This window comes from Ochotona curzoniae, unplaced genomic scaffold (assembly GCF_017591425.1).
Source record: "Ochotona curzoniae isolate NIBS_2020 unplaced genomic scaffold, NIBS_Ocur_1.0 scaffold_4701, whole genome shotgun sequence".
Lineage (NCBI taxonomy): Eukaryota > Metazoa > Chordata > Mammalia > Lagomorpha > Ochotonidae > Ochotona > Ochotona curzoniae.
The window spans coordinates 47,235,082-47,379,260 of NW_024467122.1; the positions used below are offsets into that span (position 1 = coordinate 47,235,082).

The 144,179-nt window shown below is 43.8% G+C and overlaps 2 protein-coding genes across 5 annotated transcripts; one reads left to right on the forward strand and one right to left on the reverse strand.

Moving 5' to 3' along the window:
* The first annotated feature begins 3,331 nt into the window (after positions 1–3,331).
* FAM98B (family with sequence similarity 98 member B) lies at positions 3,332–41,214 on the forward strand. The gene is made up of 8 exons (XM_040968505.1): positions 3,332–3,413; positions 22,346–22,491; positions 24,366–24,500; positions 29,501–29,679; positions 31,568–31,648; positions 32,516–32,632; positions 36,797–36,964; positions 38,930–41,214. The coding sequence occupies exons 1-8, from the start codon at positions 3,343–3,345 to the stop codon at positions 39,335–39,337; spliced, it is 1,305 nt and encodes a 434-aa protein (XP_040824439.1). The 5' UTR covers positions 3,332–3,342; the 3' UTR covers positions 39,338–41,214.
* A 2,400-nt stretch (positions 41,215–43,614) lies between these two features.
* Positions 43,615–120,610, reverse strand: RASGRP1 (RAS guanyl releasing protein 1). 4 transcript variants are annotated; one of them, XM_040968501.1, is made up of 17 exons: positions 120,443–120,601; positions 116,135–116,319; positions 76,573–76,678; positions 71,488–71,550; positions 70,551–70,682; positions 67,415–67,568; positions 64,202–64,375; positions 63,135–63,251; positions 60,639–60,914; positions 59,336–59,416; positions 58,097–58,201; positions 57,254–57,363; positions 56,421–56,565; positions 55,716–55,752; positions 54,236–54,388; positions 52,691–53,076; positions 43,615–45,948 (listed from the first exon to the last, which is right to left on the reverse strand). In XM_040968501.1, exons 1-17 carry the CDS (start codon positions 120,475–120,477, stop codon positions 45,814–45,816), a joined length of 2,394 nt encoding a protein of 797 aa, XP_040824435.1. In that variant the 5' UTR covers positions 120,478–120,601; the 3' UTR covers positions 43,615–45,813. The 4 variants fall into 4 exon arrangements, with proteins under 4 accessions (XP_040824435.1, XP_040824436.1, XP_040824437.1 ...); XM_040968502.1 differs by lacking the exon at positions 58,097–58,201 and having other exon boundaries at positions 120,443–120,604; XM_040968503.1 differs by lacking the exons at positions 52,691–53,076; positions 58,097–58,201 and having other exon boundaries at positions 120,443–120,609.
* Positions 120,611–144,179: the final 23,569 nt, after the last annotated feature.

The following is a 144,179-nucleotide window of genomic DNA, read 5'->3' on the forward strand; positions in this document are numbered from 1 at the left end:
GAACTATTTCTTTTCTCAAAAAATAATTTCAGAAGGTACTGTTAGCAGGACAACATTTAAATAAGTACATGATGGCATTTGTTTTGTTCATGAATTCCCAGGTAATCTGTTGCAATGGCTCCATTGGCTAATCCTACTCTCCTTCAAGCACCAAAACCAGCACCCAAAAGATACATCTGGGTCTTCCATGCAGGTGGCACAGGCCCAAACACTTGAGTAATCTGCTGCTTTTCCCAGGCAATTCCCAGGCAATTCCCTGGATCAGTGGTGGAGTGTCCAGCCCATGAACCAGTGCCTCTGTGGGATCCAGATCGCAGGTGATGGTTAACCCGTGGTGCTGAGACACCAGCGTGGCTGAGTAGATTATAAAAGCAAGGTCTGCCGAGAACTAAGAGGGCATCGCCCCCCCCACCTTTGGATCTACTACATGGATGAAAGAAGCCCAAATTCTTCCTCATAGAATCCAAGGTCATTGGAACAACAGCCAGGAACCCAGAGCGGTCCTCGGAATCAGAACAGTAAACTTCCTTCGGGACTAGGGAGAGGAGCTTTCTCTGGTCCTTACTTAGTTCCAACTTTGGGTCTCCACCCTCTCTGCAATGACCATCAGGGTCGCTCCAGAGCCCCCCTCCAAACACACACAAACATTAGAATAGATAGGCAGAGAACAACAAGGAAAGCTTGGTCAGCATGGACTCACACATACCTTACTAGATAGGACACAGAGCAAGTACTCCTCACCAAAGTATTGAAGATTTCTCTGCACACCCCTCCTATAACTGTTATGCACCTCAATTGTTGAAATGTCAATGGAGTAGTCACAGGATGTGGTTAGGAACTTGTATTATTTTTAACATATTGTTTACTCAATACTATGTCAATTAATACCATAACATTGTATATTGTTGCTGATGTTATGTTGGAGCTTTTGATTGATCGGCATTTTACTCTGTTGGCTCTACCTTCAGACCAGAGAAGGTCTCCCCAAGAAGCCGTTGAACTTATCTGGACAATAAGATGCTGGACTCTATGCTGGGTATATGCTTACAATGAAGGAATCTCAACTGAACTTGAACTGTGGTTACGCAACAAGGTGGAGGAATCCACCATGGGGAGAGGGTTATGGGAGGGGTGGGGGGAATCCCAGTACCTATAAAACTGTGTCACATAATATAATGTTATTAATAATAATAATAAAAAAAAGCCAGGTCTGAGCAGGTGAGTCATAGGTAGGCAACTGGGCCAAGACAACCCAATGAATGCTGCTGAATCTCAGACTGGTGAAAAACCACGAGCCCAGATCGTAAAGTGAGGAGAGGACAATATTAAAGGTGTTGTGAAAACTCTTACAATCAAAATGTAGCTTAGTGGGACATTGAAATTTAGAAACCATAGAAATTGAATGTGGTAGGCAGGTAATTCCACCTGTATTAACTGGATCTGGACTGGTTGGTTATCCTAATTGTGGGGCTGTAAGTCTTGGTTTATTACCATAAATTAGAGATTTTGCTACTTTCTCAACAGTGACAGAATCAGTTCTTTAAGACTCAATCCCCAGTTCGTCTCCAGAAGCTTTCTGTATTTTAAAATCTCTAAGATGTCACTATACCTGCTTTGAATAGACATTGTGTCTCTAGTTTTACTTACAGATTGCTTCCCAACACTTCTCTTTATTCCTTTTTGCACTATTGGGCTTCATTTTATTTTCCTCTGGTAGCATTCTCTTTTCACCTGCAGGCATTTTTTTTTTTAGATATTTCTTTTGATGTGGATCTGCTGGAAACAATTTATATCTATCTTTATTTAACTGAAGACGTCTTTGTTTCGATGTTAGTTCTTAGGGATACTGCCACCATGTACAAAATTCTGAAGTTGCTCTTATTTAAATATATGATAGATCTCATTCCATTGTTTCCTCGTTTCTGTTTTTATGATTTTTTTTTTCCACCAACTGCTTTTCTAATTGCCACTTTATTGTTTGTTTTCAGTTTGTCCTACTGCAGTTTTCTTAGGTTGTGATTCGCTTTGAGTCGATCCTGCCTGGCGCTAGCGGTGGTCTTGAGTCAATGCTTGTTTTGTCGACAGCTTCTTGGCTCGGATCTCTTCGCTGCCGTCCTGTATCCTCAGTGGTCTCTGTGCTGGAGTACAATGACTCCATTCACTGTCTTACACTTTTCCGTCTCTCCCAGATATCTGTCATGCTGTGAAAAAGTCCTTTCATTTTTTTCTTTGCTATGCTCTGCTTTATTGTTTGTTTATTTTTCAGGAAACACGGCAGCGGAATTCCCTGGAGAACAGGATTTGCTTTTCACAGCCGTTTTACCAGGGTCACATAAAGTACGTTTTTGTGCTTCTGTGGTGCAGGCAGTGTTACCTCTTGGTTGGGGGTGAGTTCAGATGAATGAAACAGCAAGTGACTTAGGACATTGTGCAATCACATACTTCCGGGGAAGCAGTTTGCTCCTGACGGTGGTTAGGGAGGTGAGGGCACTACCAGCTTTGGGACTCGGGCAGGGGTTGTTGTGTATTCTGCCATGCAGGGGACAATGTATACTCACAGTTCTGTTGGGGTAATGTGCAGGTGATGTGCGTTAATCATAATCTGACTGCAAACGCTGAATCATTCTCGTAAATGAACCCTAAAAATGTCTTGCATTGTTTATATGGAGCATTTCCCACAGAAGGAATAGTGCTTTGTATTTGATTAGAACGTTATGTGGCATTAAGTCAGAGTTTTGGAAAGTCATATGAACTACTTAGCTCTGCTCATGGTTCTTGCGTTGCTCCTGCAATGCCTGTTTTTGTTACTACAACACCTAGTCTGAGTCTGCATTTGAAAAGATTCTACATAGAGCTGCAAGCATCTGATAATTCAGTGGTCTGATACTTTTCATGAAAAAATTGTTTTGTTACATTCCCTTCATTTCCATAAAGCAAGAGAATTACTCTATATAATGATATTTTAAAAAAAAAACATGAGCAAATGCACGATAGTGCTACTTTTATCTTAAGATAATTATAACTGAATGTCAGGATTCTTTGTTATGAAAGAGGTCTGACATCTGATAGGTTGAGATCCACGGGTTTGCTAACGCTGATTTCAACGCACAGATAGGAATTCAGCGCGCACACACGCAACCCTTTTAGTATTATTATTCAGTGTTTTTATTTAAGACAGGAATCACTCTCACGTGAAGCGGGTTTAAGTGCTATCTGGAGTCGATTGCTCCTGCCTGGAACTTGTGCTCTGCTGCCTTCAAGACTCGGGCCGGAACCTTGGCGCGGCGATGTTGGTTTCCGGCGGACGCTTTAGAGCGCTGAGCATCTTTGGGCCCCAGGACCATGCGAGGGCCCGAGCCGGGTCCCGAGCCCACGATGGAGGGAGACGTGCTGGATACGCTCGAGGCGCTGGGGTGAGTGTCCGGGGACCGTCTCCCCGCGCGGGGCGGCTCGGCCTGTTCCTCCGGGGCCTCCGGCCGGCCTCTCCCTGCCGCGCTCCCGCCGGCGCCGACGGAGTTAAGCCGAGGCGGGAGAGAGCCTTTGCGGGTGGAGCGCGGCCCCTGCTCGCAGCCTGCCGGCCTCGGAGCTGCTGGCCGGGTGGACGCCGAGCGGCCCGCACAGGGGCCGGCCTGTGCCTTCCTGGGGCTCGGGGCGGAGAGGGGGCATCTGACCAGGTCGTCGGGGGGACTCGGTGGGAACTGGGGGGCGACGGGGTGTGCGTCAACACCCAGACCTGGGGACCCCCTCAGCCTCCTCATAGCCCTGGAACTCATTTCAGGGTCTCTTGGCGCTACCAAGTTACTTGTCTCAACTTCCGTCTTGTTCCAAGTCCGCTTTTAGAAAACAGGTGCCTTGCTTGTTACTGATGTGTTTCCAGAAACACCTGAGAACCGGATTTTGTTACAGCTGTGACAATTTGGTGATTATGGCAATCAGGGGATGTTATACCAGAAGTACTGAGTGCTGGCCTACCGTACAGTTAGCGGTTTACAAATGTTGGTTGCTGTTACGATTGTTACTAGGTGTTTGTTAAATACATCCCTTTCCTCCACCCCCCTCAACAGCCCTGATGAGACAAGTTATTGGGAATTGTGAATTTATCCCTTAATTAGTAGGGTTGATCCGGTGGCATAGCAAGCTGAGCTTCCTCCTATAGCACTAGCATCCCATATGGGCGCTGGTTCTAGTCCCAGCTGCTCCATTTCCGATCCAGCTCCCTGACTGTGGCCTGGGAAAGCAGCAGAGGATGGCCCAAAGCCTTGGAACCGTGTACCCATGTGGGAGACCCAGAAGAGGCTCCTGGCTTCAGATCTGCAGCTGTTGCAGTCATTTGGGGAGTGAACCAGCAGATGGACGATGTCTCTCAGTCTCTTTATTTCTATAACTCTGCCTCTCCAATGGAAGTAATCCTTCATAAAAAGTTGTAATTACAGTGAAGAATGACTAATCCCCAATATGAACTAGTTAAGTTTATTCAAGAGTTATTGCTTTGTTGCAGAAAGAAACCGGATGGGGGAAACTGAAGGTTTTAATTGCAGCCATGCCTGTATCTGGCTGTATCATTTGGGTCAGATTAGTAAATTTCTTTTTAAGCCAAGAAAGAGGCTTAAGAGCTTAAGTGGTTGGGGATGAAATTTGTACTGAAGTCATAGTGCTGTCACTTCATTATTTTCTGAAAGACACCACTGAATCAGAATAATAGAAACTTTCAAGCATTGCTCTAAATACTAAATGAATTATAGGTATATATGCTAGGGATTGTGGCTTCCCTGCTATGTCAGGTAGGTGTCGCTGTCCCACAGCGATGGACTTGGTGCATGGAGCCAATAATAACACGCATGGATTCTGACTGATGGTCAAAAGCTGAAGTTTATTAGTGACATCAGACTTTATACACTGAGTTGTATGGGGTAAGGAAGGAAGTATTGAGTTTATCAACAAGACCCATCAGCTGTTTCCATACTTTTTTTTTTAAGACTTATTTTTATTGGAAAGGCGGATTTACAGAGAGGAGAGACAGAGGGGAAGATCTTCTCTCCCGATGATTCACTCCCCAGGCGGCCGCAACGGCTGGAGCTGAGCCAATCTGAAGCCAGGAGCCTGTTCCGGGTCTCCCACGTGGGTGCAGGGCCCCAAAACTTTGGGCTATCCTCAACTGCTTTCCCAGGCCACAGGCAGGGAGCTGGATGGGAAGTGGGGCTGCCGGGATGAGAACCAGTGCCCATATGGGATCCCAGGTGTGCAAGGCGAGGACCTTAACCACTGTGCCATCTGCGCTGGGCCCAGTTTTCATACTCTTGATTGGAACTCCTTTTGCTTTGTATGTTCCACCAAGTGTTCTCATTCACATGCTGTCCACTCACCCGTTCTTATACAAATGATCTCCCATCAGGTATACAAAAGGTAGCCGTTTGGTTGTTCTCATGCAAATATTATCCAGTGAACTGTAATCCTGTGCTCGCTGACCTTCTGGGGTCACAGTGTCCTACAGGTAGGTATCCTAACATGAGATTTCAATTCTTCACCTGCAAAATGGGAATTTTAAATTCTCATGGAGAGGGGGAGGGGCAGCCTGCTGGCTTCCCTTGCACACCCGTGATCCAAATGGGCTCCAGTTTGCATCCTGCCTGCACCACTTTCCATCCAGCTCCCTGCTTGTGGCCTGGGGAGGAAGTGGAGGATGGCCCAAGTGCCTGGGACTTTGCACCCATGTGGGAGACCAGGAAGAGGTTCCTGGCTTTGGATTAGCTCGGCTTTGGCCACTGAAGCCATCTGGGGAGTAAACCAGCAGATGGAAGCTCTTTCTTTCCTTCTCTTTGTAAATCTGCCTTTCCAATAAGAATAATAAATATATATAAAAAAAACCAGTAAAAATATCATTTGGGTCTGGCGGTGTGGCTCAACAAGCTAATCATCTCTGTGATGCCAGCATCCCATATTGGTGCTGATTCATGTCCCTGCTGCTCCACTTCTGATCCAGCTCTCTGCTTAAGCTCTGAAAAAACAGCAGAGGCTGGCCTAAGTCATTGTGCCCATGCACCTGCTTGGGAGACCCATAAGAGTCTCCTGGCTCCCGATTTCGGACCAGCTCAGCTCTAGTTGTTGAGGCCATCTGGGGAGTGGACCAGCAGATGGAAGACCTTTTCTCTCTATCTCTCCTCTTTGAAAATCTGCCTTTCCACAATAAACCTTTAAAAAAATTACCATTCATAAATGAAGCCAGAAAATTCAGAGAAAAACAAATGGTTTTCAAGCATATGCATAGGTGAATAGCCTGACTTATAACAAGTGAGCTGGGGCCTGTGGCCCACAGCGCCTCACCGGCTTCTGAGTTACTGCTGATTGCCTGTGAAAGCAGCTCAAGATGGTATTAGTTCTTGGCCTCTGCCTGCCATGGGGGAGACCCAGAAGAAGCCTTTCACTTCCCATCAGCCCAGCTCTGACTGTTGTGGCATTTGGGTGGGTGAACCAGCAAATGGAAGATCTCTGTCTCTCTGTCTAACTCTGCCTTTCAAAAACAAACTTGAAACCCATCATACTGAGCTACCAGGTTTCAAAATTCGAGGTTTTCTAACTTTGATAAGTTACGCAGAGGGGTTGTTCTGCGTAACTTGATGTTGTTATAACCTAGAGGAGAAAGATTGAGTAGTAGCATTCAGCGGAGTTGTTTCTGTTTACGTCTCACTCAGGAATCCCACTTCTAGGCACCTGTGACAGAATCACACCGACAACGTTGCCAAGCAGTACTAGCAAAGGAAACAACCCAGTTATTCTTCCTTAGAGACTAATTTAAAAAGATATAATTAATCCAGATAGCTGAGTATTACTGCCAATAAAATAATTTTAATAGTATCTCCAAACACATATCTAGGATATATAAATAAATGTGAACATGTGTGTGTTTAACTTTTTAAGGAGCTTATTCAAACAGACTTTCAGAGTCACAGTAAGCACATGATTGACTGTAACAGACTTCTCATCAGTTGTCATGTTAGTGTGTTTCAGTGCAGAACAGATTCTGTGTAGTTCTTAGATACAGTTTAAGAATAATGGTCTGTCTTTCCTCCCCCTTTTCCCCTTTTGTTTTTTCTTTTTCTTTAATTTTTGTGGTAACATTTAAATTTCTGTTGCAGTCAAAGGTTTAGTGGTCCATTAAATAAAGAGTTGAACCAGTAAAAAGGAACAATGCCCTATATTCAGCTGGCATATAGGCAAGGACGAAACAATAATCAAGAGAAATGTGAACATTTTAATCATATGTAATTTTAAAATAACATCATTAAAAACTATAGCAGAATATAATTCCTTTTTTGTTAGCTTTATTTATTTGAAAAGCAGGGTTACAGAGATGGGGGAGGTGGGATAAAGAGATCTTCTACCTGCTGGTTCACTGCCCAAATTGCCAGGAGCCAAGAACTTGACCCAGGACTTCATGTGGATACAGGGGCCCAAGTATTTGGGATTTCTTCTGCTAACTTCCCAGGTACATTTGCATGGAGCCAGATCAGAAGTGGAGCCAATGGGATTTGAATAGTTGCCTATATAGGATGTAAGTGGTGGCTTAACCCATTACACCACAATGCCACCCTCCAGTATATCATTCTTGAACATTGGTTTGACAAAAATATGAAAGTGACAGAATGGTTGCAGCAGTATTGTTAATTCACAGGAATTTCTTTTTATGTTACCTTCCACAAATGAGGGAGAACACGTGGTATTTCTCTGTCCAGGTTATTTCACTTAGCGTGGCATGTTTTAGTTGCATCCATTTTGATGCAAATGGTAGAATTTCATTCTTTTTAAATAGCTAAATAATACTCCATTGTGTGTGTATACATACCATGATTTCTTTACCCACACATCTGATGATGGATACCTTACTTGAGTATATTTTTTGGCTGTTGTGAACCATGTTGCTAATAACATGGTGGTACAGGTAACTATTTCATTCAACATGTTCTGATCTTTTGAAAACATTTCCAGAAATGGGGTAGGTAGATCATAGGGTAAATCTATTTCTAGTTCTTTTTTTTAAAGATTTACTTATTTTTATTGCAAAGTCAGATATACAGAGAGGAGAGACAGAGGAAGATCTTCTGTCCAATGATTCACTCCCCAAGTGACTGCAATGGCTGGTGCTGCGCCAATCACAGCCGGGAGCCAGGAACTTCCTCCAGGTCTCCCGTGTGGGTGCAGGTCCCAAGGCTTTGAGCTGTCCTCAACTGCTTTCCCAGGCCACACGCAGGGAGCTGGATGGGAAGTGGAGCTGCCGAGATTAGAACAGGCGCCCATATGGGATCCCGGTGTGTTCAAGATGAGGACTTCAGCTGTTAGGCCACTGTGCCAGGCCCTATTTCTGGTTTTAAGAAGAATTATTTTTAAAAGATTTATTTATTTATTTATTTTGCAAAGGCAGATTTACAGAGAGAAAGCAAGACAGAAAGATTTTGCATCTACTGGTTAATTCCACAAGTAGCTGCAGCGGCCAGAGCTGAGCTGATCTAAGGCCAGGAGCTTATTCTGGGTCTCCCATGCAGGTGCAGGGTCCCAAGGCTTTGGCCCATCCTCAATTGCTTTTCACAGGCCAATAATAGGGAGCTGTATGGAAATGGAGCAGCCAGGACACGAACTGGCACCCATTTGGGATCCTGGGCGTGCATAGCCAGGATTTAGTTGCTGAGCCATCATGCCAGGCCCTTCAAAGAAATTTTTAGGACTAGCTTTGTGGCAGAGTGGGTAAAGTTGCTGCCTTGATACCAGCATCCCATATGGGGGCTGATTCTAGTCTTGGCTGCTCCACTTGCAGTACAGCTCTCTGTTAGGGGCCTGGGAAAAGCAATGAAAGACAAGCAAAGTGCTTGCACCTATACCACCATATGGGAGACTGGGTAAAACTTCTGGCTCAGTGCTGGCCACTGGGGCCACTTAGGGGAGTGAATCAGCAGAGGGAAGATATCTGTTTCTCCTATCGTTTTCACTCTGATTTTGAAATTAATAAATCAAAAAAAAAACCAACCAAACAAAACATACTGTTTGCCACCGTAGTTGCACTAATTTATATTTCCACAACAGTGAGTAAGAGTTCCTCTTTTCCCATATCCTCACCAGCTTTCGTAACTATAAGGAAAGGTATTATGCATCCTTACTAGAATATATTTTCCAAAATTATATTTTAGACTTCTGATTAGGATATAATGTCTATATTTTTGTGGGATCCAGTCATTATTTTACCACATTTAGCAACATAAACCACTTTCATGTGTGGTTGTGAGTTGCTCTCCTTCAGTCTTTTTAAAAAAAAAGATTTATTTAAATGGCACAAGACAGAGAAAAGAGTAAAAGAGAGGGGAAAGGGAGAAGAAAAGAGATTGAGAAAGACTGAGATTGTAGCCTTTTATATGTGGGCCACTCACCAAATGACCACAACAGCTAGTGCTGGGTTAGCCTGAAGCCAGGAGCCAGAACTCCTTCTGGGTCTCCCATCTGGAGGCAGGGCCCACGTACTTGCGCCATCATCCCCTGAGTGCTTATTAGCAGGAAGTGGGATCTGAAGTGGAGTAGTGGGAATTCAAACCAGTTCCTCCAGTTTGGGATGCAGGTATTGCACAAGGTGGCTTACTCTGCTTTGCTGTGAAGTTCACACCTTCCTGACTTCCTTCAGTGTATGTTACTGGGAACCGTGTCACTCGCTGTGCCGTGGAACACTACAAGGTGATGTTTCTGTTTGCTGTTGTTACCTCATTGTCGTCGCCCTACTCCTTCTTCTGATAGTCACTCTTAGTACAAATCAACTATTGTGTTGTTTAACTTCCACAAATAGAAGAGAACATGTGATGTTTGTCCTTCTGCAAATGACTTTTACCTTGATATGCCTAGGTCCACCCATTTTTTTAGATAGCAGAATTTCTTATTATATGCTTGAATAGTATTCCATTGTATATAAATACCACCTTTAAACAATTTTTTGATAATCTAGTTGGTTAGATTTGGGCACAGAGGGTCAAGGGCTACAGAAGAGTGGGTAAGACCATTGTTTCCACATTCTCTTTTTTTCTGTATCTGGCGTAAGAGGAGAATAAAGGGAGAAGCCCCACCCAGCCTCCCACCAATCCCAAGTCCTGACGTGGGGCATGTTCCGAAGGTCCTGTTCAAGTGGTTTTGAGAGTTCAACAGTTCTGAATTGCTGCCAGTCTTGCCATTCCAAACACAATAAAATCTCTCCAGAATCTACTGACTGACACAGTGCACCTCAGAGTCTCAATTTGCCCAGATTTTCACTGCCAACACGTGGCTGGGGTAGATACTCAATTTGCTCTGTCCTCTGTCTTCTGTTGTGGTACCAGGTATCCTCTACAGGCTCCAGTGGATCACCAGACCCTCCACGTGCAACTGGGTACACTGTCCACTGCTCTGTCTGAGCCTCTGAGAAGGCTCAGCTTTGACACCTAGCCGTCTATGATCAGACCATGGCACCTGCACTTCTCTTCATGGTTGGGGTTCTGAGTCCGGCAGCTCAATTGGGGAGATCCCCAAAGAAACTGGCTGAGGTGATCCCAGATGATCCCAGACCAGATTCTTGTGCCAGTACAGGGCCCAGCACAGTCCGTCACCCCAATCAGCATATGTACATGCTGGCAGTTGCAATTGCTGGGTCAGTTCTGTTTCCAGCCCTGTCTTCTACACAAACCAGTGGATATTGAAATTCGCCTGATCCTTCCCACCACTCGCTCAACCCTCACGCAAACCAGTGGGAACTGCAGCCTAGTCGGAGTGACTCAAATTAACCCCCACCATGCCTGCCCCCTGCTCTGGTTTCTGTGCTTGCCAGTATGTACATCAGACTTGTCCAGTTTGTCCCATTCATCTCTCATACATGTCAATGGGCATTGAAGCCTAGTTCAACCCAACGAGGCCCACTATCCAGCCCACAGACATACTGGTGGGTGCTGTTCGTCCAGTCAGGTCTGCCCCGGTCCTGGTTTTCATGCTCTCCAGTTAAAGCAGTAACCCAAGAGGGAGGCACCTACTATTTCCCTGCTGGACCCACTCCCTCTCCAGGATCATGCACTCTCTGGGTGGTTCTGTAGTTTAACTTGACAGAAGAATTAGCCCCCAATGCCAGCATCTGCCAGCTGATGCTGGGGCAAAGCCACACCAAACCTCACCCATTCTGATTTATGCATGCACCAGTAGGAATAGCCAGCTCAGCCTGGCTCTTCCCTGATCTGGCTCACATGAGGCCCGCAGTTGTAGCCCTTCCTAGTGTGGTCTGTTCCCATCCCAATTCATGCTCTCCAGTGGGAGTGGCAGTCCAGCTTGGGAGCCCTCCACATTCCCCCTACCCGCTTTGCCCCCTTCCTCCCCCTTTCTCACGTGTACTGTTTGGGTGCTGCGGCCCAGTCTGTCCTGGCTCACCTCGCCTCGGTATTTGCCAGTGGGTGCTGTGGCCTGGCCTGGCCCAGTCCATCCCTAATTCCAGCTCAGGCTGGAGGGGGTTTCAGCTTATCCCAGCCCAGCGGGCACCCAATTCCAGCTGTAATGTGTACTGGTATTTGTTGCAACCGAACCTGGCCCAAACCACACTGTTCTGGTGCTCAGATTTGCCAGCGGGTGATATGAACTGGTTCAGCCTGGTCTGCCTCCGACCTGTGCCAAGTGTATGACAGTGGGTAACTTTCCCTGGTCTGGTCTGGACTGCTCCCTATCATGGCTTTTGTGCTCACCTGCAGGGACTGTGTCCCGACAGAGGAGTTGCCCAGGCTCCTGCATCAGAACCTCTCCCAATGTCAGATCTTGGGCACATAAGTGGGTCCATGGGCCAGCCTTACTTAATCCACCTGCTATTCTGGCAGGAATAGTGGCCTTTCTTGACTGGCCTTCAACCCATTCTGGTTCTTACTGTTGGATGTTTCAGCTCAGCCAAGGTTGGTTCTCACCCAGACACAGCTCACACATAGCTCAGCAGGGGCAGACACCTAATCTGGTCCATTCTACATCTACCCTAGTCCTCCGGAGCACCAGATGTTGCTGGAGTCTGGCCCGGCTTGGTGCTCCCAGCCCTAGTCCACACTTATGCCGAGGGACACTGCAGCCATATCCAGACCAGAATGCAGCTCCCACACCGGCCCCCACAGTAGGAACCCCAGGTCGGCCAGGGTGTCCCCTTGACTCCCCAAACAGACATGTTCCCAACTATAGATCACGTACGTGCCAGTGGTTGCTCTGACCTAGCCTGGCATAGCCCCTCACCTGTCTTGGCCTTTGGCTTTAGATGCTATAGCTTGGCCTGACCCGGACTGCCCCTGTCCTTATTCTTGCTGGCGGGTGCTGGAACCTGACCCGGCTCAGTCTCTTCCCATTCCTGGCTCATGCAGAGCAGTAAGTATAACAGCCTAGCTTGACATGACCTGTGCTCCATCCTGATTTCTGTTCTTGCTGGTGAGTTAAAGTGTACTCAGCCCTGCCTGGTCTGCCCCCTTCCTACACATTAGGCAGCCTTTGGAGCTACTTACCCAGCTTGTCCAACCCCCAGGCCTGGACCATGTGTTCATCAGTGAGAGTTATGACCCTCTAGGGGAGTTCCCCAAGTTCCCCCACTTGACCCACTCCCAGGCCCAGTTCTCATACATGCCGGTCCGTGTTAGGCCAGTGCCTGGTGTAGTCTGCCCTTCCATTTTGACCTAGTATGACTGTTGCAGCCCAGTCACTCCATGCCCTGTTTTAGGATGCACATGTGGGTGCTGCAGCATGGACCTGCCCGGACTGTTAGTTCCTTTACCCGTGAGTGATGGCAGGTTCCATGATCACCTAACCCAGCTCATCACCACTCCAACCCTTGAGCTAACCAGTGGGACTAGTATTTCCACAGGATTGGGTTCACACATCCCCCACAGAATCAATCCCCGGAAATGGTTCTCTCGTGTGCTGGTTAGTGTCATGGCTCTGCCTAATGTGATTTGTACACTGATCCAACATTCTGTCAGGTACTAGGATCCAACCCTGCTAGACAGGCCCCCAGCCATAGCTTACATGTACACTCGCTTGTGGTGGTCAGCCGTGTTTCATGCTAACCCAATCCAGGATTCCCATGTATCCCAGGCTCTTGTATCAGTCTGACCCATACATATTTTCCAGGTTCTCCCCTCCAAACCAGCAGGTCCCGGTACCCTCTCTTGCCTTCAAAGAAGAGTGACCCTTCATTGGGAGTCCCTCTGGATTGATTTTTCACCAACATGCTTACTGAACTCATCCATGGATGTACCTAGGCAACAATTCCTCAACCCCAAGACCCAGGGCTTACCCCTGGGCGGCCAGCAGGCTGACCCTGGCATCTATTGACAAACTGGCTGCCCAGGACTCTCTCACCGCGTGGCAGCAGTGGCTGTGGCCAGGTCCCCAAGCATTGAGTCCCACATGGCTTGGGTGCTGGAAGTTCTCAGCATCCAGGCTGCTAGGTCAAACTCCCTTAAGTCCCTCCCACTGCATGGATAGAGGCCTAGCCCCATTTTTGTTCCCAGATGATCCCCTCCCAGTGTACTCACCAGGAAGGGAGAACCCTCTTGGGCCCATGCAAGCCCAGGACTAGCTCACTGTGTGGCAGCAGTAGCTATGGCCAGGACCCTAAGCATTGATTTCGACCTGGCTTGGGTACTCCTAGCAACGGCTAGGCTGATGGAAGTTCTCTACCAATGCCTACTTTTGTTTATCCATCCACACACTGAGGAGTGTTTAACATGATGATTTATTTTAGCTGTTGTAAATAGTGCTCCAGAAAAGATGGTGGAACAGATATCTTTCATATTTAGTTTTCATTTCCTTTGGATACATACCTAGAAGTGGGAAGGCTGGTCATATGGTATATCTAATTTTCTATTTTATTTATTTATTTTAAAGATTTATTTTTATTGCAAAGTCAGATATATATAGAGAGCAGGACAGACAGAGGAAGATCTTCTGTCCAATGATTCACTCCCCAAATGACCACAACAACTAGAGCTGTGCTGATTCGGAGCCAGGGACTCTTCCAGGTCTCCCACACAGGTGCAGGGTCTCAGGCTTTCTGTTATCCTCAAATGTTTTCCCAGGCCACAAGCAGTGAGCTGGGTGGGAAGTGGGGCTGTCAGGATTAGAACTGGTGCCCATAAGGGATCCTGGCGCATTCAAGGTGAAGACCCCAACCGTTAAGCCACCACGCCAGTCCCTAATTTTAGATTTTAGAGGAATGTCTATATTGTTGGTCACTGGGACTGCTTTAATTTGCATTGCCATCAGCATTGTATCTTTATACAAATGGGCAAGGGAGATATTCCCTTTGTTGCTGGCTAGTTGATAATAGTCATTCTAAGTGGAGTGAGATGATACCTCATTGTATGGTATCTCATTGTATTTGCTGTCCTGTGTGGAGCTGATAATAACACACATGGAATACTGTGATGGTCAGACATGGACTACTGTGATGGTCAGCATTAGACTTTTTTTTTTAAGATTTATTTATTTATTGGAAAGTCAGATACACAGAGAGGAGGAGGGACAGAAGAAGATCTTCCTTCCAAAGATTCACTCCCCAAGTGATTGCAACGGCCGATGCTATGCCGATCCGAGGCCAGGGTCCAGTAACTTCTTCCGGGAATCCCACACGGGTACAGGGTCCCAAAGTTTTGGGCCGTCCTGGACTGCTTTCCGGGGCCTCAAGCAGGGAGCTGGATGGGAAGTGGAGCTGCTGGGATTAGAACCAGCACCCATATGGGATCCTGGTGCATTCAAGACGAGGACTTTAGCAACTAGGCCACTGTGCAGGCCCAACATCAGACTTTTAAAAGGGGTTGTCAGGCATCAGGAGGGTTGAGGCGGGGGCGGGGGGCGTTGAGGCATTTACATTTCAACTGCCAGAGACAGTCCCCTAATACACAATTTGCTGTCTAGCAGGTTCCTTCCCTCAGTCTGTTAACCTGTGTCTATGCATTCCTATATTAACCGCTCCTGGGGCCGCTCTGGCTCCACACTGGCAGAGATTCACGATATCTTTCCACATCATTGTATGTGCATTTTTCTGATAGCTGGTGATATTGGACTTTTTTAATGTATTTGCTGGCCATTTATATTTCTACTTTTGTGAAATGTCTATTCATAACCTTTTTTCAATAATTGGATTTTTGTCGTTTGTATTCCTTATATATTCTAGATATTCATCTTTTATCACATTAATAGTTTGCAGATATTTGTTCCCATGTATCAATTGTCCCTTTGCTCTGTTTGTTTCCTTTATTGTGCAAAAGCTGCTTAATTTGATTAAATTCCACTTGTCTAGTTTTACTTTTGATGCTTACGCTTTTGGGGTCTTATCCAAAACAATAATCGCTTGGACCAATTATTTGAAGTGTGCCTACTATATTTTCTTCTAGTAGTCTCATACTTTCAGGTCTTGCTCTGGATCTGTAGTCTATTTTAAGAGGGTTTTTGTACAGTGTAAGAGGCGGGAGAGCCACATTTTCTGTACATATTCCGTTTCCCCCGCTGTGCTAATTGAATCATCTATCCTTTCTCTAGTGTTTTTGGTGCCTTTGTTGTGATTTAGATAATTTAGATTCATTTCTTGGGTCTCTGTTCCATTGGTCAGTGTGTCATTTTTTTTTCTTTCTTATTATGTAGTGTTTTGGTTAATGTAGCTCTGTAGTATGCCTTGAAGTCAGGTACTCGGCCCCCGGCTTTGTTCTTTACGATCAAGCGTGGTTATTCAGGGACGTTTCTGTTTTTATGTTTAGGATTGTGGTTTCCAGATCTGTGAAGAATGTCATTGCTGTTTTGATGAGGACTGTGTAAATGCTTTGGGTTTTTTGGGGGCATTTTAGTAATATTAACTCTTGGGGCCAGCATTATTGTGCCTGTACTTGGGATGCCCTCATCCCATATTGGAGTGTCTGGTTTGAGTCCTGTTTTGCTCTTTTGATCCTGCTAACATATATGCTTAAGAGACGGGAGATATTAATTTTTTGAAGCCATGAGGTGGCAAATATTTTTAGTTTTTTTTTTCCTGCCTTCACTTTATTTTATTAGTGTTTTGTAATTTTCATTGTAGAGGTTTTTCATGTCATTGGTTAAATCTATTCAAAAGTATTTTACTTTGTATAGTTATTATGCATGGAATTGCTCTTATACTTTATTCCTCAGTGAGTTTGTTACTGGTATATAAAAACAACTTTTTTTTTGCATTTTGTTTTTGTATCATGCTACTTAACTGAATTTATCATTTTTAATAGTCCCTTGGTGGAGTCTTACAGTTTAATATGACACCTAGAAACAGCAATAGTGTTTCTTTTTTCTTTCCTATTTTTTATCTTTTGTTTCTCTTGCTCAGCTACTCTAGGTAAGACTTGTAGTACCACACTGAATAGAAGCAGTGAGAATGGACATCCTTGTCTGGTTCAATTGTTTGTCTTCAATTTTCTGCAATTCAGTGTGATGTTGGTTGTGGCTTACCATATGCAGGCATTGTTAGTTTTTTCTCTCCGTATATAATTTGTATCAGATATGTATCATGAGTTAGTGTTGAACTTCATCAAATGGCTTTTCTGTGTTAAGCTGATCATGTGCATTTTATGATTTTCATTATTATTTGATATGGTATATTATGTATGTGTTGAGCCATCCTTGGCATAAATCTCAGGGTGAATGATCTTTTTGATGTGTTTTTTAAATTGGATTTAATTTGTTATTGTTTCATTGAATTCTTACATATATGTTAACTGTACATAGAATTTTGTGTGTGTGTATATATATATTTTTTATTATGTGGTCTTGTCTGGTTTTAGAATTAAGATGATGCTGCCTCATTGAATGAATTTGAAAGAGTTCACTCCCTTTGAAGTTTTTGAATAATCTTAAGAAGAACTGGTATTAGTTCTTCCTTAACAGTTTGGTAGAATTCAGCTCATCTTGTTCTAGAATTTGCTTTATTAGGAAACTACATCTGATTCAGTCTTCAATTTTGGACTGGTTAGATTTTGTCTTCAGTCATTTTAGCAAATTACATGTAACCAGAATGTTTATTTTTCTTATAGATATTTCAATTTGATGTTCATGGTATATCCTAATGGTCCTATATTTCTGTGGTATCAGTTGCATTATCTCATTTCATCTCCTTTTGTGCTGCTTTTTTTATCTGCTAGCTGTGTTTATTTTATCTCAAAAGATTTTTGTTGTAGTTTCTTCACTGAATCTGTTCTTTCAGAAGCAGATTGTTCGGTCTGCATGTATTTTGATAATTTCTGGAGTTTCTTTTGTTGTTGATTTAGCTTTATTCATTGTGGTCAGATAAGATAACATGATTTTCTTGGTCATTGTTCTGTGACCTAATGTATAGTCTATAATAGAAAAATGTTGCATTAATTAGTGAAAAAAGTGTGTATTCTTTAGTTGTTTTGTGGAATGTTCTGAAACCATTGAAGAGATCCATTCAGTCTGTGATGTAGCTTAAGTCTCACTTCTTTTTTGGCTGTTTGGTCTGTTAGTTGATGAAAGTGGGATGTTGAAGTCCCTTACAATAGTTGTTTCAGAGCTCATCTCTCTTGTCAGATCTCTTGTAAAATCTTGTTAGATCTGTAGTATTAGGTATGTGAAATTAGTTGCGTATAGTTGTTATTGAATTGATTTTTTTTAAAGATTTATTTATTTTTATTGGAAAGGCAGATATACAGAGAGAAGGAGAGACAGAGAGGAAGATCTTCCATGTGATGGTTTACTCCCCAAGCGGCTGCCATGGCCAGAGCTGAGCAAATCCAAAGCTAGGAGCCAGGAGCCAGGAACCAGGAGCCAGGAGCTCTTCTGGGTCTCCTGTGCGGGTGCAGGGTCTCAAGGCTTTGGACCATCCTTGACTGCTTTCCCAGGCCGCAAGCAGGGAGCTGGATGGGAAACAGGGGCTGCTGGGATTAGAACCAGTGCCTATATGGGATCCCGGAGCGTTCAAGGCAAGGACTTTAACCACTACACTGTCACACCAGGCTCACATTGATTTCTTAATTATCTGATTACTTTATATGTCTCTTATTCAGTTTTTCTATTAAAGTGTTCTGTCTGATATAGCTACTCAATCATCTTTTAATCTGTTTTCTATCCATTTACTGTTTAGTCTATCTTTTCCTTTCTTATTTGAAAGGCAAAGTCAAAGCAAAAGAGATGTTCTGTCCACTGGTTCATTCCAAATGGCCACAACAGCCCAGGGATGGGCCAGGCGGAAACCAGGAGCCAAGAACTTCACCCAGGTCTTTGATGTGGATGTAAGGGACTTGAGTATGTGGGTCATGTTTTGTTGTTTCCAAGGTCTTACAATCTGGCAGGGGGCCACATGGTAAGTGGAACACTGGAACTGGACTGGGCACCCAAAGGGATGCTGCCTTCTTGAATGGTGACCTCACATACTATACCACAACACTACCATCATGTGTTTTTCTTTTTTCCTCGTGAAGTTGGATCTGACTTACCTATTCAGCCAGTCTGTATCTTTTAATGGGAAATAGCCCATTACATTCAAGACTATTATTGATAAGTAGTTATCTTAGTCCTGTGATTTTAAAATTATTTCTTCTGTTAATTTTGAATATTATGTGTTCCTTTGTGTGTATGTATGTGTGAATTTTAACTTTGATATAGTACATGGTTTTTTATCCTTATTTCTCTATGTAGGGTTCCCTTAAATATCTTTGTAAGGCAAGTGTGCTGATTCATTCCGTCAATTTTTGCTTGTTTTGGAAAGTTGTTATGCTTTGTGTATGAAGGAGAGCTTTGTTGGGTATAATATTCTCCTTTAGAATATGGATATAACCTTGCATTTCCCTCTGGTCTATAAGGTTCCTGGTGAGAAATTAGCCAGTCATCTAAGTGTTACTTGATGCTTTTCTCATGCAGAATTTAGAAATTTCTGCTATACTTTCTGAGACATTAACTGTAAAATGCTTCAGTGTGGTCATATTTATTCAGAGTCCTATGGACCTCTTGGACTTGGATGGTCAGATATTTCTGAATACTGGGGAAATATTCAGGCATTCCTTCCTTGATTAGGTTTGCTGTTGCTTTTACTGTCTTTATTCCTTTGTTCCTCTACAATTTCCACAATTCAGATATTTATACATTTCCTAGTATTCATTCTGGAGTCTGTTTCTTCTGATTGGATATTCTTTCTTTTGCTTGATCTATCCTGTTGAGGCTTTCAGGACTGTTTTTTATTTGACTTACGGAGCTAAGATTGCTTCTTGGTTCTTTTTCCAAGATCATCATCTTTTTGCCAGTTTTCTCATTCTTAAGCTTTAATTTCCTAATTTCATTTAATTATTTATATTCCGAGTGTGTTTACAGTCATTGTTCTGAGGTTTTATCAGACACTGGATCAAACTTCTTTTCTTTGGAGTATGATACTAAAACATGTTTGTGTTTCCTTGGGCCAGGTCATATTGTCTTTTCATATTTCTTGTGCCTCCATGTTGATTTGCATATTAACAGGTTAGGATTTTTTCTGAAGATGCATCTTTAGATGTCAGTTATGTCAGTTTGATAGACTAGTTTGGCTTCAGTGCCAGTTGGACACTTAATTGTAGTCTCTAGTTTTCTTCCGCTACAAGCAAAGACAGCAGTAGAACAGGTGTGGAGTAATTCTTTGCATCCCAGCAGAGGTTGGTGGGCCAGTGACTGGGGTTGGATGATGCTTGGCTTGTGTTTGGGATGGTGTCCAAATTGAGTCTGGACGTTTCGAGCTACAGTCTGTACAGTACCAGGTGACTTGTGTCTCCTGCGGCGAACTCCTGTGCTCTGAGGGTTGTGGGGGGATGGTAGTGAGCTCGTTTTTTGAAGCAAGCCACTGTTTATTTACGGTGTAGCTTGCACTGCTGGGCTGCAAACCTCTGCAGATTCCTCCTGTAGCCAAGATTGCCAGTATGTGGTGTCTGTGGTGATGGCGTCTGCTGGAAATCTAGTTGAGCTTTTCCTGGACTGAGGATTCCACCTAATTGGCTCAGGTTGCAGTTACCTGGGCTGCCACTTTAGATCTGTGTTCTGTGAGCTTCCTGTCACCATTCCTGAATTCCAGAGTTCTCCCTAAGGCACTCACTCCAACATGTGGTTATTTGCTTGCTGTTTTGTTTCTTCTCTATGGAAGAAGAGACCAATGTAAGGCATTTGGAGAATGATCTGTACTGTGTTCTAAATATAAAGGCACAGTCATGGCTCCATATGTATTCAGTGAGTTTATCCTTAAATACTTGCACTATTACCAGCAGTCAAGTTATTTTGTTACTTAACATGAAATTGTTCTGATATCTGAAGTAAAAGAATTGAAAACATTATTTCCAAATCAGTTGTTTCACAAAAATGCAGCCAAATGTGCAACATACTGCAATGAACACATCTCATGTAAAACTTTGTTTTACATTGGCTCTAATAGGACTCAATGCTTGGGGTGTACGTGCCAGGAGATGACACAAAATACAAGTTAGGAACATTATGGTTAGCCCAGGGCTGCTAGTTGTGTGGTTAACCTGGAAACCAAGGAGACTGAATGACATTCTTTATAGCCTGTGAATTAGAGCGTTAGAGCCACACTGAACTAAGAATTACAAATTATGCAAATTTTGCCAGCACAATTGTCAACAATTTCCAGATAACCAAAAATGAATTCATAGTAATATTTGCAGTAAAAACCTGTCTCCTGCTTTACAGTGTGGCTGAATAGTAATGCTTCTGGAAATGAACATCTTACCCGTTGGGAATGATGAAATAGAAAATTTCTCAAAAATGAAACCACTAAAAACATTTGAATTTGACTCACAAGGTTTGATCATATTTGAAGTTTTTGAACCATGGTAAATTCGGTAGCATGACAACTCATTGGCTACTATTCAAAAAATAAAGACTTTGTTAGGGAAAAAAAAACCCAAATTGTTCCTTTACTCAAAAAAATTAAGCTGTTTTTAGTGATTTTACTATTAATAATGCTGAATTTTCTGTTTTGAAACTATGTAACTTATATTTTGTATATAATACAATTATGCAAATATAATAAGGAGTGAAAATGCCTTTTAAGAGAAAATTGTAAGGAAAAGAAGTAAAACAAAACAAGCACTCTAATTCTGAATGTTAATTGGAAATAGCAATATGAATTCCAAATAAGAAGACATTAAAAGAGTGATAATATTTAGTTCCAGATTATATATTACGAATGCCATTTAAAAGAATCAGGACTTGGAAAAATCCTTGATTATAGGTCTGGGGCAGGAATATTTTTTCATAGAAAGAAAGGAATATTTTCCAAGAATATTGGGAGTCAAGTCAGTGTTCACTGAGCAACATGACTGGGCTGCTACTAACTGGAGATAGCATATCAGAAGAATAGTAACTCTGGATTAAAACACATTATTTTAAAAAATATATATATATTTTTATTGGAAAAGCAGATTTACAGAGAAGGAGAAATAGAAAGATCTTCCCTCCTCTGGTTACCTCCTCAAGTGGCTGCAGTTGCCAGAGCTGAGCTGATCCGAAGCCACGGAGCCAGGAGCTTCTTCTGGGTCTCTCATCCAGGTGCAGGGTCCCAAGGCTTTGGGCCGTCCTGGACTGCTTTCCCAGGCTACAATCAGGAAGCTGGATGGGAAGTGGAGTAGCTGGGACACAAACCGGCACCCACATGGGATGCCAGTGCATTCAAGGCAATGACTTCAGCCCACTGAGCCATCGTGCCAGGCCTAAAACATTATGTTAAAAATCCATGAGTATATAATGTATTTAAAAAGCTGAAATGCAGAACGTAGTAATGAAATAGAAACTTGATATTTGGCTCAATTAAGCCAATATATGAAGTTTTGAAAATTTAAGGTGCTAGTCAGAGACAGTTTGCAGAAATATTTGAAAGTGAAATTATTAAAGGAATTATTTAGGATAAAATTATCTTTTTTTTTTTTTTTGCTGCTATGCTTTTTCTCCTGTATTTTCTTACACTTACAAGTAATATGAGGGTAGTAAATTTTCTTTCATGTTTGACTTCATGTCACTTATGGTATTATCTTAAGATTGGTAGTTTTATTATAAAATGCAAAGATGTGGAAAATAAGGTAAATGTTAATTAGATGGAAAAGGAATCCACTAGAAGTTTCTGTAAAAGGCCAGCTGGTTCATACTGTAGGTTCTGATGGCCACCTCACCCTTCTTATGGCACCTTTGTCATACTGTGACTATAGTGTGGAAGCAGCCCTAGACAATCTTACGAATACTAAGTTTATTGGCTGTTATTTATAAAAACAGCAAGCCTTGATGCAGAGTGTTGAAAGGGATTCTTGATTTTTAACTTTTATGTCGTCTTTTATAGGTACAAGGGACCACTGTTAGAAGAGCAGATCCTTACCAAGGCAGCAGAAAGTGGACTGTCTTCGCCTGAATTTACAGAGCTGTGTGTTTGGCTAGGTTCTCAAATAAAGTCCTTATGCAACTTGGAAGAAAGTATCACTTCAGCTGGTATTGCCCTTATTTTTTTACTTATTTTTCATAAAATGATAATTAGTAGTTTTTCAGTGTGCACTTTTTACAAAGAAAACTCGCTAATATTGAGAACTTCAGAATGGGATTTGATTAAATTTTGTATGAATTCACACTTAATTCTTAAAATTGCTGTAAACTGTAAGTAATTACTATTTATCTGCTGTTTTAACCGTAGTATTGGAAAAAAACAGGGTTGAACGTAGTTGCATTTATTTATTTATTTTTTTTGAAATAGTTCCTTAGGCTCAGGGATTTCCCCTTTACCTTTCCCAACCTCCTCCTGCCACTGTTTCTCCCCTATAACAATAATATAGTTCTTCAACAGTCACAAGTCCATCATTCTTCTACTTGTTTCTTGATATTGTAGGCATAAACAGGGCTAGAAAGTGCAGCATTCCATTGTCAAGATATTTTTAAAAGATTTGTTTATTTGACAGCTGAGTGACAGAGAAGAAATTTTCCATCTTTTGCTTTACTCCCCAAATGTATGCAATAGCCACCGCTGGGCAAGGCTGAAGCCAGGAGCCAGAAATTACATCTCTGTCTGCATGTGGTTAGCAATAACCCAAGTGTGTAGGCCAGAATCTGTTGCTTCCTATACACATTAACAGGAAGTTGTATTGGAAGTAGAGGGGGGATTCAATCCTAGGCATTGAGTAGTGCCAAGCAGTGACTTAACTCGTTCCTGCCCCTGAGTTTGGTTATTTAAAAGTTAACCTTTGGGACCCAGTCTGATAACCTAGTGGTTAAATCCTTGCCTTGCATCCATTGGGATCCCATATGGGTGCTGTTTTATGTCCCGGCTGCACCACTTCCCTTTTAGCTCCCTGCTTGTGGCCTGGGAAAGCAGTCAAGAATTGCACCCGTGTGAGCGACCTGGAAGAGACTCCTGGCTCCTGGTTTCTGATCCATTCAGCTCTGGTCGTTGCAGCCATTTGGAGAGTGAACCAGCAGGTTGAAGAGCTTTCTGTCTCCCCTTCCTTCTATAGATCTGCCTTTCCAATAAAAATAAACCAATTTTTTAAAAAAAGAAAAAGTTAAAGTTTTGACTGCTTATTTTGAATTAATTTTTTAAAATATGTCTAATTGTTAATTTAAACTTTATTTATAAGTCTATGATCAAGGGCATGGATTTAGAGATAACTATGTGTAAAAAAAATCTATACTGGCATGTAAAGCTTGTTCAGTTCAACATCATTTTAGTGCCAAGTCCTTGAGTTTTTGGTACACAGTATGAGTATTGCTATATGGCAGCAAAAGGAAAAACTGTCACTGCTTTTAGGTTTTTAATTTTTTTTTTTTGCCAAATCTAATAATTCACTTGAAGCACAATGAAATAATCTGAGTTTAAAACATTATACACATTTCTACATAATTATTTTATGAAATGAAGAAAAGGAGTATAGCTCAATTGGATAATTTTACTTATTATCTGAATACTATCTGAATATTATCTGAATAGGATGGAAATGAATCAGTTACTGTAAAGCCAAATAATAATTGTAGCCACAATAATGCTTTTAATAGTTAGTTGCTAATGTGAAATTTTCTGACATCTGACTTTATGTAAAGTCCACTGGATAAACCTTGTCAGGTCTTTAAATATGAAAAAATCTTACAATTTAATGTTTAGATACTTCCTAAAGGGATGTTTATTTTCTTAAGAATAATTTTTCTATATAGAAATTATTTCATTTACTTTGAATTTTGGGATCATATATCTAAGGACTAAATGTGAAAGTGAAAGTTTTAAATTGGCTGTAAATTTTAAATCAACTAGTAGTAAAGTTGTTACTATCGGGTTATATGTGTTTTGCTCAGTAAATGTATTCTGGTTTGTTTTTTTAAAGGAAGAGATGATCTGGAAAGCTTCCAGCTTGAGATAAGTGGTTTTTTAAAAGAAATGGCCTGTCCATATTCTGTACTTGTATCAGGAGAAATTAAAGACCGTTTAAAAAGCAAGGATGACTGTTTGAAACTTCTGTGTAAGTTACCTTTCCTCAGATATTTAAATGCATGCATTTGATCTGGTTTTTGCTACTTCAAGTTAGGATTTATGCAGTTTCATTAGTGAAGCATTTGATGTATTATATGACAAAAATATTTTAATAGTTGAGCTACAAATTTGAAGTTCATATATATGTACATACATTCTTTGAGTGTACTCTCTAATATGTGTAATTTGCTTGGCTAACTAACAGGGGATACCTATGACTTACATTGTGCTTTGGTTTTTCTTAACCTGACTCATTTCTTAACATAACTTGATGGATATAGTTGGTGATCTTCGAAGTCCTTTCCAGTTTTAAGATTCTGAAATTGCCTTGCAAAAGATTACTAGATCTTGTTTTCATTGTTAGGCATTGAATTTTAAGTGTGTTTAAAATATTTATTACTTACACTTGTACTAAAAGCAGCTCTAGGAAGTAGTAGTTTATTAGTTAAAAAGAAGCAAGATATAATTTGTGCCTTTAATGCTCTCTGATATGGCCTGTTTTTATCAACGGAGGGTATGGAGTGTAGATTTCATCTGGTCAGAGTATTAGCATAAATAATAAATCTGTTTGTGTTGGATCTTTTCAAAATGTTTTTATAGTATTAAGGTTCTACAAGCAATACTTGAAATAATTTTTTAGAATCTTTTTTTTCCTGTGTGTTCAGTTAAGATCTATGTGATGCATTCCTCTTAGGCTCCAGTATAAGTTTTTTTTTTTTTTACTAGAGGGGAGATTGTGTGTCTGTGTTTGCTAATACTAGACTGTTGGCATTTGAATTACCTAGTAGCTGTTGAGTGGGAATAACAGTAGTGTACCCCTTTCCAAGGTTTTGTGCTATTTCTGTTTTTCTTCCATTTGATGAGCCTCTGTTACTGATGGGAGGTCTCAGGAACATTTAATGAGTCACAACGAAAGCACAGAAACACTGGCCTAGAGTAGCTTACATTCTCTTTTTTTTTTTAAAGATTTATTTTTATTATTTTTTAATTGGAAAGGCGGATATACAGAGAGGAGAGACAGAGAGGAAGATCTTCCGTCCGATGATTCACTCCCCAAGTGAGCGCAACGGGCCGATACTATGCCAATCCGAAGCCAGGAGCCTCTTCCGGGTCTCCCACGCGGGTGCAGGGTCCCAAAGCCTTGGGCTGTCCTTGACTGCTTTCCCAGGCCACAGGCAGGGAGCCGGAAGGGAAGCGGGGCTGCCGGGATTAGAACCGGCGCCCATATGGGATCCCAGGCGTGCAAGGCGAGGACCTTTAACCACTTGCGCCACCGCGCCGGGCCCAGCTTACATTCTCTTAATGTCAGTGAGACTACTTATGTGATTGATAATGTTTTCCTTTTTGTTTTAGCTGCTAGGAAGCTAAATGATACAGGTTTTTGGTACAAATAAAAATATAAGAGAAGTGGTAGTTCTTTCTGATTAATGATGCTTAGGGTGGTGAGGAGGAATTAGCTTTATGGTTACATCAATTCAGTAATGAAGAATGAAAAAGTTCTAGAGGTGGATGGGTAGCGGTGGTTGCATAACATTGCAAACTTTTTTTATTTTTAATTAAAAATTTTTTTTTTAATTAAAAAATTTTTAATTTAATTTTTGGAGGTGGACAAGGAGAAGCCATTGCCAGCCTCCCAACTGCACCAGTACCCAGGGATGGGAAACAACCACCAGATATCAACCCAGGGTCCCAACGTGACACACATGCCAAGTATTCTGCCCAGGTGGTTTGATAGTTCTGAAATATGTTGATCTCGCTGATCCAAGGATGAGGGAACCCTTTCAGCATCCATTGGCTGACATAATCAACCTCAGTCTTCATTCGCTGAGATATTTGCTGTCATCATTTGGCTGGGGTAGTTGACCAATTTGTTCTGCCCTCCTTCCTCTGGCATAGTACAGATGTCTTTTGTAGGCTTCAGTGGGCTGCCGAACACTGGATGCATACCTGGGCCAGCTGTCCACTATTCCATCTTTTCCCCACTGAGGAGGATCAGTTCTCGCAGGTGGGCCCAAGGACCCAGGCCAGGCGACCCAGGCCCCACTGGACCTTCAGCCCCCAAGACTCATGGACCTGGCACCCACCGTGACCAGACTGGCCTGGCTCATTTGACCTTGGCATCCACCAGTGGGTGTTGCAGCCTAGTTTAATCCAGCCTGCTTCCCTTTCCAGCTCATGCTAGTGAGTGATGCAACCTAGCCTGGTCCAGCTAGTGCTCAGTCCCAGCCCTAATGTGGACTGGCTGGAGTTGCGGTTTGATTAGCCCCGCACTCTATCCTGCTTCTCAGATCTGCCAGTGAATGTTATGAACTGGCCCGTCCTGGTTCAGCTCCAGACCTGAATCACATGTATGGTGGTGGGTTCAGTAACCTGGCATGGTCTGGGCTGCTCCTTTCCTTGGTTTTTGCACTCATCTGCAGGGACTGCATTCTGACAAAAGTTCCCCAAGCTCCTCTGTCCAGTCTTCTTCCAGTGGCAGATCTCATGCCTACTGGTGAGTCTTTGGCCCAGGTTAATTTAGTCTACCTCTTGTCCTGGCTGGTACGTTATTGCTTAGCCGACCCACACGCATTTGGGTTGTTACTGTTGGGTGCTACAACCTAGACACACCAGACACAGCTCTCACATGGGTCAGCAGGAGCCGAGACCTACCCTAGCCTGTTCTGCACCCATCCTGGCTCTCATGAGTATTAATGGGTGCTGGAATCTGGCCCAGTCTGGCATTTCCTAGACCCAGTCCACACCCATTTGCAGATGTTCTTAATGTGAGAGAATTGTACACTTAAAAATGGTTACAGTGATAAATTTATGGGTAAAGGTTACCTACTCACTGTATAAGTCTTAGAAAGTTAGTTGAAATTGCAAATAATAAAATCATTAATAACCTAATTCTCCAGAGAAGATGATACATAAATATTTGGGGTATGTTCCCCCTCCCTCCCCCACGCACTGTGTTTTCTCATTTGCTTGCTCTCTTAAGACTGGAATCCTCTTATAGATATTACCTGTTCTCTTTCTCTTTAATGTGGTGTTCTCTTATTTTCCCTAGCGTGATTGTTTTTCGAAGAAAAAAATTAGGTTAAATGTATTATAACCTGCATATTGGTATAACATTTTCTTTAGTAAATTTGAAATTTAGAGGCAACTGGACTTTTTTCTATTTTAAAATAATTTAATTTTGATTACTTTTGCTTTAAAACCTATCAACATTTTAAACATCTGGTCTAGATATTGTTCGATTTTGTGTCAGAAAAGTTGTACAAGGTCAGCGTCTTAGGAGCATATCCTCCTTTGTGTTAGTTTAAATATTTGAATCATACTTAATTGTTTTAATCCTTTTTAATCATTTAATAAAGCAGCTTAGAAATGTTTGCAACAAGTGTAAAATAATAACCAAATTCTTTACTATGTGAAGAGCTTTTACAAGTCAAGGAGAATAAGGTGAAAATTTCTTGGAAAAATGTATTTCATACTTAGGACACGAACATGAATTCTGCAGGAATAATTTGTTCACAAATTGCTTGCAGCATGAGAAGATGAACAGTATCACCCAGTATTAAAATAGCAGAATACCATTTTTCATTTGAAGTCAAATGGCTCAGAATCTGGGAATGGGATCCTGATACCTACTTTTTTTTTTGATAGCTACATTTTTAACAGTTTGTCAGTTCTCATCAATTAAAGTTGAACCTGCAGTATTAAATTGAGGCTTTCTATGTGTGTGTTTGCATAACTTTAAACATGCTAAAAACAAAAGTCCTAATAGTTAATTAGATACATAGAAAAGAAAACCCTACAGTTTACTTACTGTAGTGAAAAGTTTATTTAAAACTATAATCACTAAAGGCTTTTGAGCAATTTTTTTTTAATTATGGATTTTTTAAAGTTTAATTTTAATTTTATTTGAAAGGCCTAGTTACAGAGAGATAGGTCTTTTATTTGCTGGTTCATTCCCAAGATGGCTGCCAGGACACAAAGGCTAGGAGTGCCAGTAGGATCACTACATGGTGCAGAGGCCCAAGAACTTGTGCCATCTTCTGCTGCTCTCCCAGGTGTTTTAGCAGGGAGCTGGATGGGAAGTGGGGTAGCCGTGACTTGAACTGATGATCTTATGGGATGCTCTTGTTGTGGGTAGTGGCTTAACCCACTCACTAAACCACAACACTAGTCCTGAATAATTTATAAGTATGGTTATTGAAAAGATTGAATGACTTGGTGGAAGTCCTGGGACTTGTAAACAACCTGGGATATTTGGTTTAAATTGTACTGTTTTTGTACAGACTAGATAGAGCTATTATCTCCTTATCTCCTGCCCTCCCAGATAGTTAGGTAGATGAGAGGAGATATTTTGTGTGAGTCTTACACATTCTAAAATTTCTGATTTGCATGTAATGATATATGATATATTGGACTGAGGATAACTACTATTTATTTGGCTTTATGTTCCGTTGCCACCAAGGTACCTGATTCAGAACAGGCCCTGGGTAAATATGTATGTGTACTTATTGAAATAGCAATGCAGATAATTTATGGTAATTAAAATAGAACTAAAACCAGCACGTATGAAATAAAAGTCATTCTTCTTTTGCCTGATAAGATTCAGTGAGTTTTGTTTTAACCAGTGTTCAGTTTGTATCTGTTTATCTATATCCTAATAAATTTTAGACTAAGCCTGTTTTAGTAAAGTAGATGAGAATGAAGTTGTGGTATTGCAATTCTGGATCCTTGACTGCCTAACCCCGGTAGCTAACTCTTCCAAAGTTGAAATCAGCCAACCATTTAGATTACTATATGACTGCATTCCACAGAGTAGCTGTTTCATATTGTGTTAGCTCTGTCTTCCTCTCATTTTATTTATTTTTTACAGTGTCCTATTCTGTAACCAAGGGTATTGCTCTTTGTAAGTTGATAGTGTTCTTGAATAGCTTACTTTAATAGAGTATCTTAAAGTCATGTGTGTGTATTAACAGTTTTTATCTTTTATTGTAGTATTTTTAAGTACGGAACTTCAAGCTTTACAGATATTGCAGAACAAGAAACATAAAAAAACTCAATTAGATGAAAATAGTGAAATCTGTCAGGAAGTTCAAGCTGTGTGTGATGCCCTTGGTGTACCCAAGTCAGCCACTTCTGACATTCCACTTATGCTGAAGCAAGTGGAATCAAAGGTACTGTATGTTTCTTTTTTATTTTCCCCCAAATTATATTAACCACTAACATGTAAATTCTGTATAAGTATTAATAGTAAAAATGTTCCCTTTACATATAAGGGCTATATTCCATTTCTAAAAAGAAAATATGTCTGTATACACTGTATTTCAATTTAGACTTAGCGTACATGTGAACCGTTATCTCTGTAGCTGATATCAGGAATGATATCAGCGTGACTGCAATTAAACTTTGGCAGAGTTTTCCATGGTAAAGATCACTTTGCAAATTTAAGCATTGCTTTCCTAACCAGAGTTGTAATGCAGTGCAATGAAAGTATTATCCTACAGAGTCAAGCAAGCAAAATTTATTTATTATGTAGTTTTTCAAACATGTGTTTGAGAAAAGAGAGAGAGAGAGTGAGCGAGCGCTGCTGTGCAGTGGGTTACTTTTGGAGCCAGGAACTTATTCCAGGTTTCCCATATAGATGGTGAGAACCCAGGTCCCTGAGCCGTCACTGGTGCCTCCCAGTGTCTGTGTTGGCAGGAAGCTAGAGCCTGGAGCCAGGTAATGGACTGATACACTAAGTATTTAATAACTAGCATGTTTCTGAGTGCTTGGAAACCTGAACTTTGAACCTAGGCAGGCACCTTCCAGAGCCTGTTTTTATTCAATCTACAGGAAATAATTCTGAATTTTAAAAAATCTATAATCTTGAAATCCTTGAAATGGAGCTGAGTGGAATTACATGTACAGCACTGCAGGTGTGCTTTCAAAATCCCTCTTGAGGGAGGCATTGCAGTGAACATTTTAGTAATTTTAGTAATACATGGGGGGAGATTTACAGTAGCTGGGAAATCTGCAGAAATGACATGTTTTATGGAAATAAATAATTCCACAAAATATGTAGATATTTTATGAGTAATTCTATCACTGTAGAGGCACAATTGCTGTGAAGCCAACCAGGTATAAGCTTTCGGGCTCCTCTTGTGTACAGGCTAATTTTAAAGACTAGCTTTCTTGAGATATGATTTGTATGCCGTAAAATCGACCTGTTTTAAAGGTGTAATTCAGTGCGTTTAGTCTGTTTACAGAGTTGTACAGTCACCACAGAAAACCAATTTTAGAACATTTCTGACTCTCTGAAAATAAGCCTTCCGCCCATTTACAGTCATTCCTGCTCATTGCCTCAGCTTTGCTGACTTCGAATTGTTCTTAAAGGGTACTCCCAGTGCTAAATACAACGCGTGCTCCTCACAATCTGAATTGCTCTCGATTTTTCCTCTGGTTACCTTAAAGCCATTTCATCAAACATTCTGAAATGTTTTGTTTAGCTAAAGAATGCTTTTTAATTAGGGGAGTACCTCAGTCAGTTTCTTCAGGATATATTACTCTTTTTGAATGGACCCCTGGTATTGCTAAATGGAAAATACATATTATTTTATTTACCAAATATAATTTACAAAAATGTAATAAAAATGTGTCATAGTGATTATAATTTTTTTGAACAGTGATAACTAGAATAATTACAGTTGCGATGTACACATATATACTTGGGAAAAATCAATGTTTTGTCAGAAGTTTTAAGTATCTCATTTGAAGAATCTACAAGAAGAAAAAACTGCCAAATTTTTTTCGACAGAATCTGATAATAGAATCTTTTAATATGTACTTCTTTGTGTATATGCACTGTTTTTATTCCTCAAAAAGACGTTCTACAGCTTGAAATTAGTAAAAGTAGTACTTCTTTACAGAAGATATTATATACCATGGTGATATTCTTGCTATGTGAAAATATATTTTAAAAATTTCGCTTTAACATTTTACTTACTTTTTTGGGTTCAGAACAACACAAGAATAATGTGATTGTTTTAAGTATGTACATTTTTACAATCTTTTGTATTTTAGGTAAAGGATATTCTTTCAAAAGTCCAGAAAAACCATGTGGGTAAACCACTGCTGAAAACTGATTTAAATCCAGAACAAATGGTAAATCCTTTTTCTTAGTAGTTCATGTTATTAGTGATTATGACTTAGATAAGCAAATAGATGTGCAGATTTTACATACATATATCACTCTGGAGAGTTAAACTGGATTGGTATTTTGTAATACTACATTTTAGCCTTTTGTCAGTGAATTGTTTATTAATTTAAAAAATCTAGGTAAGAATATTTATAGCAACCGTATGTTACTACAGTTGTGATTTGAAAAGGATAGTCTCTCAATGCCAATAAGACGAGAAATTACTGATATGTTCCTTCTTATTGGTCCATTCTAGTTAATAAGTAAATTTTTTTTAAAGATTTGTTTATTTATTGGAAAGTCAGATATACAGAGAGGAGGAGAGACAGAGAGGAAGATCTTCCGTCCAATAATCCACTCCCCAAGTGAGCACAATGGCTGATGCTATGCTGATCCAAAGCCAGGATCCAGGAACCTCTTCCAGAAATCCCACGCGGGTGCAGGGTCCCAAGGCTTTGGGCCATCCTCGACTGCTTTCCCAGGCCACAAGCAGGGACCTGGATGGGAAGTGGAGCTGCAGGGATTAGAACCGGCACCCATATGGGATCCAGGGGCGTTCAATGCGAGGAATTTAGCCGCTAGGCCATGCTGCTGGGCCCAGTAAATGTTTTACTTAAATGAACGTATTTGAAAAGTAAACTCTACCAGCAATGGAGTTTATGTGTCAGATATTTTCTGCATATTCCTCATGTTCTGTTAATACTCAGTTGTTTAAATAATTATCATGTTTCATGGGATGAGAAAATGATCAAATTTATTACTGTTTTCAAATTTATTTTCTGTGTGCAAGGACAAAAGTTAAAGTTTTGGAATTTTGTTCCCAAATTCTCTAGGAACAATTGGAAAAAATCAATGATGCCCTTTCCTGTGAATATGAATGCCGCCGGAGGATGTTAATGAAACGATTAGATGTGACAGTGCAGTCTTTCGGGTGGTCCGATAGAGCAAAGGTAAGACTGTCTCTCCATTTGTGTCCTGTAGGTGGTAGCCTCTTACAGCGCTTCTGTAACCATGCCATGTTTGTGAGCCACATAAGACCATCTACGGTTATTACATAATAGTTCCAGTCATGTATAACTCCTTATTTGCAAATAATTTCTTCCCAGTTTTTCACATTAAAAGAAAAAAACAAAAACCAAAACCTCATCGACATGAGATATTCAGAGAAATTTTATGAGGTAGTCAGAAAGGTAGAGTAAGCAGCCAGTCAACAAAGCAGGGTGAAGGGATGGGACCAGGTAATACTTGACTGTTTTCTGAAAGTCACAGCCTGGTCTTTCATTGTGTGTTTGCTTGTACCACAAGCATATTTACAACAAAGTGTTCATAGAATTATCTGATCCTTACATTCTGAAAATGCTTATTCTGCTGTCACACAGGATTCATAGTTTAGATAACTGTAAAATCCTAGATAAATGTTTTTCTCTAAAAATGCTGAAAGGTGTTGCTGTCATTTTTTTCAGCTGCGTAGTTTTGCTCTTAAAAAACAACAAAACTGATGCCAATCTCTTTTGCTTGAATGGCCTTTGGTTTTTCTCTGGAAAATGTTGGTGTCTATTCTTGGAGTTTTGGGCTTCTCAGTCTGTGCTGGTCTGTCTCTTTTCATTATGCCAATCACTAGACGGGCTTTCTTCAGTTTGCCTTTACAAAGTTCCTATTTGTCAGATATTGGGCATGCTGGGTACATCTGCTTGAGTAGCTTTAAAAAAAAACTTCCTATGAATTCTGTGTGATTCTTAAGTGCTTTGTTGTTTTGGTGGGGGATAAAGGTGGAAATTAAATGATCCTTTTATTTTATTTTTATTCAAAAATCTGTCTAGTGATTTTTGATTCATCTCTCTTGAATTCTCTCTTGGTGTGTTTTCTATTGCATGGTGGTCCTCAGTTGTTAATCCTTAAGAGAAGTGCAAACTGAATTACAGTTATTGATAGGCAAAACATCAGTCTTTGAAGCTGGCAGTTAAGCAGTTCTTAATGCTACCATGTAGAAATCTTTACTCTGTAGCTGTTCATTTTTCATAAAGAGAAACTTGTCCTATTTATTGCTTTTTCATTTGACTGGGAGAGGAATACCAGTATGGATCCAGTTTGAGAAATGGACTCTTTTACAAATAGGCCTTGTGTTAACCCTGATTTTCAATTTTGAATGTCATTGTCTGAGATCCAGATTACCTTTCCTGCATCTCTCTTTCACTCTTTGTTGTACGATCTGTGTATCTTTTTACAATCTTGTATTTTCACTGACTCATGCATATGTGACTCTTCCTTCATGTGTATTATGTAGAGTCTGGCAGACATATACAGAAAAATGAAGAGTGGTTGAGTAGGACTGCTGGTGCAAGTGTTTCTTCAGAGAAACACTTTAACATAGTAATAAAATAGTTATGAAGCAGATTTTGAAGACAGTGAGTTTTCAAAGAAAATAGAATAACCTTGTGCTTATTGAGCGTTAATGTGCTTGGTTGTGAATAAGCATCTGACTAGTTGTGGAAGGTTTCTGTGTCTGTATTTCCTAATTGGCTTTTCCAGTGGTGAAACCCTGATTCTGTTCTCCATGTGTACAAGGAAATATTCTAGGGTTGTGCCTGTCCATGTCATTGGAGTAACTGTTGGTATACTGGAACTCCAGTCTCCTCTAGGAGCTATGGAGTATAAACAAGATGACATAGTGGCCTACCTCAAAAATGGAATAGTTGTCAGATATCTGGGAGGCACCATATTGACTGACATTCAGAAATTTAAGATGTGTGTTGAGTCTGCATCTTAACTTGGTAGCATTCTTATGATACAAAGGAATTTGGGATTATAGGACTCATTGTGAGAGGAAAAATTTTCTGCTGTACTAACAATGATGTTTTCAATGTTGACTTTATGATTTTAGAGTAATCCAGAGCAAATGATTTTGACATACTGTACTTGGGTGTTCTGAGTCATGAACTCATGAAAATATTGATCTGATAATAGACTTGAATAGGGATGTTAAGAAAAACATGTATTCAGGAAATACTTTGGTATTTTGTGTAGATTGCTTTATCCTCAAGCTATTTGGAACTCGGTTGTGGCATTTTTGGGGGGTGGGTGGGTAGCACATCCTGTTTTCTTGTTAAAGTTGGTGCATCTTTATCATTTTCCCTTAATTTTTTCATAGAAAAATGTCATACTGCTGAATGCTGATCATCAAATATTGTCCTACAATACTTTAAATCTTAAATATTTTATCACATGAAAATGTACTATTGCTGGATGTTGCAATTTGCTCTAGTTTTTTTTTTTTGGTTTAACTCTTCGATATATTCCTGAAAGTAAAATTTCTGGATTAAAGATCATGTGTGATCTAAGGTTTTTCTCAGAGTTACAGATTCCAGAGTTGTCTCCCAAAGTGATTATACCCATTTATTAGTAAGATTACACTAGTTTTAATGTCTCTATTTAATTTAACCTTTAATTTTAATTTCTCTAATATTTAATTTCTCTAATATAATTTTAAGGTTGATTTTTTTTTTCCACTAAATATATTTTGACCATTACCTTATAAATGTAAATATGCCTTCTAAAAGTGTTCATGTTTCTTGATCATCCCTCTGTTCTCTGGAATTCTATAAAATATTGTGTTTCCATGGATTTACCTGTTCAGGATGTTTCCTGTGGATGAAATCCTATACTGTCTGCCTTTTTGTGTCTGGCTTTTTTCAGTTAGCCTGCTTTCAAAGTGTCTCAAACTAATTCTTGTAATAAAAAATTAAATTATTATTTTGAGTTTGCTTTTTGTGACTGAATTGTATTTTATCATTCAGTGATGATGTAATTTACTTAACCTTTATACATTTTTCTCTATTAGTACCAAAAATGCTTATATGTAATATTTGTAAGTACCTTTTTTTAAAAAAAAGATTTATTTATTTTTATTGGAAAGGCGGAGAGACAGAGAGGAAGATCTTCCATCCCATGGTTTACTCTCCAAGTGGCTGCAATGGCTGGAGCTGAGCCAGTCCAAAGCCAGGAGCCAAGAGCTCTTCCGGGTCCCCCCCGTGGGCGCAGGGTTCTAATGCTAGTGATCCCACTCCCATCCAGCTCCCTGCTTGCAGCTTGGGAAAGCAGACGAGGACAGCTTAAAACCTTGGGACCCTGCATCCACGTGGGAGACTTTTTAACCTTTTATTCAAGTTTTCCTTCAGGTTTTAGTATATGTGCTGCTAAAATGAGCACCAGTTTTTCCTCTTGTTTTTACACAGTGTGTTGATGTTTTATTTTTAAAAGTCCTCCATATGTTTTCGGTTAAAACAACTTTTAGGTGTTTTGAATTTTTTAAGATAATTGACTTTTTTTAAAATAAAGATTTATTTTTTATTGGAAAGTCAGATATACAGAGAGAAGGAGAGATAGTGAGGAAGATCTTCCGTCTGATGATTCACTCCCCAAGTGGCCACAGTGGCCAGAGCTGAGCTGATTGAAGCCAGGAGCTCGGGACTTCTGGGTCTTCCACACAGGTGCAGGGTTCCAAGGTTTTGGGCTACTAGACATGTTTCCCGGGCTACTAGACATGTTTCCCAGCCCACAAGCGGGGAGCTGGGTGGGAAGCGGGGCTGCCAGGATGGCAACTATTGCCTTTGTGCGATTCTGGTGACACATGCAAGGCGAGGACTTTAACCACTAGGCTACCGCACCAGGCCCCGTTAAAAATAAGAATCTGTTTGTTTATTTGAAAGAGAGACATAGAGAGGTCTTCCATCTGCTGGTTTACCCTCTATGTGGCTGCAGTGCCCAGAGCTGTGCAGGTCCAAAGCCAGGACTTCAAGTCTCCCACAAGAATGCAGGGGTCCAAAGACTTAGTCTGTCTTCCACCGCTTTCCCAAGATGCATTATGAAGAAGTGGAGCTGTTCTGGCACTGCAGGTGGCAGCTTTTCCTTGTGTGCCAATAAGCCTGGCCCCAGTTAGGTTCTTTTTTTTTTTTTACCATGTCAGTTTATTTTTTTTTCATTTTACATTTAAATTACCAAATTATTTAGATGTTTTTGCTACTTTCCATTTCCTTGCTAAAATTTTTTTTTCCTTTCTGAAGAGTGAGTGATATGCCCTTTTGTTAAAAGCTTCATCATTCTTTTTTTTCATTTAGGTAAAAACAGATGACATAGCAAGAATTTACCAGCCCAAGCGTTACGCTCTGTCACCCAAGACGACAGTGACTTTGGCGCACCTCCTTGCTGCGCGTGAAGACCTGTCTAAGATCATTAGGACAAGCAGTGGCACCAGCCGTGAGAAGACCGCGTGTGCCATTAATAAGGTTGGTTTTTCTCTCAGCATGCTGGAGAATAAATTTGTTTTCAATTCACAATTTTTAAGTTTTATTTCACGATGAATTTATAAAAAAGAATGGCAGGGAGTCTTCAGTTCTCAGGCTTAGTTATGTTTTGTGTAAGTTCTCTTGAGTTTCTGTATGCATTAATTAAAGTCTTCACTGAGTCGGAGGATCTAAGAATTGCCTTTATCAATAGCTGTAGCAAGAAGAGTTTACCTGCTTTCTAATTTCTTTGGTCAGTGATAGTGTAACGGAATCATTCCAGGTATTGACAGCCTCTTTTTATTACCTTTAGCATACTCAGAGTACCTGCTGGGGAGCCATACTAACCTGGCTTTGTCATTTGCTTAGAGGAATTGCCTTGGAAAGGCTATTGGACACTTTTAAGCTCCTGCTTACTGTTTCGGAGTATTGACCCATTTCTCTGATAGTGGTATTAAGCTATAAAGGCTCAAGGAGTCTGAGTTTTTACAACAGCAATAGCAAATGTAAACTGGTTTAGAATACTGTTGAAGGCCCGGCACGGTGGCGCAAGTGGTTAAGGTCCTCACCTTGCACGCCCCGGGCGCCGGTTCTAATCCCAGCAGCCCCGCTTCCCATCCAGCTCCCTGCTTGTGGCCTGGGAAAGCAGTGGAGGACGGCCCAAGGCTTTGGGACCCTGCACCCGCGTGGGAGACCCGTTCGGACGGACGGAAGATCTTCCTCTCTGTCTCCTCTCTGTATATCTGCCTTTCCAATAAAAATAAAATAAATCTTTAAAAAAAAATCACATGGAAAAAAAAATTTCCATATTAAAAAAAAAAGAATACTGTTGAAGGCTGGACTAGCATTTCTCTTTATTTAGGTAGAACATGCTATCCCAGCTGTATTATAAGAGAGCAAATTATAGAAGTAAGGGTTTAGGTTTTTTTTTTTATTTGTTTTTTTAAGATTTTTGTTGCAGAGTTTGGGTGCGGAGTCCCAAGGTTTTGGGCCATCCTCAACTGCTTTCCCAGGACACAAGCAGGGACCTGGATGGCAGGTGGAGTTGCAGGGATTAGAACTGGCACCCATATGGGCTCCTGCCATGTTCAAGGAGAGAACCTTAACCGTTATGTTATCATGCTGGGGCCTGAGTCTAAATTTTTAAAAGAATAGTTTGGACCCAGCACGGTAACCTAGTGGATAAAGTCCTTGCCTTGCACGTGCTAGGATCCCATATGGGCGCTTGTTCTAATCCCAGCAGCTCCGCTTCCCATCCAGCTCCCTGCTTGTGGCCTGGGAAGGCAGTTGAGGATGGCCCAGAGCAGTGGGACCCTGCATTTACTTTGGAGACCTGGGGGAGCTCCTGGTGTCAGATTGGCCAGCTCTTTTGGGGAATGAATCAACGGACGATCTTACTCTCTATATATCTTTCAAAAAAAAGGAAAAAAAGGAATAGTTTGTTGAAAATTGTTCTTTGTAGTAATATCTAGGATTAGTTACTACATTCAACCCTGACCTTATTACATCTGTGTTGCATGTACTTCCAATTGTTGAAATAAAATTCTTAGAAATAAAATTTTTATTGGATAATCTGTAATCAAATCAGTGGCAATGGAAAATAATGATTACATGAATGGGGATGAAGTTAATTAACAGAGTATGTAGTTTATATTGAAAATGTTGCTTTAAAATTATTTTAGTGTTATGGGTACATTTGTTATAGAATTTGCTAAAGAAATTTAAGTGAGAGAAAAGTAACTAACCCTTAAGCTTTGACGATAACTCCTAAATTAAAAAAAAAATGCCACAATCTGAGGCATTTGTCATACATAATTTATTTTTCCAGTATTGTATTGTCATATCTGAGAACATGTCCTGGAATATTTGCATTTTATTCCTTTATTGGAAACAATATCACTTGAAAGCTTTATGTAACTTTTAGGTTTTAAAATATTAGAATCTGAAAGAAAATATTCCTTCTTACAGGTGCTGATGGGAAGGGTACCTGACAGAGGAGGACGGCCGAATGAAATTGAACCACCACCACCTGAAATGCCTCCTTGGCAAAAGAGACAAGACGGCGGGGGGAGGGGTGGTTGGGGTGGTGGTGGAGGTGGTGGGAGAGGAGGTGGTGGGGGTGGAAGAGGTAGCTGGGGAGGTGGAGGAGGCGGGGGAGGTGGAGGAGGCGGGGGAGGTTGGGGAGGGGGTAGAGGCGGGGGTGGAGGGTGGGGGGGAGGAGGGGGTGGGGGGGGAGGTGGGAGAGGAGGCTTCCAAGGCAGGGGAGATTATGGAGGAAGAGGGGGCTATGGTGGAAGAGGGGGCTATGGTGGAAGGGGTTATGGAGATCCATATGGAGGAGGAGGAGGGGGAGGTGGAGGATACAGAAGATACTAAATTCAGAAATCAGATAGCAGGGCCCAGTTTTTTTATTAGGCATAGCATTCTAAACAACTTGAATATCTGCTAAGTGAACATCCTTTTAGACTCCGTAAGATTATCATTCTTGAATTTGGTTGATATGTAAAAACATTGTTTTATACTACACGTTCATCTAAGTGGTCATTTTTTCCATATCCTATGTACCCTTGAGCATGTTGTGTCTTTTTTTAAAAAAAAAGAAAAAATTTTTTAATTGTAAAAAATGGAAAGTATTTTATTGTCATGATTGAACTTAGACTGTTACCTGCATTTTGTTCAGGTTTGACACATGAAAGACTCCATCTGTAATGAAAAGGAATATAGATTCTTGCCTCATCTGTATTCCTGTGGATGTGTTTTATGACCACCAATTCTATTTTACAACATAGGGACCGAGACTGATAATTGTGTTTGATAAGTGGTAGTTGTGATTTGTGTTTTCTTTGATGGGATGAGATGATTCTTGTCAGCTTTGCGTTCCATTAACTGAAGCCCAAGTCTGCCTTTCCTCCTCTGTTCTTCTAATTTATTTGTTTGATAGGCAGAGAGAGATCGATGAAGCTCTCATTTGCTGGTTCACTTTCAAATGCTTGCACAAGCCAGGAGTTGGGAATAAGGCCATTGTTTCCCTCTTGGTGTGACAGGGATCTAATTTTTTGGAGCCACTGCTCCTCCCAGCAGGAGATTAGAGTCAGGGGCCAGGCTTGTGTCAGGCTGAGGTACTCTGAAGTACAGTATGCAGACATCCTAACCACAAGTCTAAAGACTTGCAGACCCCCATCAACCCCTGAAAATATGCATATCTGATTTTTCAGTCAGATTTGGAACCTTGGTAAGTTTGTTTAAGTGCGTGGCTCATTCTTGCATGCGTAGTACCTGGTTCAAGTCCTGGTTGTGCTTTTAGTACAGGTTCCTGCTAATGTACATCCTAGAAGACAGCAGGCACTTGTTTCCTGCCACCCACCCACATTGGAAACTCAGTGTTTTGTCTATTCCAGCACAAGCTGCTGCAGGTATTTGGAGATGAACCAGCAGGCGGGAGGTCAGTTGCTCAGTTGATTGGTCTCTCTCACTCTGGTCTCTTTCTGCCTCTCAAGTAAAAGTGAAAAATTTAAAGGACAAGAACATTTACCAGTTCTATATGATGGTATGAAAAATATTCCTATAAGTTGGCCTCTTCATTTGTGCCTTTGCACATGTGAATATTACAGGGCCCACTAAGCTGCATGACATGGGATTTAAGCAGTAGTTTCCTGGTGCGGCAGGCTAGGGAAAGGCTGCTGTGACTCACAGCTAGATTTGGAGGATGAGGATTCCTGGTCTGGTGGTTGGAGCAAAGGCTTAGATTTGTGAAATGACACAAGAGCCCCCTGGCCTGGATTGCTCAATCTACCTGAGCTAACTTTCAAGGATTGTCCTTCAGTTGACAAACAAGGTTCTTGCCCCTTTCTGTTTCCTAAAGTACACATTCAACTTATTGAAGATGGAGGAGGACATGTTGTGAGTGGTGTAAGAGGTGAGCCAAGTGCTGTATTTTCTCTAAGTCTAGAGAGAGAAAATGGTTTCTCAGTCCCACTATAAAATTTCTCATTTTGTGCTGCTGGGAAGCACCTGTGTATAATAACTTTCTGTGATTTAAACAACTTAGCAGATAAAAAGGCTGAATTGTAACAAGGGGACAAGCTGTGGCAGGGTTTGTTTTTTAGCAAATTTTGATGAAATTGAAAATAATGTTAAAACTTTAAAGGTAAATATGTGTGCTGCTGTAATCTTAAACATGTATTTTTCAAGCTAACTGTTTGAAGGAATGTGTTTAGAATAGAAAAACATAAAATTATTTGGCTGTTTGTAAACAGGTTTATTTGTGTTTATTTAATGGTAATTTCGTACGTGATAGTTAAAGCAAAAGACTTTGTCAGTAGCAATGAACTCTGAAGAAAAAATTTTGAAGAATTATATGCCTAAGACTACTTCAGTAAAATATTTTGAAAGAGTTAAGTAAGAAAAATGTTTATCTAAAATGTTGACATTTCTGCCTCATTTCCTATTGGGGGAAATAGTTGCTGATAAAGTGAGAAATTACACTTACTTTCAACCTTTCTACCATCACAAATTTATAGTAAATATGGCAGAAACAGTATATTTTGGCAATCTTTTATAAGATTTCTTTGTGCTTCCAGAAATGCTGTTTGGATTATCCACTTTGATCACTGTAAGTCTTATGTAAGTTTAGTTCCTTGCTCCTGAGCTAGAACCACTCCTCATTTGAATGAAAAGCTAAATAATTGAGATGCTAATATTATTCTTTGCTCTATGGTGGGATTTTCCTCATCATCTTTGATAGTAAACATTTCTTTGGTCTAACAGTTTGCTTAGCAGCATCTGCAATGCTTTAAAGTGATTTGGTGCCTTAATGTGAAAGTGCTTTATAAATCAAATGTACCACGAGTGTGTAATAGAAAGAATGGCATTTAGAATTTCCAAAAAAATTTTTTTTTTTTATTGGAAAAGTGGATATACAGAGAGGAGGAGAGACAGAGAGGAAGATCTTCCATTCGATGATCCACTCCCCAAGTGACCACAACGGCTGGTGCTGCGCCGATCTGAAGCCAGGAACCAGGAACCTCTTCCAGAAATCCCACACAGGTGCAGGGTCCCAAAGCTTTGGGCCGTCCTCGACTGCTTTCCCAGGCCACAGGCAGGGAGCTGGATGGGAAGCGGGGCTGCCAGGATTAGAACTGGTGCCCGTATGGGATTCTGGTGCGTTCAGGGTGAGGACTTTAGCCGCTAGGCCACACTGCTGGGCCCAGAATTTCCAAAAATCTAATACTTTTTCTAATACCTCCATTTAACTCTTTTTGTTTGGTTCTCAATTTCATCTTTTTTCTTACTTCATTTTGTTCCCCTTTTTCCTTCTCCCTTTGTGCAGTCCCTGGCACCCATTAGCATGTACAGTCATCATCTTAATGACAGGCTGGATTATTAGTTGTTCAGCACCATTTGAAGAATATGCATAGGACTTCAAAAAGTTCATGGGTAAAACTGGAATTAAAAGTGGAATTAAAATGTAAGTTTATATTGAGGCAAAAATTGAAAATCAGGAATTGAACGAGTCAAAGTTCATGAGGAGAAAAACCCTGATATATATGGATTTTAATTTTTCAACAAACTAAACTTATTCATTCCACTTCCCATAAACTTTTTGAAGTGTCCTCTCTGCTGTATCTGATCACTGTATTGTAATTCATCAACTGTTACTAAAGGGAAAATAGGTGTCTTCCTTGCGTTATTTCCTTCCTTATTTCCTTGTGTTCTACAAGTGAAGGAAACTTTGCTTCATTAAAATAGAAAAATAACATTTTAATCCAAAAACATGTTATTACATGTATTTATGATTAAAGACAACAACTTAAAAAGGATATGTTGCCAAAATAACATTTTGAGCAATAACACTGTCTAGTAAGGAGCACGGGGTAGAGATACTTTGGGATGGAGAACTGGCATGAAGATGAGGCAGTTTATTCTTTAGGGTCAGTTAGATTGTCATTTTGACTTCCGCTCTTGTATGAAGTACTATGAATTGCCAAGATTTTAGACTTCTGTCAGAGTGTCCAAGGGTACAGTCCAAGGCGGAATCTGATAGAAAAACACCTCTCTCCTCCTTTATTTGCCTGTTGTAAACAATTTTGGATGAGAGTAAAGGGGGAATTGTAGCTGTGTCTAAATATTATTCTAAATCATCACAGCCAAAACTGAATTGCTTTGATTGGGTCAGTACACTAGACCGAATACATCTTCTGCCAGTTTTATCACAGCTTCCAGGTGTCGGTTATTTACTTGCTAATTTGGTCAGATGGAACTGAAATTAAAGATGAAAGCCACAGATTAATGAGACTCAGATTTGTTTCACGTATTTATGGACTTTGACATTTTTGGAGATCACTCTAAGTATTATAAGATGGGAAAAGGTTGATATTTCAGTACTGTTAACTTCCTGTTGTAAGAAGGTATATATAACTAAAACTGAATAGTCGCTCTGCTCCTCCTCCCAGGAAAACTGGTTCATAACATGGGAATTGTCTCAGTTGTGGCTTATATTACAAATTTAGGCGAAGTGTCCATATATTCATTAATTAGGAAACACACAAGGCTGTAGGCATCCTAATGTCTTTTTATCATATAAATATTACACAAAGAAAACTTAGTACACTAAGTATATATAAAAAAAAACCCTTTACAATCTGTACACTTTTCCTTGCAGTTTGTTTACAGCATACATCTTTTGACAGAAATTCACAAATAAGTAAAAAGGCAAGTGCATTAACAAAATGACAGGTAACATCACTATTAATAAAATTGTTCCTTGTTTTTGGCAGACAAATATTTGCCCAACATTTTAAATCGGTACATTACACAAATTTACATCCTTGGCTTCATAAACAAAAACTTGTTTCACATTAGTTCTTAGGCTCCACTAATCCATCTAGCTCCACATGAATAATCCTGACTTATCCACTATAATTCTTTGGCTCTTGATGAACTAGGAAATCTGTGCTTAAGCGCCTTCATTTTACCCATTTTAGTGATGAGATTTGAAATATTGAGACCCTTTAGCCAGACTAATTACACTGATGGGATTTTTGAAATCCTATAGATTAGTTATATAAAATAGGATCCTTATTTTGGATCAAGGGTAAAAATGAACAATTTTACATTCCATGATATATTTAAAAATAACTGAACTATACCCTCTTTGGTCTGAATCAGAGGAAAAGAGTAACAGTGAAGAAAGTAGAGTACTAAATTATAATCTGTCATGAATTCATGTTCCATATGAAGCAAGCAACAAAGTGCTAGAGTAAGTTTATATATAAAATAGTCGACCTGGATTTTGAGATTTTTAAGTTTGAATTTAGAAAAGGATACATTTGTGTGTAAAGTGCTTCTTTAAAACATAATGAAACACTGTAAACTAGTTCTATATCACTAAAACTCAGTGCAAAGAGGTAAACCAGTGAAAACTGGGCTTTATCGGAGAAGTTCCTAAGTGATCTGATTCCTCTGGACAGGCAACACAGCCAAATTTTGCCTTCTCATCAGACTTAAGCTGTTGGTTTTAGACTTGAATGTTTTAACTAAGGTCATAATCTTGGCAATTGGTCAGGTTGTGTATGAGCTGGAACTCAGTACAGCACCAGAGTTCCCAAGCGAGGAAGCTAAGTCCTAGGAAACAAAATGGTCAGATACTTTTTTTTTTTTCAAACTAAAACAAGTTTTTGAGTAGCTGACCAGGCAACCATATGAGCCCATTTATCATTAGCTTTCATAACAGAAAAATAGGACTGTTACTTACAATTCTGTTCAGGATGCAGTTTATAACTTCTCTGTTTTACAAGAAACTGAACTTTGTGAATTTGTGTAAATGATTAAAGTTGTTTGATTCACTTGCACATTTTCTGTAGAAACAAAATTCCAAGCTACATGCATGCTTGTTATTGTATGTACACACTATATACATATATACATGCTGTCAGCTCTTACGTAAGCCACTAATTCAGTTAGCATACTTCTAAACAGTAGACAGATAAGCACAAATTGAGTTCAAAAAGAGTACTTCAGTTTACTTCAAAAAGAAAGATGGAAAATGAAGAATTAAACCGTTCTTTAGTCTGCCTCCTTAAAGTGGCATAAATGCCTAATTCTATCTACTGTAGAATGAAGACAGATTTGCAGTATATTGATTTTAGCTAACTAGCCAGTAGTATATGAGATGATGTTAGCTATGTTTTCAGTTACTTAATTAGATTACTATTTTACCGTAACTTAGACCACAACTATGAATTGACCTGAAGTTGGATAATGGCATGTTGTTTAATATACCCCGAGAAAGTTTTGGCTACGTTTCTAGAAACGCTCAGTAGCTATCGCGTTTATGAGTGTAGTGAGGAAGGAGGTAAAAGAGGCGAATTGTAATTCATCAGATGTGAGGTAGTGAAGTAGGAACCAGTTCAAAGAGTGCTGGGACTTAGAGGACATAAATCTTTCAGAATATGGATTTTTGTTTTTTCATTTTAAGCAAGCTCTGATGGGAAAGCGTAAATCCCTCAGCTTACGGAAAACATGTGGAGGAAGTGAATTCCTTTTCCAGAGGTTTTAGTTCTGAGAAAGAATCTCACGTGAGACAGTAACCTCTCCGGTAACTAGTCATGTTTTACCACACTTCTGGAGTTAGTTCCACATAAGGTTCGTAGCATGAATGGCTAAAAATGTCTTCAGTTGTCCTCTAAGTCACCTATACATTAAGAATTTTGGCAGGGGCTGCATGGAGTAACTGGCTTTTCCTTTTTACAGTATGCCCTAAAAGACAGTGTAAAGTGTCCCAGTTCTTTCAGTCTAAGAAATGAGATCTGTGCTATAGTCATTTACAGGGTTGTGTTGCTTTCGTCTCTGGGCTAAGAACAATCGCTCTGTTCCATTTGAGTGAAAACATGATTGCTTTTTTCAAGCTGAAGGGATTCTATTTTCTTCTGTGCGTATTTCAGTTGGATCTTTAGGGCATCATTATCTGCTTTCAGAGTATTGATTTCCTAAAGGAAAAGGAGAATGAGGTATGTTAATAAAGCAGCAGTGAATAGCAAAATCAGTCACGCTGGGAATATCACACTTGATTGGCACCTTCTATTCGCTAGGGCCAAGAATCAAAAACTATTTTCAAGACAGTTATTTTGCCCTAAATAGTAAACAAGTTAAATACCAAATGGAGAGCATATACAGACAGCAGTTCGTCTTTCTTGTAGCAAATGCAAGTGGCTCGCAGGCAGTCAGTCATTGCTGGGCATTGTTAGGTTAGCAGAAAATCTTTGGATGTAACATAGCAGGAGGCCTTCTTGGGAACTTTGTGACAGATTATATGATTTATTACATCTTAAGAGTTTTTCTCGCCCTAAGTCACTGAAACGTGCTTGCAGTTTTACCCAGCTGCCTAAACCGGGCTTTGGTGATATCATTTGTAGAGATCACCAAAGTACAGATATATAATTTGATTTCTAGTCCGTTTAAACCATGGAGATAACCCTGAAATAATGTGTAGGGAATGTCTGAGTATTTTTTAATACAGTTGGTTGTTTCTCAACCTGAACTATCTGGGTAGCTGTATATTAGCTACTGTGTAATGTCAGTTACTCACTTTGTGTGGCTGTTGAGTTAGATGATAATGGACTGTAACCTTCACAGGTATCCTGAATTGGATGCGATATCTCAATTTTGTAGAAGCAAAAAATGTTGCCACATAGTATCAGACTAGAATTTGAACCCAGATATGTCCAACCCCAAGAGCCTTTATATGCTTTTTCTTTATCTCATGTGATTCAGAGGTCCACATACATTTAATGTGATAAATGAATACTTTATTACATATTCTAAATTCTGTTGAATCAGACAAGCATATGAATTTTACTGGGAAAGTGGGACATGTTATTGTGCTTTTAAAACATACACAGTGAATTCGGGGTCTTAAGGTCCATTGGACACGATAAAAGTAAAAAGGCACTGGGAAGATGGTAGGATTTACTGGGTAGCAGTTAGGCTGGATCTGACTCATCTGAAAATTTTCTACTACCCTCTTTGTGGCCAATTAGATTGTCCCTTTTCAGAGATAATTAAATATCAAGATTGGATGCAAACTTTATCATGATATCTCAGCCCTGTATTTTACAGGCAACTGAAAAGGTCTTAGAATTTATAACTGGCTTAAGAAATGTCTGAGACCAGAAAACAAATCTAAGTACAAGGTATTTCCGATTGTACTGAATTATATGTCATGATTACTTTCAGTGTTGTTAAGAGCTGGATTTAGCAGTTTCTACTAAACGGTTGTGTATAATCCATGTTTTACCACCTAATTAGCTTGATTATTTGAAACAGGTCTTAAGAAATACTTTGTATTTTTTTTATCCAGAAAACCTATTTCATATATTCCTTCTAATGTTCCCTGCTCTGGGCACCTAATCAAGGCTTTTACTTTCATCGTCTAACTTTTTTCCAGTTTTTCTCTATTCATGGAGTCTGACAGAGAACATACAATGAGGGCAATCCAGGGAATCCCGAGGTTTTTGTGGGCCATAAAACATAGAATTTTAACCAGGCTGATGCTGGTTTATGTTTGGACTGTTACACTTCTAAAAACACCACAGACCGTGATGTTTTGGAAAAAAAGCAGATGGCATCTAACCCCCTTAGGAAAAGAGCAGTAATTGAAACAAATGTGTTTTTGTTTGTGTCTAAAATAACTTGCTACCAGTAATTGCAAAGAAATTGTTGTTCTGTGGCAAGAGATCTAAGGTGGCCTGCCTTGTAGGCTGTGTATTTTACTTTAAACAGCAAAGAAATGGATTAATAACTGTCCTTACAGAATTGGATATTTAGACCATTATCAGTTGTTCCTGGATGAAAGAATTTCTTCTGCTCCTGTCTCCTACTTTGCTTTCTTCTTTACATCTTGTTTTCTCAAACCCTGCCACCATATTACTCAACTCCTTTTTTTTTTCTTGGAAAACTTTCTTTCCAAATGCCTCCATGTAATACCTAATCATTACGGTATGGCACACCTATCAAGAAGTCACTTCCTAGTGCCATAATTGTTTTATAAATTGGACTGCTTTTGTGCATTTGGTTACTGTTGTTGGCTGAGCTGCTCTTAGAACTTCCAGAAAAAGGGCACTTCAGAAAGTTCACAGGAAAATGGAATTTGAGATTTATTTTGGTGTAGAACAGTTTGAAATCTATGCATGTGAAGAATCTTCAAAATGTACATGGAAATCATGCATTACAGAAAACTATATATGGATGTCTGATTTTTTTTGTACCCAAGTTAATCTGTTAGTACCATTATTTTACAGCATTGTTGCAAATACCCTGTATATGCCTGGGAGCGGGATACATTGCCTTAAGTTTTAGGTAATAGATCTATTGTTTATATTAAGGGGGAGGTATTTCCAGAGGTGAGCTGTAAGAAATTCACTGTCTTTTTAAAATGCTTTAGATTACCATATATTCTGCATTCTTAACAAAATATCTAGTATTGAGCATGTGTATACTTTAAACTGACTTTTCATTGTTTTTATGTTTGGATCCTACCAGCACTTCCAGTTCTTTATGCAGTATTTATTATGAAATAGTTGGCTGCAGTGTGCTGTAGAATGCTAGACCTTATTAGCTCTAGTTGTATTTCACTACTTTCTATCCATGCTTCTTTTATTCCTCCTCCCTCAACCATTCCAGTGTGTAGTAATCAGTATTCTAAATTCACAGACTTTTTTAAAATGAAAGAAAATACGTGATACTTGTATTTCTATGTCTGGCAACAAATGAATTTCATTGTTTTTATGGCTGAATAATATTCCCTTGCATGTGTTGACCACATCCTGTTTATCCATTCATCCACAGATGGACCTAGGTTGATTGCCCTTCCTGGCTATTGTGAGTTGTGCTGCAGTGAACATGGGTAGTGCAATTATTTCCTTTATTTTCAACTTTCATTTCCATAACATACGTATCCAAAGGTGGGATAGCTGGGGCCTATAAGAAAGCCATTTTTCGGTTCTTGAAGCCCCTTCATGCTGTATTTATTTATATTCCTGTTAACCGTGTATAATGGTTCCTTGTGTTCATATCCTCATATGCATTTATTTATTTTAGATAATAGCCTTTCTAGCTGTTATCTAGAGGGGGATGATTCTTCATTGTAGTCCTGACTTGCATTTCATGTTTGCTGCCTTTATTTTTCATGAACTGTCTGTTCATATCCCCCACCCATGTCTTCATAGGATGATTTAGTTGAGATCTTTCAGTTCCTTACATAGTCTGGATATTCTTTTCATATGAATAGTTTGCAAATGTTTTCTCCAATTCAGTCAGTTGTCTATTTCCTTTTCATGAAGAAGCTTCTTAATTTGATTTTGTACTATTTCTCTTGTTTTACTTTGAGGTCTAAGCTTTTGAGGTGTTATCTAAAGGTCACTGCCTATATCAGAGGTGTAAAGCCTTTATGCTGCCAAGGTCCATTTGGATATTATCATTTGCAAGCCATATAAAAATAAAAAGGTCTTAAATGTGGAGTAGACTAGTGCCAGGTTAGGGCCTGGTCCTCCAGCATGGGTTATGGGCATCCTGAGCAGTATTTTAACTGTTGAACCACAATACCTGCTGTTGTCCTTTATTCTTTTGATATGTGTATTTATTTATATACATTGTGCCATCCTTAGGATTAATCTGTTAATCATAAGGATCTTTTGAAATATTACTGGATTCAGCTTACTAGTATTTTGTTGAGAAATTTTGCATGTATGTTGATTAAGGAGGGATATTGGTCTTAAGTTTCTTATTGTGTGTTTGGGTGATTTAGAATCAAGTTAATGCTGGCTTCAAACAGTATGTTTAAAGGGTTCCTTCCCTCTCAATTGTGAAATATTTTGAGGATTATTCATATTAGCTTTTCCTTGAAAGTTTGGCGGAATTCAGCATCAGGGCCTGCTAGTCCTGGGCTTTTTTGTTGTGAAACTCTTGATTACAAGTTTAATCTCATGTTTTTTTATGTCTTGGTCAGATTCTGCTATCTGTATCCAAAAGTATTTCCATTTCTTCTAGATTTTCTAATTTGTTGGCATATAGTTGTTAAATGTTAATGGTTCCTCTTCATCCCTTTTTATTTTTGTGGTATTGGTTGTAACACCCTGTTCATTTCTGATTTCGAATGTTCTTCCTCTCTTTCTTGGTTTGTCTAATTTAAGTGTAGTAATTTATCGTTTTAAATGATGCTTTATTTCAGTGATCTTTATTATTTTGGTGTCATTGAATATCTGCTTTGAAGCTTATTATTTCCTGCTACTAATGTCAAATTTGCTTGCTTCCTGCTTTTCTGGGTCACTGAGGTACGCCATTAAGTTATCTGATTATTTGATGTAGTTACTATTAACTTCCCTCTTAGTGCTGCTTTTCTTAAATCTTTTAAGTTTTAAATACTGCTTGTTTTAATTGGTTTCCAGAAATGTTTGGGCTAATCTTAATTTCTTTAGGTACCCATTATTCATTTGGAAACATTTAGTTTCCACACTCATAAAATTCTTTAAGTTTCTTCTGTTGTTGGCTTGTAGTTTATTCATTGAGATCAGAAAAGATGTGCTCCCATTTTTGTTGTGTATGGAGATTGATTTTGCTGCCTAATGTATGGTCTGTCCTAAAGAATACTCCACTTTTGTTGAAAAAAATATATTACAGCTGTTGGATAAAATGTCCTGTAAATTTGGCACATCCCTTTAGCCTACAGAGTAATTCTGATCTTTTTTCTTTTTTGGTCTAGGTAAGCTGTTGACACAAGTAGGTATTGAAGTCTGCCACTTCTACTGTATTAGAGCTTATCTCCTGTTAGAGTTCATCTGTGTATACACAGATGAACTCACATACACATATGTGTATATATACATATATAAACACATATGAACTCTAAGTTAGATTTTAGGCATTAAGTGCTTGTAAGTTTACGCTTTTCATAGATTCTTAAAGGCGTGAGGTAATGATCCATTTATCTTTTTTGCAGTTTTTGGCTTAGAGCAGACCGAGACTTTAAGTATAGTTAATTCTGCCCCCACTCTGGTTTCTATATACATAGACCAGCTTGTCCCATCATTTTTTTTCAAATCATTCGGTGTGTATTTTTAATTGGGAAATTTATTCCATCTTATTTTAGTCCTGTCATTTAAAAAAATGTTAAATTATGAAAATACTCAATGTATAAGACCCACTAGAACATCAGATACTCAAACACTCAAATTTTATTTTCCTTTCAAGAATATTCTGGCTGTAATATTTTTGCTGGGAAATACGCTGCTCAACTAGTGGTGTAACTTAGAACTTTTCTGTCACGTTTTTTTGTCACTTCGTTTGGGTATTTTCTGGCCATGTCTTTGAATCCTGTGGACTATGACTATACTGGGTTAGTCAAATTTTTCTGAAGATTAGAGACATTTTCTACTCCTTTCTTTGTCCTTCTAATTCCTACCATTCAAATATTTGTTAGTACAACTGTGTCCCAAATGTCTCAGAGGCCATCCTCATTCCTTTTTGAAAGGTGAGGGGGAGTCTGAAAGATTTCAAAAGACTTCTCTTCAGGCTTACTCTTTATCCTGATTTAGCTAGTTGTTGTTAAAGCTCTCTCAATTATATTTTTGACTTACTGAGTTCTTCACTTCCAAGATTTATTTATTTTCATAATCTCTGCCTGCTGAGTTTCTCATTATGAGTTGTTTTCTGAATTTCATTAGGCTTTCTGTACTCTATTGTGTTTCTTTGGGTGTTCTGACATCCATTCTCTTACCTTACAGAATTTTTTGTCAATATCCTTTATTTTGGAATCTTTCATATTTCCTTTATCACTGCATTGGTATTTACAATCAGTTTTATTTAATGTTTTTTTGTAGTGAAAAGTTTTTTCCTGAAGATGTGTATCTGTGTGTGTTGGTTTGGCAGGCTATTCAGGCTCTAGTTCCAGTTGAATGCCAAAGTATCCTAACGTGTTCTACAGTAACAGCAGTCCAGTGTAGAGTACTCCTCTCAGTCCCAGCAAGGGATTCCATGGGATGCTGCTCTGGGGCAGAAATCCTAAGCTCCCTTTCTCATCCTGTCCTGCTGTCTCCGGCAGGCTGAGGGGTGGGGTGGTGAAACAGTCCTGTGTGTTTGGCTAAGTGGAATTCAAAGGTTCGTAGTGCAGGTAAAACCTTTGAAAGGGACTCTGTCTCTCCAGGCTTAGTATTTGTTTCAAATCAAAGAAAGGTTTGTAACCTGGGCTTACTTGGAGCTCAGCTTCGAGTGCAGTGGTTAACTTTTTATTTCATGCTTTAGTGCATCTTTACTGCTTAGACTAAATCTAGGCCCTGTGGCCTCTCAACTGGCTTCCTTAACTCTTGTGAAGGTGACTTGGTGTAAGAGTAGCTGTACAAACTGGTAGGAAAAACACCCTACAACCTGTAGAAACTGGTTACTCTCGTTAACCTATTATGAATAGGGCTCTGGGCACCGGTGCCAACACTGAAATGATGCTTACATGATGATAGGGAACCCTGTATATCCTGTACTACCTGTGTAATGGAGACTATGGCCTTCAGTGGTTTCTCTGGAGGGTGGGTGGACTCTGGCTTTTTCACATTCCTTCACTGCTCCTCCCAGGATTTGTTTATCCTAACAATCTGATTTGCATTCAGACTCTTCAGTTCACATGTTCTTCCTTGTTTAATCCCACATCTCCAAATTTAAGGGAAAAAATGAAAAGGAAGATACCTGTTCCAGCTCTTGGTAGGTTGGAAGTCTTAGGCGACGTAGCTCCTCCTTTGATTTTATGATAGATTCTTTATTCTCCCACTTGACAAACGCCCGCTTTCTGACCAGTACTGGGCTAGGGCATGGAGATGTGGGACTGGGAAGCACATACAGAGTATCTGGGGCTGTTTTCCTTGGAGAAGAAAGCACAAAGGGACCAGAAGGACCCTCACTGCCAATCCACGGTAGCGATTCGGTCTGCGTGGCCTTGTGGGCAACAGTCCTTTTCAGTCGCACAGAAATCTTCTGTGAAGATACTCCCATCAGCATGATGGTGCGATCCTTGCTCTCCTCACTGTGCTCTAAAACCTCCCCATTCGGAAATGTAAAGGATCCTTCCTCAGGTGCTGTGGGAAGATACACGACATTTTAGAATTGTGACTCAGAAAAGCAGAGACTTAAAATGAGATTCCCTTGTTGCAGGAGTTGCGTAAGTCCAAAGGGGACCTGTTTGCAGGCACCCAATTTAGAATACACAGAAGCTGGGATTCAGGGACTCACGGGCAAAGCCATGGATACTGTGCACAGACTGCCTCCCTCTTAAATGAAGGGCATCTTTTCCTATGTGCACAAAGGTTGCTTAGCGGGAGAATTTCTGCTTCTGCAGGTCAGTGGAGTCCCTGTGTCAATACTGTAAAGTTTTACAAGACAGCAGGATTCTTAGAAATGTCCTACAAATACTTTGTGACTGCTAAACTTTAAGAGTTTTCAATTTGAAACATGCAATAAGTTTAACCTTAATCTCTCTGAACTTAAGTCTGAAAGGGAAGGTTTAACTTTGTATTTCTCAAAATACCAATGAGAAAAAGACAAATGTGTCACACTTGTTTCTTCCTTGAAGCCCAGGACCTAACTTGGTAATTTCTTGGAAAAGTAGATTATGAGAAAGAGGGAAAAGTTAGGTTTTAAGGTAAACTGCAGATTATGTAAGTTTACATTTTTGCAAAATTGTATATTGGGATGAAAAAAATAATTTGGGAAATGAAATTGTTATGAAACAATTTTTTCCCATTAAAATTTTATAGTTAACGTACTGAATAGTGAAAATAGCCTCTTAAAAATGCTCTAATTAGTAATAGATACTTGCAGTTCACATGCTTGAAATGCTTTTAAGGATCCAAGTTTCTCTTGAGGACATAGTTGAATTTATACTAATGAAGGTCAAAATTATAACTAATTATTAAAGTATTGGAATATTTAGATAATCACTATGAAATTATTTCTGGGAAAATGTTGTGATGATTTGATCAACCCTAGCCCATAAATTATGAATATCATTACATCTGTTAATTATGTTTATTTTGTCTTTTGTCTAGGAATCTGACTTTTATTGTAGAGATATTAAGGGCAGCCCCCCCTTTTTGGGAAAATCATGAAGAAAGCAAGTAAGAAAATAGCCAAAGAGCAATCCCTTAAAATTGTAGATGAGTTCCAGGAGATCACAGTATTATAACAAGTCATGAGGTAAATGTTTATCTTCTTGCTCTCCCTTCAGTGCCTACTTACCATGGAGAAGGTCTTTGGTCCCCAGTGGACATAGGTTGGACATTGATCCCACAGAGATGCTGTTCTCTGTGGAAGCTGCTAGATTCTTAGCTCGCTTCTTGCACTCAAACACAACTAGGTCTTTGCATTGTTTGTGGCAGTTCATCCCACAGTCTGCAGACAAGACACTTTGGTTAGGAAGTCTTTCTCCATTGAGTGCTCTGGTTGGGTATGTCTAAACTGTGGAGCTAGAACCCCTGACGCACCTAGCATTCTGACTTGGTAAACACTGCATCTCAGTCTTGCCAGGGAATCTGAAAAGCAGTGCCCTGATCATTCTGCTTACTCTCAGCTCCTCTGGATGCTCGAAGCTATTAGGTCTTATTCTCTGCAGTGGTTTCTCCTGCAGTTATTTTCTTAGATAACTGTGCTGATAAAAGTGATAGCTGACAATAGCTTTTCTCGTGGAGTTGTGATTATCAAGAATCCGATTTTATTAGAAAGTTAAATATACAGAGAGGAAAATCTTCTGTCCACTGATTCACTCCCCAAGCAGCTGCAACAGCTGGAGCTGTGCCAATCCTGAAGCCAGAAGCGCGGAGCCTCTTCCAGATCTCCCATACAGATGCATGGTCCTAAGGCTTTGGGCCATCTTTGGCTGTTTTCCGAGGCCACAACCAGGGAACTGGATGGGAAGAAGGGCTGCCGGGATTATAACCGCTGCCCATATGGGATCCCAGCGTGTGCAAGGTGAGGGTTTTAGCCACTGAGCTGGGTCCAAGAGTGAGGTCTCTTATCAGCTACCCCTTTTCCCATAGCAACCAAGATAGAGGGTCATATGGCAAGAATAGGGACCCTTTTCTCTGGCAAAAGCCATTTGGATATGTGTAACATATGTGGGTCATATAAAGTTAACAACTTGAAAAATTAGCCTGTGGGCTGGCATTGTGATGTTAAGCTGCTGCTTGCAGTGCTGGCATCCCATATGGATGCTAATTCAAGACCTAGCTATCATCTGTTAATGCACCTGGGAAAGCAGAAGAAGATGGCTCAGTTCCTTGGGATCCTGCATTCATTTGGGAGACATGGGTGAAGCTCTTGGCTTCTGGCTTTGGTCTGTCTAAGTGCTGGCTGTTGTGTACACTTGGGGATGATCAGTGGATGGAAGAGCTCTCTCAAATAACATTTGATAAATCCTGTGCTTAAATGTCTATTTGAGTCCTGCCTGTGGTTGCCTTGGCAGGGCCAGACCCGATGATTTTGCTAAACTCTAGGCTGGATGTTTCCCAGCCATGAAAAACTGAACTGGCTGTCTAGGTGTTGCTGCGCAATTCATGAAGTGCTAAGTCTCTTGGATACTGTAGGGAAGCCAATAAGGAATGTAAGGATAAGGCTTAGGATACTGCTGACAAGTTGTAAGTTGAATAGACAACTATGTGTAAAAAAAAAACTTTTTATAGAATAAGCCCTAACATCAGGGGGAAAAAAAAATCAATCTTACCTTTACAGCGATATCCTTGTTTGATCACTCCCCAGAGCTGTGGGATAAACAGAATGTATCACTCTTGCAGCCTCACACTAGATGGAGGACTGAGTTAACATTGTTTTCCTTCACTCTATTCTCACTCAAGTGGGAAAGACATCTACCTTCTCTCTCAGATCTTGTCCCTCCTGAACTTGAACTGAAAACAAATTTTGTGCTCATCAGTCATTTGTTCTCAAGAAGCTCACTGCAATGGATTTACTCCCCAGACTTCTCCAGGTTTGGAGCAGATATATCACAGGACACATTGGCTCTGTACTGAGAAACAAGTGTGTATGGTCTTGGTCAGAAAAGAAAACCCAGGTTTACGAGAAAGATATGGATCAAAGATGGAAAAAGCGGTGAACTCAGACGACATTGTAAAAGGTAGTTTCTTTTGTAGGGAAGAGGCAAGGTTCTCATTCTTTTCTGATATTTGAAACAGTGTGTAATTGTAATTCTTTGAAAGTAGATTACCCAATTCAGTATTTCTGTGCCATTTACCGTAAGCTACATACACCAGGGAGGAAGAGATGAGACTGGATAAGTGCCAGTGATAACCACACACATGACCATATGCAAGTATCTAGGTGTTTGGGCTTGTTAGACCTATGCCTGTCTTATGCATTTAAACTGCTTTGCATCCCTCCCCAAGTTCAACCATGAAGCACTCTAAGAACTTACAAATCCAGCACAGTTGTCACAGAAGGTGGGCTTCAGGTAGGTGGTCTCTTGGAAGTTGTGAGGAAAGCCCAGGCCTAGCTTGGAGTAGATTGAACTGGCCCTCATGAAGTAGGCTGTGATCTCGTCCCTGCTGATGAGGCCTTCCCTGCCAGCAAGCGACAGCAAGGCAATGAGTAAGGGACATGGGTTGCTAAGGTGGCTTCTATCCCTTAAAAACAAAATTTCTAACCTTAAATAGTTATACTGTGTGTTTAACCTTATAATTATTTCCAGATATACTCCTTGTATCAAGGGTCTAAAGTAGCATGTAATTAATAGGTAAGGCAGCATTACTTGTTTCCACAGAGTTAGATTTTTCTAGCTAATTTAGCCATTTTCTTTAAGACTTGAAATGTTATAAAAATTATTTATAGGAACAAAATACCTTTTGGTATGGTGTCTGACTTTAGACAGTATATATCCTGAACTCACTAACCGTATTTGACTTCCTAAGGAGAATTAAGATAGAACTTTGAGAAAAATTAACTATCAATGATTTTTCATAATTCGTAAGGACAAAGCCAAAAAGGAAGATTTTACCTTTTTTTCATAATTGATGATTCATTCCTAGACTGGAACATATTCTGAACCTTCAGTTCTGAGGTGTTTAGAAAAGCATGCCTATTTCATGGCTTATTTGTGGTCCAAAGTAAAGAGAAGCCTTCATTTGATTGTTCTTTCAGGGACAACTTTAACCACAGCAGCTGCACACTGAAACCTACAATTCTAGCGGCACACCTGGAAGCATGTTGTCCGCAGTGCATCATCACCGTGCCATCCACACAAAACCTCACCTGTCTTTGTCCATCACACAGAAGGAAAATGGAAAGCTGGCAGCAATTTTTTCAAACTCTTCTTGAGAAATGTATCCATCCTGGTCATGATCATAGTTCTTGAAGACAGACTGTGAAAAAAGTTTCTTTTGATTACTAGCTAGAAACCAATCCTTTCTCCCAGTAACCAAATGGTTAATGATCTGAGTGGAGGGATAAAAGCCTATCAATAGCTGAACAAGAGGAACAAGGAAACTTGCTCCTTTGGCTGAGGCAAACCAGGCTCCTGGATGGTGCCAGCATCTGAAGGATGGCCTTGTACTTTGTCATTAGCATGTTCCTTGCACCTTCACCTTGGCTGCGGTGTCCTGGAAATTCATTGCACAGTGGGTTGTTCTTCAGTTGCTCCTTCTCTGAGCAGTGCATTCTCTCCCTGTTCTCATTGTTCTGCTCTGTTTTTTCTTACATGGGAATGGCCCTTGAGGTTTAAATGCAGAACTATGAAAATCTGCACTCCCTTCTTTTGCATTTAGCATAGAGAACTTAACCAAGCACAGCCAAATATGCAAGTTTTGAATTGGGCTGCTTATCCTTATTTGGACTATGCCCAATACCCCTCTGTCCATAAGCCAACCAATAACCTTTAAACTTTCAGTCATTTGCTAAATCTTTCAGGAGAAATATACTTGATCCCACGTTAGGCCAAAGTGTGGGAAAAACATAACTTCTTAAGTTTTCCTTCTACAAAATGAGGAGTGGTTCCTGTGATTACAGAAGAACAGGTGTAAGTTTTTCACCTTTTGTTTCCACTCTGTTCCTTCTCAGTTTTCTATCTTATAGCTGATAAAAGTCAGCTGTACTTACATCCACCATCCTCTGGACGTGTTTGCTGATGGTCTTTGGGTCGGGTTTTGGAGACACTCCAGAGGCCCAGTCCACTACTACTGGAGGCTTTGAAGGAGTCAGTGGCTAAAATGAAACATTCAGAAAAGCTTCATTATTACAATGCAATATTATAAATATCACTTCTTCCTTTTACTACCTGACAGTTTCATGGACAATCCTTCACTGTCGGCAGTGGCAAGGAACAGAAGTCTACATGTAACTCATCTATAATCATCATGTTGACTGACACAAGTATTTTGCTTTACAGTTCCCAATATGAACTGCACATCATCTCCCACTTCCCATAATTAAGCATCCTCAAAGTGCCCAAGTTTCAGCTCCCTCTCTATTAACCCCTTTGTTAGAGCTTTCAACAAAGAATAATATGCGTCATTTAAATGTCTGTGTTCTCTAGACACTTTTAGTGGAGATGTAGATGAGGAAACAATTAGATAAAAAGCCAGCAGACATACAAGAGAAACAATCTGAAGTCTGGATAAGCTGAGATTGAATCTAGTCTTAAATATTTCAAACTTAGCACAAAAGTCTTTTCCATACCTCTAACACTCTGAAAATATAATCTATTAGATGTTTTCAGTGAATATGTTTATAATTGGAAGCTAGACCTTGATGTGTCTGTATACATGCAATGAAATTTAGCCACCTGAACAGAGCTGGGTTTCTCATGTGTAGATGACTTCCCCGGGTATCACTTGTTTTCTGTAGGGAAGTCTCCCAGGGAGTCTGCAATGATTTCACTTGTCTGTAGGACAGGGGTGGCCAGATAACTATGAATATCAGGACTCTGATATTTGAGGGCTTCCCAACTAGAAGGTTCAATGACCCAGTATATTGCTTTCTGACCACACCACTACAGGATAATGGGGCTTTCCTAACAAGCTGTCAACATCTGGATATAGAGCATATTGCTGTCATCAGTGAAGTGAACCCTAGAAATATGTGGGATGCTCTTAGGCTGGTGGTGTCACTCCTGAATACTGTCTCCTGTTTTTAATCTGTGAACAACTGTTGATTTCACTAATCTGACCACTGCTGTGGGTTGGAGTTAGTTGCCTTTCAGTAAACTAGCCATTGGTTCCACTCAATCACAGGCAGAAATGATTTCTCATACTTATGTTGGGAAGCTTTATCGGTTCTTAGCACAAGGTTGGACACTGTTCGTCTTAAGATCAACTTTTAGTCCATTGAAAAACTTACTGGGGCTCTGTGGTTCCTTGGTTCCCGTGCATAAGAAAGTTCATAGATTTCATCTTCGGTGTAGTAAAGATCCAAGGATAACTGCAGATCAAAAGACAACAAGTATTTTTTTTGCTAGGATACAATGCATCTTTCCCAGGGCTGACGTTTGCTTTGTTTTTCCTCTCCAGTAGATTAAGGCTCTTAACTATAGGACAAGCATTGATTTTTTTTTCCTAAAATGTTTTTAAATTTTGGAACAGTTCCAAGATGCCCTGCTTTTAACTATGGCTTACTGCCCAGGGCACAAGCCTTATCGGTCCAGTTGACCCACGCTTTACTTCTCTCCCTGAGTAGACACTGTGACAGAACGGGTTGCATGGCCTAATACTATAAAAGTTTGAATCCAACAGAATGCATTTTAAAGCAGGTATTATTAATTGCTAATAGGAGTCCATAAGTTCCATACATCTTAGAGTCTAACATTTTAGAGGACATATCCCAGAAATATTGTTAACCTTAAGTCTCTGGCCAGGATTTAGGTGCTGTAGAACTTGATGAGGTTGCGTGCATGTTTTTTTAATGCAGTTTACTCACCACAGGATTTGCGATTTAAAAAGTCAAGGTGCAAGCCAGCCTTGTTTTATATATATACACATACACACACACGTTACATATACATATATAAATGCTATGCCTGAGGTGATCTGTCTGTCACCTGGCTAATAAGCAGAAAGAGCTAAAATCAGAAACCAGGATTGGATTTCAGCAAGATGTGAAATTAGGCTTCAAGAGGTTCTGATCATTATTCTATTTGAAAACTAATTTTACAACAAGAAATTAAAGTCACCTTAAGAGTAGGCCCTATGGATTTACAGAGGACTGCACCACAGATAAGTATTTACCCTTAGCTGAGTCTCTGGGAGAAGGGATCAAAGCCAGTGATGGCCAACCCAATAATAATTCTGTTGTGTTACTCACTGCTTTGCCCTTTCCTCTTGAAATGACAGCACATTGTCTCCATCTGTATTCTAGCTTGTATTCTAATTGCTATCAGCCCCTTCCAGGGAACTTAGGACAGCTTCTGCAGGAATAGGAAAATATTCAGAAAAATCTGCAGGGCACAGTACTTAAAGAGCAAAACCCCTGGAGACTCACCACAGGGCTGTGCTACCTAAGCATGTTCAATCCTCTGGCAACCTCTGCCCCTGTGCCTAATTTTACTTCTTAACAGTTTTTGAAAATTAACCAGACTAATATGGTAAGGTATATAGAGTGGCACCTGACAAAGTTCTTGGTAATTATTCTCCAGTGTGAACCTTACCGTTAGCAGGTGTACTAAGTCCTTGTTGGCATCCAAAGGTGGTGCTACCTCTTGAAGCTGGACCAGTTCATTGATGTGATTGTAAAGGGCCAGCAGCTTGTGCACATTGACCTTTCCATCCTCCAGGTAGTCGGGCATAGCTTCATACAGGGAAATAAGGTCCTTGAGGTGCACCCCTAGGATGGGGATCTTGAAGTGGGTGCACTCGCCATAGGCTCGCCGGTAGTTATCATAATTTCTGCAGGAGGACAGCAGTTCAGTCATCTCACCCAGAACCTACAAAGAACAACACACCAATCAGAGTCTGCACGAGCTGTATTGTCTGTAATGACCAGCCTTGATTACTGTCATCCCTAATTCGTTAGGCAACGGGCTATTCATCAAAAAGGCTAAGGCTAAATTTTTATTAACAGAAGACATACTTTATTTGATTGTAATATATAAATTTTTAATGGGGTTCTAGCATTTTTAGGCTAAAAGTTAGTTTTTAAAAACAATGCAAGTACCTAATAGAAAAGTTACAAGCATGGGGTGAACTTTGTAGCACTGAAGGTTAAGCCACCACTTTGGATGCCTGCATGCCATGTCAGAACGCTCTGTTTCCAATCCAGCTTCCTGCTGATGTTCTTAGGAAAGTAGTGGAAGGTAGCCCAAGTACTTGGGTTCCCTGCCACCCACATGAGAATTCCAAATGGAGTTCTAGGCTCCTGGCTTTGGTCCAGCTGTGGCTGCTGTGGGCATTTGGAAAGTGACCCAACAGACGATCTCTACTTCTCTTTTGTACCATTTTTCAGATAATGAATAATTAAATCATCTTTAAGAGTAAATGTGTTGCTCTACTAAGCCATGCAGTTACCATACCTAATGTCTTCGGAAGGCCTCCAGAGGCATTGTGCTTGAAATGTGAAGGCAGAAGTGCTGACTGTTGCTGGCATAGGGGAAAGCATGTGTTACATAGGTGTGGGTCTTTAGGAGTCTGACATGTTCTTTATGAAGTACCCTTGGGGGTTTATCTCAGGATTCTGAAAACAGGCCTATGTGTTGGAAGCAGGTGACATCCTATTCACAGACTACTGAAACCCTGAACCAAAGACAATGAATAGACCAATTCCAAGCAAAGAGAGATGAGGTAGAGGTCCTATACCAGAAAGTTTATCATAGCTCATGTGCTGCCTCAGCCCCGGAAGTAGAGACTGCTGCTTGCAGCCAGGAAGAGAACAGCTGGATCTGGTGTTGCTTTCAAACATTTCTGGTCCATGTGAGGATGCAGCTCACAGAGCCCCATCCCCCTAGCCTTTTCAGAAGCCAAAGAGGTGATATGAAAGACTATTACCAATCATGTTAATGTAGGAAATAACCATTTTAGGCCTTGGGCCTGCAATTCGTTCCATATATAAAATTTGAAGAGCTTGAGGCTTTGAAGTCAGATCCCCTGAATCCCTCAGGAGAGCCTCCTACATGCCTCCAGCAACCCAGTGCAGGTAAGTGTGAAGTATGGAACATGCTCACACACAGTGACCAGCACAAACATAACAGGGCTGGTTGTATTCCCTTGAGATGGTAAATTCAGCTAACTGGGAGGCCCTGGCTTCATTAATGGAATTACTAGTTTATGACACATGGCCCCGGGGGGGTCAGGTAGGGCAGACAGGAAGTATTGCTGCAGGGAAGCCCAGCGAGGAGGAACAAATTCTGTCTTTTGAAATATATGACAAGAAGGCATATTAATCTATTACTGTCTCTTCAGTCAGGCTTAAGGCTGAAGTTCTGTTTTGATTCCAATATTTGCAGATGGGCACCTCCTCTAAAAGGGGGCTAACCACCTGGTAAAAATGGATAGGGGCAACGAGGCTCAGGTATCTCCCCAAAGGAGAAAGATGATTCTATTCCAGCTTGGGAAGACAGATTTGAGTATAGTAAGGTCCTCAAAGACAGTTTATACCCTGAGTATGCTGCAGTCCTAAGTCATAAAAAGTATAGGTAAATTCTGTAAAATTGAATGTAGGAAAATGCATAGGGCACTTAAGGAAACTATTCCTCCATAAAACATTTGCTACAAAATGATTTCTGAAAAACTATTATCTAGAAAAATTCCACTAACCAAAATGCTACTCTTCAAGCATTGTGCATAAGGTTGTAAATAACTCACGGTATGCTGAACGTACCACCTGACCTGCTATTTGCAACATGGACCCTGAAACACTGTTCTTTCTGGGAAAAGGTTTTGGAGCAAAAAGCTAGAGCACAAATATCAATATTAAAGATAATGTATTACAGTTTCATGGGAAAGAGGCACATGTTAATAGGCTCAACAGGAACAAGTGTAGTCTCACTGATCCTCCACCCTGGGGGTTCCTTTGGGGTTTGCTTGCTTGGCCTTTGCCTGGTTCACAAAGGACAGTATGATTTGGAAATGCTTTCTCAGTTGCCCCCAAGAACAGAATGCTGGCACCTGGCCTGGGAATGCTCAGAGGGGCCCCAGAAGACAGCACTGACCTTGTTGATTTCATGTGGGACATGTGAACTGGTCTCCTTCAGCCTGGAGATTGAGCTGTGGCACAGCCCACCTATCACAGCCATCAATGTATTGAAGTTCTGCAGCTGGTGGAGCTTCTGTGACACAGAACAGATGAAAGTCACCATACATGTTAGTTACAAGGGGGAGCCTAGAGATTTTGCGGCAAGTCTTCTTACACCAAAGACTAGTGAGCAGGTGCTATGATTTTCTGTCCACTGCCCTCTTTCTGCTCGGTTCCAACCAATGGGTCCGCAGTCTGGTCAGTGGATCTCCATTTACATCAATTATTTGTAAGAATCACACATGTTTTGGGAACACAAATACTTCTGGACCCAAACTCCCAGAGTCAAATTCCATGGACCTGGGATTGGGCTTAGAGCTAAATTCATTTGCTTCTAGCAGTCTTAGTTAAGATCAGACCAGATGCTCCACATAGCAGAGTTAGAAAACACTAGTCTATACCATCATTAAGAGAAGAATATATCATTAAGGATAAGTTCTCATTTCTTTAAAATTGCTAGGCTTGTTTTTGAGGGTGAGGAATTTATTTAATTCTCTAGTGCAATGCCAGTACCCAAATAGGACAGTGATTGGGTTAAAGAATTTCTAGGTAATTTCAAATCTGGGCATTAATATCTGTTCTCTCTCTTACCAAATGTTTACTCTCTGACCCTGAAGCATGAAGTCCAGCATGAGTCTCTAGTTCTAGAGATAATCCTACTAGGCCTGCACTGGAGCAACCCAGAACTGTTTTTTCTTATGTCCTGTGGGCCAGATTTTGGAAAATTATGTCAGCATCTTTAACAAATGTTAAAACGTCCAAGCTGACCTTAAAAAAGTGTCCTGACCCCTAAGACAGTCCATGTTGTGTTTGAATGAAAGAACAGAGAAGTCACCACATCTAGATTCAGAAATGGATCAAACACCACCTATTTTAAGAGGGAAGAACAGTTCTAAAAGATGGACTGGTTGGACTGGAGGTGGGAGGTGGGGAGAGGTTATTTATCTCATAGGCCAGGCTAAATATCTTAAAGTAGACACTCACCTGAGCCACTTGAATGAACTTGATGAAGACTTCAGCTCGGAGCTGCGGGGTGGGGCGGCTGAGAACCATCAGCTGTACCCACTGGGAGATGCCGTTGCACAAGGCAATAGACCGCTCCATGGTGGGGTTCTCCTTCACACAGCTATTTACAAGGTAATTTTGGTAGTCGGAGAACTAGAGGGGAAAGAAAGAACCATCAGGACTAGGCTGTGGGATACCACGAGAAACAAGGGCAAGTCAGCTACAATTAAATGATGGCTACAAACTGCCATGGGATGCAGGGCTCCTTGCCTGTACTGTACCACTTGGCCAACAGGAATGCTGGACAACAGACTACATCAAGTCATTAGACTTAAGTGGATGTGTGTTAACCCTATTTAATCCAAACACTGCCTCTCCACAGATCTTAATATTGTTCCTTCTAAATTCAAAAGGATGAAGTCAAAGAAAAAAAGGACAGTATTGGTTCCAGTTCTGCTGCTAAATATAGGGGGAAAAACAGTAATTCCTCTCACGAAACTAATTTCTTTCCTATGTTACAGTAAAAATTTGATGAGACAATCTGCCTTATTTAAAATGAGATTTTTATAAAGATGAAAGATTTGTAGAAACACATCAGAGTGCCGGCAAATGCAAGGTGGTACTAATGGTATTATTAGTGGCTCATGCGGAAACAAATCTGTGTAGATTCCCTTCATCTAAACAATTTGATGGAGGGCAAGCGAGTGAGTAGAGGAAGTGGTCTAGTTGGTCATTATAGTTCCGCCAACTTGACAATGGCATCGGCTGTGGTTTGACAGCCTATGTGTAATTGGATCTAGCCTACCTGGTGACAGTAGTTAGAGTGCCCCTGTCACAAAGTTCCCTCTCTGCACAAAGAGTAGAACCAGGGCCCAGCGCAATGGTTCAGTGGCTAAATCTTCACCAGGCAAGTGCTGGGATCCCATATGGACACCAGTTCATGCCCTGGCTGATCCATTTCCAATCTAGTTACCTGCTTATGGCCAGGGAGAGCAGTGGAGGATGGCCCAAAATCCTACACCCTTATGGGGGACCTGGAAGAAGCTCCTGGCTTTGGATCAGCTCAGCTCTGGTTGTTGCATCTGTCTGGGGAATGAACCAGCAGATGGAAGATCTTTCTCTGACTTTCCTCCTGAATCTAATCTGCCTTTTCAATTAAAAGTCTTATTAAAAAGAAAAAAAAAAACAAACCAGTAGAGCCAAGAAGAGGGGATCACCTGCTCTCTTCCAGCTCTCTGGGGGGCAGTCTTCGCTGTCATTTCCCTTCAGAATGCTCCCCTTTGAAAGCAAGTGTGTCTGTGATAGGGGAAGTGATGCGGCCTTGCAGGGAAAGATTGATGAGCCCATGAATGATGACTTGCCATGCTGTCCCCCTCCCACTCCTGAGATTGTAGAGATGCAGGTCTAGAGGAAGCTTCCACTAACCAGGTCCCTGGGCTGCTCTGAGAGGCGGCCACTGCTGCTCCATGTTAAACATGTCAAGTGAGTACCAACAACTTTTGCTCTGTTAAGACCACAAAGATTGTTGTGAGTGGGAGGAGGCCTTGAGTCCTACCACAGCAGTGAGTACACTGATGGGCAGACCTCCTACCCTGAACAGTATAGGGATGAATTCACTGTGCTGCACTTGACTGTGCTGTGAATGTTGATTAGTACGGCAAATGTGAGTAGAACCAAAGTCACTCCTTAAGAGAACTATAGAAGGGGCAGGGAGAGCGCAATCTTCCTAAGAGAAAGCTGCCGTGACACCCGACGGGTGCATTTATACATCCTCCACCTCCCCACCCACTGCAATAATTATAATCTTGAATCTAAGACTTCCAAAAGAATGATCCTAGTTATTTCACATCTCCCCCCAAAAGATGCTGTAATAAACCAGAAAACATCAAATGCTTTTCAGTTCAGAGAGAAATGAACTTCCCTCCAGCCTTAAGTTGAAAAGAAAATAATTGTTTGGGAAACAGTTTAGATATAAACATTTTCAAACAACCTTCTAGGAAAGGACTCTTGTCACTAAAAATAAACAAAAATTCAGACCTGTATCTTCGCTCACAAAGAGAACACTGCTCCACACTGCCCCACCCCAAGACTGGCTCACATTCCAGTCCTGCCTTGCTTGCTCACGCCACCCTGCTGATCTGCATGCGCACCAGCAGCACCTAGCAGGCAAGTCACACTGCTGGTCTGGCCCCAGCACGGGTCAGGTTTCCAGTGCTCAATGGCTTTCTCAGCCGCTCTCAGTCCTGACTGGTTTCCTGTCCTGTGGCAGAAGCAGCATTACCCAATGGAAAGTCCCCAAGTGGAGCCTCGCACTGTGGGGAACAGGGGGAGGGAGGTGGTGTGGGGAACCTGGGGTTCCAGAGTGGCAGTGAAGTGAGTCAGGGTTGGAGCAGGTTAATGCTTGGATACTAACTTTCCAGTGGAAGTTTGTGGGGGGGGGCAGGTTTAGCCAAACAGCTGTGTGCAAAGACAAGTGAAGTCCCCATTCTGGTTGAAAATAGAAGTAGCTTTTGAAACCCGGTTTGAATCTCCACCCAGATCCACCTGTACTCGGTGCTGAATGAGTGAGGAGCACGCAGGTACAGCCCCGCTCTGACAAGCTGTGCTGGCTTTGTTCAAGTCGGCCCTGTGGATCACCATCCCCTCACATGGAACACAGGTTGTTCTGAGAAATGCGCTTACCAACTAGGCAGTCTCCATTCAAAAACAAACCTGATGACTTTGTCAGAGGTGGTGGGGCTCTGGGTAGTAAGTCTTTCACTTCCAGGGGAAACGCAATGGCCAGCCAGATCTGTTGTCATCTGACATGCTGAGAGTTACTCCCGTACAGAACCAACATTGTTTGGTATCACAGATGGAGTTATGTGGATTGAAGTGAATATAGGCTCACCCTGTTCTTGGTAAACAGTAAGATGTCTTTCCCTTTCCACCACCGGGTGCCTCTGGTTCTGCACAGTCTGGGTCAGTGCAATTTACCTGCGGAATCATGGTGACTTGCCAGGCCACAGCAGCACTACTTCAGGGATTTAGGAATATTCTGGTCTAGATGCCACTGATCTCCCCGAATGTGATATTTGAGAGTGCCCAGCAGCACAGAAGGAGTCTTGAGGGTCAGCAAGTGGAAGGGTGGTTGGCTTCTATTTTCACAGCTCCCTCCACCCAGAATTTTCCTTGTGCCCCTGAGGTACATACGGAAATCCGCCGGAAGGACTTGAATTCAAGGTAGGTGAGGTGCTCAGACAGCTCCTCCGGCTCCAGGTGGTCGAAGAGCAGGGATACCTTCCGTTTCTTGCTGGTATTTGACTTTATCCGCTGAGTAAGTTTCCTGGACCAGTCACGCGCATTGCTGTTGTGGGAAATGTGAAAAGGAAAAAGAACAAATTAAAACTGCCCTTTGCAAACAAACCCATGAATATTTCCCCTAAGAATAGACAAAGCACTGTTAGCTTGCTCGTCTTGGCTAAAACAATGCATTTTCAGAGTTTCGCCAGCTGAATTGTTTTCTGTGGTAGCAACCAGCAAGCTTGGCAGCCAATAAGCCCTGAAAGAGTACAATGGGGACTATGGCAAATGGGTTGAGGACAGCAGGCAGGGTGGCCATTTGGCCCGGCCACTGACGCTGCTGTGTCATAGGGTCCGAGTTCAGTTCTAGGCTGTGGCTCCCGACTGGGTTCCTCATACAGATCCGAGGAGGCAGCAACAATGAAGCAAGAGACTGGGCTCTCACCACCGACACAGGAGATCTGGATTAAGTTTCATCTGGCCCAGCCCTGGTCATTGTGGACATCTGGGGCATGAAGCAGTGGAAATGAGTTCTTTCTCTCTGCCTCTCAATGAAGTTTAAAATCAGTTGTTTTGGGCCCAGCACGATAGCCTAGTCCTTGCCTTGAATGTGCCACGAGGATCCCATATGTGCACTGGTTCTAATTCTGGTAGCTCCACTTCTATCCAGCTCCCTGCTTGGGTCCTGAGAAAGCAGTGCATGATGGCCCAAAGCATTGGGACCCTGCACCTGCATGAGAGACCCAGAAGAAGCTCCTGGCTTTGGATCGGCTCAGCTCTGGCCATTGCAGCCACTTGGGGAGTGAATCACCCAACAGAAGATCTTTCTGTCTGTCTTCCTCTTTGTGTACCTGACTTTCCAAAATAAAAAAATCTTAAAAAACAAACAAACACAGTTTTAATCCAGTGGGAATGACAAAGGCTCAGGCACCAACCTTTTCACCTTTGGTTCTGGTTCCTGGTTTGTCTGTTCTCTCCATGCCCCTATAGTGCTCCTCCACTCTCATGATTAAGGTGGCACCCCCCCCCTTTTAAAAAAGTATTTATTGGGCCCGGCAAGGTGGTGCAGTGGTTAAAGGTCCTCTCCTTGCACGCCCGGGATCCCATATGGGCGCCGGTTCTAATCCCTGCAGCCCCGCTTCCCTTCCAGCTCCCTGCCTGTGGCCCGGGAAAGCAGTCCAGGACGGCCCAAAGCTTTGGGACCCTGCACCCACGTGGGAGACCCGGAAGAGGCTCCTGGCTTCGGATTGGCATAGTATCGGCCGTTGTGCTCACTTTGGGAGTGAATCATCGGATGGAAGATCTTCCTCTCTGTCTCTCCTCTCTGTATATCTGTCTTTCCAACAAAAATAAAATAAATCTTAAAAAAATATATTTATTTATTGGAAAGTCAGAGCCGATCCAAAGCTGGGAACCCAGAGCTTCTTCCAGGTCTCCCATGCGGGTGCAGGATCCCAACACTTTGGACCATCCTTGACTGCTTTCCCGGGCCAAAATCGGGGAGCTGGATGGGAAGTGGAGCTGCCGGGATTAGAACCAGTGCTCAGATGGGATCCTGGCACATGCAAGGTGAGGACTTTAGCCGTTATGTTACTGTGCCAGGCCCGAGGTGGCACCTCTTTGGGGACACTTTGCATGGCAGGAGATCTCAGACCTGCAGCAAGAGCACCAGGCTGCTTTGAACCCAGACAGGAAGCATAGCCACTTCTGACCGGTGGAATCTTCTGCCAACGTTCTCAGCCACTGCCACGACCAAAGATGCCTAGCGGCTCCGCAAAGTGTCCCCTGCCTGTGTATTTCCCTGAAACCAACTGAGGTGTTTGTTACTCCAGGTCAACTGCCCATGCTAGGAAAGCAAAAGGAAGCACCCCAGTTGTGCAAGGCAGAGGTTTCCAAAGGTGCTTTCCCCAAATTTGGGTTCCTGGGAAACTTCTCTCTAGATAAAAAGTTCTCTGATCAAAGGTATTTGATGCTAGAAATGCTAGAAATTTTGTAGCCTTCCTGGCCTGTAAGCTACACTTCAGGCTCTGAAATGCATTGCCAAGAAGCATTTAGCTGGTTCTACCTCAGGCCTAGGTGGTCAGTAAGTTCGCACACACTGGCTCCTCAAGAACAGCTGTGGCAGACAGTGGCCATGGAGAGCCAGAGCAGCTGGAGTGGGACAAGCAGACTAGGGTGGCGAGTCCCTTCTGGCCTTGGGGTTCCTCACCCTGACAATCAAAAGTGTTCCTCTGCAAAGCCTCTTTCCAACTTGTGTGATTCCAAAATTACAGACATTCCACACTGACAGGACCGTGTGGGGCCACGTAACGTTACCTTGACATCACTGCTATGCTGCATGACACAGTGCTCCTGACCTGGCACCGTCCCCTGAGCCACAGCCTGGCTGAGCCTGCTTTCCAGCCAGAGAAACCGGGCTGTGGCAGAAGACAACCTCACGGAGGGGTTTCAGGTCTGAAGGGCTGTGGTCTTAGGGACTGGCCTATCCCAGCACAAAGACACTACTCTGTGGAAACCTTAGCATGCTATGGGCACACTCCATGTTCCCCCCATTATGAAGACCTTTTCCAGAGTGGGCTCGTCTCGTACAGAAGGAATCCAAGGAATAAGAGGAAATATTCCTGAGACCGAGCTTGGCATGGCTTCCAGATCCCCATGGGTGGATAATCCTTCTGCTCAGGCTGCTGCTTTTTGTTTCTTCCTTTCCTCCTAGTAACCCTGCACGTTGAGAGCTGCTTCCTGGTGGCAGCATCTCAAGTGGCAGTTCAGTCACTGCGCTTTCAGTTTCTGAGAGCTGGATCCCTCGTAGTAACTTGCTACCTGATTTCTTCCTGACTGGGTCCTACTTTTTTCTGCTCTTGGACAGCAGTCACTTGTGGTGGCCTCGCTACCAGGGAGCCTCCCAGCCTTCCTCTGTAGTGTCAGATTTCCCCTCGGGTGGGGCCATGTGAACCTGCCCGACATGTTGGGGGCTTCAGCCTCAAGTCCAGCAAAGCAGTCCGGTCTGCCTTTCAGGAGGGAGGCGGGGTGGGGTTCTGACACTCACATCTGGGTTGTGTCAATCAGGCGGCAGTGTAACTCCTCCCCATTTGCTTTCACGAGCTCCTGAAACTCCTCCATGGTGTGGGTCAGGCCGGCATCCATCTTAAACATGATCCAGAACTCTGTGATCCAGTACCTGCAGGGAGCATGAGAGAAAACACAGGCCGGCGCTGTAGCCAGGGGGCCACATGGCTCCCCAGAGGGCTCATGGAGACAGGCCCTATCTGTCCTGTCAACTGAGGGTCGCAGAGGCAAGCTGACGGTCCCTGCTCACACACAGGCTGTGATGAGATGAGGCACCTGTAATCAGAGAGGCTATGACAGAGACATGAGCACCGCCCTATACATCAGAAATACACAGAACTACAAACAACCAAGCTGTCCAAAAATGGAGCAAATGTCTTTGTAAACTATATTTTCTCTGCATTAGAATATTATAGGGCCACTAAAGAATGGTTCCAAAAAAAATCTTCAGTAAGCAGGTAAGATTCTATTATTGTTCCAAAGCAAGAATGATAGAGTGTGTATACATATTGATTTCAGCTATGCTTTAAAAATCTGCATGGAAAATTACAAGTTACTATCTTCTAAATTTTTAAGTGTTCTATAAGAAGCTATATCACTTTCATAATTAGGTAGAAAATAAGTTAGGTAAGCCTCACTTTACAAATCCCTCTTTTATGACATTTAATACCAAAGTACTGCACAACTGAACAAAACATTAGAACAAGATATGCTCAGATACACTAGAAAAAAAAATCACCATGTGTTCTGCTGAGGATTTCCCAGTGTTACGCACTGTCCTGCTCAGTCTGCACAGCTGTCCTGTGCTGGTGAAGATGGGGAGGCAGGGAGGACCAGGAGAGAGCTGGCGTCCCATCGCTAGAGTCCTTGCTTTCACTCCACCCAGCAAAATCTCCCCATTCATGCAGAAACCTTACCTTATAAAGTAACAGATCTTCAGACAAAGCCCTGGTGAATTCTTCGCCAAGGCATCCTTATAGGTGGGGCTGTGGTTAAGGGAAATGAAAGCTTTCTGTTATAGAAATCTAGTAGCTTTTCATCTCTCTGCTGTAGCTACCCAAGGAAATAATTTTTCTTAAAATGTAAACGTGAAGGTGAGCACTGTGGTCAAATAAACGAATCTCCTACCTGCGGTGCTGACATCCCATATGGACACCAGTTTGTGTTCTAGTTGCTCCACTTCTCATCCAACTCCCTGCTTCTATGCCTAGGAAAGCAGTGGAGGGTGGCCTAAGCCTGCGGCCCTGCCACCAATATCGGAGACCCTGAAGAAGCTTCTGGCTCCTCTCCAGATTGGCCCAACTCCAGCCATGTAGTCATTTGGGGAGTGAACCAACCAGTGAAGGTCTCTGTCTTTCCTTCTCTCTGTAATTCTGCATCTCAAATAAAATGAATTTTAAGAAAAAAGTAAATGTGATGCTTCACCTTTAGGGCCATGGGATAAAAACCAGCTTGCTGTGTATAGCCACATGCTTTTCACCTACAAGACGTCAAAGGGCAGGTGGAGTAAGGCCAAGGCATCTCCTTTGCAGAAGGAGAGCTAGGAAGGACTCGCAACCAGCGACTTAAGAAGTAAAGATCGATAACTGCTTGTGGATCCACCTGGGACAGCAGGTTACACAGAGCAGCCACTTTTCTTTGAAATTCTTCCACCTCTGGTGCAGTGGTTGGGACTGCTTGGGGCGCCCACATCCTATACCAGGTAATTGGGTTCCAATCCTGGCTCTGCTTCTGACTGTGATTAATCCTAAATGCAGTGGGAAGGACCCTCAAGGTTCCTTATCTCGCATGTTCCAAGAATAGAACAGGCACAACTCATCAAGCTTGCATATCTTCAGAGACACGGAAGGATCATTCATTTATTTTGAGAGTCCAAGAAACCTAGCGCAGAGATGAACCTGGGCAGCCTGTGCCATCTTCCATCAGTACGCTGAGGCAACAAGCAGACCCTGTCCCGTTTCACAAACCTGCTTCCCCGCTGAACTGCTGCTTAGGGAGCAGTGGGTCCCAGCTGGGCCCATGGGAGGAATCTGGTGAGCAACAGGGTAGAACTTGAAATTGAGGGGGATTGGGGCAGACGTGGTCTTCCTGTGTAAAAGCTGAATACAGGAAAGAGAGATGGTCAGTTTCTTAGCACTGATTTGTTACTAGAAAGGAAACTGACATTTTATACTTCTGTAAGTTTTAAGAACATGTTAGAATGACAGTTTGAAACTTTGGCAAGGAATGTATAAGTGCCTTGGACTTGTGGTTTTAAATTGATTCTCACTAATTTTTATACATAGCTTTGGAATTCAAAATAATGTTAGAGTTATAAAAACTTTCGGACTCAGGGAGGCATCTGGACTATTTGAAAAAATAATCTAACATGCAAATGGTAAAATATCACTTTAACAGTATTGGAAATATTTAATCAGGTTCACATTATTTGAATTGACCAGGTTTTAGAGGCTCTTAAAAATGCACGCTGAAATATGCTAGACTAAGACAAGGACAGGTAACAGTTGCACAGAAACCCTGAGAACTATGGCTGTACAACTTGTAATTTTGATAAAGTGGCTTCTCATTTAAAAAACAAAGTGTTAACATATTTACTGCCTATGAATGTTACTGTTGAGATCAGCACCAAAGCAAAACAAAATAGCACACAACCTCACATATCCACAGAGACCAGCGGAGCAGCAGCCCCAGCGAGGGGCACACTGCACACACCACGCACTTTCCATGCCTGCCTGCGGCTGGAACAGGCAGAACTGAGAACGGGGTCACGTGAAATGTATCACTTCAACGCAAAGACAGCCAAGCACTAAGGCACATTCTAGATCTCTGAGGCTCTAGATTTCCATTATCCAACTTGCTGGAATTCGCGTGTGTTAAGAATCTTTACTCCATTTTAAAAAGGAAGGCACAAAAGCTATCCTGCTTTTTAAAACTGAGTGGAGAAAGGAGAGCTACAGGCTGACCTTCCCGTGTGGAGTTTCCCATCATCCTGGCTGCCCTTTATTCTCTCCAATGCCTGTCCTGACAGCTCACACTGGCAGCGTGGGCCACAGCATCTTCTGTGTAAATTCAGCCAGGCTACACTAAATGTGAGGATTGTGGGCCATTCTGAGCCCTTCAGATGGGCAGAGGTCCCTAGAAGCCAGCCAGATCCCAGTGCCACTTCCTCACTTAAGGAGATCCACCAACCTCTGGCAGGTGCAGACTCTGGTGTGTGCTGACCCGGGGTGAATGCGAAGGTTTGCAGGGAGCCACAGATGCCATCGGTTTCTTGCCTTTACTGCTATCCCTGTGCAGGCACCTGCGCCTTGCAGGCGATGGGACCATTCCAAGAAGCTTTTATACCTCTCTCTCTCTTTTTTTTTTTTAACAGTGGAAAAACAGGAAAACACTGGAGACTACTTAACTAAAAACTCGATTACTTCTGAGTCAGATAATAGGGAAACTAAGTGCAAAAGAAGAAAAGCTCATGTTGCCTGTAATGGTTAAACCGGTTTTCTGTTAGGAGCTGTCATGTCTCATGTGCCCTTCTCAGAATCCCTTTCCTGGCCCCAGGTGCTTCTCCAAACCTCAGCGAAGTCTAGATGCGCCACTTGGTCCTGGTAGTTACTGAAAAATATACCAAGTACTCTGCACCCAGAGCAACACAGCATTTCATGCCTCCTACTAGGAGACAGCCACAAACATCCCTGGCTCCCGGAGGGACACAGAGCCTAGTGGAGGAGCTGGAGGAGAGGACAAGGAAGTAGGCTAGTTACAACACACCATGTACACTTTGGAAATACATTTTTAAGAAATTTTCTAAGTAATTAGCAATTTAATGAGTGTTCCAGCATTCTTGCCATTGTTTTTATGACTAACTTCACGCTCTCTCGGTCAGTAGAAAGCTCCCCAGGGTGGACCGTACTCATGCCATACTTTGATGTAAGAAATGCAAAACTGCAGCCACGGCAGAATTTTTACCCCCAAAGAACATGGGTGTAGAATGCTGCAAGTATTTCTCATGGGGAAGTGGGCTGGAAACATCAGGGAGGGCTTCTTGGAGGGGTCCTGAAAGATCAGGGGAAATGGGCATGGAAAGTGCCAGAGGCCCCATTTCTGGAGTGCTGGGAAAGCAAAGTGCAGGGTTACTGGGAGGCTGGGGGAGAAATCGGGAAGGTTTCCTGGAGTCAGACCCAGGAAGGCCTATTCCCACTAAGGAGGGTGACACTGACCCTGAAGTTTGCTGAGGCACTGACACAGTGGCCGACCCCAATTGCTCCCATGAAAAGAAAAAAAACTGCAGGGCACTGTGTACATAAGAAGACTGAGGTTTGGCCTGATGCAGCAGCCTGGGAATGGAGAGAAGGAAATGCTAAGAGTTATTACCGAGGCAGAAACAGACTGGGCGTCAGGCACTGCGGGAGGGAAGCGGCAGGGAGGAGCTGTGAGTGCCTCTGGGTCAGGGACCACAGCGTGAACATTTTCAAAACTGAAAATGAAAATGCGCATCTCCAAGCAGGGCCAAGGAGGCAGTAGCCAAGTTAAAGCACCCATGGAACTACTTGTAACAGATGAAAATCACAGTGACAGCTGGATGAGCCAGTCCAGATTTTAAACAGTGGCTCAGGCGAGAGAACCACACTCGAAAGGATGGCAGTGAAAATCCTGGTGAGAAGCCACAAGGCCATGAGGACAGCAGCGCTAAACAAAGAGCTGGGGAAGGGGCGGCCGGGGGGGCTGGGACTGCACGGAAGGCAGGTGGAAGGCAGTGACGCCCCATGCACCTAGGAGGCTGACGTGGACAAGGCTGAGAAACAAGACATCAATCAGGCCTGGCAGTGCGGCGGTCACGGTGACATCAGAGGAAAATCTGAGTACCCTGGGCAGAGGCTGCAGCAGAGGTGTGCGTGGGAGTGGAGAGATCCAGACAGTGCATGCAGACTATTTTAAGAGAAATTTGCATCAACTTTCTAACCCTAACAATGGAACTCAACTGCGGGGGCAGGGCCGTTTGCTTTTACATGGGGAGACTCGTCTGTCTTTTGGACCAAGGGACAGGGCTATAGCTTCCCTGTAGAGAGTAGACAGCCCTGGCAGAGGAAGTTTCTGTGAGAAGTGGGGGAGCAGACAGCTCCAGCAGGACCTATCCCACTGTGTGAGCAGCATCCATGGTGTGTTAGTGTGGGGTCCCCCGTGTGCCTTAGTCCTGAGGCATGGATTCACCTGAGAGTAGGTGCTCTGTGGAACAAATGAAATGCACATGGACTCTGAGTCTAACTTATGGACCACACACCCAGGGCTTTCCTGCACCTTGCCCAGCGGGATCCTTCCAGGAACTCCCTTTGAGATGAGAGTTTAAGAGAAGGGATGCTATCCCAAAGACTTCACTTTAACCCAAGTGTTACAACGGTTTCTGCATGCCAGAGAGGACACAGGAGGGATGGACAGGAGGGGAAGATTAGTCAGCACGGGTCGGAGGTGGCACCTGCACCTCAGGTGCTAAACAGTCTCACCCCACCAGCTGAGCCCTTTGTTTTTCTCGAGGGGTTACAGCCCCATCAGCAGGAAAGAGAAAGTAAACACTTTCTCCCCCTCCTTCACATCCTGCACAGAGGTTAAAAGGCAGCAAAGGCCGCCTAACGTGCAGGCAACAGCTCCAAAGTGACCAGGCCTCCGTGTGTTTTCAGGTACTGTAGCATTGGGAAGCTTCCCCCAGATCCTCGTGCCAGCTGAACAACTGGGCAGGAGAGTCAGGAGGGAATCTCTCCGTGGAATACTGTTAGGTCTTGGCCAGTGTGTGCAAGACAAGCAGGAATGGTGGGACTTGACGGATTTTACTTGCAAGGGATGCTGAAGGGGGCCTGAGTTGATCTTCCTGGGTCACCCACCAGAGCCTCAGGAATACTGCCTTCCATTTTCCACCGCAGGCTGACGTGAACCAGTCAACACTGAAGCGCACTTCAAACTACATTTTGATCGAGTCTCACATGGGGATTGCCTGTTGCCATGCTAAAGGATATAGGGCAATGACTTTCTGGAGCAGGTCCGCTGAGGAGATGATAATCCGGTGCATGGTCAGCATGACTTGCAGCAGCTGGTTACTCCGACACAGGTTGCCATCTGCATCTGCAGAAAGAACAGCATCATCAGTGAGGCCCCAAGGAGAAAGTATGCCATGACCCCCAGGGTGAGCAGATGGACAGCAGGTGGTTCTTCAAGCTACACGTCCCTCCTGCTCTGCTCTCCTTTTCCCCAGCCCCCTACATCCTCCTCATCAGTTCTCCCCTACAAAACACCCCTTCTGATGCCCGTCAGCCAGTCTTGCCTAAAAGTGATACAAATCCTGGGGTCTAAAATCTACATCCATGCTCCTGAGTTGGCCAAAAACAGAAGCAAGATCCAGGTACTGTGGAGGATGGGGGTCAAGAACATTAAATAAAGTATAGAGTGGGAAAAGTGACCATATTAACACTTTCCAGTTAAGATAATGTGCTCTCATGAATTTTACAAAAACACAAGGCTCCATGAATACATTCCCCTGGAAGAGATCTGTGCAAGTGAGGTGCCTGATGTGCGTCTGCTAGGTGGGAGGGTCAAAAAAGGGTGAAGTTTGGTGCTGGGCTGTGAGTATCCATGGTGACTTGTCTCCAACAGCGTGGGCAGCTAAGTTATGTAAAACCTGCTTGTCACCAAAGACTCAGATGCTTCCACACACTGCTCTTAGGGGGTGCAGATTCCCTGGGGAGTGGTCAGGGCCCAGGGGCTGAGAGGGTTACCCTCGACCACATCTACTCACTGCCCTTGACCATGAATCCCACTGCCCAGGTCCTCTCCCACGTCCACTGCCAGCTGGTGGGGTCCAGTCACAGGGCAGCATCAAGGCAGGAGGACAGAGCGGGCAGGGTGGTTCTTGGATTCCTCGCGTCTGCTTTGATGCTGTTCCCCCCAGAAGAACGTCCTGTCTCCGACTCACACCGCTTGAGGCTCCATCACGGCTCCAGTTTGCACTGATTAATCACCCCCCAAGTGGCAATGGCTTTTGACTGTTGTCAGTCTCTGGGTGCTTCACCTCTAATCCCCACACCCTCACCTCTCGAAGGAGTCCCTTCATGAAGGTGCTTTCATTTACAGAAAAATCAGTGAATTCTGTTCCTGCCTGGAAACTTGAGTGATATAAGGGAATAAAGTCTAATGGAAGCATGTACACAGGTTGTTTTATCACTAGTACTGCTCTGTAATTTATATCACTAAAGGATTATCATTTTCATTCCGCTTCAGCCGTACCCAATGGTCAGTAAAGAACAGCGTATTCGGGCTCCTCAAATGATGACCTACGGTGGAAGGGTGGGGCTCCCCTTCTCATCAACAAATCCAACTACCAAGTAAACAGCCCTCTGCTCCCCTAGCTGCCTGTCCTCCCTCTGTATGGAGGCGGGCACACTTGCACTTGTGCTCTGGGTCTCCTCCTTTCCCAAGGACTTTGGCCTTGTGTGTGTCCACTTTGCCTCATGTAGTAACAGCTGTCCTCTTTCCCTACTGGAACTCATCCACTGGCATTTAAATAAGTTCCCTGTGTCTCCCACTTAAAACAGAAAGAAAACATACCCTGAAACCCCCATTCAGCAAAAACCCCTCTGTCTTCACTTCTTTACCTCCCATCTCCTTTTCAATCATTCCATTCCAGCTCAGTCTCTGCCATTGCAAATCTCTGGTCTTCAGGGGTACTGACCAGCTCCACATTGCCAGTTGGGCAGTTCCCATCCCTCTGCTTTCATCTTCTCATGACTCAGTCGATGCAGCCCAACGCAGCCCAAGCTGACGACTCTTTCCTGGAACACGATCTTCCCTTGGCTTCCACAGCCTCACACTCTCAGCTGCCTTGTGGCCTCTTCCTCTGCTGAGCTTCTAAATGTCACTGTACTCAGTGGCTTAGTACTCCCACTTGGACCATTTTTTTAAATTAATATTTCTGTATTTTTTTAAAAGATTATTTTTTTTTATTGGAAAGGCGGATATACAGAGAGGAAGATCTTCCGTTTGATGATTCACTCCCCAAGTGAGCGCAACGGCCAATGCTATGCCGATCCCAAGCCAGGAGCCTCTTCCGGGTCTCCCATGTGGGTGCAGGGTCCCAAAGCTTTGGGCTGTCCTCGACTGCTTTCCCAGGCCACAGGCAGGGAACTGGAAGGGAAGCGGGGCTGCAGGGATTGGAACCGGCGCCCATATGGGATCCCGGGCGTGCAAGGCGAGGACCTTAACCACTGCACCACCTTGCCGGGCCCAATATTTCTGTATTTTTTAAAAATTAGATTTCTTTCTAGGCGAACTCATTCTAGCCCCTTAGCTCAAATACCATCTACACACGCTATGTGCCCAACTTAACAGCCTTGACCAAAAAATTAGCAGCTCTAGTTACCTGCTCAACCAATCTACTTGGATGTCTAAATTCAAACATAACTCAGGCAAGGAAAACTCCTGACATCTTCCTGCTCCGGTTGATTCCTCCTCCACAGTTTATCTCCAGAAGCAGTGCAGCCACGAGGCCTCCCAATAACCCAAGCCAAAACCCTGGTGGTCATCCTTCAGTTCTCCTTGGACCTTACATCCAATTGATCAGAAAGCTGTAGTTTTATTTGCAAAATCTATCTCAAGCCTCATTTTTCTCCACCTTTGCTGTTAACCTAGCTGGAGCCACTACACACAATGATCTAAAGGACTCTGCCCTGCTTCGTTCTTGTTTCCCCACAACCCATTCTCCACCAGGAACGTGCCCCTTAAATGCATACATTATGCCACAGTGTTAACAGACTGCAATGGATTCCATTATAGTCAGAGTGAAACAAACTCCTTACAGTGGCCAAAATTGTTAAACCAGCAACCTGGCCCGTTTTAACACTGCCATTTTCATGTCACACCATATGAGGTACATCGAGAAGCCCATGAAAGTGCAATCAAAAGGGCTGGCTCTGTGGTGTAGCAAGTTAAGCTGTCCCTTGGAATGCCAATATCCCACACTGGACTGCCAGTCTGAGCTCAGGCTGCTCCAGTTTGAAACCAGCTCCTTGTCAGCACACCGAGAAAGCAGACGATGGCCTGAGTCCTTGGGCCCCTACGACCGATGCAGGAGACTCAGATAAAGTTTCTGGCTCCTGGCTTTGGCCTGCCTCAGCCTCAACTGCTGTGGCCACTGGGGAGTGAAGCATGGACAGAAGGTCTCTTTGTCGGCACCTCTCCCTCTGTCACTCGGCCTTTCAAATAAGTGCGTCTGCTTTTTCTTCTTCTTTTTTTAAAGAAAATAGAATTAAGAAATAATGTTATTTTTGGTGCAAAAATTTGGAAAGCTATGCATGTAATGGATCTTTAAGAAGTTCAAGAAAAATGCACATGAAGAAAAATATTATGTGGATCTCAAAAAAGAAGAGCACCAAAATAAGCTTCGTTTTTCACTCCACGGGCTTTTGGAAGCAACGCATGCCGCTCCTCTCCACACCTCTCTGTATTTCTCAGACACCCTCAGCCTAGTCCTACCTCCGGGCCTTCACATCCACTAGCTGCCCTAGTGTGGTCTTCCTCCCTGGGGCCTTCCTAGGTCATTCCGACCTCAGTTCCAACCTCACATTCTCAGACTGAGCTCCCTGAATTACCTAACACGCCCTGACACTACTGAGTTTCTTCATGGCCTCTGATCTCAAGTTATCTGGCTTCCTGACAGATTTTGAAAATAAGTGTTCTGAATTTCTAATAGAATACAAGTGTCATGCGATTTGAGTTGTCCATTTTTCAACAACCAAATTTCCAGAGCAGAGAACGCTGCAGACCCATGGTGGACAGCCATTAAATCCTGGCTAACCACAAGAGCGGACGGTATCTAACAGGAAACCCTAACTTGGGATTTTTCTGTGGCTACTGAGTTTGCTTTTGTCATTATTTTATGGATGATACAAAATATGCCTGTTTTCCTCTTGACCATAGTTGGGAAAGAAACTCAAAGATACAATTTGGCAAATCATTTGTATGCCATATTTACCTAACTTGGTTGTAGTTCATGAAACTTTCAGGAATCCTTCTAAACTCACATGTTAGAGAAGTAGGGTTAACATTGCTTTCTCTGCATTTTCTGGACCACATAATTTCTATAATAATTATCTCTTGCCACAAAAGTCCTGCATGACAAATTTAAGACAACAGCTACTTGGGCTCAAATGTCTAAGTTGGCTGGAGGTTAGCTGCCAGAGGCTGGGCACCATGGCAAGCCCTCTTCCACACACACCTCACGGGGCTCACGGGGCTTGGTTCTTCTCATGTAACTGCATGGCATGGAGCAGTCTCTGGAAATATCCAGGCTCTCTCAGGCCTATGCTTAGAACTGGCACTGCCATGGTCCTCTCTGTCTCCTTCTTTGGCCAAAGTCAGTCACATGGCTGAAACGTAGTTAGAGAGTAGGCAACAAGTACGTGAAAAAAACATTCAGTATCATTCATCAGCAGGGAAATGCAAAGTCAAACCACAATTAGAATGGTACACACACACACACACACACCCTGGCACGTATGCAAAGACAGGGGAATTCTCAGACACTATTGGTGGGAATGTAAATTATAACAGCCATTATGGAAAACAGCACGGAGCGCCCTTGGAAAACTAGAGGTAGAACCACTGTATAACCCAGTAAACTCACTACTCAGTAGTACATGCTGAAAGGAACTGAAATCAGTATGTTGAAGAGACATGGGGACTCCCGTGTGTGCGGGGGCACTAGTCATAAGAGCCAACTGCAGAGCCAACCTGGCATCCAAGGACAGAGCATGGGACTCAAAAACTGTGGGATCCAGAGACAAGGAGTATTATTCAGCCATCAAAAGAATGGGATATTGGACTCAGTGTGGTAGCCTAGCCACTAAAGTCCTTGCCTTGAACATGCCAGAATCCCATATGGGCACTGATTCATATCCCAGCAGCCCTGCTTCCCATCCAGCTCCCTGCTTGTGGCCTGGGAAAGCAGTCGAGGATGACCCAAAGCCTTGGGACCCTGCACCTGCGTGGGAGACCTGGAAGAGCTCCTGGCTCCTGGCTTTGGATTGGCTCAACTCTGGCCATTGCAGCCACTTCAGCAGTGAATCAGTGGATTTAAGATTTTCCTCTCTGTATATCTGAATTTCCAATTAAAAAAATCTTTAAAAAAAAATGGGATCTCGTCATCTGTGGTAACACAAGTGGCACTATGTTGAACGAAATGAGTGAAACACAAGGAAGACAAACGCTGCTATCACATGCAGAATTTTTACAAGCTGGTCTTACAGATCTAGAGCAGAATAACTGTTGCCACAGGCTGGCAAGGGCAAAGGGAGAAACAGGGAAAGAGAATAGCTAACACATACGGGGGTACAGTTGGCCAGGAGTAACTTCTAATGTTCTGTCACACACCAGGATAACCAGGATTGACAACTGTTTATGTAAAAACAAAAACTAGTTAAAGGAGTTTGAATGCACTTACCATAAAAAAATGATAAATGTGTCAGGTAACAAATATGCCAATTACATAACTACATAAATATCACAAGTACTGATCTTCTCATCGTATTTTGCACTTGTGTTTAAAATTCACACCACAGCCCAATGTTGTGGCACAGTGCGTAAAGTCACTGCTTGTGATGCCAGTATCACATATGGGCACCGATTCGAATCCTGGTTGCTCCATTTCCCATCCAGTTTCCTGTTAATGGCCTGAGAAAAGCATCTGAAGATGACCCAAAGAAAGAAAATAAATCTTAAAAATTCATTCTCTACTCCATAGATATGTACATTCTATGTCAACTAAAAACTAGAAAATACCTTTGGGGAGGTCATTTAATACAGTAATTGAGATACCACTTCAGATGCTTGCATCCCATATCAGAGCATCTGAGTTGAGGCCCCAGCTCTGCTTTGGATTCCAGCTTCCTGCCAACACACTGCTGGGGCAGCAGAGGTGGCTCCTCGCGTCCCTGGGATGTGTGTGCGGGAGAAGCATTGAGTTTGGGACCCCTGGCTTTAGCTTGGCCACTCCTGGTAAGTAAATAAGTGGGTGGAAGATCTCTGTTGTTCTGCCTTTCAAATAAATGAAAATAAATTTAAAGCCAATCCGATTTATAGAGAGAAGGAAAGGCAGAGAAAGTTCTTCTATCCACTGATTCACTCTCCAAATGGCAGCAACTGCAGGAGTTGAATCTATCTGAAGCCAGGAGCGAGGAGTTTCTTCCAAGTCTCCCACATGGGTACAGGGTCCCAAAGTTTTGGGCCATCCTCTACCTCTTTTCCAGGTGTAAGCAGGGAGCTAGATGAGAAGTAGAATAGCCAGTACATGAACTGGTACCCATATGGGATCCCAGTGCTTGCAAGGTGAGGATTTAGCCATTGAGCCATTGCACCGGGCCCCAAAATAAATTTTTAATTAAAATATATTTTTAAAAGACAATGAACATGGGAACTGCACTGTGGCATAATGAGTAAAGCCATTGCTTGTGTGATACTAGCATCCCATATGGTGCGGGTTCAAGACCCACTGGCTTCACTTCCAATCCAGCTCCCTGCTGATACATCTGGGAAACCAGTGGAATACGGCCCAAGTGCTTGGAGCTCTTGGCTCTGGCTTGGCCTAACCCTAATCGCTGTAGCCATTTGGGGTGTAAATCGCCAGATAAAAGCTAGCTCTCTCTCTATACACAGATTTGGTTTTTCATCAGAAAGTCAGATATACAGAGAGGAGGAGAGGCAGAGATGAAGATCTTCTGTCCTTTGATTCACTCCTCAAGTGGCAGCAATGGCCGGAGCTAAGTCAATCTGAAGCTAAGAGCCAGCAGTCTCTTCCAGGTCTCCCACGCAGGTGCAGGGTCCCAATGCTCTGGGCTGTTCTCAACTGCCTTTCCAGGCCACAAGCAGGGAGCTGGAGGGGAAGCGGGGCCACTGGGATATGAATCAGTGCCCATATGGGATCCTGGCATGTACTAGATGAGGACTTTAGTGGCTAGGCTACTGCGCTGGGCCCAAAAATTCTGTTTCTCCCTCTGAATAACTCTGCCTTTTAAATAAATAAATCATCATCTTGTTACTTTTTTTAAAAAGATAATGGACACTTAAAAAGTCAAAGGGCAGGAACTTCAAAGCCACATGGAAAATAGCACTGATAAAGACAAACGGGTATTTGCAATAATATCATCTAATCTTTCACAGGTCCAGGGCATGACCTTTCACTGCATCATTTGACAATACAGTTTTGCAAGAAACCTCTCTCCTCGAGGGGTAGTGGAGCTCATATTCCTGAGGAATATGGCAGAATCCAGAGCAGCAGAGGGATACATTTGCAGGGCATATATCTGCCTGCTCTGCTGCGTTTTGGACACACAGAGCGACGAGCAGTTTTCATTTGCCTCAAGGGCTGGCTTTAGCATCTCCCACAGATGCTCGGTCAAATATTAAGAAAAGATGCTCTAATGATTACTCAGAGATCAGAACTAAATCACATTTGGAAAGACTCAAGGACCTGAACGTGGCTACCATGGAGGAGACAAGGATGCATGACAGCTGGCCTGCAGGGTGGTCTTGTGCTACAGAGGGAGGCCAAGATCCCTCAGAGCATCAGTTTGAGCCTAGACTTCTGCGCTTCTGATTCAGCCCCCCTGCTAATGCATCTTGGAAAGCAGCAATAGATGACCCAAGTGCTTGGGCCCCTGCCACCTAAACAGGAGACCCGGGTGGAGTGTGGGCTCCCAGCATCTGCTTGCCCAGTGCAGAGCCATTGCAGTCATGTGGGGAGTGAGAATCAGAATATGGAAGGCTCTTTCTGTGTGACTGACTTTCAAGCAAACAAGTATTTTAAAAAAAAAAAAAATCAAAGAACTGTATGTTGATATTTGGAATACAACTTTGGAAGAAGATTTAGAGTTGTTCCATGGGGCCACAAAGGGTAGCACAGGGTGGATGGACAGAAATGACAGGGCACACACAGTGTGTGTGCAGAATATCCCAACCACTAGGCCTGCCCGCCAGCAGAAAACGCCCTGGCACGGAGGTATTCGAGAGGAGGCTGGAGAGTGACATTTAGTCAGCATTGTCACTGGCACAGCAGCTGTCATTCACTGGAGCCTTACTAATTACCAGGGGCTGTTTTAGTGTGCTAGCAAGCTTATTTCTAATTCTCACAGCACCCTGAACATGTTGGCACTGTTTAACAATTTCTAGCTGAGGAAAATCAAGCCTAAGGAGAGGAGGTCATCGTTCCACACCTGAGTGACCAAATGGAAAGAACCTGGAGCGGCCCCACCTTAATTCCCCGCTCGGCTGGACATCCCGCATGGCCACCGGTCAGGACAAACCTGACAGGGCAGTGTGAGCAACATCTGGCCTACATCCCATAGTAGAGTACCTGAGTTCAAGACCTGGCTCCATTCCTGACCCCATCTTCTTGCTAATGTGCACCCTGGAAGGCAGCAGCCAGTGGCTCAAGTTCTTGAGTTCCTGCCACCCACTGCAAGGCCTGGCTTGGATTCCTAGTCCCTACCATTGCGGCCATTTGGGGAGTGAACCAATGGACAGCAGTGCACAGCTCTCTCTCCCTGCTGCCTCCTACATTGAGTAAAGGCACTGGGGCTCATATGGTAGTACAGGTTAAGCCACAGCTGGGGATACAAGCATCCCATTTCTCACAGTGGCACCTGGAATCCTGGATACTCTATACTTCCTATTCAGCTTCCTGCTAGGGAGCCTGGAAGGCAGAAGATGGCTCAAAAGCTTGGGTCCCCTGCCATTCACATGGGAGACCCAGATGACATTCCTACCTTGCAGCTTTGGCCTGGTCCAGACCTGGCTGCCGCTGCAGCCATTTGGGAAGCTAACCAGTGGAAGGAAGATCTCTTTCTTACCTTTCAAATGCATAAATGAACATTTTAAAAAGTTATTTTTTTTAAAGTATTAAATGGGAGGCTGAGGTAGATGTGCTGTAAGAATTCCTCCTACCCTTATGGCTACAGACTAACGCATGCTGGCAGGATTCTGTGAAGGGGAAATGCACGCTGGGCAGAATTATGTCTATACTCTGGTGATTCCTGAGAGGCTCCCACGAGCCCGGGTAGACAGAGATCCTGGAGTTGCCTTTAAGTTCGGAGCCCCGGGTGCTGTGCCGAAGCCCCTCAGCCTGCTCGCACGTCCCTGGGGCCCAGCACCTTTTCTGGCACAGTTTCAGCACCAGTCCCACGGGGCAGCTTGTTCATCCTCACATGTTCTCCATGGGGGTGAGCGCTGGCAATTGCTGGGAATGCTGGGAGGGGGTGACTCACTCAGCATAGACAGGGCAAGGGAAGGAGTGGAGAAAAACAACATCTCCAGCCTTCCTCCCCAACTCCATTTCCGCTCCTTTCCTGGTGCCCCTCTTTCAATCGCACGACGGCTCGATGTAGCAACCTGCCCCCATCCCTACCACCAGCCCTCCCCAACAAGACCATCAGCCTCCACGTGACCTCACTAAGGATGCTTCTCCCTCCTGCCCTTGTCCCACCCAGCACACTTCTTCCTTTGCAGGGAGAGAGCCTCCTTTTAGTAAACAGGTTATCAAAGTGAGTACTGGGGGTGGGGTTAGGAATCTGCTTCCCAGGCAGCTAGATTTTGTTTGGATATAACTGCTGTAAGCCGATTTAAATATGACAATGAATAATTTCACTTTAGGCTTTTAGGGCTGCAGGTGTCATACTAAAAATTCGAATTAAGTGAAGTGTGTGATGCATGAGAAAACAAGCCTGTGTTTATTGCCACCTGCTTCCCCTCACACTTTCAGCAAATCTTTAAAGATTTGATCTTGGGGGCCCGGCGCGGTGGCGCAAGTGGTTAAAGGTCCTCGCCTTGCACGCCCGGGATCCCATATGGGCGCCGGTTCTAATCCCGGCAGCCCCGCTTCCCTTCCAGCTCCCTGCCTGTGGCCCGGGAAAGCAGTCGAGGACGGCCCAAAGCTTTGGAAACCTGCACCCGCGTGGGAGACCCGGAAGAGGCTCCTGGCTTCGGATCGGCATAGTATCGGCCCGTTGCGCTCACTTGGGGAGTGAATCATCGGATGGAAGATCTTCCTCTCTGTCTCTCCTCTCTGTATGTCCGCCTTTCCAATGAAAAAATAATAAAAATAAATCTTTAAAAAAAAAAAAAAAAGATTTGATCTCGGGCCCAGCGCAATAGGGTAGTGGTTGAGGTCCTCGCCTTGAGTGTGCTGGGATCCCATATGAGCACCGGTTTTGATCCCGGCAGCTCCACTTCCCATCCAGCTCCCTGCTTGTGGCCTGGGAAAGCAGTCGAGGACGGCCCAGAACATTGGGATCCCACACCTGCATGGGAGACCTGGAGGCGGTTCCTGTCTCCTGGCTTCAGATCAGCGCAGAACCATCTTTGTGGTCACTTTGGGAGTGAATCATCGGACAGGGGATCTTCCTCTCTGTCTCTCCTCCTCTCTGTACATCTGCCTTTCCAATAAAAATAATAACAATAAAAGATTTGAACTCTCATGGAGGTACACAATGCCAGTTTCAAGTGCACTGCCGTTTGACTGGGAGCACACTGCTGGAGAATTCAGCTCATTAAAGGCTCTTCCATCTGGTCAACACAGCAAGCAGAGAAGCCGAGTGGCTTCTGGAGGATCACTTTTTAGGAGCCAAAAGCCCCTTTCCACCACTAGGTTCCATGCTGGCAGCAGCGATGCCTTGCTCAATCACAAAATCTACAGTAGGAAAGACTTTGGCTCTCTTCTACCTGTACCTTCTATGAAATGTGTGATTTTTTTTTCCCTTAAAGCCACACAGGTCAGTAGTTGTATCCCTAGAGGAGAGGCTGTGGTGCCCCGGCTATTCTGCATGGCACAATTTCATTCCTCCATTTCAAACAAGTACCAACGTGGCATCTGCCCAAGGAAAGCACTGTTCTAGGTGCTAAGGGAGGTCTGTCAGGGAGGAACTGACAGCTCTTAGAAACCCAAGGGACCACCTGCTCCCACTCAGCCTGTAAAGCAGCTATGGACCTTTCTCCCCTTCTGTGGCATGATCTTAAATGGACTGCCTGCCTCTCAGAGGCAAACTGCTATTCCCTGGTGCTCAGAATCTCCCAAGGCCAGACAGGCCAAAGGCTGTATCCCAGACTCTGCTTCTTGCTGACAAGAGGTGGAGCAGGGGGCTGGTGTTGTGTGCTGTGCGCTAGGCTGCTGCCTGCCATGCTGGCTGCCCATATTAGAGACCAGGTTCAAGTTTCTTTCTCTCCCTTCCTCCTTTTTAAGATGCATTTATTTTTATCTGCAAGGTGGATTTTATAGACAGAGATGGAGAGACAGAGAGAAAAGGTCTTTTTTTTTTTTTCTAGAGAAGGTCTTCCCTCTGCTAGTTCACTTCCCAAATGGCTAAAATGGACAGAGTGGAGTTGACCCGAAGCCCGGAGCTTCTTCCTGGTCTCCACGCAAGTGCAGGGACCCAAGCTTTGGTTCATCCTCTGTTGCGTTCTCAGGCCACAGGCAGGGAGCTGGATGGGAAGTGGAGCTGGAAAACAGACTGGAGCTCATATGGGATGGCAGCACTGCAAGGTGGAGGATTAACTTGCACACACCCCCATTTTGACTGTGGCCTGCTCTGGTTTCGATTCAGCTTCCTGCCAACGTGCTGGGAAGTGGCAGAAGATGGCGAAAGCACTTGGGTTCCTTTCTGCCATCCATATGGGAGGTCTAGGTGGAGGTTCAGGCTCCCGGCTTCAGCCAGGCACAGTCCTGGCTGTGGCTGACACAGTTATTTGGAGAGTGAGCCAGCAGGTGGAAGACTCTTCCCACCCCACTTCTCTTTTTAAATAAACCCCTAAAAGAAAGAGTAGGGGCTATTGTGCAGGGAAGCTTGGACAAGCTGCACAGTGTCTGGGAAATGGGAGAACAAGTATCCAACACCAGACAGAAACTCCAGAACAGTCTTTTCTTCCCTTTTGTCTTGGTTTCTGCGTGCACCAAAGGCAGCATGTTAGAGCAGCACACTGAGCAGGTAAGCAGGGAGCTTTGGGGGAAGACGTGTGCTGCAGTCGGAGCCTGGAACACAATTCTGGGAAAGCCACGTCAGCAAGCCAAGGGCACAGGACTGGACCAAGAGCCCGCACAGGGATAAGGCTGTGCGTGGAGGCTCATGTCTCAGGAAAAGAGAGACCACAGATCCAGGCACAGATGGACACACACACACCAGCTAAAACAACACAATACATGTTCTGAAAACCAAGCCTGTTTGACAGCACAGCTGTGCACACTCTAAATCGGAAAGCAGTACAGCGCCTCACTGGTGCTGCTGCTCTTCGTTCAGTTTTTACTTTGGTGCCCACGGTGACAAGGGCGACAGGAAGCGCCTGCGAAGGGGGAAGATGGTTGAAACGTGCTTTGAACTCTGCTGTCTGCTACTGAGCAGCGGAAGATGCAAAGCCAAGGCTGCTCGATCTGTCTTTCCTGCCCCGGTGCCGCAGAGAAGAACTGTGAGAAAGCACCTCACAGGACAAGTTCAAGTACAGCTGCTGTATTGTATGCTTACATGACTTTAATGAGCAGCTTTCTTGGGATATGAGGACCCTGGGTCTGTGGTCTCTGTGTGTATATGTTATGTATATATTGTATATAACATATAATACACAATTTAAATATATGTTTAAATTCTCATATAATATATATGTATTATACTATGTAATATATAATACATGATAAATTACATGTTATATAATACAGGATACAATATAAACATAGTTATATATAAACAGATATGTGTGTATACACATATATTTTTATATATATGTAAATACTCCCACTACAGTTAAGCTCAGAACACGAATGAGGTCACTAAAAGGGCAGCTCCTGGGAGCCAGCGAGTCTGTCCAGGCTTTCCAGGATCAGACAAGCCTGCTAAGGTGGGGGTGGGGGGCCGGCACATCTTGGCCTGCAGACAGCTTTGGGGACAAGCATGGGCCTCCGGCAACACAAAGCCTGTCTACAGACCTCAGCAGGCCTGAGCTCCAGGGAGCTGCCACTTGCCTAGTGCCCAGTTGGATTCCTTCCCACCTGGTCTCTTTGCTCCCCAGGGGCTCCGGAAACCACTGATTACAATTCTGCTCCTAATCTCATGCCCCGTGGGCCTCATCTGGATCATTCATTCAGGTCCACAAATTCCTCTGAAGGAGAGAAGGGCTACAAGGGTGAATCCTCTTGGAGACACCTGCATCACGGCAGAGATTCCTTTACAAGGTTGGTGCTCTAATCCAGTGACAGCATGGTAGAGTAAGGTGAGAATTTGAGAGGAGGGAAGCTTCACTGCTTGTAGGGCCCCCTTGTTCCTGTGCTGTGTGGGATCCGCTGGTGGGTCACAGCCAGGATTCGTGGTGCGGAGCCTGTCACTGGGTGCGAAATGCATGCCTGGTTCGATACTGTGTGTATTTCCTGGTACTGCACAGCATCTTGAAATTTCTGGAGCTCTGAAAATCTTTGTGAGTTAGGTTTTATTTATTTGCGATGCAACAGACATGGATAACACACACACGCTTCAACAGTACTGTGACCTGCAGGTTCAGACTTCTGCAACAGGGCTTAAAGCACAATCTTGTCTAAGTGGGACAAACCATGAGGGTTCACTCTTCCCTCCTTCCACCCAGGCCCCGGGGGAATGAGACTGCCAAGTAGTGCTATGGCCAAGGCTGGGAACACCTGGCTAAACTACCTCTCAGACAAAAGTGGAGTTCTGACCAAGGCCTCCTGGCTCATTCCAGAAATGCCAGCCTGAAAAATACTGGGGAAGTGAAAGAACCTGTATCTTCTCCCTTCTGCCTGTGGACCTGTATGTACTGCCCCACGGGTGAGAGGGCTGCCACAGGAACATGGACCTGGCTTTCCAAGCTGCGCAGACTGGGTGCACGCACGGCCCTGCAGACACACACAGAAGGAGCGTGCACCCCAGAAAACACCCCTGGGATGGGACGGCAGCAGCTGAGCCGCACTGTTCTCCCTGCTAACAGGTGGCCCTTCTACGGCACCAAGGTTCAACATAAAACTGAACCTCTGTTGAGCATGTCAGCTCTCCGTCTCCAGGGAGCAGCAGGAACCTGGGCTGAGACAGACTGCCTCAGCCAAGGCTGCAGACCTCCGGACTGGAAGCACCTGGGCAAGAAGGACCCCCAGGCACCATGCCCAGGGCTCCTTCCTTGGCACCTCCTTCTTGGGGATAGCAGGAGGAAGAGCTCCACTGTCAGCTGTCTGAATAAGGTTAAAAAAAAGCTGCCCACCTGCGCTTCTTTTTTTTTTCTTCCCAAGAGGCCCTACACAGAAGCCAACTCTTCTTATCAGAACTGTGGCACATGCTCTAAACTGCCCTGAAGCTCTGAACCCTTAACTCACCACTTTTAATGACTTCAGCACAAGGCAACTGCTGGCACCATTTGGTCTGGGGAACAAGACCTGCAGAGCCAATGAGCCAGCAGGCAGAGGGGAAAATGCCAAGTTCCCAGAGCGCTCTCAGTGCCGGGCAGGGCCTGTCTCTTCACTCCTGCAGCCCAGCCAGATGTCAACAGAAACGCTCCTCCCTGGGCATGGCTTTCCTTCTGAACCGTGCAGCTCTATGTAAAGAATGACCTAGATTTTTTGGATGAGTGACTGCAATCTATAAATGTCTAACCAAGTGCATGAATCGCTTCAAGTGAGAAAGAGCTTTTAGCTGCATTGGCTCTGCAGGGCAAGCCAGCCGGCCGTCCTTGGGGATGGCTGCCTGGCTCTGCACCTGTCACATCTGAAGAAGCAGCAGTGTGAGGAGTCCTGGGGGAAGCTGTCCCCTTTCATTTCGCATTCTGGACACAATTATATGGGCGGGGCCGGGCACCACAGGCAAGGGCAGGCAGGGGGAATGACAGGCCCAAGGCACATGTAGGGAGCTCCCTCTTGAAGGTTTCAGACTCTCAGGGCTGTGGGCAGAGGATCTGGGAGGCTATTTTTCCTGGCATCCATCAACCCCCAGGGTAACCACCTAATTATCTAGCTGGGTATTTATGCTACACTTCATTCTTTGGAGAGCTGTCATCCAAACAGCCTGCTTGGCTCTCCAACCTTAACCACTGCCACCACAGCACCACAGGAACAAGCCTGGCAAGGGGAGGAGGAGTGGCAGGATTCGGGTCCAGTTTCCCAGAATACACAGAGCTGCCAGCAGGTGGCTGGGAGGGAGGCCAACAAAGGGCCAGTGTCCCCTGAGAAAGAGAGGCACAAAAAAGGCAGGAAGAAAATCTGGGACAGTGTTCTTACCTTGCTTGTGGGATCACATCCCTATCAACTATGTCCTCATCTTTAAAATCTGGGGCTCTCTGGCCTATTTGGCGGCAGGCCAATAGGTACTAGGCAACTTGGAGGGATTTTTCCACTACTTAGAGTGAAATATGTAAGGCTCATCTGAGAACTAGTTAACAGGGTTTCAGCTGTCTTCCGAAAATTTTTCCCAGTGCAGGATTTGATCCTATTAGATCTGCCAGCCTAGCTTACTGATAACCTCATTCCAGGGCACAACAGAAGTGCAGTAAACAGTGAATGCTGACATAAAATCTCAATGCACTGACTGCCTTGTTACAAAATAGCTTTTCACCACAAAAAAGGTGCTTTGCTTTTAACTCTGCAAGCAGCTCTGACCCCAGAACATTATCAAACCATCACACATAAGAAACTGAGAAAAGACTTCTGTAACCAGAAATGGTTCTGAAAGTCTCCCCTTCCTTTCTCTAGTTGTCATCAGGATTCGATTATGTCTGATTCAATATATTAAAGTGCTTAATAAACTGTAAAGGATCATGACACTGTTCAGTTGTTCCTAGCTCTCTCACTGGGGTTAGGACACTATCTCGTGTTTTTCCCCCTCTGATTCTATCTGCCCTTCGCTATTCCTGCCAGGACTGTGATTTTGTCATCACTGACCTGACCACAATCCAAGAGTGGCTGTACACTGTGATTTGTCACAGCCACAACATTTGCGCCAGTGAAATCAGAACTAATTAACCCCTCCAATTTGGCCTTATTCCATGGTATTTAGCTGGTGATCTTCCAAGCTGCCTTCCAATCCTAAGTGTTTTACCTTTTAAAAGGGCATAAATGTAAGAGCATAGAGAGATTTCCCACTTGCTGACTGATTTCCTAAATTCCTCAACAACCAGGACTTAGCTGACCCCAGCAGCCTAGGACTCGGGTCAGTGGCAGGGAAGCCGGTACGCCACCTGCCTCCTCCCAGCACGTGCACTGGCAGGAAGCTGCAGCTGGCAACAGAGCTGAGGCTTGAACCTGGCACTTCAGTATGGTGTGCAAGTGTCTCAAGAGATGTCCTCACTGCACTCTCAATAGCAAAGGGTTTCTCCCAGCTTACAGAGGCACTAGAAAGAAGTGCCAGGCTGGCCAGTGCCTTCAGAGAGTACTGTACAACAGCACAAGTGGGCGAGGTCCTTACAATCTCAGGGACAGAAGAAAATGACCTCTACTCAGAAGCCAAGAGCCCAAATGCGATTCCAAACATCCAAAGCCATGAGCTGATGCTTCACCACCTTACAGACATGGGCAAAAGGCAACAATGAAACTCACCGGTGATTACCGATCGTAGTTCACCGGAAGTATTTGGTATGGTTGGAAGACATGCAGTATGTCCTGTTACAGGCTACCTGCTTGCTGACATACCTGAACCACTTCCTGTGTATCAGGTACTGTTCCAAGACAGCCCTTATTTATATTAGCTCTGTGAGTTGGGTGCTGTTTTTTTTCCTTACAGAAGAACTCAAGTGAGGGGGTAAGGTCACACGGTAAGCCTGGGACTGTAACCAAGCACGCCTGGCCCTGGGGCAATATCGGCGTTCAGTGAATCTGAGCAAGACTCCAAGGCGAGTGACATGATTTTAATTTCTAGTCAAAGGGCAACCTCTTGCCATAAGCAATAAGCGCCCCGAATGAAATAATTGTGGGAATTTTATAGTAAGAGAATCAAAAGCTACATCACAATGAGCCAGTACACGATTAGGTGCTAACAGTGCCACAAAACAGAAAGCGATAGGAATTTACAATGTATCGGATGGGGTCCTGATCATATCACTTCAATATAGACGGTAACAAAACAACATGCCTTGAAGGTGGCCGTCTTCCCTAAAATCTCAAAACTCCAAGATTCTCCCTCTCTCGTCTGCCTCCCGGTGTTTCAGGAAGCAGGAGTTTTTCTCCTAACAGGATGCAGGTGTCCCTTTGGAGATTCCAGACTTCAGGAGCACAGTCACCTTTACAATGAACCCTTTCAGGGGAGCCCTGATCGTTTCTGGGCATGCTCATCAGCAGGGGGGAAGTTTTGCAGTCTCCTTCCACACTCCACCCACTAGCAGAGAACTCACCAGGAGATCGATCAAGATAACGAAGCCGTGTTCATATCTTCTGGGGAGACAAGCAACTGAACTGGGTTCAAACACTGTGATGTCTGCTTGACTGGCGGGTCCCAATACCTGGGCTGCCTGACAGTGATCACGTAGGCACCTGAAACCCTCACTCCGATGCTCAAATGCTGATGACCCCCACGTGCGAGTGTCTTATGGATGGCCGCTCTCTGCTCATGAGGTACCTCATCTGAGCCCACGACATCTCTGGGAGACAGAGAACGCTTTCATTGCACACAGGGGATGGCATGTGTCATGCCTAAAGTCACACATCTGACAAGCACAATGTGAGGACCGGAGCTCCAGTCTCTCTACATCCTCACCATGGGGCAAGGTAGGAGTCAAGTGCATCCACTGCTTCAACACCCAAGGGTGTCTGCAGCAAGCCTGCAAGCTAAGTGGCAATAACGGGAACAACCACCACTACACATGGCAAACCTCTCCTGGGCCAGAGGTGGGCTGGCCCTGTGACAGATTCTCTAGCACTAGTACAACATTTCATGGAGATGTCTTTTCAGTTGTAAAATAATTGCCCAATGGTCCCATTGCTAGGAAGTAGCAAGAAGAGACTATAAATTGTTATTAATTTTAATTTTATTTGAAAGGAGAGAGACAGATCTTCTTCCTGCTGGTTCCTTCCTCAAGTAACTACAACCCTGAGGGCTGGGCAGGCCAAACCAGAAGCTAGGAATCCAATCTGGGCCTTTCATGTGGGTAACAGTGACCCAAGTACTTGGGCCACCATCTGCTGCCTCCTGGAAGACACATCAGTAGGGGATGTTCCAGGAAGCAAGTAACCATGGTGCCCAATGCCCACCCTAACGACTATAAATGACTGTCCCGGGCAATTTAACATTTTGCTTTTGGGTGGGTGGGAGGGTGTGCGTTTTAAAGAGTGAGAGTGTGAGAGAGCTCTTTCATGTACTGGTTAACCCCAGAGATCGTCATAGGGCTGGGCCAAAGCCAGGAGCCAGGAGCTTCTCCTACATGAGTGACAGAGACTCAAACACTTGAGCCATCCTCCACTTGCTTTCCCAGGCAACACTTAGGGAGCTGGATTACACGTGGAGCAGCCAGGACTTGAGCTGCTGTCCATGTGGGATGCTGGCACTACAAGTGCTGGCTTTACTCTCTGTGCCACAATGCTGTCCCTGCTTGTAGGTTTTGGAGCTATTCACATTTCTGATCATGCTACATTGGCCTTGGCGTGGGAATCCTTGGGGTTGTGCCTATTTCCTGCAGTGTCTAGGACCCTGCTGGAGACACCACATGGCACTGTCTCCTTCATCTATAGAGAATATACATCAACTACTGACTACCAATAAACAATCAGCAGCGACTGGTGCTTAGCAGTGAGGAAAGTGTTAAATACCTTTGAAGGGAGCAGCAGCGGCTGAAGATCGTGGCCCCAGAATCCAGAGACATGAGGATGAGGGAGATGTCAGTGAGAAAATTAGCACAGTTTTTTAAGACAAAGAGGGTAAAAAGATGAGATAAGAATGTCTAGGGACAGGCAGGAACTAAGGCTTGACCAATCCTTTCAGCTGAACGTGCTGGTATCCGTTCCATCTGCAAATACACACGGAGCAGCCTCGTGCCACGTGACAACCACAGGCAGCTGAGGTGCCCAGTCACCTTGAAGGTTGCTGAATTTTAAGGTCACTGTGCGGCTAGAATCGGACGGCTTCCTTCAGGTGAGAACTTACGACTGAAGCTCTAAAAGCCTTCCTAGGCTTTTCACTTTTAACTTATTCACTTGAGATTTTTTAAAAAGGCAAGGGGCCACGCTTGAAGAAGTTCCTGTGGGATCTAGTAGGTCAACTCCAGGGTTTCACAAATTTGTGGTGTCCTGCTCAATTGCATAATCATCCCCGGGTGTACCCTTGGAAGTCAGCTCTGAGCTGAGGCAGGCAGCACAAGGCTCAAGGCAAGGCTGAGGTCTTTGCAGCCAGTCCCACATACGGGTACCGGAAAACCCACCGAACAACCCTGACTTATATTTGCATTTCCTGCTACACTTTGCAAAAGAGTTTTACATGCCTTCTGTCATTTGGTCACCACAACCACCTTGTGACTAAGGAAGGGAAATATGTGTCTTACAGACGGCTCGGCTCAAAGACAGGATGATATTCATTGTGTCCACTTGGCACCATTCACTGTGATGAAAGCCTGTGCCACGTGGTTATTAATTTTCAAATATCACTTCTGCAGAAATAACTGGCCCATGGATAGGATGACCACCAGCCAGAGCTAGAAAATCCAGACTTGGATTTTTCTCTTCATGCATACAGTGTTCTTCTGAAAGAGTGTAGTGCTGGCAGCTGTAGGAATTGTAGAAATAACCAGGATCCTGCCCCCATGTCAGCAAGCAAGATAATGATAAAGGATGGGGCAAATCAAACACAACACTAAGTTTCTAGGAGGGGAAGGCCAAATTTGACCAGAAGAATCACCCAAACCTGTAGCCAGAAGGTGGCACTTAGGGTGAGGGGTTCAGATTCAACAGGCTAAGATGGAGGTATGGGTGGCTGAGTTGTGGAAGGCGTCATTTCAGGCTTTGACATGGGCAAGTTAAACGTGTATTTGGGATAGGATGCTTGGTCGCATCAGAAGGCACCACGAGGTAGACAGGATAAAACAGGGCCATGGTTTTGGTAACCACGCACACTAGATTGGGGTGCCGCCCTACCTCTGATCATTCTGTTACAAATCACAAAAGCAGGAGATAGGTAGACAGGGTACAGCAGCCCTACCTACCAGAAGTTCTGTTAAAACCACCAGTTGTTACGTTTATGCCCAAAGGCTCTTTTCAAGGTCACTTCTGAAAAACCTAGAGCTTTGTTCTAATTTCTCCTTGTTTACCTTTCCCTGCTACTCAGCCCCTGTGGACATCATCTCCTCGGAAAAGCTATGGTTGAGTGCGAGTCCATGCACACCTGCACACTTACTGCTGCTCGAGGTCATGCCTGAGGTTTCACAAAAGCAGGCTTTCCCTGAACTCCGCTGATCTGGCCAGCAAGCTCTGGTATGTGCAGGTATTGTTCTTCCTCCCTCACTTTATCATCACCAGCACCTTCACTCTCAATTGCCTTCCCAGGCCACGTCTTTTTCAAAGGACACCTGTTAGGCTGAAGGAGCCATGAGTCTAGGGCCTCCCAGACCTGTCACAGCAGGCTGGATCCTTCACTTCCTGCAGAAGAAATTCAGACCCACACCCCGCTCCCCCCGAAAAGTTTCAGAACCAGCAAGGCTTTGGCTTCACCTGCGAGGCTAAGGATTTTATCATGGGAGGGAGAGGGGAAATAAACAGGGTTGTCTCATTCTGTGCCTCATACACAGCTGCCAGCACATCTGCCCCATCCACGCCAGTGACTGTTGTAAAAGGACAACCCTGTAACCAGCCAAGACTTTGCTACCTTCCCCACATGGTGTGTTTTTTCCTCTCTTCCACCTATCAGCACTAGAAGACACCTGATCACCCAAGCAAACGACAGGAAAGGCCTACCTAGGCTGAGAGGTCAAAACAAGTCATATTTGCATAACAATCTTCATTATGAGAACAGAGAACATAATGGAAAGAGAACTCATAATGGGTAAAATGTGGGGCTCTAGTGGGTGAATGTTTTTCTTTCTAATGAAGAGGACTTAAGTCTACTGTTTACCCTTTGGAGAGTTTCAGGGCAAGATTTAATGTTCCATTTATTTTTTTTAAAAAAAAAAACTTATTTGAAAGGTGGAGTTATTAAGAGTATTAAGACTCCCAAGAGTATGTCCAGACTTCTCCAGAAGTAAATGGAGCTATTAAACCTGAGTTTTCTAAGACAACCTGAGTACCTTAAAAAGAAACAACAAACCAAACAATCTCCCTCCCCTCCCACAAAACCCCAAACCAATCCCAAGGTCTTCCTTCACGCCTCCTGCACCAAGACAGCCAGGGACAAAGCACAGAACGCACGAGGCTCAGACCTCTCCAGGAATGTCAACCAAGTCAGCCACGTTTGACCAGGCTCATTCATTCCCTGTCCTGGAGTAGGTCTAGGAGCGTTACATGAGCTCATCAGCAGTGAGGCCTTGAAGCTGCTTTTAGGACTAGATCCAAAGGCCATAATAGGTAAGTAGGTGATTGGGTGCCAAAACGCCAGCCCCCTTGGTGGGGCTTGGTCACTTGCAATTAAAAGGCACACTCAGAAGCACATCAGAAAATCTGGCGCATGTCAGACTGCCCTAACTCATTGGGGAAATTTCCTATATTATGTTCTTATAAAAAGAATTGTGTCAGACACAGAGGCCCAGGCACACTCTCCTGTGCCTTGTGCAGCCACCTTCTTCGTGGCATGTTTTAATACATTTTTCATGAAGTCCAGTTTATTAAATATATATCACTTATGGTTATTCTTAAATATCTGCTCTAAGCTTATAAAATCCTGTAAATATTTTTCTAGAGGCCCTCTTGTTCTAATTTTATATTTAGCTTAAAGTCATTTCGGCTTGCTAGGTAACTTGATGCATCTCAAGTTATTTTTTGCATATGTTGTGTGTACAGGCCACAGTTCATTTTGGCTGTTTTTGCATGGATGTAATTTATCCCATCGTCATTATTTACTCACAGCACATTCCTTTCTCCACTGACTTGATGTCATGCCTTTGTTGAAGATCAATTACAGATTTTAGTTTATGAATAAATTGATTATGAATACATCTGTTCCATTGACTGTTTATCTGTCCCATGTGTGTGCAACCTAATCTTACTAATTCAACTTTATAGCAACTCTTGAAAATAATTAATGCAGAATTTACAACTTCATTTTTTTCACATTAGCCATGGCTGTTCTGATCCCTTTCAGTTCCTTGTACCTTAGTTATATCACCTGAAACTTCCAACTGTTTACTATTCCTCAGTCTTCTCTAAGAGACCAACCTGCCCTGCCTCCACTGATCCTGATTTCCTTCTCAGTGACCAACATGGTGCCAAGCACATTCAGTGACTTTTCTCTTTTGGTACATCTTATTTTTCAGCTCTAGAATTTCCATTTGGTTCCCTTTGTTGTTTCCATTCCTCTGTGTGGTTACCCATCTGTTCATCTTACGTTAAATCCTCCCGCATATTCATAATAGCTACTTTAAATTCTCTACTAATTCTAACATTAGTTCTCTACTAATTCTAACATTTAGTTCATCATTCTAACTAATTCTAACATTTAGTTCATCTCTGAGTTTATTTCTATGAGCTTGTTTCTTCTGGTCGTAGGGCTCATTTTCCTGCCTTTTTATATATATGCTGGGCATGGTGGATGTTACATTAATAATTCAGATTATGTTCTTTTTTAGTAGCATTTAACTTAGGGGAATGTTAGACTAAGCTTATCCAGACTTGGGTTTGGGCAGTTCCATCATGTAAGGATAAGAGGAGCTCTTAATCTAAGGCTAAAGCAGCCCACCTCCCAGGAGGCGGACCTGCACCTGAATGCTCCTACTGAGCCACCACACCTTTTGGATGATTGGAACTTCAGGATTTCCCAGTCTAGAGGACTCCGTTTGACTCAAGACTTGAGAAACCATGCAGCGTCATGAAGTCTCCACCGTAGTCACATGTGGTTTAGTCTCTGGTACTCCCTTCTCTCCTATACACTACTGCCCAAATCCATCCACCCTAGAAGCCACAGACACACACTGCTTCCTCTGCAGGGAGAGATGCTACTCCCTGGGGCCTCGTTCCCAGCACCACAGTTAGTAAAGTGCCCCCAGCAGAAAATTAAAGTTTTGAATTCATTGCATCTTCTTCTGTCCATAACCTCAAGTCAATCCTATTGTTCCAAACCCGAAAATGGTTGCTGCACATATTTGCCCAGTTTTACATCTTCTGATGAAATCCCACTTTTCTTATGCAGCCAATCTAACTGGTATCTCTATCCACTAACTCCATATTATGATTTTGAATTTTATAGAGAGGTGCATTATTGATCTGAGGGAGTGTTATATTAATATTTTTAAGTATCTGTTGGAATGAAATTATTTCACATAAGTTCTAACATTCTAGTAAGTAAGGCTTCGTAGCAATCAGGGAAAGTAGGTGTAATTTTTGTGTTGATGAGAATTGTGTTTTAGAAGCCTTAAGAAGCTTACTACAGATCCAAGTTACTGTGTGCCAGAACTGGAACCACCTCTCAGCATGCCTCCCTCGACACAGCAAGTCTACTTCTGTTAGTGAAATCTCCAATTATTTCAGCTTTTGGAGAAGACACGTGACACGACTGGCTCGTGTTGAATTTAACAACCTATGAAAATTGCTTGGTGTTTCTCATAAGAGCTACCCTTGATCCAGTTTCCCCTCATCCAGGATGCGCAGCAAGCAATATTTTTAAACGTAAGTGTATGATTTCATCCTTAACTTCCTGTCTGGGTTCTTTGCCTGAAGTAAAAATTCAGGAAGATCAATCATGTCAATCTAATTTACTATTATTCCCATCAGTGTCTTAACTGATGTGTTTTGAGAACAGAACTCTGCTAAGGCATTGTGCATGCAAAGTAGCAGTGGGCCAAAAGCTGAAGCCCTCAAGGCAGGTGTCATTCTTAAGCTCTGGTATGGAAGTTGCTAGGCCAAGTCTTCGCCAGCAGAAGACACAGACCAGCATCGGGTGTCTGAGATGAGGAGTTGTGAGAAGTGATACTGCAGTGAGAAGGTAAGTGGGCAGGGACAGAGCCTAAGGCAGCACGCGTTGCTAAGGTCCTCCTCCTCTCTCTGGGCGTGCCAGGGTCCACCTGAGGACCTGTGGCTGGGTCAGCGATTAGACAGTAAACAAAAAACTTACATGAGAATTAAGCATGGTTCCCAAAGAAATAAAAGCTGCTGGGACAGGCACAGAATTGTTCCTCTATGACCTTCTCACTTTCAACAACTTATGTCTCTCCTTGTTACACATCGTCCCATGTTCAAACCCTGGTTCATGCTACAGTGGGCACAACACCTAGCCAATACACGGACTGTGTTTAAACCTGATGAGAATATCCACTGCCACTGTAGGCAGCCATACCTACAAACCATGCCTGCCCATTTTCCTATCGATATGGATATGTTCATGTAAGCCAGCTCTGGGTCTATTTATCTGCATGTTATATAGCCTATGAGTGTCTGCCCATCTAACAGTTACTTTGAAAAATGTATTTGAGGGGCTGGAATGGTGGTTCAATAAGCAAATCCTCCTCTTGTAGCACCAGCATCTCACATGGGCCCTGATTCACGTCTCAGAGGTTCTAGTTCCAATCCAGCTTCCTGCTTAGTCTGGGAAAGCACAAAAATGGCCCAAGGTCTTGGACCCCTAACCTATGTGGGAAACTCAGGAGAAGCTCCTGGATTTCAGTTCCAGCCAGTTTGGGGAGCAAACCTGCAGTTGGAAGATCTCCTTTTGGCTCCCCTTCTGTCTTTCAAATAAACACATATTTTAAAAAATAAGAAAATAATTATTAATATTTATTTGAAAGGCAGAATTACAGAGGGAATAAGCAAAAGGCAGAAACACTCAGATCTTCCATCTGCTCGTTCTCTCTCCAAATGGCTGCAACAACTAGGGCTGGGCCAGACAGAAGCCAGGAGCTTCTTCAAGGTCTGCCACATGGGTACTGGGGCTCAAGCAATTGGGCCAGTTTTGTTCTTTCCCAGACCATTAGCAGAAAGCTGGATCAGAAGTGGAGCAGCTGGAATTTGGATTGGTGCCTATATGAGACGCTGGTGTAGCGAAGAGTGGCCATTACACCAGCCTCTGAGTGTTGGCCTGTGTAACAGTCTGCCTGTACCCACCCCCTTCTTCTCAGGCTTTCCCATCATGGTGTGCACCAACTTCCACCCACTGGCAAGTTCTTGAGAGGTCCTTGCTGGCCTTTCCTGTGTGTGAGGCAGGATAGATGTGCCAGGGAATTGCTGTCCACTAGAAGCAGAGACATGAGTCAATGACAAACAGGACAGAGTGCGGGACCTGCTTGCGTCCTTTGGGTGAGCTCTGCAGAGTCCCCAGCTGGAATTCCCAGAGTAGTCACCCCTTGACAGTGTGCCCTTAGGAAGCTGTCTCCCCAACATCCTAGGAGCAGCTTTCCTGGCCTCAGCATCTCTTTCCGGAGAAAGCTGAACTGGGAGAGCTTTATTGTTTCTCAAACTCAGAACAACCTTGCTGTTACTAACCATTTTGTGCTTGAGAATGCTGCAGCAATTTGCCTAAGGCCGACATTTGACAAAGGGCAGAGTCTGGATAAGAATTTGAAACTCCCCCATTTAACCAACCTCCTGGGCCTCTCGCTGTGCCCTGTGCACTGCCTGGCTTAGACTAGGCTAGGCCAAGGCTACAACACCTCCCTGATGAGAAGTAGCTGTGTGTGGGGAGTGGGGTGAGGAGGAAAGGGTACCCCCCTCACTGAACTCCTCCTTCACTACGACTTCTACTGCTGACAGTAGGACTGAAGATTAACAGTTTGTGTGTGTGTGTGTGCGCGCGCGCATTCACACACCCACAAACCCAACACCTCAGTGTTGAGCGTGGAATGTGCTGAATGTGACCTGAGGTGTCAGCAACAGGACAGAGAGAAGTTATTTCAATGCTGGGCCACTAAAGTACGCCATTTTCATTCTTCACTTGCCCTCCTCTTCAAAACAGACATGACCATTGTTCACTCTCCCAAAATATTAAGCAATCAATTCCTTTGAACTTCTTATAACTTTCATCTTTCCTAGGTTTTATGTTGTTTTACTATAAGGAATATAGTAAGTATATATGCCACAGTAAACAAACACCACAAGGGACCCACCCGGGTGCTCACCCAGTGCTAACAATGATCCCAACATGGCCGACTCAGATCCATGTATATCACGCTGTCCCCACATTCTTATCCATCTCCTTGAAAAACACAAGGCCAAGAGAGAGCCAGAGAGATCTAGTCACTGCTACACAACCACAAGTGTCCCCAAAACCAGGCATGGGGCAGCCTGAGGCCAGGAGCAAGGACTCCCTTGATGTCTCCCACATGGGTGGTGGAGACTCAAGTTCTTGGGGTATCATCCGCTGCCTCCCAGACGCATTAGCAGAAAGCCAGAAGCAAGAGGAGACAGGACTCAACCCCGGGTTCTGCTGTACGGGATGCAGGGATCCTAAACCGCAGCTGAACCTGTACAGCCACAGTGCCCGCCCCACCCTCTCCCATTGTACTTTTAGAGCAAATCTCACGCATGACATTTCACCAGTAACTATCTCAGTAGATTTTTTAAAAAAATAAGAAACGAACTACTCCACCCTTAGCATGTTTAAGACCAAGCATGATTCCTAAACAATACTCAGCATCCAAGTTCCCAAATATATAAATTTACATAATGAAATCTAATTACAAGACATGTTTATGTGTACACACACATGCACAATATTTAAAGCAAGATTCCACAGAGGAGCGAGCTGAAGTGTCTCTTAAGCAGGCGGTCTCCTGTTCTTTTTCTGGTTGCTATTTACAGGGTGCACTGTCTCAGCTAACTGAAACCAAGTCCATCTCAGGTAGACACTGACAGCTGTTGACGATGACCGACGGGACCCTGAGCCACTGGGTTCCAAGGGACAGGGGCGGCACTGCAGATAAGGGTGGAGAGCACTTTCTGGGCCAGTAAGAACAACCCCTAGGAAGCTGGGAGGATCCCACATCTGACCTGCCTCAGCATTTCCTTGGAGTTAATCCGTAATCTGAAGTGCTAAAGAAATGAGTGGAGGAAGGAAGGGCACAGGAATACTCCCTAGGCACTCGGAATTAAACAAGTGCATGAACAATTAACCCAAATGATTAACTGCTCATCTGACTTAGGAATGCTCCAAAGGCTGTAATGTGACCCGAGGTGCCAGCAACAGGACGGAGTGCACTCCTCTGATAGTTCTGGGGGCACTTCTTGGCTTCCTGAATGTTCTGTTTCTTACCTAAAATGAAGCTGTTCGCAAATCTCAAAGGCAAGTCACAGATGACACTTCAAATGCATCAGTAAAGGTGGAGACAGACACAATTCCCTCTGGTCTTCCACCAGGAAGTGTACATCTCTGGGCTAAGAGTGTACCACTCCTAATTCTCTGTTGCTTCAGCCTCACTGCTTTGCCACCCTGTACACCCCGTTCTCTGCTCCACTAGAATATCACCATCCTCGCCTTACCTCTACCCCCACCCGTTGGTCTATTTGAATTCATCTCTGGGGTCCATCCCAACCATTCTGCATCAGGGCAGCAAATCCTGCTTGAAGATGACAGTAAGGACCTCAGCAAAGTGCCCCAGGACTTCAGGTCACACTGGGAAAAAAGAACCAATTGAGTTAGACAACACGGCACCTCCCCTGTCTGTCAGGCAGATGCAGCAGCACATGGCTGCAGATCCCCGGAGCAGGCCCAATGCCTGGGAGGTCCACATCTCACACCCAGTGCCTGGCGTTGAGTCCTGATCCTGCTCCTGACTCCAACTTCCTGCTGGTGCACATTCCGGCAGGCGGCAAGGAAAGGTTCGAGCACCACCCATCCAGGAGAGCCCAGTGGAGTTCTGGTCCCCAGGCTTTGGCCTGGCCCAGTGCCAGCTGCTGCTGCCTGGAGGGAGCCAGGAAGAGGGAGATTTCTCTGGTCTCTCTGTCCTTGAAATAGAATCAATAAATGTGCATGTAGGCACTGAAAAATCAGGACTCCCTTTGAAAGAGTTTTTCTTTGCTTCTAAAAGTAAAGCTTCTCTTTAGGGGGAAAAAATCTCACCTTCACTATACATGGTGTAAATTCATACCCAGAATTTTAAGGTAGCACAAGTAGTTTTTTTGTTTTTCAGTTATTACAACTCTAACCAATCATGGCTAGTGCAGTTAGTGTGTAGCACTAAAAGGATTGAGTACTCCAGTTGCCCTTAACTCCTAATTAGCATGACTTCAGTTGCCAAGCAACCTTCCCTTTAAGGTCTGACATTTGAAGGAGTTAACACCAGAATTATTTTTGAAAAATCCTTCTTAGGAGGGAATAGCAACCTTGTGTACTAGCATACCTCTGCAAATACGCATGCTGATGGCAACAGTGTTTGAGATGTGCATTATGGAAAGCAAAGAGTTGTTTACAGTGGCTCTGTCAGAAAGTTAATGCACCCTTGGTACATGGAAGTACCCGCAGAAGAGAACAGAGGAAGAAATCACCCAGAACGGTGCCTGGGCACCGCTGGCTCTGGGTGGCAGAATCTTAGACTGGAATTGGGTTTTTTTTTCTATTATTTTCTATAGTCAACATAAATAATTTTAAGTTATTAAAATTCTAAAAACATGAGCTGACAGATGTTTGTGCATACAAGAACTTATAAAGGGAATTAAATGAGAATATGTACATAAATACTCATATAAGTCCTGGGTTGTTCATGGTAAACACTCAAAAGGTCAGCTCTCACCGAATATTCTAAAAATCTATGTAAATAGTCACCTTCCTCCTATGCCTATTTTATCACAATGGAACAATTCTACGTAAGAATAACAGAAGTAGTTGATTGTCAACAATTTAGAAAGAAAAAGTTTAAATCTTGATTTTAAAGTCTTTACCTTGAGGATATGGACTCAGACAGATCAAAGACACTTTTCGTAAATACACAGGTCATAAGCAGGAACACATACTGGCACCCATATGGACTCTGGCACTTTAGGTGAGGATTCAGCCATTGAGCCATTACATTGGGCCTTAAATAAGTATGTCTTTAAGAAAACAAAACCATTTAAACAATATCATACCTAAGGTAAAGGAGACTAGAATTTATAAAGTGATCTGAGTACTGTGATTTTAAGCAATTGGCAATCTCAGAAAAGTGGAACCTGGGGACTGGTGTAACAGTGTAGCACACTAACCATTCTCCTGCTAGTGCTGGCATCCCACAAGGATGCTGGTTCTAGTCCTGGCTGCTCCATCTCCAATCCAGTTCCCTCCTTATGGCCTAGGAAGGCAGAAGGGATGGCCCCACACCTTGGGACCCTGCATCACTGTGGAAGATAGGAGGAAACTCCTGGCTCCCAGCTTCTGATCAGCTCAGCTCCGGCCATTGCAGCTATCTAAGAAGTGAACAAGCAGATGGAAGAATCTCCCTCTCTCTCTGTGAAGTTAGCCTTTCAAATAAAAAAAATTAATAAATCTAAAAAAAATTTTCAAGAGTTTAGAATTAATGAAAAGGTAAATTACATAATTACATAAAAATGTAAAATGTCTACTTATTACAATGTAAAATACATGCATAAAAATGGAATCAAGACTAGGGTAAAAGATGCCACTAGTACATAATATTCAGAGTTATTTTAAATATTTCATCTTTCATGAACCTCTATAATAAAAGCATCATGTAGCAAGTAATACACAGGCAAACAACATGAAAAACTTAAAGATTAGACATTGAGTTAATCCAGAAACTTAGGAAAGATTCCAACAAAATCTGGGTTACACAGGAGGGTATGTCCCGAAAGTTCATAGAAAGAAATGAAAATAAAAGTCCATTTTGATGCAAAAAAATTGAAATCCATGCAGTTTCTTCATAATTAAAAATTCCCATAAACTTTCTGGACTCCTCATCATGAGTAGCGCCTGCTTGCAGAAAAGGGAAATGATGGTGTCAGACACCCAGAGAGCACCAGTGAACCAAACAGGGCCAGCTGGTCAGAGGCAAGGGGCAGTTTTCTGAAAATTCCGAGTTTGCATTCAAACAAAACTACTCAGAGTGACAACTTCAATTCCAGAAGAAGAATCTGTTTTCTTTTTAAATTCTACTGTCCTTTCCTAAAGGAAACTCGGCTTTCCTGATACTGCATCTCCCTATCTCCAAGGTACATTGTTCCTCTTCTTTGAAGAACACACGAAGAGCCTCATTTTAAAAGATACATAGATGAAACAATGATGGTCCAACTGTGACTGTGCCCTTGCTCAAGGATGAAAAGTAAACTTCCCGGTTGTTAGGTTTCACTCCTACCTCAACACCTTGCTTATGTCAGCATGCCTTGTACCTGCCACACGTGGTGTGCTGGCACAATGGGCTCCCTGGGGTGGGAGTCAAGAAGAAACCTTCCCATGTCATTGACTCCCCTGGCACAAACACACCCAATGCAGGACTTCCCTGAATATGCAGCTGAGAACAGACACATGGCAGCCTGGCTTCCATCCACTCTAGGCCGAGCAGACAGAACCTCCCAGCCAGGCAACACAGTGTGTTACTGTATCAGAAAGTGATGACTTTTGAGTATTTCTTATTTTAACCTAATTATAAATCTATATTTAACTTTTGAAGACTTATTTGAAAGTCAGATACATAAGAAGAAATAGATTGAGCTTCCATCTGTTGATTTATACTACAAATGGCCACAAATGTCCAGTGCTAGGCCCCACCAAAGCCAAGAGCTTCTTCCAGGTCCCATACATGGGGAACAGGGACTCAAACAACTGGGTCATTTTCCACTGATCTTCCCAGGCCATTAGCAGGAAGCTGGACTGTAAGTGGAGCAACTGGGATATGAATCAGCCACCACGTGGGATGCCAGACTTGCAGGATGTAGCTTTACCTGTGGTGTCACAGTGAGGGCTCGATTAGCTATTTTATTTTTTGATGATGGTTATGTTTAAAACTAGCTTGCACAATGAGTGAAAATTCAACAACATATTCTTGTGAGTTCATGTAAGCCAGTTTCAATACTGCCTGGGGATAATGAAAATTCCGTTTTTACATTTTTCTACTAAAAAACACAAATAAGACACGCATCCTCATTATCCCCATCTTTCATGTTTTCAGCACTCCAGTTGTTTTTTTTTTTTTTTGGTAATCTTTACATTGTTGATTAGGGTAAAAGATTACAAGGGCTGAAGGGAATATTGAGGAGAAGCCCCACCCAGTCTCCCACCCACACCAGGTCCCGGATGTAGGGCATGCTCCGAGATCCTTGCTTAAGTGGTCCCGGTAGTTCACCAGTTATGCATTGCTGCCAATCTCACCACTCCAGACACGATGAGGCTGTTGAATAATCTACTGATTGACATAGTCCATCATAGAGTCTCCCTTTGTCCAGTGTTTCGCTGCCAACATACAGTTGTGTTGGTTAACTGACCTGTTCTATCTTCCGTCTTTTGTTGGTTAAGGTTCTGAGTCCGCCATTTCGGTTGAGGGGATCCCCAAAGAAACTTTGAGGTGTTCCCAGACCGGATTCCTATATATACTAGCAAGTACAGGACCTGGCACAGTCCATCTCCCCGATCAGCTGGTGGTTACAATTGCTGGGTGGGTTCTGTCTTCAGCCCTGACTTTCACTGGAACCAAAGGGTATTACAGTCCATCCTGGTTCTGCTCATCACATATTCGGCCATCACACAAACCAGTGGGAGCTGCAGCCCAGTCAGAGAGACCCCCCAGTCACCCCCATCAGGCTCGCCCCTGCCCTGATTTGCCAATATGTGTGTGTAGCAGACTACACATCCTATTTGGCTCTCATAAGTGTCAAAGGGTATTGGAGCTTAGTTCCCTCCAACCAGCTCAACTGTGCAGCCCTCACGGATGTTGTTGAGAGCCTCTCTGGCTAGTCACCCCAGCCCCTGTCCTAGTTATTCTGTGCCCTCCCATTGGAGTGGTAACCCAAGAGGGAGGAGCCCACTATTTCCCTCCCAGGTCATTCTCACTCCTGGACCATGCGCTCTCCAGGTGACCTTGTGGTTGGACTTGAAAGTGTCAGCCCCTAGTGCCAGCTTCTGCCTCGGTTAAGCCCTGACAGCTCTCACCCACCCCAGTTTTGTTAGCACCAGTAGGAATATTCTGCCCATCCTGGCTCTTCCCTGATTCAGTCCACGTGAGGTGCACAGGTGCTGCAGCCCTGCCTAGTCTGGTCTATCCCCATCCCAGCCCATGCTCTCCAGTGGGAGTAACTATTCAGCAAGGGAACCACCCCTTATTCCTCTTTCGGCCCTTCCCCTCCCTTCCTGATTCTCATGTGTGCTGGTTGGGTGCTGCGGTCTCATCTGGCATAGGCAGCCTCACCTTGGTATTCTGTGTTGTGCACTGCTTTCACAGTGGCTGAACCTGGCTCGACCCACACTCTGCTTGGGCGCTTAGATTGCCAGTGGATGACGTGAACTGATTCAGCCTGGTCCGCCCCAACCCATGCCAAATGTATGCCAGTGGGACTGTTTCCACAACCTCTTCTGGGCTGTTTCAGCACTCCAGTTTTACAACTTACTCTCACGGCTGGTTTACACAATAAACAAGGAAAACCCAGCAGAAGTGGTTGCGAACTTCTTTACTGCCGGGGCTTCTTTCTCAATGGATCTGGCTGGATTACTTTCTCTAAGGCAGAGGTGAGGAACCTCTTTTCTTGCTAAGGCCATTTGAGTATTCGCATCATTTGTGGGTCATACAAAATTACCAGCTTAAAAATTAGCCTGCTGGGGGCAGGCACTGTAGTGTAGCAGGTAAAACTGCCACATGTAGCCACAATAGCATCCCATATGGGCACTGGTTCAACTCCCAGATGTTCCTTTCTTTTTTTTCCCAAAGATTTGTTTATTTTTATTGCAAAGTCAGATATACATACAAGAGACAGAGAGGAAGATTGAGGAAGATCTTCCATTCACTGATTCACTCCAAGTGGAAGGAATGGCCAGAGTGGAGCTGATCTGAAGCCGGGAGCCTCTTCCGGGTCTCCCATGCGGATGCAGGGTCCCAAGGCTTTGGACTGGCCTCGACTGCTTTCCCAGGCCACAAGTAGGGAGCTGGATGGGAGACAGGGCCACCGGGATTAGAGCCAGTGCCCATATGGGATCCTGGTGCATGCAAGGTGATGACTTCAGCTGCTAGGCTACTGCGCCAGGCCCTATTAAAGTTGCAGCAAACCCATTAGGTAACACCAATTCCCTCCATGGGACCAAGAACAGCCATTCCTGGGAGCTGCTAAGGCCTGATGTCACCGGGTGGAGCACCTTGACAGCTAGCCTGTCCAAATGAACTCTGGTGGCCACGACTCACCGTGACAGGGGTCTCCAGTTTCTGCACGTAGGGCTAGCTGTCAGCAGCGCGTCAGACACAGGCTTCCTCCTGACACCACTTGACTTTGATCCTTAGAGGATTTTTCAATATTTTAAATATTTATTTTACTTGGAAAGTCAGAGAGAGAGAGACAGAGACAGAGATCTTCTATCCACTGGTTCACTCCCCACATGACCGCAACAGCCAGAGCTGGACCAATCTGAAGCCAGGAGCTTCTTCCCCATCTTCCATGTGGATGTAGGGGCCATCCTTCACTGCTTTCCCAGCCCCATCAACAGGTCAGCGCAGCCAAGCCAGCAAGTCAGTTACACCACTGCATGAGCCCCAGAGTTGCCTGATCTTATAGCTAGATGCCCACTGCTGCCACGGCCCTTGACTTTGGTCGTGTGCTCCAGCTGCCTCTGGACATGTTGCTTACTTATAAAGGCTCAAGGCTGCTGAGTGATGAGAAAGACCCAGCTATCCCTTTGCCACACAAGGAACTATGGTCCCAACAAACAGGTGTAGTGTTTCACACTTAACTGATTCTAACATTCAACTGTTCCATGACGGGGAGAACACAGGTACTGACTTGGGGGAGTTTGAGCTTCGGGTGCCTGTGGTAGCATTAGTGCAACACACTAATCTGTGAACTTAAGCTTTGCACAGAGAGAATTTCAGACAGATACCTGGAGCAGATATGAGTTAAATAAGTATTTCCTACAATGAAAGGGATTCAATGTGTAATCTGAGCAGATCCAGCCTGCCTACAGAGTGTTGGGTCCAGGAGGCAGGCCGGTCCAGGATGGCAAGCAGACCTCTTCTGAGCACAGGGGGACACAGCTGAGCTTGCGCCAGCTCAGGTTGCAGTGACTGCTAGGGGCAGGGCCAGGAGAACCCGAGTAGCATGGGCCCTGTGCAGACAGGGGGCTTGAGCTAAGATGTTTCAATTCTCACAGGCTTGGTTTATTTCCCTCTCTGTTCAGGGCAGATAATAACACCTGACCTATCTATTTCAAACTTATCTTACTGAAGAAAATCAACACGTACAAAATTTCAAAAAAAAAAAAAAAGCAATAATCTGTATAAACATAGGCTACTGAGATACCCCTTCCCTTCATCAACAGGCAAGGCAAGGTGCTAGGTCTCCATCTACACCCCACCTGGGGGCAAGGAGGGATGTTGGCAGAGTGGGCTTCCCAGCGCACCTCTCACTGCTTTGCTCTGATGCCATCTGAAATTCTCTGGTGCTCCGGCCAGCTGAGCCAGTAACGTGGACATGGAGAGGGTCTGGGGATGAAGCACCAACAGGAGACCAGTGATGGTGGAAGTCTCTGCAAAGTCCCCCTTTTTTGCTCCTTCACCTCTCCTCATATACTCTCCCCCCACATCCTCATTTAGCAGGATATTGGATACAGATGAGTCCAATTAGTCTAGGTGTTTTTAGCCACAAATCCAGTTCCTGTTCCTGCTCAGCCCAATGAGCACTAATCAACTCCCTGGCCCACAACATTCTGGCTTTGAGCAAGGACCAGAAAAAGGACCTTCTTTCAATGTTTGCGGTCTCCACTTGAGTTCCCAGTGATGGCAGCCCTCTTACGAAGTGAAAAACCCAGAAGATCTCACAGGTTTGCCCTGCCATGAAATAGAAGGTGTGATTCACATGCATCTGACCAGGTTGGGATGATCTACCTCATTAGCTTAGCTGAAGAGTCCACTCTCCAGCAGCAATGTTCTGAGAATGTTGAGCATGACCTCTGATCAAAGCAGAAGGTGGGAGTGGGCTGCTTCATGGTTCAGGTAATGAACTATGACTCAAGGCTCTGAGTTTCTAACCACGGATCTATCTCCTTGCACGTGACATTGGGAGCCTTGCTAGATCTTCTAAAGTACTTGTACCTTGTATGTACAAACTCCAGATCCTGAACAGTACAGTACTCTAACGCCTTACTCTGGGAACAGTGTGGGTGGTAATTACAGGTTAATGATGTTAACAAGACAGCCATCAGTAGAGACTTCTGCAGGTCCATTATGCCTTCAATAGGATTCACTCTTACCTCTGAATGTTAGCTAAATTCAAAACCCACTGTTACCAAAAAGCCTATTGATTATTTTCTTCAAGCCAACCATCCTCTCCAGAACTGCCCAACGTACGGACAATAAAAGCATTGTTTACTGTGTTCAGCAATAACTAGCCTCTTGTGGCTACTGAGCACTTCAAGTATGGCTGGCAAGGCATAGGGATTAACTTTTACACTCAATTTTCATTCACTGGAAGGAATATGAAAGGGGCTGGCACTGTGGCTCAACAGGCTAATCCTCTACCTTGCAACACCAGTATCCCAAATAGAAAGTTTGTGTCCCAGTTACTCTATTTTTGATCCAGTCTCCTGCTGATAACATGGTAAAATAGCAGAGGTATACCCCAACTCCTTGGGCCACTGCATCCACACAGGAGACCCAGAAGAAGCTTCTAGCTCCTGGCTTTGTATTAGCTCAACTCTGGCCATTGTGACTATTTGAGAACTGAACCAGTAGATACAAGACCTCTCTTTCCTCTTGCTGTAAATCAGAATTTCGAGTGAAAATAATTTTTAAAATGTATATGAAAATAGCCAAATGTGGCTGGCTACATGTTGCTATACTGGGCAGTGCAGTTCTAGACAATGCAAACCTCCTAAAGCCTCTACATGGTAAGGTAGAAAAGGCAGCAGAATATGAATTGTTATTCTTTACCTTCAATACATTTATCCCATATTGATGGGAGAAGCTAAAATCAAGTCTGAAGAAAGAAATTACAAGTAGTAATAAAACTTATTATCACCCATATTTCTGCAGCATTTCCCTCTCTTTGATAGATATTAAAATGAGAAGACAGCTAACCTCATTAGCAAAAAGCTAAGCTGATTTTTCTAATCTTTTCTTTCTTCTAAGACTTATTTGGAAGGCAGAGTTACAGAAATGAAAAGAGAAATCTTCAATCCACAGTCTAGTCCCCAAGTGACTAACAGTGCAGGGCCAGGCAAAGTCAGGAGCCTGGAACTCCATCTGAGTCTCCAACATGGGTCGCAGGGCCCCAAGACTTGGGCCACCTTCCATTGCTCTCCCAGGTTCTTTAGTAGGGGGCTGGATTGGAAATAGAGCAGCTGGGACTTGAACTCACATATACAGAATGCTGGTGTCGCAAGAGGGGGTTCAATTTGCTGTGCAATGCAATGCCTATCCCTAACTCGTAGTATTTAAAAGTAACTTTTCTATACAAATCTGAGAAAGAACCAACCAGTTCATCAAGGATCAGAGGGACCCTTTGTCTCTTCATGCGTATCCTCAGATCACCTCTTCAGGATCTCATAGAAACACCAGAGCACACCGGCTGACTCCCAGCCCCGACACTGGCCAGCAGATCAGAGTCAACATGAGAGAAGCAGAGGGTTACAACCACAGAAGAAAGGTGCTGTCTCCCAGTTCCTCTGGACACAGAGCGTCTTTCCCTTTGCTTCTTTCTGGTGAAATCAGCGAGAATTCTGCACTGCCTAACACACAAACCCTGAGACTTTGCCTTCCTGCAGCAGCCCCACGACTGGAGAAAAGTAGCAGTGCTGTTCTCAATCGGGGTCTTTGCATGTGCTGGACCTACTGGAACTCTCCATGGTATAAAGAATTTACTCTTCCTGCTTACCTTCATTAATTACTGCCCTGTCCTCTCTCCCTATATTTTCTCAGGCATTTCTCACGTATTATGATCTTTAATGGTATACACATTGGGTCCTTGATTCCCCTGCTCTAATGGCTAGCACAGTGTCACATGCAATTAAAGGTTTAATCAATGCATCTTGATAATGGATAGAAGACAATTAGAAACAATGAGATTCTTATAGCTTTGGAATTTTTAAAAAAGACATTTATTGGAAAGACAGATTTATAAAGAGGGGAGACAAAGATCTGTCCGCTGGTTCACTCCCCAAATCGCTCTAACAGCTGGGGCCAAATCAATCCAATCAGAAGCCAGGAGCCTCCCCCAGGTCTCCCACATGGGTGCAGGGTCCCAAGAATTTGGACTATCCTCTACTGCCTTCCCAGGCCACAAGCAGAGAGCTGGGTGGGAAGTGGAGCAGCTGGGACACAATCCAGTGCCCATGTGGGATCCCAGTGGATGCGAGGCAAGGATGTACCAAGCTACCACTGGGTCCGGCTTTGGGATTTTTTTTCCCAGTTCAACATATTCCAGACAACTAACACAGCACTGCCCTTGCATGGATTTATCGAAGGGAGCAGATTAGGCTTGGCGATTCTGGGAAAGGGCTTCAGTTAAATATTTCAGAGTGATACCATGATTACTGAAAGGTTAGAGTAACAGCCTTCATACAGCCCTAGCTCTGTATGATCAGAACATGAGGAAGAGAGGTGTGAGAAACACATTTCAGATCCGTGTTGTCTCAAGAGTGAAACAGAAATTAAAAGCTCCTTCTTATGAGCCAGTTGCAGCGCTGTGCAAATGGGCCATAAATATGACTACCAAAAACTGCGGTCAGGAACTTTGCTGTTAATTTAGGTTGCAAAGCAGACACCCACAGAAGACCATGATCAATTAAATGTTCATCACCGCTGGCCTGGCTGTACTGGCCTTCACTGTCTTCTAGCTCATCTACCTGTGTGTGCACGCCTAAACATCGTTTTGGAATAGAAAGTTATTTTATTCTGCTCCCAAATTCATCCTTAACAAAAGATTAATGTTCAAATAGAGAATTAATACTAAGCAAGTAATAAAAAATTCTTCCTCTTTTTATGAAGGACTATACTATTGTAGCAACATGGGGAAAATCTGTCGGGGTGAGAGTTTGGGGAGGGGAAATCCTACTCTATACCAAATTCTAAAGTTTAAAAAAAATAAATTCAATTTTCATGTGGAAAAAAATAAAACCTAGATAATATTTCATTCAACAAAAAATTCTCCCTCTTCACCAAGTTAAACAGTCTGCAACAATCAGAGCATTAAAGCAATGATTCTCAAACAACGTTTCTTGCATCAGCAGCAGAATCACCTAGGAACTTGTTAGAATGTGAATTATTGGGCCCTGCCCAGAACCAATCAAGCAGAAACTTTGGGAGTGGGGCCCAGTGGGGCCCAGTGATCTATATTACAAGAATCAGAATTATTCAATATATTAAAGCATAAAAACTAGGTACTTCTAAGATGTGAAGTCTTTCCCGATTCTAAAATTAAGCACACAGCACATCCAGCATTGAACAATCCCAAGTCCTGAATCTAAGAAATCTAGTATGACTGGGGTCTGGCCAGGCCTCTTGCAGCTTCCAAGCCTGGGGGCCGAGGGACCGGGGGCTGGTGCTTCTGAGCAGAGCTGAAAGTTCACTTGTGTCACTGTGACATGTGGGACTCAAACAGGCGTACATGGGGAGTGGGGCACTGGAAATCCTTAAATACAGATTTCTTTGAAATCCATCCATCGTAATCATTTTTTTTTTAATGGAGAGAAGCATGCATCTAATACTTTCCAATCCTTTTGCAAACAATGGCCAAAAGAAAGACAGGACTGATGAACTTAAAGAGCTCCACACCGTTGCTTTTCGGCTGCACCCTTCCTGGAGAGCACAGGTGCTGGGAGCGCACAGATAATGCACAGGTGTATTTTCCAGCTCCTCCACCTACTAACCACCACACAATACCTTTTAAGTTAGGAACACTCTGACCTGACACAGTCTTCCCCTCTCCCAACACAACTACCCCCCCAGACTGACATCATTGTCAAAATAATGGGAGGACTTTCTCATTTCTGTCTCACAGCAGTGTGTGCTCACATAGTATTGTCTTCAGAAGCTGTAAGAATACAAGGGCAGACAAGCGCTGCAGCACCAGATGCACAGGGTTGTTTTATGATCCTTACTGTCACCATGCAAAACCCCATCCTAAGACAAATGGAAAGGCAAACTCCGCGCAGGAACTTCTCTCACTTTAAGTCGCACCTCTCATCACGACCTATTACACCCACGCAGTCATGTGCCACAGACATTGCCGACTGTCTCCAACAAGCCCAAGGCTCACGAGCTATTTTTAAAGCACTTTTGAAGGAAGAACAAAATACTGTAGCAGTTTTTAGGTAGGTGGGCAATTAGCCAACTCACCAAAAGATTGAATGCAGCTGTCAATGAGCTCGTCCAGGCTGGCTCCTTTGGCTAAGTGTCCCAGAGAAACCATCATTCGGAATTGGGTGATCTGGGCCAGGCTGGGATGGGAAGGCAGAGGGTTGGCAGCTGGCTTGGCCTCTAGTCTTGCTTTAGGGCCAGCTCTGCAGCCATTGGAAGGTTTCCTGAGGAGAAAGAGAAGGCAGTGAGGGCACGCAGAGCAGCCTGGGGCTGGAAAGGCAGGTGGGAGAGGAGAGGGGTGCAGATAAGACAATTATTCCCAGGAGCTGGCTAGAGGAAGACCTACCCCTCCCACTTGGCTAATGCACCAAACAGACTGGTTGGCTGTTAAAGAGACATCTCCCCAGCAAATGACAAGGTGAGATTTCAGGGCTGCGTCTCAGGCTCCTCGCCCTGGCATTAGGATGGCTCCATGGTTCACCAGGAAGAGAGGTAGAGGAGGGAGTATAGTTTGGCAGTCCTTAGCGTCAAATGACCTTTTATTTTAGCTGCCAGATCATTGGCTTAAGATCTTAAGAACTATTTCAATTTGGTCTCATCTTCAGTTAAATTCACTCATCTCAAACAAGCCCAAATCTGCCATGGGAGGCCAGGCAGCACTGGAAGCATCTTCAAGGCCCTTGGGAAAGAAGTCAAAGACTGAAGCCCCACTGGGACTCACTAGGGAGTGAGGTTCAGGTTAACCTGAGGGTGTCTGGACTTTAGTCTTAAAATCTTGGTGGCTTTTCAGATTCAGTTTTTCCTTGGTGATCATATAGCTACAGTGAGTCATTTTATCACTAACCACTATTTTATCCAGTCCTTACTTGGATCCTTAAATAATCACACAAGAAAAAAAAAAAAGCTATGAGAACTCTGAGCCTGAATTAAAAGGAAAAGTTTGGGTCCATCTAGAAATGGCTTAGGAGTCAATGGCTTAGGGCCTTCATCTCTTTCATTTATCTTTTGTTATGCTCTCATTGGCACTAGTCATTTTACAAAATGATTTGTGAAGGCTAAGCATTTCATTTTGGTCTCTATTTTAAAAGTATACACACAGAGCACAAACACATGTCTATATTTCTGAGAGTTTAGCTGAGATGGGTGCTGTTACTGGTAACTTTTCTTTTGAGTGTAGTGTTTTATTCTCTTCTTCCTGCTGTGGCTATTTAATAGTTGACTGCTAAAGAAGGGGGATGGGAGAGAAAGGAAATCTACTCTAACTCCATGTATCAGCTATTCACTGAACAAACAGAAAATGTCATCAATTCATTAGTTTCTAATCAAGACATTGTGATGAGCCAGAAGGAATCACAGTGTTTATGAGAAGGCACTTTGGCAAACTATAAAACATATTCATTATTCATTTTCTGTTGTGATATAAAAGCAACCTGGAAGTTCCTTAATAGCACAGCAAGAGGCCAGACACCAGACACACACAGGTTTTGGAAAACCAGACTCAACAATGGGCCCCTCCACAGGTGACCATTGCCAAGAGGGAGCACCCCAATCCTGGCTTTTGCTTCCCACCTCTCCTGGGGCGCTGGCCTGCAGTGGCCCCTGAGCTCTGCTCCAACCTGGGGTGCTACCAATGGAATCTGACCAACCACCAGTTATTGGGAATCTGTGAGTACAAGGCCTCCTGAACCACCAAGCTGCTAATACAATACTCAAGTTTGTGGCCCTGAGAGATTTCTACCCAAGCTGTGGGACAGCCTCAGAATCAGATCAGCATCGGAGAGCATTAGAGCGGCCACCATGAACCAAGTACCGATGTTACAGCAGACTGTGTGCTGCAAGCTTACACCAGCTCTGAGCCTGCAGCCCACAAAGCTATGATATCCATTTCACGATACTGACATGAACTACAAGAGGCTCAAAGACACAGTCAAGGTTGTACTTCTCTGTGCTAGACTTGGGATTTGTACCCAGTGTCTTTCTGGCTGCATTCATTTACTAAACATTCTGTATGCCTGACACTGGGTACAGCAAGGCTAGACCATGACATGGAGGCTGAACAGCCAGCACCACTGGAGAGCCATGGAAAATCCTTGAATAGCAGAGCTGATCCCAGAAGGTGGACTAAGCCCAGGTTCCTTCTGCAGGTCCCCTAACTGCCACCAGGATGCCAGCAATCTAGGGGACTCTGGTGGTCACTTTCCACACCCCTCACCTCAAGATGGGACAGACCAGGCCTGGAGGGGTCAGCCAAGTGGCCACTGGAAGAGAAGCCAGAAGCAGCATCCCGTGGCCCACATCGTACCCCACGGCAGAGCTTCCTTCCCTCCATGTCAACAGCGCGGCTGCCCAGCCAGCACTGCAGGTTACTCAGCTTGCTGTCTCACCAAGGTCTCCATCCAAAACCCAGCAGAAACGAAGTCACTCCTTGTAGAAGTGTCTCTTTCTCTCAGGTTTTCCTTCTTCCTGGAAGCCAAGGAGGCCACTACACTGAGAGGCTGTACTTACAGGCAGAACTCTTCCTGTGGGGGCTGGGGAGACCGCTGGAGGAAAAAAAATGCATTTTGTCTCTTGGTTGGTGGCAGCCACCCTCAGGGACCCTGACCCTGCCCTGCTTCTAGTTGTGTTTCCTGGTATAACCCACTTGGGTTTAGAAGACAATTCTCAGAAAGAGATGCCTTTTTTTTTTTTTTTAAACCAGAGCTGGGAGAGGCAAGGGTGTAGCTGGGTAGAAAGGATGAACTAGAAGCAGACATTTAGGGCTGGGAAAGAGTTGCAGGTTTGGAAGTACGGTGGCCAAGGAGGCTCAGCTGGCTCAGGCACAATCAACGGAGAGGAAAAATAAAACTAAAGACCAAACCGCGGCCCAAGAAGTCTAGGAAGACAGGCATTATTCACCCCCTACATAGACCAGGATAAACTGTGCAGTCTGCTTCCCTTGTAACAGTTCTTCAAATCGTTGTCTCTTTCAAAATGCTTTAACAGGTGGAACTGGGGGTGTTTTAACAACCCATAGGAGGAAAGGCCTCTAAGTCTGCAAAGGCATGTTTACAAGGGATAGGACCCAAAGCCTTCCTGGCACGGCTCCTTGTGAACTAAAAGAAACTCTTCCCTCCCAGAAACACATTCACCTGAAAATGTCTCTCGAGTCTCAAGGCAGCCAAGCTCCATGGGGTTTGCTTACAGTTAAACCCGGACTGTGGGGAGAGCCTCTCTCCACGCACAGGTGTCTACGGAGCGAGCCCCACTCCAGGCTGAGCCTGGAAAAGTAAGGGAGAACTAGATCTTCCACCGCCATCTCTGCAGTGCAGGTGACTTCCATCAGCATCTAATGAGGATTCCTTCCAGACTCGGCCTCTCCACCCCTATCGGTGTAAATCAGACTCAGCCTTGTGCAGAGCACAGGGTAGGCCCTCTGGCTGTGCCACGGGGGTAAGGGCCAGGGAAGCTGGGCACAGAAGGCTCGCACCCAGCTTCCTGCCTGCAGCGGGTATGGCTGTGCAGGCTGGGCACGGCGGCAACACACCAGTCTGCGGGGCCCAGTGTTTAGTGAACCACTCACCCAGCCATTCGCCGAGGCCAGGCAGGGTTCAGCTCCTTGCCTGCTTCTGGTCCCCTGGGGATAAACTCAAAGTTGCCTGTCCCTCTGCCCCACCTGTTCGTCCTGCCAAGAGCCCTTTCCCTCACCGGCACTCTTCCTTCCTCTGGATCTGAAGATCCTCCGTAAACATCTCCCTAGATGCATAATGGGGGAGGAGAAGAGCGCGGGTTTCCACCCAGAAGGTTCTATGGTTCGCTGACCTACGGATCTGGAACCGACTCCGGCAAAGGCGTTCAAGTGGTGCCACCTGCGCGCGCGCGCTCGCCGCAAACCCGGTCAGGCGTCTGGGCAGGGCTGCCGGGGGAGCGCCAGAGGGCGCTGCAGGGGCTCAGCGCGCTCGCAGCAGCAGGTGCGGGAGGCGCGGAAAGTCCGCGAGTGGGAGCCCTAGGTGCATGGCGGGCGGGTCCTGGGGAGGTAGCGGGTGGGCGCGAGTGAAGGGCTCAAGTCACGCCAAGCGAACTCTGCCGCGAAGCCCTCACAGTCCCAGCGGTCCCCACCACCAAGCCCTCGAGCGCGTTTGCCTCGCGCGCTCTCCTCGCCCAACTTTTAACCAAGATCCGATTCCCGCAGACAACCTCCCCAACCCCCGGCCCTATCCTCCAGTCTGGAGTACCATCGCCTGCAGCCCTCACCCCCACCCCACCATCAGGCCATCAAAGAGAGGATCCCAGGGGCGGCCTGCGCAGTGGCCCGTAACCCAAGCAAGGAGCTTGGCACTCCGAGGGCGGCCGTTGCCGCCGAGTACTCACCGCGGAGCCTCTCTCGCCTTGCCCAGAGTGCCCATGGCCGCGACCGGCCTTCCGGGAGCTGGTCACCTGGCACGGCGACTCGCGGCACATCGGGCCTCTCCCGCGGGCCCTCGCCGCCCCCCGGCCGCCGCTCACTGAGCCGGGCGAGCCGGAGTGAGGCGCACCCGCAGGCACAAACTTTGTGCGAGCGCGCCCCCTCCGCGCGCGCACGCTCCCTGGCTGGGTGCACCACCTGACGCTGCGGCTGGGGGAAGCGCCGAGTGCCCTGCAGCTCCTCGCAGGCACCTTAACTCCCTGAACTCCGCAGCGCCCTCAGCTGCACCTCCTGCATTCTCTCCTCCCCCACTGCCTGCCGCCGACCTCTCCCTGCCAGAGGGTGGAGGCCAACCCGAGCCTGAGAGCGGGGAACCTCTCCTTATCCCATCAAGCCGGTGCTTGGTTGAGCAGCTGTGAGCCGGGCTGCCTCCACCTGGGCCGAGAGCTCGGGGGGCCTCACCTCGGGGGCCTTTTGGGACCCGTTCGCGCCCGCAGGCCTTTCTCGCAGTTATCCATCCGAGTGCGGGGTCGTGGTCGGGGTAAGGAAATGAGGCACAGCGAGGAGTTAGTTGCCTTAATCTGCGCATTTGGGTTTCCTGGTGGCAGTGAGCAAGACTGGGCTGAAGAGGCGTGCAGGGAGCCTTGAAGGCGGGCGGTGGGGGTGGAGGGGCGCCCGGAGGCCTGATCCGCATCGGGAGACAGATGCCTGGCACCTGAGGGCAAAGGAGGAGGGGTAAGGGCGGTGGGGGCAACTGGCTTCCAATGCCAAGGTGCCCAGCTGACCAGGCTGCCCTCTTTGGTTTTGTCCAAGGGAGGCTGATTATAATCACATTGGCTGATGTGGACGGAGTGCGTGGTGCAGTGCTTTATATGTATTATCTCATTGAGTCCATTCCCCCAAGACAAAGAGGTCTCCACGAAGAGAGGGGAAAATTAAGGTTTAGAGAATAGCATGCCTCACACCGCCGAGCAGTAAACAGCAGAGCGACCTATGGTTTTGGGCAAGAGCTCTGTCTGCCTCCATGTCATCATGGGAGGACTGCCCTAACAACACTCATTATCATTGTCGCACACCTCCTAACTCTAGCAGTGGCCTGTCCAGCCAGAGAGCTGGGCACTTTACAGACTCCTGCTTCACTTCTTACTCATTCACCACCTTGTTCTAGACAGAGAATTAAAGATAACTTACAATAATACATAAGCCCAGAGGGCAAGTGTGTGAGATGAAAAATAGAGAACCTGAAAGGAACATCATTTGAGGGCGAGATGTACTTGCTCTCGATGGAACCAAAATTTGTCTCCTGGGTTTCAATCAAATTCAGAGTGGGGTAGGATCCTTGCCTAAAATGTAAGTCATATCACACACAAAACGAAGAACAACCCAAAAGAAAATCTTCCCTTCTAGACAGCAGAAAGAAAATTTTCGGGGTATCTTGATGATCAGTTGGCAGTAGAAACAACTGAAGTCTCAACCACAGGCACAGGCAGAAGCAGCAGGTGGGTGTCGGATAGACATTAAATAATGATGCTCTTCTGCCCAAAGGCTTTAAGGCTCAGGAAGATTTAGGGCCATCTATTATAACCCTTCCCTTGGCCAAACCCTACAACCTAAAGCCACCCTGCTGTGCATGTCTGTGGTAGCAAAGACTCACCTTTATGTCTCTAACTAGTTGGTTCTAATCTCCTAACTTTGCTTTTGTTTATAAAGGAAATCTCTAATTACCGGGTGAACCTTGTACTGACCTACCCATCCCAGAAAGAACTTCTTCTCTTAAAAACTTAAAGCTATGAGGTCACTTTAAATAGTTCATGGAAAATGGAATTAAAAGATGAGTTTCTTTTCAGGGTGGGCATTGTGGGACAGCAAATTAAGCTGTCACTTGGAACAACTACATCCCACATCAGTATGCCAGGGGTGGAGTTCTGCTTCCGTTTCCCATCCAGTTTCCTACTAATGCATACTTGGTGCAAACAGATGCTGGCTTGAGTACCTGGGAGAACTCCCCACTCCCGGATAGAGTTCCTGGCTTCGGCCAGCTCAGTTCTTTCTAGCTGTTGTGGAAATTTGGGAGCGTGAACTAACTAGCAGATTCAAGATCTTTCTATTTCATGCTCTATATAGCTTTCTGTGTCATTCTGTCTTTTGGACATTCTTTTAAGTCAAAAACATTTTTAAAAGTTACATTCACTTTTATTATAAAAATGTTTGAAATCTATACAGATTTTTTATAAGTGTTTTAATGAACTTTAAGATGTATTCATGCTTATTGAAAAGGCAGTTTCACTGAAAGAAGCAGAGATAGAGACAAAGATCTTCCATCAGCTGGTTCACTCCCCAAGTGGCTGCAACAGCTGGAGCTGCCCCGATCCGAACTCAGGAGCCAGGAGCTTCTTACAGGTCTCCAATGCAGTTGCAGGGTCCTAAAGCTGTGAGCGATCTTCTGCTGCTTTCCCAGGCCACAAGCAGGGAGCTGGATGGAAGGGAAGTGGAGTAGCTGGGACACATACTGGTACCCATGAGATTTTGGCACATTCAAGGTGAAGATTTAGTCATTGAACCATCAGGCCAGACGCTTTGTGAACTTTTTGAAGGTGTCTCCTATACATGGGATTTCAAAGTATTTTGCAGCAAAATGAATAAATTTTACTTTTTTATTAAAAGATTTTATTTATTTTTATTGGAAAGTCAGATATACAGAGAGGAGGAAAGATAGAAAGATCTTCTATCCGATAATTCACTCCCCAAGTGAGCGCAATTGCTGGTGCTATGCCGATCCGAAACCAGGAGTCAGGAACTTCCTCCAGGTCTCCCACAAGGGTGCAGAGTCCTAAGGCTTTGGGCTGTTCTGGACTGCTTTCCCAGGCCACAAATAGGGAGCTGGATGGGAAGTGGAGCTGCCAGGATCAGAACCGGCGCCCATATGGGATCCTGGCACGTTCAAGGTGAGGACTTTAGTCACTGGGCCATGCCGCCGGGCCCTAAATTTAACTTTTAATTCCATTTTCCAGGAAGACTTTTAAGTATATTCCTATTACTTACACCTTATGTTGTCATGCCATATCCAGTATCTTTGCCTGTGCTTTATGACTTACCTATAAGTTACTTGAGGTCAAGATCAGGCCTTCTGCTTCTTTAGCTTTCACAGAACATCCACTTTGGGCACTACCCATGGAACATTACCAATAAATTGCTGTTGATTTGATTTTGCGATGTGGAATATGGTAACTTCAAAGAAGAAAAATCAGATCTTTCCAAATTGTTTCTGGAGACAGTGTACAAGTTCATTTTCCCTTAAGTTCCCAGTCGACAGCAGTAGTTAAGCTTGTTGGCATATGCTGGGTAGCTTTTATGATCTCTCTGAGGTTATATGAGGACTATCTGAGCCTATCTGTATTTCTCTATTTCTTCATCCTTGACAGTTGAGCCCCTTGTGTTCCATATACAGCAAGAGTCATTGGACATTATTGGCCTTAAATTTGACATGGGAGTGGTAGAGACTTGTGTTGTACATGAATATGTAAACATGTTATAAATATATACTTTTCTGTAAGTGCATAATTATATTGCTGTGTAGGTATGTGTTTTATATGCAAATAGTATACATAGATAATACTAAACACATCTTCAAGTGAATCTTCCCATCTGAAGTCCACAGTGTATGTCACCAGAAGAACCAGAGGTTATGAATTCATTCCAGAACTAAACCCTGCCAAGTGTGTTCTTAAAGGAAAAGGCCTGTGTATTCTCAGCCAGATGCTTCCTCTTGAGTTTCCTGAGAACTCAGACTTCCACCTGCATAGGATGCTGTTTCTAGGCCCACCTGCACGCTCTGTGGGGCTTTTGCTCCTGCCTCAACAACGAGTCATTCCCAAGCATCTACCAAATCTGATGGTCCTCATCTTTTTTCCTCTGCCATGTGCTGTCTCCCAGATGTCATGCAAGTACCTCAGATCGCCACAATGAAGTCCTCTCTCTTTCTCTCTTTTTTCTTTAAAAGACAGTTACAGACAGACGGAGAGGCAAAGAGGGAGAGATCATGCAGCCACTGATTCACTCTCCAAATGTTTGTATGCAGGAGCCTGCAACTCCATTCAGGTCTGCCACCTGGGTGGCAGGGAACAAGCACTCCAGCTGTTTCCCCCTGATTTCTAGGACGCATTAGCAGCAAGCTGGATCAGAAGTGACGTAGATGGGATTTGAACTGGTGCTCATACTGGATGCTGGTGTTGCACACAGTGGCTTAACCTGATACACCAGAATTCCAGTCCCAGTTCTCATACCACAATCCTTTCTGCCCTCCACTCCCTTCATATAGTAGACAAAAAGAGATAATTTCCATTTCCTGGCTCACTCTCTACTTATCAGGATGGACAAGCTGAAGACAGGAACCCAATTTAGTTCTCCCACTCAGGTAACTCAACCACATGAGACATCTTCACTGCCTCCCAGGGTCTGCCTTAGCAGAAAATTAGAATCAGGAACTAGAGCTCAGAATTGAGCTTGACATTTTGATGTGGGCTGTGAGGTTCCTAACCAACATCTGAACTGCCCACCCCTGCTCCTTTGTTTGTGATAGATAATAGTCAATGTTGCTATAGCAGCTGGTTGCGGGACCATCAAATCCTCTGCCCATCCATGCGTTAAGGCCATTCCTTTGGTATCTTTGCCATTCTTTCCTCTTTCAATCAAGGGCTCTTAATAATGTCCATAGATCATTTAATTAGATTTGCAGGATGGAGTTTGTTGTATGTGAGGTCCCTGAAATGATGCCCAAATTTTGTATATAGTTTTTCCCCAAGGGAAAGGTTATTAAGTTTCAGCAGAGATTTTACATTATCCGTTATTCAAATTAGTTGTTCTCCCTTCTTTCCATGGCTTCAACAGTCACATAAAACTCTCCAGTCTGAATATCTACCTTGACACCTAGAATTCGGACACATACTTCTGTCTGCTACCTTCTTACCCTGTCCCACAAGGTTTCCTCCCTATCTGTAAGACCACAGGAGGTCTAGACCCCTGTCATCTCTTGGAACTAACCTTCCTCACTATAGAACCTGCTTTTCTTTAATCCTTATGTCAGAGGACTTCCATACTTTTCCACTTCCAAACTGCCTAGAAACCTCCAGTGGCCAAAGTGCAGATATCTTTAAATCCTGAATCGTCACTGGTGGACCTAGCCAGTCCAACCACATCCTCGCTGCCCTCCCAGGTAGTAACTCCCTTGGTTACGGCTGGTGATTGCTGTTCATTCTGTGCCCTTCCAAGCCTGCATCATTTTGCTTTTTACTTTCCATCTCTTCCCTTGGGAAAGACACTCAAAGCCAGTCACACCAAGTAACTTTAAACCAGTGGGTCACCCTGCAGGGCATGAACAAGGCTTGAGGTTCCACATGGACCTCTTAGAATTGACCTGTATCTAGAGAACCAATTGGCTATATAGCTGCCACTGCCTGGCCCACTTTACTATCCCTCCCAGTCCTATTTTACTGGATATCCCCTTGGTGTTAGGTGTTGTTCTTCTACAGACAATTTGGTCAGAAAGAAAGCAGGTGAGATGCTCATACACAGGAGCACATATATCCGGCAGAGAGTAACCACATGAACAAACAATAAACATGCCTGCAGTTTGTACCCCACTTTCCAGGAACTGCCATTTCAATCCAAAGACCTTTTGGCGTGTCCCAGTTGAGGCTTCTACATGAACCTGTAAGGACAAAGCCACTTTATTTAGTTGTACCCAACTTCTGGGATGGGGAGAGAGACAAGGAGAGGAGGAGGGGAGGGGTTGTGGCCCCAACCTCTCCCTCCTGCTGAGCCCTGCTCCTGTTGCTGAGCTGGGGAGAACAGGTTTCATGATTTTTATCATTGCGATGAGCTGTCCTCACAACGTTCCATTAAGTGCAAGCCGTCCCAGCCATGGCTCCTCTTGGCCCAAGGCTGTGAGAAGTGGCTTCTCTGGCCCTTGTGCCATCAGAGGTGGGGCTGTGGTTGGAGTTCTGCTTGTCCTTCCATCCTGGGTGCAACACACTTCTCTAAGCATCTTTGTGTATGGGCTGTTCTTAGAAGTATTTTCTCTCCCCAAAGCACCAGGATTCTCCAAGGGGAATTTTAAGAATGCCATACAAGCTGTCTGTTGAGCTAGATCCACCCCAGTGTGGACCCTATAGGCACAATCCCATCCTTTGTTTTCACCTGAAGGATGCTGCCTTCCCCTGGGTGTCATGCATTCTCAGAGCAACCAAACCCCGCCCCCCCCGCCCGCCTCAGTGTCACATATATTGACATCACAGAACCTGTATATTCAGTTGGATTGGCCCAAGTTGGCTCTCAATATTTGGACAATTCTGATCTTAGTGTTGTTTCTTGAGGGTGCTAACACAAGAAAACAGAAGACCCTGCTTGTGTTTCCTTGCTGTGACAGGGAGGTTCTCCTACAACTCTGAGCAGAGGAAGGGAGGGATCTGACTCCTCCTCTAGTAGGGTTCCTCCAGCCACTAGACAGGCAAGAGTGGGAGAGTCTTAGTAGAATGGAGCCACATAACAGGGCCTGCCAGCTCTGTGGTTTCAAATGGCTTTGAACCTGGCTGCCCAGGCAGGAAGCCATTCAACACTGTGACCCTGTCAGAAGTATCTTTGTGCCATCTGTAAAACAGCAGGAAACAGCATTTACCCTTGCTGTGGGCTTCCTTCTGGTCCTTCAAATAGGTTATTTTTATATGGCATCTACCCAGACCTGGAGGTTTAGTGCTGGGAACATCCTACTCCCATTTCATCCTCCGCTTCCAATCCAGCTTCCTGCTGCTATGCATCCCATGCTCGTGGCTTCAACACGACCCAGCCCGCATATTCTGAGCATCTGGAGAATGAAACAGCAGATGGAAGTTTTCTCCTCATTTCTGTCACTATGTTTTTCAAATGAACAAAATATTAAAAACATCTTTTTTCCTTAAAAAATAAGGCTGGTCAGAACACACCACATGGATCTGTTTCTGGACTTGGATCATAGCTGACAAAATACAGGTCCAGATCTACTTCTTCTGAACCACTCCTCCTGAAAAAAGGGAACTGTGCGGCTCGGAGGGATTCTTACTTTTCATTGTTCTCCCTTTTGTCCTTTTTGGTTTTGTGCTTTTTTTTGTACACCAGTTTTCACAGGGCACTTAAGATTTATTTATTTTAGTCAAAAAGGTAGCTCCACAAAGAGAAGAGACAGAGAGAAGATCTGTCCATTGGCTCACTCCCCACGTGGCTTCAATGGCCAGAGCCAAGCTGATCTGAATCCAGGAGCCTCTTACAGTCTCCCATGTGGGTGCAGGGTCTTCCAAGGCTTTGGGCCGTCCTCAACTGCTTTCCCAGCCACAAGCAGGGAGCTGGATGGGAAGTGGAGCAGCCAGGACATGAATTGGTGCCCATATGGGATCCTGGCATGTTCAAGGTGAGGATAAGCCACTAAACCATCGTACTGGGCCCAGAATTTTCTGATGCTTAAAGAATGAGTTGCATAACAAGCAGCTTGGAGGAAGGGGCCAACAAAGGTCAGTTTGAGGTGAATCTTCTTTCTTCAAATTTATCAAACAGTATCTCTTTTTCTTCCAGATGTGTGTATAGCAAACATGTTAACAGCTTTTCTAAGCCTGTTTGAAAGAAAGGGTCCAGACAAGGCCTATCTCCCTATCTCATAGATCTGTGCAGGTGATTGTACAGCATGAACTCTCTGCTTGTGGCAAGCACTGAAGCCAGTGTTTTGCGAGTATCTCCTGTGCTGGCTGCGGGGCCATCAGCTTGCCTGTCGCAGTAACCTCCTCACATGCCATGCAGTCTCATCCAAGGGGCTCCTGCCACAGGTCTGGGTTGATGAAGCACCAGCTTCTTGGATAAAGTGAGGTCTAGGCTCAGACACAAAGAGTGAGATAACAAGCTGTGCACAAGTGAGGGCACAGGGAGGCGGGGTGCTTAGAGAACGGGACTGAGCACAGGTGAAGACGGCAGAGCCAGAGCGGAGAACTTTGCTGAACCACAACACTCAGGAGCTTTGATCTTCCACTCCCACCCCTACCAATGTATAAATAAGATTTTCAAGCCTGCCTGGATCTTAAGATCTTACCAGAGATTTCACACCTTGAAGAGTCCCCTGTGAGCTCCTTCAGTCCCTGGGGCCACACTGGACTGGATTCAATTAACACTGCTCCTCAAGCTTGCCTTCAGGGGCTTGAGATGAGTGCCTCTGAAAAGGCAGCCAAGTTAATTAAAATTCAACTCAGGGCTTCTTTTCAGAAGACTGGCGTGGCAATTGCAACAGCAATAATTTCAATGCTAAAACCAGTTTCATAATGCTAGCACTTTTCTGCACTAGTACTTCTTAATACTGTGACACCTACAAAGATACATGATTAAAAGCTGGAAAAAAACCCCAAAAAACCAGTTCATAGAAAGATTCAAATGGTGGGACCAGTCAAAGGATGTGGTTTTTCTGGGCTTAAAAAAAAAACTTATTTAATTAAGTATGCATTTAAAAATACTGTGATAAGCATGGTACTGAAATAAAAACCCTTGAGTATTAATAAATTCCCATGTAAGCAGTGGAGAAAAATCATTGCAAATTAATGTGGGTGGGTGTTTCTCAAACTGGGATCATCTACAGACACATTCCGTAAGGTCTGCAAGAAATTGTTTTCCTTTGAAAAGCAGCTACACTTTACTCACACTCAAGGGATCTTAATGTAGTCCATTTTGCACATTAAGTTACAAACATTTCACATTTGATTTTGACGATGGAGTTCCAACACCCCCTCCCACTGCCCCCGTACCAAGTATAATCTTCCACATCCCACACAGGGCTTAAGCATCTTTTTATTCAGTCTGATTCTTTGTTATAGGAACAGGGAGTAAAAGTCTCCCAGACAGAGAACAGCCTTAAGAACCTATATAACTTGGGAAAGAATAACTTGTCTTCTGCAAGCATCTCCCTTTGGCTTTGGAAGTAGAAAATGAGGCTCTGCTGGCCAGGCTAAGGGTGCTGTGTCTGATCCTGCAGACAACTGCATGTGCTGTGGAGACAGTTCATGCTTCGCAAATAACAGTCACATGAAAGCATCATGCAAATGGGAACTGCACTGCCTGAGAAATGAAGCTGAAATTTCCTGCAAACAGGGATCAAGACTGGTCTGTATCTGTGTCTAATCTGCAGCTGGTTGGATGTCATCTCTCAGTATCCATTGCTTGGATAGGCCAAACTTACTATCAAAGAAAACACCATCCATTTTGCTTGCACCTTGCACTAAATGACAGATACCTGAGCAAAGTGTGCAGCTGCAGAAATCACCATTGTGATTTCACAAACATTCACTGTGGTCGCATCCTAGATGAGTCAAGCAAGTCCTCAACTTTGTTGATTTCAGGTTAATTAACCTGTAAAAAGCCTTATCGTGTGTTGTAATAACTAGAGCCAGAGTCCATTTAGGGGTGATTTCCAGTGTCCCAGGAGTGAGACTGTGTGCCAGCGGAAGGTTGCCACATGCTACATCTTAATTTGGTGCTTGCAGGTGTGATCCTGCTGTTGTGCTAGCTGCTGTGTAGTTTGGATTAGGATTGGGGGGTGTGGAGAAATCTGGGTTAGATTTATGAAGTGTGTGTGAAATAAACAAGTTATATATAATCAATGTTGGTGGCAGTTTAAAAACCTTCTGGAAAATCATTGTGCTTGTGACTTTCATCTGGTGCTAGCAGGGGGGGAGTAAACAGGTGGAGTGGGGGGGCCAGTGGTGGATAGGGAGGTGGGAGGTGCGGGAGTTTATCTCAGGTCTCTCATTAGGACTACTTTAAACTACAGCAGGGATGGTGGGGCCACATTCAGATATCCCTGGGCCCCTTCTACCACAAAAATGTATATAGACATTTTATGATTTGCATAAAGATGAAGAACTCAGACTGGGCTCATAATTATACATCTGGTATTATCGTAGTTATCTTGTGATTTTTTTTAAACATGAAAGATTTTGGGGGGGACCTGGCACTGACTTCTGGATGAAATGGCCCTAGGGGTTAGGCTTGCTCCTTTTTTAAACTTAAAGCACCCTTTCTTGAATACAGAGGAGTTAGTTGCCTCTGGCTGGCTTTGTTTTGTTTTTAAATGTTTTGGTAGTAGTTGGCATTGTGGTGCGACAAGTTAAGCTGCAGTGTGTGACATCCACCTGTTCTGGCCTGCTCCACTCCCAGTCCAGCTCCCTGCCAATGCACCTAGAAAAGATAGCCCAGATGCTCAGGCCTCTGCCATCATACAGGAGAGACACTGATGAATGTCTAGGCTCCTGCCTGCGGCTTGGCCCAGCCCCAGCCACTGAGGCCATCTGGGGAGTGAACCAGCACATGGACAATATCTTTCTTTTCCTGGTTCTCCCAATCTCACTCTTTCAAATAAATTAAATAAATTTCTAAAAAAAAAAAAAGGAGAAAAAGGTGGATTTGGAGGAAGAGCTTCTTCCTGTCCCTTTTGGATACGTGATAAGAGACAATTACTCCAGGTGGTCAGTTGTTGGGGCAGGGTGGGTGGAGAGGGATGTCAAGCCAAGACTTGTCTGGGGAGGAGATACAAATGCAGGAGTCTCTTTAGAACAATGTTATCCTGATGGTCACGAGTCACCAAACATTCATCCAAACTTAGCACACAGCACCAAGAGCGAACTCTACAGCGATGTCGCAGTGTAGGTTCATTGCTGGGCACAAATGTCCTACTCTGCAGCGTGGGTTGAAAATGGGGAGACTGAGCATGTGCAGGAGGAAGTCTCTGATCTGCTCTATCTTACTGCAACCTAAAATTGTTTTAAATGCTAATATCTATTTAAAAAACAAGAAGCAGAAGTTGAATACGTCGGGGCTCCAAAGGGGTCATTTGAGGTGAGAGGACCCAGCACAGAGGTGTCCCAAAAGCAGCATTTACTGTCCAACCACTGTCAGCATAGTAACTAAGAAATACTTTTCCTCTATCGCCCCATGTTAGAATTGAATGTGGAGCTATTATACCCAGAGGCCCAGTAAAAAGCACTTGACAGTTCTTGGGCTATAAAGGAAATCCAGTAGACTGCTGGGCAAACTTGGCAGAGGCACAAACAAGCAAGCAAAGAAAGAGTGGTTGTACATGGTAACTTTTGATGAATTAGATTCTGTGATTAAAGAGAATTTTTAAATCTTTTCCTCTGCATTTTCCTGTTTTCCTAAGTTTTCATGGTGGTTATCTACCCCAATCTATTGACTATTTCCTATATTTCAAGCACTGCACTTATAAATGGGTATACACAATTTCACTTCAAACTCACAAAAACTTTAGCACAACTCACCATTACTTTCTTCCCTGTTACACAGATGTAAAATTAAGGCTTACAAGGGTTAAGAAACGCACAAGAATACAGAGCCACTGAGAAGTGAGAGTGGAGCTCAAGCGAATCCCCGCTTTGCTACTCTTTCCTCTTGCAATGCATTCAATGTTTTATTTAAAACATTGTTTGCTGGTTATAATCTGGTATAAAGTGCTTCCTGGGTAAGGTAAGGGGGATCAATCCGCTCTAACCACACTTCGATTGCCAACGTTTCATGTAATGTAACCATTTATAGCTGCCATAACATCTATAGGTCACAAACTCGAGCATCCTAGCAGTCAGAGCTGTGGTCTAGTTTCCTGGCCTCACTCAAGTTAGAGCTGTCCTAAGATGACTGAGAAGTTACTGGCTTGAGACTTCTGACGCTACTTCAAGTTTTCACTTTCAGGTTGTTTGAAAAGTGAAAGTACAAGTGTTGCCGATGAGCTATTAGTAAGTTGGCTAGAGCCATGTTACCTTAATAGAGTAGTTTTTAGTATGTTCCCAACTTGAGGTTCTTTGGCCCACTTGCAAACTGTAATTGACAAGAGGTCAACCTGCAAGGCAGACAAAGTTGATTGGGGGCTTAAGCTAGAACACAAAGGAGACAGTGGGGGCAGGAAGAGCTTTTGCCATCTGCACCAGTGAAGCTTTGTGAGCAGGGTTTTCATGGTGGGGAGGATGAGGAGTAGAAAATCCCCCTCTGGCACAAGACACTTCAGTCTGCACCCAGCCTGGTGTTCTGCGTAAGCACCATACCTTGTTTTGCACACAATACACTCAACATAGCAGTGTCAGTCACTACTGCCACCCCAGGAAGGTTAGCTTCTGGTTACATGCAACTATTCTGAGCATGTGTAGATTGGCTAAGCCCCTAGTAGGGGAGCAGGCGGTCTTGCATTTAAGGTCTGGAAGCTTCTTGTACCAATTGGTTTGGAACTGGAGCTAGATATACAGGGTAGGAAATGAGTAAGTCCCAATCAGGAGATGGTTTGCTGACCGTTTCTAGCCTGTCTCAACCTGACTGTATTATGCTTCATGAAAGAGCATGTCTACATCTCTGTTTCCTTATCAGAATGGGCCAGAAATGTGGTTCTTGCTACACTCTCCTGACTCCTTTTCCAAAAGGAGTCCCTTTAAGAAACAGAGAATTATTAGATCAAGTGAGCCAAGCCTCAGTCATAGATCCTTGTAAATATAAAGCAATATGTTCTACTTATTCAGTTATTTTTGTTTGCAGAAAGTTTAGCTTATTAATATGCTTTGTTGCGTTCCAGGATGGAACTCTGAATCACCTTATGCTATAATCTCAGTCTGCTTTCAATAGATGTGTCTATTTTTCTGAACTACAGATTAAAATTCAACATGTGGCCTGAGTTGATCAAATTAAGAGTTAAGATTAATCGTACATTTTCTCACCTTCGGATGATTTTATGCAGTCTTTCAAATTCCCAGCCTAGACTCTTCTTTCCTGGTTTTTCCCCCAAACCTGGTGTTCTTGGGATCTTCCTGTGTTGTTACACCACCCAGCTTGCTTATAGCTCCTAAAACAGATCTGGACCCTGAAGGGAAAAGCCCCCACACCTGCTGTCCACCCAGGGCAAGTCATGCACCAGAAAGTGCCCTGACTCAGCAGTGCCATTTCTCATCCTGGTCTCTGGTTTCCCTGGAATTCTCACAAGTGGCATATGGACTTACATACTGCTCTTCCCACAGTGTCTCAAACTCCTTTGTGCTCTTTAAGAGCATCTGGGTACCACATTTTATCTTACTATCTACACAATGTGGATGTGGCTACTTCTGGCAGCTCCAAGTGAAACCTGTCTTTACAACTACGGCTGCTACGCTAAGGAAGGACCACATGGTCAACCATCCAAGCATGCCTACAAAACAGACAGGGGGTGGACATAGAGGAATCCAAGGAAAATCAGGCAAGAGAGATGGTTTGCCTACTTTCTAATTTTGCTAAAAAGAAGCACGATAGGCCCAGGTTCCTGGAAATTATCCCAGTATATCTCACCCTGATTCTTCCTCTGATAGATGACTTTGTTCCTCTACTGTGAACTGCAGAAAGTTGAGTTTCTCAGTATTAACAACTGTCTTAACATTTTGTGTGTAAACACTCTGCTAAGACCATGGATATTCTAAATGTTGGAGCTGGTTTCCAAGATCCAGGGCAGGCTGTTGAATCCGGCTCTGAAGGCCCAATGTTTTTGGCAGATGCAATTTCTTCTGAACAGTAAGTCATTGTCAAGTAACATGAAGGAGACCAGAGCTAAAGAAAATTAAGGTTTCAAGAGATTGTCTACAACAAAAGTCCTTTCAGCCCCTGGTATTCAGTTTCACCCCTCTCTGAACTAAAGCTGCTCGTTTTTCGGGGAGAAAGCACGTGAAACTGTGCTGTCTGGCATCCAGGCAGCACTGTACTTTGACTGGCAGGTCAGTAGCCATTTAAAACACCTAGTGAACGTTGCTAGGTGTGAGGTCTGTCTGGAAGGGAAGCAAGAAGTTTCCCTTCCCTAGCTTTGCTAGCGTTTATTCTCAGCTAGTGCTTCAGGAGGGCATGGCTGTAGCTACAGGTGTACCTCACGTGGAACACAGCCCTATCATCATTTGACAGGAATGCAACTCAGGCACGTAGTTGCCAATTTACCAGCTCCCTTCTTCCTTCTATCTTGTTTTTTTTTATCTTTTTTTTTCCTTGACTCCTTTTGAAAACACAGAATTGTAGCTGCTTTTCATGGAGCTGTAACTCAGATTTCAATATGCAGTGATCTGCAGGAGATGGGAGGGCATTATCAATTCTGACTGACACTGACTTTAAAAGTGAAACGTATCTCATGATGTCTGGGTAGTCCCCTAGACCTCTGTCGACATCTAAAAACGGTTTCTTGGAGGAGATCTGTGGTCAGCATAGTCCTTGGTCATGTGCTTATCTAATTGGAAGTTTGTCTGGAACAAGGCAGTCCCAGACCTTCAGAGAAGAGGACTGGAAAATCCCAAATATTTCCAGTTTTTTCCTGACCTTGGAGTGGACAAGTAGCTGAGTAGCTGGTTCCTCTGGTCCACAGAGGACAATCCAGGCCTGTTCATAACTTGTTATGCACCAGAATCCTTCCCAAGGCACAGAGGTAAGTGCCATAGGGTGGGTCATTAGCAAGTGGAGAGTCTTACTGGCCAAAAGAGCATCAAGTCTTTCTCAAAATGATTACGTCACAGGCATGAAAGCATTCGGCTTTGCCTGTCCTCATCCCATTTCTGTTTCCTGATTTCCTAACAGACATTCTCTAAAATGCCTGCTTAGCTTTCACAGTTGATTTGTATTATGGGATTTTATTTTTGACATCATTCCCTTTTTGCTGAGATATTTGACTGCTTTACAAAAGGCAGGAAGTTGGATAATTTTTGAAAGATGGCTTATTGAACATTGTTGTGCCCTAGAAATCATCTCCATTGCAACTTTTGGCCTGAGCTATGCCACATCTCACAGTTTAAGGAGGGAAGGACTACCTAGATCCAGAGGAGAGCTTTAATGTGGCCCTGAATATGAAACTGGTTTTTTCACCAGGGACTTGGAGTGCAAATTGAAAACATATACCCATTTTTACTTTGACCATAAATGTCAATAAACTTCTGACACTTCATTTTACAGTGGAAACAGAATCATAAGCCCATTGATGAGGGGTCTGATAAATTTCTGGAGGAATAAGGTCTCAGAGGTCTATGGCCTGCTCATTTCCATCTTTTTAGGAGCTGCCCCAGCCAGGGATGCCTACTAGTTTCAAAAGAGACAGGAACTGGAAAGGGGTAAGGAATCTTCCAACTCTTAGTTTTGCAGCTTTTCTCAGCACTAAAGTAAATGTTGATGCTGAAGGTATTGGTTTAATTCTTTGTTTATTTTCTTGATACACTGATCAAGTCGCTCATAGCTGAAGCCCAGGCCTTCACAGTGGTACTCCCAGATGGTGGCATCTGAGGCTATTTTCACCAGCTCATGATGACTGAGCATGGTGCTTTTAAACTGGATAACTGGTGGAATAAAATGTCCCTGAGCCACAATCAGTACCTTTAGATATCAGTAATTCCAGAAGCATGAGAGGAAGTTTGTATATTTTTAATAAACAAATGAAGACAGGACTGATTGAGCCTACACTTATGATTGTAGCAGCAAATGGTTAACTTGCGAAGAAGAAAGCTACTTTGAGGACTCACATGCTTTTCAGAACCCTGCTGCTATTAATTATAGATGAGTTTAGCAGGGGAGATGGAGTGACACTCTGAAAGAACCAATTATTCCACACCCCGAGAGGCTGAAAAATCAAAATTGTGGCATACGATCTAGAAACTTAAAGATATTCAGGAGAACTGACTTTTTTCTAAAGATGACATTGGTTTTCTTCACACCAGTTGGTCCAAACCTGACCAGTCTCACGAGATGTTCTTAGGTTGTAAGGCTCAGAGAGTCTGATGAAACCACAGCAGTTGGAGGGCAATCTAAGGATGTTTGGGAGTTAGGTGTGGGTTTCCTGGGTGTGGTGTATTTAGGTGCATGTTTGAATCTGTGTGTGTATGCATGCAGATATGTAATAAATTTTAAGTATCAAAGGGGTTTAAGGAAGCTGCCTCAGGGAAATGAGTAAGGGGGATAGACGTTACTTAAATGCAAAAGGAGAAACAGTCTCAGAGTTCTGTGTTTAAGTAGGCACAAGGAAAAGAGACTTCGCAGCATGAAAAACAAAGGGCGTATAAGAAGCCAGTGCTACCTCCTTGTGAATATTAAGATATCTGGCAGAATAAAATGTAGAACCTACCAGAATAGAATTTCTCAGGCAGATGGTCATTTCTCTATTTGCACAGTGTTTATGTTTAGGAACAACAACTGAATTTTGAGTTTTGTGTCTTAGAACAAGAAATTTATATTGTGTTCCTGACTACCATTGAACACCAGGATTTGCTGGGTACATGGACCAGTCCTTCTGCCCTTGGGTTTTTAGTCGGGCTAACAGAGTTTTGTTTTGTTTTTGTTTTTACTTATCCCATTGATGCTGAAAACTTGCATACTTTTAGAGTTTAAGCTGACAAGTGGGCCAGTGCAGTTCCGTTATCTTTTTGTCTCTGAGGATAAATGAACACTGTTTCAGAACACAGAGTTTTTGGGGTATCCACTGTTCTTCACTCATGAGGATGATCTGTTCACATATCATTTGGATTTTTCTACTTTGAGATATTGCTTTGCATTTCATAATTTTAGAGCTATTTCCAAGTGCTAGTTAGCCTCCCAATCATTCCGTGTCGTTTTACATCAACCCTAGAGTGGCCATGGTAACACCTGTGCTGGAAAAAAAAGGCTTTTCCACCAAGGTCCAGGAGGGGACATGAGTCTGCAAGACTTTGTTTTTTCAAGAGGCCAGGATTTGAAAGGAGTTGACAGATGCTAAACTGATAGAATTCTCCAAAAGATAGCTCCTTCCTTCACTGATTCAAAGACCTGAATTCCCACAGAACAGGACTGTAGTTAAGACATACAAAGTTACTGTTAAAAAAAAAGCCAGAATAGTCTTGCTTTGTGCAACAATTTAAGGTCAAAATAGGGCGTTAAGCTTTGAGTCAAAATAGGGCTATCAAAGTTAGATAACTAGCAAATGCTCAGCCTATAACTGGAACCTTGATCCTTCTCCTTCATATCCAGTGTTCACTACTAATCAGGCTTCATCCATAGCATTCGCTCCTAACAAATGTGTTAGCATAACCAGTGAGCAGGTTAGCTGCATCAACAGGTTAATGGCCTGGCTTTGGAGTTTAGTTTATTATGAATTTCAGACACAGAAGTTGAACTATCCTCCACTTAGAGCCAGTAACTCAGTGTGCCATATTTACAGCCTCTTGATACCCTTCTCAAGAATGGGTTGCAGATTCCAGGATACCTGACTCCTCACACTGCAGCCTAAATCCCCACGGTGCCTGGGCAACCTCCCGCACACCTCTCAGAGCTAACTTCTAATGTCATAAGAATAGATAATGACCATAGAAAAATTCTCTCTCCATTTGTCTAATCCATATTCGAATAGTCTCAACTGCCCCACAAATGTCATTTTCTCACTTTTAAAAAAGTTTATTTGAGGGGCTGGTGGTATGGTACAATGGATTAAATCCCTGCTTGCAATATCAGCAACCGAATGTTCAAGCTCCCGGCTACTGCACTCCTGACCCAGCTCCCTGTTTAAGCACATGGGAAAGCAGAAGATGGTCTGAGTTATCAGGTCCCTGCACCCACGTGAGAGACTGGATGAAGTCCCTGGTTTCTGGCTTTGGCACGGCCCAGGTCTAGCCATGGCAGCCACATGGGTAGTGAACCTGCAGACGGAAATCAATCTCTCCCTCTCTCTACCCCCCCCCACCATCCCCCACCTTCTCTGTGTCTCACTCTGCCTTTCAAATAAATAAATGATTTTTAAAAATATTTGAAAGGCCAAGGAACACACACAGACAGACACACACACACTCTCTCTCTCCAAATGGCCAGGACTGGGTCTGAGCTGCAACCAGGAGCCAGCAATGCAATTAGCATCCCATATGGTGGCAAGAAACCAATGCCTTGAGCACCACGGCTGCTTTCTGTGGTCTGAAGGAGTCCAATTCAAGCTCTCAGCTGTGGGACAGTAGTAACTTCACTGGTGGGCTAAATGCCTGCTTCTCTAAAAATTTTTTATAGGTTATTTCCTTAGAACTATGATCTTGTATAGAACCACACCCTGATTCAGTAATTAAGGTTTTCTAATGTTTTTTAAATCTAGGACTGCATTATTCAGTAAAATAGCACTAGCCAGCTTTTTGTCTGACTACTTTAAGTATGGCTAAACACATTGGAATTGCTTTAAACTGAGATAAGCTTTAAGTGTAAAATATATATCAAATTCTGAAGATGTAGCATGAAATAAAGAATGTGAAATATCTCATTAATATGTTTTTAATGTTGAATATGTGCTGATATAATATTTTATCTATACTAAGTTAAATGGCATATATTGTTAAAACTAATTTCATTTCTTTCTACTCATTTTCCAAAATTAAAAATCACATTTAAAGTGCTCCAAAAGGGGCACGGCACAGTAGCCTAGTGGCTTAAGTCCTTGCCTTGCATGCACTGGTTCCAATGGGCACTGGTTCTAATCCCAGCAGCTCCTCTTCCCATCCAGCTCCCTGCTTGTGGCCTGGGAAAGCAGTAGAGGACGGCCCAAAGCCTTGGGACCCTGCACCCGCATGGAGGACCCAGAAGAAGCTCCGAGCTCCTGGTTTTGGATCAGCGCAGTATCAGCCATTGTGGCCGCTTGGGGAATGAATCAGCAGATGAAAGATCTTCCTCTATGTCTCTCTTCCTCTCTGTATATCTGACTTTCTAAACAAAATAATAATAATACAAAATAAAGTGCTCAAAAAAATTCATGGGGAAATGTAACTAAAAAATTTACCTATGCCTGTTTTTCAAAATATTCAATTTTCCATGAACTATTTTGAAGCTCATATGCACTGATTTCAAAAATTCTGTCACCAAAATAAACATCTTTTCCTCCTATTTCCATGCAGCTTTTTATTTACCCTGTGTAAGCATGTGACTTGCAGTGGGGCTTTCTTTATTGATGTGTGAAAAAAAGGCTGGGGCCAGTGCAACACCATGGCTCAATAAGTTAATCCTCCACTCTGAGGTGTCAGCATCCCACATGGGCATGGTTAGATGTCCTGGCTGCCCCACTTCTGATCCATGACCTGGGAAGGCAGCTAAAGATGGCCCAGGTCCACAGGTGCTTGAATCCACATGAGAGACCCAGAAGAAGCCCCTGGCTCCTGGCTTTGGATCAGCTCAGCTCTGGCTGTTGCAGTCGTTTTGGGAATGAATGGGTGGAAGGAAGACCTTCCCCTTCTATCCTCTCTGTAAATCTGCTTTTCTAATACGCTGTATTTAATTATGGTAAAATGGGTAGGGATTTATTCAGTTTCCAATGATACTTGGATTTTTTTCTTTTTTGCTTGATAAATTTCTTTCACAATAAAAAAAAAAATTCTTTTCTGGACTGGTGCAATGGTTCAGCAGCTAAATCCTTACCTTGCAAGAATCAGCTTCCAATGTAGGTACCAGTTTGTGTCCCAACTGCTCACTTCTCATCCAGTTCCCTGCTTGTGGCCTGGGAAAGCAGTAGAGGACAGCCCAAAGCCTTGGGACCCTGCACCTGCATGGGAGACCCAGAAGAAGCTCCTGGCTCCTGGCTCCTGGCTTTGGATTGGCTCAACTCTGGTCATTGTGGCCACTTGGGGAGTGAGCCAGTAGATGAAAACCTTTCTGTCCTTCTCTCTGTAAATCTGATCTGCCTTTCCAATAAAAATAAGTAAATTTTTTTTTAAAGATTTATTTTTATTATTTTTTCATTGGAAAGGCGGATATACAGAGAGGAGGGACAGAGAGGAAGATCTTCCGTCCGATGATTCACTCCCCAAGTGAGCGCAACGGGCCGATACTATGCTGATCTGAAGCCAGGAGCCTCTTCCAGGTCTCCCGCGTGGGTGCAGGGTCCCAAAGCTTTGGGCCGTCCTCGACTGCTTTTCCCGGGCCACAGGCAGGGAGCTGGAAGGGAAGCGGGGCTGCCGGGATTAGAACCGGTGCCCATATGGGATCCCGGGCGTGCAAGGCGAGGACCTTTAACCACTTGCGCCACCGCGCCGGGCCCAAAATAAGTAAATCTTAAAAAATTTTTCAGTTCTGTTCACTTCTAAATTCATTCTCTTAGTGTATGATGAGCAATCCCGTGTTCCTCACTAATGCTTTACTCGCTCTAAGCGTTCCTGGACATCATGGCCCTGGTTAAATCCAGTGTATGTCAGCAGCATCTCTCACTGCATTTTCCCTCAGCTACAGATGCCTGACTCAAGCCCATTTCTTTTATGATTTTCATGCTGTGATTCACTTGTCTTTTTGTTGTAGAAAATAGTAATGTTATTTTTATTACAGAAGTTATGTGTGTTCATTTGGGTATAGGTAAAGAAACACATTCTTACCATCGGCAGCCATTATGCCTCAGCCAGGTTTGACTGCTCTGGAATAAATGACAATTCAGGCAGATGTTGTGTCTAGCAGTTAGGAAACCAACCGAGACACTTGCATTCCACAGTGAACTGCCTGTGTGTGCCCGGGTTTGGCTTTTAATTCTAGCTTCTTGCTGATGTGCATCCTGGGAGACACCAGATGATGGCTCAAGTACCTAGGTTCCTGTCGCCCACGCAGGATACTTAGACTGAATTTCTGCCTCCCAACTTCAGCCTGGCCCAGTCCCATGTGCTACAGGCATTTGAGGTGTACACTAGGAGATGAGAGCTCTGTGTCCATCTTTATCAATAAAACAAAAAATAACAACCATGTCCTGCACTCACGTATTTGCTTTTCATTAGTGCTATAACCAGTCTGCCCTTTCCCTTTCAATTTAGAGGTCAGAGGTCAGCAATGAGTCCTATAAGACCAAAGTCCAGATGGGAGCAGGGCCCCCTTCCCCATGGAGTCTGTAGGAGAGAACCAGTTCCCTTGACCTCTCTAGAGGCTGGCATTCCTGGGCTAGTGATCCCTTCTGCCATCTCCAAACTCCCTTCATCACAGCTCCCATTTCTGACTTGGCTTCTTCTGCCTCCCTCTCCAAAGGACCTTTGTGATTACATTGGGTCTCCTGGGGTCAGCCTGGAGACTCCAGACATTTCAAGGTCCTTCATTGCAAAGTCCTCTCTGCCTGCAAGAAACAGAGCAGGTTCCAACATTAGGAAGTGGACACGTTTGGCAGAATCTATTACTCTCTATCACTTCCCAGTCTTCAAACACACTCCACTACGGGTTTACCTCTTTTTGCATTCATTCCAATGCTTACTGTCAAGTGAAAAGTTTGTTGTGCAAGCGAAAAAGACAAAAGCAGGAAGCAGAATAGAAGGTTCTGTAGTGTCTATTCTAGTTCATGATAAAGAACTGAACTTCACACCTTCTAGGTAGGAGTTGATGGCCAGAAATGAAAGGGACCAGCTAAGAAAGAATACGTGGCTCCCAGAACATGCACAGTTGCTTCAGACTCAAAGAAGATTATGACTCAGAATTGCCTGTTTTGCCAAGAGCTTAGCAGAGTCCTGATTACTGGGGATGGATGCGCTGGAACAGCTAGAGGGGACAGCATGGCCTGGCCATGCTTGCTTCTTACGGCGGTGGAGGTCAGGCAGCAGAGAGAGCTGGTGAGTGAGAGAAGGGATGAGTGAACCCCACAGACCAAATGGAGGCCATTACAGACACAACAAAGGCTCCAGTAGAGGCTCCCAACAGGTCCTCTTGTGACTCAAAAGGAGATATTAGAGACAGAACAAACATGTGCGCGCGTGTGTGTGTGCACGTTCCACTTAGCATGATTGTGAAGATTTCTCCAGATAAATACTTTCCATGTTTGGGATTAGAATATTGATACAACTCCTTCTGTCTCTTGCTAGTACTTCCTTTTTATTATTATTATTTTTGTTGTTGCATGGCAAAGCAAAGTATGATGAGCAAAATTTTTGCAGGTTTCACAAATTCATGATTATTTTTGTAAGATAACTTAAAGATGAATTGTTGAACCTAAAGCATATGGGAATCATTCCGAGGAAGCTGGGAAGAAAGGAATTTTTTTTAAAGATTTTTCCTTTTCCTTTTTAGCCAATAGACTGTTCCAGTATAAACTTTGGGAAAAGCCTGGGAAGTAAGTGAGTCAGCAGTGAACAGTTCGGCCTCTTCTTTGCCTCTCTTCCCCCTCCACTCCCAGGGGCTCCGGGAAGCCTGTGAGTCTTGCAGGCTCAAACTGGAGGGTAAGGTGACCTGGCTTGTGCTCTTTCTACTGACCTGCTGGCTATTAATCGCTTTGATTGAATTGCTGGCTGTCTAGACAGGGCTGGTTGCTGCTGGTCCTTGGGAGATCACTATCTCTGGGTCCTTGCCACCCTCCCTTCCTAAGTGGTCAGTAGGTAGCTGTTAATCTTAGATAGTAGCCATTTCGCAACACATCAGAAGCAGGAGGGAACCTGCAGGTAAAGCTGAAAGGAAGAAATCAAACCACACCCAGCTGAAGATGACCCAGGAGCCTGTGGGTGGCAGATAAACTTTGGGGGAATTCCTGTGACTTGGAAGTTGGGGAAGGTAGAGAGTATAGAATAAAAATGTAATTTTAAATGCACAAATGAACGTGAGCATATCAAATCCAACTTCCTCTTTTAACAGGTGGGAAAGTAGAACCTCGCAAAGGCTAAAGGCTCAAGTAACACAGGTCCTCAGGGACATGATGAGACAACATGGAAACTCTGCACGTGCTCCTCACTTTGTTTGAACCTCCCTTCCATCCCCACAAAAGGAAGGAAGAAACTAACATTGAAAACACCAATTATGTGCCAGACAAGGACCTAGGAATCGTCCCTATACTTTTTTATATTTACTTTTTGGCTTTCATCAGAATGTGAGTATTTTGCCCATGTGAGGACTTTGCCCCAGAAGTTCGGCCCTGGGCCCACAGGTACCCATGATGGGCAGCAATGCTATGATTTGAACTCAATCACTGGTTCCAAACAGACCACGCTTCCCCAACTTGGTTTTGTTTTCCTAACCCAGAAAAGTACCTGATACCCAAATATCACTTTCAGAGAAATCTGGAAGTGTTTTTTTTTTTTAAGACTAAAGAAAGTACATAACAAATAAGAACTGGAACCTGTTAAGAGACAAAACTGGATGGAATACACACATACTCGGTGTAGGACCAGAACATAAACCCAGACCCTGCCCAGAATAATTGCTTTGCAGGAAAGCTGGTTCTATAAGAAATGGTAAAAAAATATATATATGTATATATATATAGAGAGAGAGAAATCATCTTCTTCATTACTTATTCATCTGAGAAATATCATGTATTATAAATTTCATTTTTTCATGTCCTTACTGATTGGAAATTCAGCATTTTTCATTAGAATGTCAAGTTTTAGGTCAACATGCCAAGTCATGAAGAAAGCTTGGGCACCATTACTGTGGGTATGTGGATATGATCTCTATAAAAAGGAACTGTGCCATAATTAGGGTTGAGGAATTCTGGACCTTACCCACTAAGATTAAACATTTTTATGTTCTTAACATTACAGATTTGGAGCTGTAAGTATAAGAGGACATTAGAATAATTCTTCATTTTAAATCTTAAGTTTGTCAGTGGACATAGGTTTGTCATGCGCAGAGTTAGTGACTCCTAAGATCTACTGCAACACATCCTCTTCCAGTCCCTTCTAAAGGAGAACATGCCTGGGCCTCGCCTCTGCTTTTCCA

Coding starts and splice junctions, on each gene's coding strand:
- RASGRP1 (XM_040968501.1), bottom strand. CDS start 120,477: ATGGGCACTCTGGGCAAGGCGAGAGAGGCTCCGCG. Junction 71,551..76,572: donor CTCCAGAAAGTCATTGCCCT/ATATCCTTTAGC, acceptor CCACAGCCCCAC/CTATAAGGATGCCTTGGCGA. Junction 54,389..55,715: donor ACAAGGATATCGCTGTAAAG/GTAAGATTGATT, acceptor TCTTGTCTGCAG/ACTGTGGGATGAACTGCCAC.
- FAM98B (XM_040968505.1), top strand. CDS start 3,343: ATGCGAGGGCCCGAGCCGGGTCCCGAGCCCACGATGGAGGGAGACGTG. Junction 24,501..29,500: donor TGACTGTTTGAAACTTCTGT/GTAAGTTACCTT, acceptor CTTTTATTGTAG/TATTTTTAAGTACGGAACTT. Junction 31,649..32,515: donor ATTTAAATCCAGAACAAATG/GTAAATCCTTTT, acceptor CAAATTCTCTAG/GAACAATTGGAAAAAATCAA.